Source organism: Rhinolophus sinicus, linkage group LG04 (assembly GCF_036562045.2).
Source record: "Rhinolophus sinicus isolate RSC01 linkage group LG04, ASM3656204v1, whole genome shotgun sequence".
NCBI lineage: Eukaryota > Metazoa > Chordata > Mammalia > Chiroptera > Rhinolophidae > Rhinolophus > Rhinolophus sinicus.
In genome coordinates this window covers 160,804,461-160,928,231 of record NC_133754.1, presented here as the reverse complement: position 1 = coordinate 160,928,231, position 123,771 = coordinate 160,804,461, and the positions used below count along the sequence as shown (strand labels likewise).

The 123,771-nt window shown below is 46.7% G+C and overlaps 1 protein-coding gene and 1 pseudogene across 4 annotated transcripts; one reads left to right on the top strand and one right to left on the bottom strand.

Moving 5' to 3' along the window:
• Positions 1–25,128: 25,128 nt before the first annotated feature.
• COL15A1 (collagen type XV alpha 1 chain) lies at positions 25,129–123,431 on the bottom strand. 4 transcript variants are annotated; one of them, XM_074330765.1, is made up of 41 exons: positions 123,372–123,431; positions 122,888–122,980; positions 122,721–122,806; positions 89,041–89,588; positions 87,791–87,865; positions 86,199–86,279; positions 80,274–80,421; positions 77,031–77,140; positions 75,187–75,342; positions 73,736–73,888; positions 71,624–71,773; positions 70,958–71,110; positions 67,920–68,012; positions 66,072–66,197; positions 65,452–65,514; positions 59,614–59,649; positions 59,056–59,196; positions 58,796–58,864; positions 58,015–58,050; positions 57,826–57,909; positions 56,805–56,870; positions 54,515–54,550; positions 53,180–53,242; positions 50,818–50,886; positions 50,689–50,724; positions 48,008–48,061; positions 47,848–47,907; positions 46,282–46,350; positions 46,117–46,158; positions 43,592–43,637; positions 42,436–42,516; positions 41,952–42,001; positions 41,739–41,840; positions 40,695–40,839; positions 37,148–37,212; positions 35,676–35,804; positions 35,472–35,531; positions 34,678–34,737; positions 28,638–28,823; positions 27,233–27,348; positions 25,129–26,251 (listed from the first exon to the last, which is right to left on the bottom strand). In XM_074330765.1, exons 2-41 carry the CDS (start codon positions 122,896–122,898, stop codon positions 26,038–26,040), a joined length of 4,068 nt encoding a protein of 1,355 aa, XP_074186866.1. In that variant the 5' UTR covers positions 122,899–122,980; positions 123,372–123,431; the 3' UTR covers positions 25,129–26,037. The 4 variants fall into 4 exon arrangements, with proteins under 4 accessions (XP_074186866.1, XP_019584774.2, XP_074186865.1 ...); XM_019729215.2 differs by lacking the exon at positions 123,372–123,431 and adding an exon at positions 123,219–123,321; XM_074330764.1 differs by lacking the exon at positions 123,372–123,431 and adding an exon at positions 123,169–123,294 and having other exon boundaries at positions 122,888–122,976.
• Positions 60,595–63,112, top strand: LOC141571236 (protein adenylyltransferase SelO-like; annotated as a pseudogene).
• Positions 123,432–123,771: the final 340 nt, after the last annotated feature.

The window sequence follows — 123,771 nt, the reverse complement described above, 5'->3', positions numbered from 1 at the left end:
GTGGCAAACAATTTTAGTTTTTATATTTAATCTTTATTTTTGGACAGTGTTTTCACTGCCTATAGAATTCTTGGTTCATTAAGTGTTTTTGGTCCAATATTGAAGCTGTCATTCCACTGTCTCTGGCTTCCATTGCTGTTTATGTGAAATCAGAAATTAGTCTATTTCTCCTTTGTACGTAATGTCATTTCTCTCTGTGCTTTCTTTTTCTAATTTATTTTTTAAATTTATTGGGGTGACAATTGTTAGTAAAATGACATAGATTTCAGGTGTACAATTCTGTATTACATCATCTATAAATCCCATTGTGTGTTCACCACCCAGAGTCAGTTCTCCTTCCGTCACCATATATTGGATCCCCCTTAACCTCATCTCCCACCCCTCACCCCCCTTACCCTCTGGTGCTTTTTTTTAATAGACTTTATTTTTTGGAATATTTATAAATAAATATTATAAATAATACATAAAAATATTTACTTTTTTAGGTTCACGGCAAAATGGAGCAGAAAGTGCAGATTCCCTATATGTTCCCTGCCCCCACCTACACACGGCCTCCCCCACTAGCAATACCCCTACCAGACTAGTATGTTTGTTATAATCGATGAACCTATATTGACACATCATTACCCAAAGTCCATAGTTTACGTTAGAATTCACTTTTGGTGTTGTACATTCTATGGGTTTTGACAAATGTGTAAATGACATGTATCTACCACTATGGTATCATACAGAGTAGTTTCACTGCCCTAAAAATCCCTGTGCTCAGCCTACTCATCCCTTCCTCCCCATAACCCTTGGCAAACACTTGTCGTGTCCAGCACGGCAGGAGTTGTGGGAAGCAAAGAGGGTGGCACAAGGTTAAGAAAGACAGTAGACGAGAATAGAGTGCAAGGGGGCCGAGGGACTGCAGCCTCAAGGTCTGAGCCTCTCGGGACATGCATGGCTTTTACTAGTTAGGCTGGAAGTAAAAGAAGTAAAGCTTGTCAATCTTGAGATCTGTGAATCCCATACATTACAAGAGGAAACTGATTTAAGCCACTCACCCTTGCCTGCAGGACTTCCCCAAGGGACAAAATCTTTATGCATATGAATAGATGGAGAGCATATCATTGAGTCATTTCCCCTGCAGGTTGTGGGAAGGAATGCAGCCACAGAGGCAGAGGCTCTCCTTAGCCGGGGGAATGTGGGGGGCTGTGCCCACCTCTATCGACCCCGGGATTTCCCCCATGGTCCCCACATGACTGTGTCTGGCTTGGGTTTGCCCTCCCCGTGGGGAGTCATACCCGTCTTTGACTAGCCAGCCATCTTTCTGAGGCCAAACAGGGAGACATAAGGTGTAAGCACAAAAGGGAAGCAAAATCCCTGAAAGGATCTGTCTCACAGACTCTCCTTCCTTTAGGGGCAGGTGAGAGGAGACAGATGGAGGCTGCTGCGTGGCAACAAACACTGACATTTTTTACTGTCTCCATAGTTTTGTCTTTTCCAGGTTGTTATATAGTCAGAATCATACAGTAGTAGGCTTCTAAGATTGGCTTCTTTCACTTAGTAATATGCATTTAAGTTTACTCTATGTCTTTTCATGACTTGATAGTTCATTTCTTTTTAGTGCTGAATAATATTCCATTGTACGAGTAGATTCAGTACAGTTTATTTGTCCATTCGCCTACTGAAGGACATCTTGGTTGCGTCCAAGTTTTAGCAGCTATAGCTAAAACTGCTATAAACATTTGTGTGTAGGTTTTTGTATGGACCTAAGTTTTCAACTCATTTGGTTAAATACCAAGGAGCACGATTACTGGATCATCTGCTGAATATGTTTAGTTTTGTAAGAAACTACCAAACTATCTTCCAGAGCAGCTGTATCATTTTGCATTCCTACCAGCAATGAATGAGGGTACCTGTTGTTCCTTATCTGACAGCTTTTCTTTATTGAGTTTTTCATCTCTAGAAGTTTCATTTGCTTCTTTAAAAAATTTTCTATCTCTCCTCTCATTATGTCTACATTTTCTCTTTACATCCCTAAGTACATGAACTATATTTATAATAGCTATTTTAATGTACTTATCAGATAATTCCTTCATCTTTGTCATTTCTGTATGTTTCCATTAACTGATATTTTGGGCTCGCATCTTCCTGCTGCTTCTTATGCCTAGTGATTTTTTTATTAGCTGCCAGACATTGTAAATTTTAGGGTGTGGAATGCTTGATTTTGTTGTATTCTTTTAAAGAGTCTTGAACTTTTTCTGGCAGTGAGTTAGGTATTTCAGGTTAATTTGATCCTTATTTTAAAACTCCTCTAGGACAAGTCCAAAGTAACCATTATTCTAAGACTAATCTTGCCTCACGTGTAAGGTATGGCTTTTCTGGCATCTTTGTTAAATACATATGCAACAAATTCTCTCTGGATAGAGAGAACTCAAATGATTCCTTACCTAGTATGAACTCTGAGAATTGTCTATTTTATAACTTCTCAGTCATTTTTCTTTCCTCCAAAGTTGTTATGGCTTTTTGGGTTTTCACTCTATTCATGCATAGATTAGTATTCAGCCAAAGACTAAAAGGGACCCTGTGCAGATTTTGAAAACTCTCTGCATAGCCCTTTTCTCTCTAGAACTCTGCCTTGTACATTCTCACAGCTGCAGGATCTCTGAGCATTGATCTGTCTCAACTCAGAAGAAATGTTGAGCATCTGTGTCTGTCATTCATTTGCATATCGTCCTCTGTGAGTGTCAAGTCTTTGTTCTAGTCCTTTATTAATCGTTTATAGGAGTTACCTATACAATTTGGATATGAGTCTTTGGCAGATGTGTGTATGGTAAATATTTTTGTTCCATCTATTGTTTTAGTAATGTTATTTTCAAAGAGTAGTAGTTTTAATTTCATTTTAGAGTTAGTTCTTTTTGTATTCTGCCTAGAAAATATTTCCCTACCCTCAATCACAAAGATATTCTCCTACATGTTCTTCTGGTTGCTCTATAGTTTTAGTTTTTACACCTAAGTCTTAAAGCCATCTTGAATTAACTCTTGTGTAAGGTGTGCGATATTCAGTTTTTCCATACTGACATTCAGTTGATCCAACATGATGTGTTGATTAAACTTTACTTTCTCCGTTAAACTACATTGGTAACTTTGTTGAAAACTATTGACTGTATATTTGTGGGTTTATTTCAAGACTCTCTTTTCCTTTATAGTGGTCTATTTGTCTATTTTAATGCTATTATCACTGCCCTGATTACCGTACTTTATGGCAAATCTTAAAATCAGATAGAATAAGCCTCCAACTTTGTTCTTCTTCTTTAACATTGTTTTGCCTGTTCTAAGACCTTTACATTTCCTAGTAAATTTTACCAATGGTTTGTTAATATCTACAAGAAAGCCTGCTAGAATTTTTATTGAAATTGCATTGACTCTATAAATCAATTTTGGGTAAAGCTTCATAATATTGATTATTCTAATCCATGAGCATGATATATTTCTCCATCTATTCAGGTCTTTAATTTCTCTCAACAATGCTTCATAGTTTGTATTGGTAGAAGTCTTTCATAACATTTGTTAAATTTATTTCTGGGTAAATGTTTATGTTATTATAAATGGAATTAATTTTTAAATTTTATTTTTTGAATTGTTTGTTGTTTCAATTACAATGTCCTTTTAATTATTTTATTTTTCATTTGTATGCTCTATTTGGATCTTTCCCAAATCTGTTTGGTCTTCCTTTAGAATTCCTTGCTTCCAACATGTGTTTTTCAATTGGTCTTTTAAAAAACAACAACATAGCAATCATAGTTATTTCATAGTCATGTTTGTATATAAAAATTCTAGCATTTGCATTCCTATGGGTCTATTTCTGCTGTCTGTTGTTCCTTATTTACTGTGCCTTTGTGTAAGTGTAGTTCCTTTTTATTGAAAGCTATGCATTTTCCTTGATATTTTATTTGTGGAAATTCTTTAAGGTCTGAGATAAAGGTAGAAGCCTCTATTGAGGATTTGCCTTGGTTCTTGCAACCTATACCATTACCAGTCTCAGATTACTCTAACTTCAATTATTGGCTTGACTTTTTTCTTTTTGCTTTTAATTTGTTTATTGTTTAGAACACACAGGTAACATGAATTTGGACTTCAAACTATATGAAAGATAGCTTGTGTTTCCAGATTCTCAGTGATGGTGTTATTTTTTCTTTTTCACTAAGCTCCTATGTTTTTGCAATCCCCTGGCGTGATGAGGATAGTAGTTATTTCTGGTTCACCCTTTCACTGAGAGTGTAGTCCCTTGGCGTCTCATCTGTGTTGAAGAGGTGTCCAGGGGACTTGCAGGGCCCCTGATCTTTGTATTCTGTGATTCCCTGTACATGATACCAGACAACAGAAGCTCAAGTTTATCTGGTTCAATAAATGACGCCAGAGCAAAAGCCATCTGCGCGCTCTGGGTACCCTGCTTAGTTCCTTCTTTTATTTAGTATTTTGGCCTGAGAGTCTCTTACTTTCTTGCCAGCTTATAAATGCACTTAGGAAGATTTATTTCCCAGCATTTTTAGTTGTTTTTTTCTTCTGTGGGAGGGTTAATCCACCAACTATCAGGAATAAAACTCCTACTATCTAACCTCTTCCATTACAAAGACATTTTAAAAATCACTATCAAATTTTCTGTTACAGCAGAATACAGTCATAACAGTTATAGGGATCAAAGGGGATTTAAACAAAAGCTATTTTGCCAATATAGTACAAGAGAAATTCAGCTTCTGGCATTGTCTCCACTGCTTCTCAAACATTAAAAATATGCTCACAGGCTGTCTATCCCCACTTGCCTCTGTCAAGCTGGTTTCCCCAAATGCTTGGGTTGCTTTAAGAAAATGTTTTGTTTTGTGTTTTGTATTATTTTGTTTTCACTTGGACTTTTTTATGAATGTCTAATTTAAAACACACTACAGATAAAGAATTTGTCCTATGGATAAATCCTTTCTCTGCTCCGAGGACTTTATTAATTAATTTTTTATTAATTTTATAAATGTTTCATGGATACTGGAAAACAGAAGCGGACTCTTTTATGCATACAGATTGTGTGTGTGTGTGTGTGTGTGTGTGTGTGTGTGTGTGTGTGTGTGTGTATTTAATCCTGGTAGTTAATCTTTGCTTAATTTTGAATGCTTGATCACGAAGACAGCTAGAGGTGTATTAAATTCTCCCTACTGCTTTCCCTGTTTCCTCAAGACACATCCTACGGCCTTTACCACCCTCCTCACATTACCATAGAACTGAAAAGTAATACCAGCTTTCTGCTCCTGTGAGTTGGGGCTCAGGGCTAGCAGGTTTGAGCTTTCTTCTCTCTTACCCTGAGAAGCCGTCCCACAGCTACAGACTGGGGTTCTGTTTGTACCACTTCTGCCCTTAGACAGTTGACCTGAAATCTTCCCAGCCTCGCTTTCTGGGATTCACCGTCTGGTGGGCTGACAACTAGGTCTCTGCTATGTTCCCATGTCTAGGCTGTGGCTTTGGTCCCCTGGGTTTGTCCACAGCCCCTTTATCTGGCCCCGCCTCCTTTTTATCATTCCCAAGACCAGAATCTCTGGCCCAAACTGAGCCTAGTGGATGAGTGTTAGATCCGTGCATACCAACCTCCTAATGTGGTTGTCTCTGCTTTTGAAGTAACTTTTGGAGCTCTCTCTTTGTCGAAACACCTTGTTCCTTGTTAGAATCTCCGGAGCTGACTGCCTGCGTGTCGTCTGTCACTCTTTCTTTGGTTGCGGCCTGACTGGTCAGTCTCATTGTGTCATTAGGATCCTATACCCTTCCTCCCAGTTGGTTTGCCCTATCCAGTTGCATTGTCTCAGAGGGAGCTTAGCTTTTCCCCCTGGTCAGCAGGAAGATTCCCTTATGGTCAAGACGATTTGAGGGTTTTCAATAGGTTGCCACTACCCCATCCCCTTGGCTCAAATTTCCCTTTAATCACTTATTCTGAAACCTGCACAGGTTTAATTTTGCAAACACACACACACACATACACACACACACAAATGCACATGCACATTTAGAACTGTACATCCAAAACAATAGCACCCACATTTGATGAGAGAATTCAACAAAAACACAGCAGCAGCCCTGGGGAGAGCTTAACACAACTCTGTTTGGCAGATCAAGCAGTCAAAAAAACAAGCAAGAATAACTACCAAGATGAAATATGCACATACATACACACACACTGCAAACACTACACACACACACACACACACACACACACACACACACAGGTTCACATGTACAAACAGCAGAGCCCACTTGTGTTTTCCAGTATCTGTGGGACATTTACAAAATCGATCATAAATTAAGAAACCTCAAGGGATTCCTCCAAAGCAGAAACAGAGGATAAATCCTGCGTCCCTAGTATGTTTAAAGTTGGACATTCATAACAAAAATTCAAGTGAAAACAAAATCTTCAAAACACTTTAAAATTTTTCATAAAGCAACCCAAGTATTTTGAGAAATCAGCTTGAAAGAAGGAGCAGAAGAGACAGGCTGTGAGCATATTCTCACAGTTGGAGAAGTGGAGATAACACCAGAAGCTGAATTTCTCTTGTACTGCATTGCCAATAGCTTTTGTTTGAATTCCCTTTGATACCTATGACAATTAAGACTGTCTTCTACTGCAAGAAAAAGCTGACGGTGACTTGTAAGTTTGTGTGTGTAACAGGCGTGGAGGTGGAGAGTAGGAAGGTCGGGTGGATAGTGGACATTCCAGCGGATCAGGTCTCCTAACAGCTCAGGACAAAGGCCAGCATTTAAAGCAAGCAGGCTCCCTACCTCCCCAGGGCAGCCTCCACCCACCAAAGTCCGGCTGAATATGCCCAGTTCCATCTGAATATCCTACTTTTTAAACCAAACCAACAATCCAGGCATAAATCCTTCCTACCTACAGGGAGAGGCAAAGGATCCCATTTTCATCTAATTATAGTGTGCTGGCCACAAGGTGCCTCTAAAAATTCTTTGGGCCAAAGAGAGATGCCAACTGTTTCCGTCGGTCTTTTGTGGAGGAAATGGGAGATCCTAGAGAGCCATTACATTACCTAAACTGTAACAACTCGGAAGAAGAGGGATGAGTCTGCCAAAGCTTGAAATTCTCTGCCCTTTAGCGTGGGTGCCTGTGTCCCCAGTTCCATCTGAATATCCTATTTTTTAAACCAAACCAATAAGATCTAGGCAGCCATGGTGGCCTCAACCAACTTGAAAGTTCCCAGAGGACCAGAACCTCCACTTTGTGTATCTCAGCATTCCCCCTGAGTGCCAGATGTCCCATTAAGGATATAATTGCACTCCCATCCCAATACTGACTTTTGATCATATGAAATGAGAATAGGCTGTTCATTCTGATCTCTGAGAAAGGAGACCTGAATTGCAGTTTGGTCTCTCTCACTAATTTGCTCTGTGGCCCTTCTCTGGACCTGTTTCCTTATTTGCAGAAAATATGCAAGAATGTTTGGGAAGAATAGAGAGAGAGTTAAAGCTACTTTCTAAAATCTGATCCCCTATGTCAGTGGCCAGGGAAGAGGAGCATTGCCTCCTGAAGCCTAAGGACAGTCAGGATTCTGTGGGTTACAAGAGAAAGGAACTCAACTCAAAAGAGCATAACCAAAACAAACAAACAAACACAGAAAGAGAGAGAGAGAGAGAGAGAGAGAGAGAGAGAGAGAGAAAGAAAGAAAGAAAGAAAGAAAGAAAGAAGACAAAAGGAAAGAAAATTGGCTGTCATCACAGAGATGGGTAAGGGCTAGCTTTCTTACATCTCTCTCCATCTCTCATCTTAGCCTTTTCTCTATGTAGTCATAGTTCTCTCCTTCAGACATCTTATTGTATGTATCAGAGGGTAGAGCGAATGGCCAAGACCTTCTCTTGCCAGACATTGTTAAACAAAATCCCAGGGACACACTCTGATTGGCCCAGCTGGGGTCAGGTGCCCAGCCTATGGGTCAGGGTTTCTCAACAGGGAAACTACTGAACTTTGAATAGGACACTTCTATGTTAATGGAGCACTGTCCAGAGTTTTGCTGATGTTTGGGACCCTTGACCACGAAATGCCAGAAGTGCTCCCCAATCATTGTGACAATATCAACAAACCTGCACCCCCTCTCCCCCCGCCCATTTCCAACACAGGGGTTGTGGAGTGCAGTACTGCCTTATGTGGAGAACCAGCACCTTGTATGCATTGCAGAAGCCAGGGTCCTGGGGCACTGTGATTGGCTAAACCTCGACCATTAGCCCTCTCCCGTGGTGGAGATTGGAATGGATAGGGCACTGTGTTTGGCAACCCCGTCAGTGATTAAGCAGGAGTCATTTCCCAGAGGAAACATCTCCAGGTTCCTATTACCAGACGGGATGCTGCGCAAAGATCAACAGCTGTTCACTGCAGGCCTCTGCCCTCCCCTGATGGGAACAGTGAGTGCTCCCAAGGGAAGGGTGACCACCCTCCTCCTACCAACCAGCCTCCGGCCTCAGCTACTGAGCATCCTAGCTCTCAGGGCTCCAGCTCAAAACCCTGCATTGAGGCCTTCCTGATACCTTGTGTTTTTGACCTCACTACAGGCTCCCTGAACTTGGACCAACAAGCGGGTGGGGGTTCCCTGTGCCCCCAGTCAGCACCAACAGTCAGCGGGACCAAACTTGCTGGACCGAACAAGAGCTGGGAGGGAAGTTCTGTGACCTAATCACGCCCAGGGCAAGTGCCATTTAACCATGCACAAGCCCATCAGAACTAGGCTGCGTGGTATTTCCAGGAAAGAGCAGAGAGGCCCTGAGCCCCAGGCAACTTTGTGGTTCTGAGAAAAAGGGCAGGCAGACTTGTTTCTTGAAGAACCCCCATGTCTTCATGGCTCCACCAGTGAGCTGAGCTGATGAGGCACGAGGCTGTAGGAACCAGGTTCTGGGAAGCATCTCACATGAATCAAAAGCGAAGGTCAGGACACAATTTTAGGGGAGAGTTTAGAGAACCTGAACACTGGATGAGCGCTGCTCTGGTAGGCACAGACTATGTCAGCATCAGCAACTCTGCTCCCTGACTCAGCATACCTAGCCCCCCAGAGAAAGTTCTAGACTCCTCCTTCAGGCCCCAGAATGTGACCCAAACTCCTTTTTCATTTCCAGGAAGACAGTTGGGACAATTAGGTACTTTCCAATGGAATTTAACAGTGAAGCAAAAGGAAAATTAAAGAGGAAAATGCTGAAAGTCCACCAAGCTTATAGCATCTGTGTCTCAGCTTCTAGAAGTTTCTGTTGTACAGTCCATATGACAGTTCCATTTATGCATGATTACATATTATTTTTGAGGTGAGTTCATTCCTCCCAATTCCAAAGAAAAGCCTATGCATGGTAAGGTTCCCAGATAAACTGCTTTCTGTCTCCTAGCCCTCAGGGGCAGAGTTTCGAGGGGAAGGGCAGATGCTGCTGGAGGGGCAAGGCTGTAGCATGAGGTCTTTTCACTCAACTGTTCTTCTTTCCTCCGTCAAACATGGGTAGGTCACCACCTCTCAGCCCAGCTGTTTTTTCTTCTAGGAGCTCACAGTTTAGTGAAGGAGAATGCTTCATACAATTAAATACCTCTCCTAGTATCATAAACCTAATACAGCTGGACTATCTCCTAGTGGCCTTATCATAATGTTTCATCAAAACAAACAATGGTCTGACTTCCTCAAAAAAACACAAAAAAGCCATATAAGTTCTTATTGAAAAGAAAAATTTCAATGGTGCCAGAAAAATTACATTTAAATCTCTCAAAATGTGGCCTGTGCCACGCCATCCTCTTCCTTCCATGCTAATGCACATCCAGCTAGATGTCTCCCTCCACTCCTCCACTACCCAGATCTCTATCTCAAAAGCCCTGGGAATCTGGTGGGCAAATGTGGACCAGGTCTTGGCAGGCTGCCAGAGAGGGCAGAAGGGCCAACTGCTTCTGTTTGTGTCCCACGATGCAACAGGACAAGTGCGGTGGTGGCCGTCTTCTCTCCCTTACTACGCTTTCCTCTGTCCATCCCCAAGTGTCATTGCTCCCCGGGGCCTGCACCAGATTTTCTCACTTTGACTCAATTCACATCTCTTCTGGACAACCTCAAAAGTCCCCCTGGCTTCCCCTGCCACAGACATGCCGATGGCTCCCAAACCTCAGTTTCCCCAGGAATTCAGCCTCCTAAGTGCCCAGGTTCTTTCAATATGTAAACTACTCCTTGGGGAACCAAGAGCTTGAGAGGGACCAGTGGTCACCTACAAAGCTCTCTTTGGGGCAGCAAAACCATGACTTTTATAAGTAGGTTATTGATGATGTAACTTGGAAATTACCCTGTGTCTTATTTGGTTTTTGGTCTTTGCTTCTCTTTCCCCAGCAAGTTCTGGTCTGGCGTGGGGGTGGAGTAAACAGTGAATAGTCCTTTTGTGTTCCAGACCAGAGTGGGGATCTCCAAAGCATTCAAGTGTAAGACTCATCCAAGGACCCATCCAATCTGCCTCTAAGAGACAGATTGCTGGATTAAATGGGTCATGTGTCCTCCTCACCCCCAACTGTGGCCAACGAGTGACATGTCCTGATTGGTCTAGGCCTAAAATTACTGCCCATCCCCGACCAATCATAGTGTCAATTGAGTTGGAATTATGATAATTAGTTTAGGTCAGTCATGGACACTCCTAGACCCATCCAAACCACGAGGTTAACCCACTGTAAAGGACGGGGAGAATAAATGTCCCCTGCAAAAGTCCTCTTGAACAGTGGCTTGCAAACATTCTTGGAACATGATCCATAGTAGGAAATGCACTTGACATTGTGACCCAGCGCATGCGCACACACACACACACACACACACACACACACCTAGAACAAAACTTCCACAAAATAATATTTACTGCTTGCTGCTGGGAGCACACTCTGATATTTTGTAATCCTGGCTTCTTGACTAGGTAATGCCCAATTGTATTTCAATTTTTGAAAATCCTAGTCTGAACCCACTAGATTAATACTTCACAACTCACGAATGGGTCACAGCCTACAGTTTGAAAAAATGCCACTCTTGAGGTCTGCATAAACTGCTTGCATTGTTCAAATGGTTGTTAAAATGTGTCATAAACTCTCTAGGAATTTAAGAGGGAAGTGTGAAAGGAAGTGTAAGTTGTGTTAATGGAGGGTCCAGGGTCATTAAGCGGCTAGGGGTGGTGCTTGCCACTGTGACTCAGAAAGAAGGCCTGAGAGAAGAGGTTTTGAACTCCAACGTGGGACTCCAGCTTCACGTGGTAAGGCAGGCCGCCAGGACGTGCACCCTGAACAGATCAGATTTGTGGCTGCAGAGGGCTCCCTGGGAGCGCGAGTACAGGCATGCAACGCAGTTGGGGCTTCTGAGACATATGGTTCTGTGACTTGCGTTACCCAGAACCCAACCGCAGCCTCTGACCAGACGGCAGGGCATGCTGAGCAGCCAGATGCTTTTCCGTGATGCTAGGGCCAGGCTAACCCAAGTACTGCCTGTGTCTAGGGCAGTGTCTGTGAGCGGGGAAGGTGTGTGTGGGGCGGCGGGGGAGTGAGTTAAATCATAAGTTAAATCACATGCACAAGTAAATAATGTATTTTTTAAGGATATATTCATGTGATAAAGACAAAATTCAGAGGAGTGGTTAGGGGATTGAGGGAGAAAGATACAGGAAAGCGACACAGGCGGCCTTCAACAGTTATGATAACATTTTATTTCCTAATTTAAGTGGTAGATACATGGCTGCTTTCTTATTCATTAAACATTAAAGATGCAGTGATGCACATATATACACATATACACACCTATTGGAATGTGTGACAAAAAATATAATAAGCCATGAACTCTATGCTTAATGAGCTCACAGGTTCAAGTGGAAGACAGAAATCATCGCAACTAATATAATGTATAATGAGATCATAAGAAATATAAAGAAGCAATTCATTTTGCCTAGTTATATGACCTTGGTTACGTTATTTTATTTCTTGAAGCCTGGAGCTCTTCAGATACATTTTAGATGATCGATATAGATAGATAGATTATATAGATGATAGATAGATAGATGATAGTTGGATAATAGAAATATAGAAACACACACACATATATAAGAGGTCTATTGTGTGAATCAATTGTATGTAATGCATTTGAAAATGTCTGACAAGCTGTGAAATACGGTAGAAAATGTGAGATAATATTATCACTTCGGGAATCTTTGCAACTGTCTGTCTCTTCTGTAAAACTGCTGTCCCACACAGTTTTGTGCTCAAGTGGCAGTCTGAAGGAAGCAGGTTGTCAGTGCCTGTAAATTACTCTCAGTCTAACATATTTTGTGTCTAGCACAATGAGAGATAGAAATAAAGATGACACTGGTTACTACTAAATAGCTTGTGATTGTCAGACAGGGACCAGGAGCTTCAGAGACCCATGGGATGGCTCCACCGAGGAACTAGGACTTTGAGCTAGTGGCTATTGCAGGGGTTGGGAGGTTAGTGCTGAGAGGAGAGTGACACACTTCCCCTTCCCTGGGGGCTCTTGCAGTCTAGTTAGCAGATGCCCACTGCCATTGGCACACTGGGCACTGGCAGGGGCTGCTCCTCCCTAGTGCCCTGGCCTAAGCATGAACATAAATTCCTTCCCCCAGCTGTTGTCAGCATAAGAAAGCACAGGAACACTCTGGCTTCTGATGCTGCCAGAGTGGGCTCCCTTTCAGAATTACCAGACCCTGTTCTTGCTCCTCTGCTGTATGAGACATCTGACTCCAGCCCAGACAGACCGCCCAGTTCTGCAGGCTCCTTGCTCAAGGTCCTCATTTCTGGCTCCTTGCCATCTCCATGTGAGGCGTTCCACCTTAAGGTCATGGAGACGTATTCTTAGGAATAATGTGAGAATTCGCTATTGAGGTTCAGGAGCCCAGGTTCAAGGACCATGCACATAAACTGACTCCTGAACTTAGACTCTGAACATTGTCTCTCTTGGGACAGAACATGTCTTAGAGATGACAGGAGACTGAGACCCCAGCTTGGAGTCAGGTAGTTCATCAGTCAGAGTCCCAGCTGAACAGGTGGCCCATGCAACTGGGGTAATTCGACGAGAATTTAATAAAAGGATTATTTTTAAAGGGATGGTGGGGTACGGAGAAATCACAAGGGAGAATGCAGAACCCCTAAGGGCTCATGCTGTTACCAGGCCAGGTCTGAATGGGTGCAGGGAGAAGAAATAACTGGTACCTGGAGAGGGACTTCTGTGAAGGGAGCTGCTTGACAGGAGTGGAGCTTTTACAATGGAGGAATGCATCCAGACCTTGGAGAGCCCATAGTCAGAGAACCTAGCAAATAAGCGCCCTGCCCTCACTCTTCTCCCACCTTCCCCTCCCAGGCCAGGTGGTCTAACCTAATTGGGAGTCAAAGGGAATACTGCTGTATTCCAGATGGATCAGGTTGCAGGGAACCAAGGCAGGTGCCTCTGAAGGAGCAACTGAGCCACACGCCTCACTGTGAAGTGGGGAACAGGTTGATGGCAGCCAGTCGTGAGCAGCACAGCTGAACAGTCAAATGGGAAAACCCAGAGGTACCAAAGATGATAAAACACAATCAAGCAGTTGATTCAGGAAGACAACTTTCAGACCACAGGAACTCAGAGATAGATAAAGGCCATGGGGAGGTGATGGTACATCCTTGATGGCTGAATTCAAGTGTCCTGTGTTTAAACCAGGACGAAGTCACATCTTTGCAGAATTATTTTGGGCATGCAAGAATCGAATTCATTTAGTAATTTCACTTGCAGTAGGTTGAAATTTCCCATCATCTACTTTCAAGGACATTTAGAAGCAAATTTGTAGCAGACACTCCATTATTTACTTTATTAAGCGTCCTTGAATTACTTAATGGAAAGATCTTTGCGCAATGATTCAGAAGTCCTCAGCGTTAGACTTCACTCTGCCTGTAACTCATTGGGTCCTTTGAATCACTCCCTTCCCCTTTCTGGGCCTCAATTTCCTTCTCTGTAATGTGAGAGGGTTGGCTGTGATCTCTAAGATCCCTTCTAATTCTGGCGTGCTAAGATTTTAATTGAAAGTGATCAGAATATGATCAGAACGTGTCTTGACACATTGGTTTTGGTAATGATTTTTTTGGATAAGAAACCAGAAGCTCAGGCAACAAGAGCAAAAATAAACAAGAGTGATAACGTCAAACTAAAAAGCATCTGAGCAGCATAGGAAACAACCAATAAAATGTAAAGGCAACCTATAGAATAGGAGAAAATATTTGTAAACCACATATCTAATATAGGGTTAATATCCACAATATATAAGGAACTCAACTCAATAGCAAAAGCAAACAAACAAACAAACCCTAAAAAACAAACAACAACAACAAAACCCAAAACCCCAATTTTAAAGGTGGGCAAAGGACTTGGATAGGTATTTTTCCAAAGAAGACATAAAATGGCCAACAGGTACATGCAAAGATGCTCAACATCACAAATCATCAGGGAAATGCAAATCAAAACCAAAATGAAATATCATTTAATAACTGTTAGAATGGCTATTATCAAAAAGACAAAAGATAACCAGTATCAGAGAGGATGCAAAGAAAAGGGAACCGTTGTAAATTGTTGGTGGGAATGTAAATCGGTACAGTCATTATGGAAAATAGTATGGAGGTTCCTAAAACAATTAAAAACAGAATTACCATATGACCTAGTAATCTCTCTTCTGGGTATATATCCAAAATAAATGAAATCAGTATCTTCAAGAGACAGCCGTGCTCCATGTTTATTACATTATTCACAACAGTTAAGACATGGGAACAACCTAAGTGTCTGCTGACAGATGAATGGATAAAAAAAATTATATATAATGGGATATTATTCAGTCTTAATAAACAGGCAATCCTGACATTTGTGACAACATGGATGAACCTGAGGAACATTATGCTAAGTGGAGAAAGCTGAACATAGAAAGAAAAACACTGCATGACCTCACTCATACTGGGAATCTAAAGAAGTTGAATTCGGGCCGGCCCGGTGGCTCAGGGGGTGAGAGCTCCATGCTTCTAACTCCGAAGGCTGCCGGTTCGATTCCCACATGGCCCAGTGGGCTCTCAACCACAAGGTTGCCAGTTCAACTCCTTGAGTCCCGCAAGGGATGGTGGGCAGCGCCCCCTGCAACTAAGATTGAACATGGCACCTTGAGCTGAGCTGCCGCTGAGCTCCTGGATGGCTGTTGGTTGGGTGCATCCTCTCAACCACAAGGTTGCCGGTTCAACTCCCGCAAGGGATGGTGGGCTGTGCCCCCTGCAACTAGAAAACGGCAACTGGACCTGGAGCTGAGCTGCGCCCTCCACAACTAAGATTGAAAGGACAACAACTTGACTTGGAAAAAAGTCCTGGAAGTACACACTGTTCCCCAATAAAGTCCTGTTCCCCTTCCCCAATAAAACCTTAAAAAAAAAAAAACCCAAAAAACAAAGAAGTTGAATTCATAAAGTCACAGAGTAGAATGATGGTTACCAGGGGCAGAGAGGTGGGGGAAATGGGGAGATGCTGGTCAAGGGTACAAAGTTGCAGTTATGTGGCATGAAAAAGTGCCAGAGATCTAATGTACAGCACGGTAACTATAGTTAATAATACTGTATCGTATACTGAAAATTTGCTAAAAGAGTAGATCTCAGGTGCTCTTAAAACACAGACACACACACAGAAATGGTAACTATGTGGAGAAACAGATATACTAATTAGCTTGACTGTAGCAATCATTTCAGTATGTATATCAAAACACATTGTATACTTTAAATATATACAGTTTTTATGTTAAGAAAGAACCAGTCATGACATAATAGTACAGCCAACTTGGCAGTCACTATGTGATTCCATTTTGTAAGATACAAAATTGTTTCTTTGGAATCTCTCTTTGAAATTGCTCCATTTCTCTGATGCAGCAAAGAGGCAAGAGAAAATAATTGTTTTCCAGTGGACTCATGCCCATGAAAACAAACCCAAGTGTACTGCTGCTAAAAAGAATCCAGTCTGCCACATTTCCTATTTATTTGGCTTTGGAGAATTGGATAGAGCAGAGCTGAGGGAGGCGTGATACACCGCACTGAGTCAGCCCCTGAAGTGGCTTCCTTCTCCACCAGGGCCCTGCAGGCCGGGGGCGAAGGCTGGGCCTACCCTCACAACTTCCCTTTACCACATTTCTCTACAGAGAAAGACGGTGTGCTCACTTCCTCAATTCTTGCCCACAAAGTTCATTTCTTATTTAGGCTAGAAAAGAAAACCAAACTAGCCTCTGAATGCACACTCTTTCTTCAGTTCCTGGCATTAAATATGACATCCTATAAAAGGAATCTGTTTTATTTACCTGTCCAGCCTCCTTTCTCAACAGGGACAGCCCCTTGCCTTCTTCCCCTAGAGATCTGCTCCTCCCCTCCTAGAGGGGTTGGTTCCAGTGGGGCTGGTAATCACAGATTCCTGACCTCTAATCATAAAGATGATGACATGGCCCAGGCCTAACCAATCATAGAAACCCATGCCCCAGCTTCTGAGACTGAATGAGGAGACTGATAAAAAGCTGGGCCAATCAGCTGAGACTTATATCCAGTAAAGCAGGTGGAGGAGAGAGAAGCCTTCTCATTGTCTTGGCATAGCTGAGCTAAATAATTTAAGGAACCTCTGATGGCCATGCCTCCTGTGCCCTATCCTTGCAGGATGAAACCATTCCAAGTACGAGAGACTGAGGGAAAGAGATGGGAGTAAGAGAAAGACTTGACACAATTATTTGTTTATCTGGACACAATGGTCGTAATGCCAGGTCTACCCTTTTTACAAGATGCAGTAACTCTCCTTTTTTAGTTAAGCCAATTTTACTTGGATTTTTGTCCTCTAACTAAAGAAGCCTGAATAAAACAGAAATTGGTACCTGCAGATGGGACTTGGAAGTAATATGGTAATAGACCCTACTGTGTGAAACTGGTTGAGGCAAGGTAGGGAAGACCCACAAGGATTCCTCTTTCCTGGGGGAGCTGGCATTCCAGGCCATGTGCTGGTAGGCAGCTGGGCAAATCTTTGCGAGCTGTTCTGAGAGGTCCACGCCAAAAGATGGAGGATGTTGGAATGGGTTGGCTATGCACTACCTAAAAGAATGCTTCCATCGAAGCATCCTTGTTTGAAAGCAGAAGGAAACAGCAGTCAGTAAAAGAGAGGCTCCCTCTCCTGCAGCAAGATTCCAAGTGTGCAGAAAATTTGATGATTTTTTTCCTTAAAAAAATTGCAAAAGCAGAATTCTAAGCTGGGACACCCTGGGGGCGCTGGAGTGAAGAGGGAGCGTCTCAACTTGAAGCAACATTAACTGGAACATATCCCAGGGCCTGTGTGGACCTTCGTCACTCGGAGCTTTAAGCCAGCTCCAGCCAGGAAGCCGAGTCCCCAGAAAATGAACCCTCCTCTTGGCTTGTGGTGAAGAGCAGAAATCCCTCCACTGTGGGGTCCAGTTTGCCGCTCCTCAGTGAAATTCTCCCAAGTCCCCCCACCCCCTCCCCTCCGCCCCACCAGAGGCAGGACCACCAGCAGGACAGAGGAATTTGCTCCCCTGCCAGAGAAGTAGGTTTTTGCTGTCTCTGTCCAGAAGGATGGGCTATAGGTACTTGGGTGATGACAACTGGAATTTCTTCCCTTTTCCCCTTTGAAAAACAGAATTTTGCAAACATGTTTAGAGTATCATTTAGTATCAAGGTATCATTTAGTCATAGGTGGCTAGAGCATGAGTATGGCCAATAGGCATCTCAGTTATAACCTGATCAAATGGTTGCTTTCTAAATGATTCAACACATATTTATTGAGCACCTGCTAAGTGGCGGAAACTCTTGTAGACCCTGGGTGTACAATAATGAAGAAAAGAAACAACCAAAAATGACTTAAGGAGCCATTCCCATACCAGGAAGTAGGACCACCATCCAAGAAACTGGCCAGGCCAAAATCCCAGGAATCATTCTCTCGCAACTGCGTCCTTTCAGCAGGGCTCCTCCTAAATTCATGCCAAATCTGCCCACTTCTCACCATCTCCTCTGCGTTAGCCATCGCTCAGATATCATCCCTTCTCTGCTAAATCATTACAACAGCTCATTCGCTGGCCCATTTGCTTCCAGCATTGCCCCCACAGTCTATTCAGCACACAATCACAGTGGTGTTTCCAAAACAAAAATCAGTTCATATACGTTTTAACCTAACAGATCTGGTGAGAGCAAAAATCTGGATAGTTGTATCTAAATCATAAAATGAATAGCAGCAGCAGGAAGTGAGTATATGTCTGTGAGGCTCACTTTGTGTATTCAACAGTTAATGCTTCTTTTCTGTTCTCTGACAGTGAAAAATGTCATAATGATACATCCCATTATAAAACTTGCTGCCTCAAAACCAAAACCAAAACAAAAAATTGTTCCTGCCCCTCTCCTGCTTCAAGTCCTGCAGTAGCTTCTCAGAGCAACCAGGCATCAAATCCACGCCCCTTGCCTTGGTCTACAGAGCCTGGGTGACCTCAGCTGCTCTCTAGCCCCCCAGGTTTCCTTGGTCCTCACCTCCTTTTCTCTTGCTCCAGCTCCTCCCGGCTCCTCTCTGCACCTTGACACGCTAACTGAGTTTGCAGCTCGAGGCCTTTACATTTGCTGTTCCTCCTTCTGAGGACACTCTTCCCCCGGATCTTGGCAAGCCTGCCTGATTCCCATTGTTCACAGTTAACAGGATGTTCAGTGGGATTCTACTTGATGTCTGGAAATTCCAGTGGGAGCCAGAAAAGAGGACAAAGAAGCTCTAGCACACCACCTTCGCAAGAGAGCTGCCCTACCATGGTACCAGGCTCCTCTCCCAGGGGCTTACGAAAAAGTGTCAGAATGTTCCTACCAGCTGTCCCCTACCTCCCTTCCTGATCTTCAGGGGATGACTGGGAAACAGAGAGAGTCAGAGTCAATTGCCTTGTGGGGGATGCAGAGTTTGTGGTGAGAGGTGACTCTCCCCCTGAGTCACCTATTGGATTCAGGTATAGAGAGGGGGTTCCTGAGGGAAGGGGAAATCATTTCTCGAATTTACACTGGACTTACCTAAATAAGGTAGAAGATTGGCCTTGTTTCAGGATGGGAATAAGGGCAGAAGGGGAGCCACCGTATATTCCTCCTGTTACCCTGGCAAGAATAGAAGAATTTCTAGTTGGGCTAAGCAGACATTACAGAAGGTGGTCGAGCTTGGGCCCCACAGACCCTCCAGATGACTCACCAGCATTTGAATGCCTGCCACAGATAAGGTGTCAGTGGCCACTGTTACCCAGAGCTGTAGTATAACAGCAGCCAATGTAAAAAGGATGACAACTGAGTAAAGAAACTCTTGTCCAGTTTCCTCACCCTCTGTCCACCCCAAAACACCGGACGAGTTAGGCCTTGAAGAAGGAAGAAGAAGGGATGGCTATCTCAGAACCCGATCAAACTCCTTTCCTATCTTCATTTTTAACAGTCAGGATCCCAGCTCAAGATTGCTCTATGTGAGGACAGGGGAAAGGGAGAAGAGATTTAAACAGAGTTTGAGACTGAAGTCTGAAAGTAGACTGGATTTTTGGTAAGCAGGAAGTCACAGAATCTTCTAGTGTCTGTCCTGGGTCTGTTTGCCCTCAAAGTGGCTTTCTCACAGTTTCCCCATCAAGCTGCTGGGTCAACTAACTTCCAGCTGCCTTTGGTAGGTGAGGAATTTGAAAGCAGGAGAAAGGAGCAGATCAAGGCATTTTTCTTCTACCAGCTCTGCCTCTAGTGCAGTTTCTATTTGTGAGCTATCCCTCCCTTATGACTCCAGGCCCAGCACAGTCTAACTTTTGCTGTTTGATCCTACCCTCTGGGCTCTGATAACACATCCTCTTTCATTTGCCCTTCTTTTGATGATATCTGGAGAGTCTTCCTGTGTCCTGTTGAATTTTTCAGCTTACCCATCACTTATGTAACTAATAGTCTGCATCAAATACCCTCTGTTTCAAATACTTAGTGTTTTTTGTCTTTTGGATGGACCTTAATTAATATACTTCCCCACAAGATTATAAGGGGCCATGCTCTAAGAGACAGTGCTATAAATACAGCATAGTCAGGGATAGCATTTGTAAGAAATCAAGTAGTTCTATATTTATAACTTAATCAAGACATCTTAATACACATGTTCTGATACATCTCAACTCAAACTTCATCTCTTCAGAAGCGTATCTCAGTATTCTCCTCCCCCAATCAAACCCTGTTACCTTATTTTGTCTTCTTTAAGCAATTTTTAATACCTGAATTCATCCGATCTATGCATTTGTTTGTATGCTTATTACCTGTCTCCCCTTCCCCTGGAATATAAGATCCTTGAGGGCGGTTTCTCTGTCTTTTTCTTTGGTGTCCCTATACATTCAATATATAACTGATTGACCAGCATCGCGACCTGGTAGAATGGAATGTCCATCATCCAGAGATCCTCAACTTCCAGCAGTCGGATGTGACAGCTGGATGTCACTTTGGTTGTCAAGCAAGGAGGGGGTGAGTGCAATTTTATTGTGAGTTAAATGAGTAGAACTGATTCCTGGGAAAAATATAAGCAGCTCTAGAATATGTGAAGGTAGAATTATTGAAGACTATGTGAGGAAGAAAAGGACTGGACTTTGTGCTAATTTCACACCTAGGAGATCAAACTTGCAATGTAGGTTTTAAAAGAAACGTGAACCTATTTTATCATCACAAGTTGGTGAAGTCTGCAACGTATTTTACAATCACATTATCAATAATTATTTAGTCGAATGTTTCCCCAAACTCATTCATTTGCTTACCATCTTAACAATATGCCATTTGTACAATTAGTTACCTAATATTTTTCTTTAAACCAACACACTTTTAAAAACTTGAATACTCAGTCAAGCTTCATGTTGAATAAAAATAAATGTAAAGTTATGGATTTGGTGCTACCTATGTATTTCTACCACATATGAAAATAAACACCGGGGATGCCAAAAAAAATGTTATACAACTGGACACTTTGGTCAACGTTGTTCAAACAGTAGTTTGCTGTAATCAGAAGTGTCTGGATACTGATGGTAGTAACCACTTTGAAACCTCTTGTAATTGCAGAAGTCAAATGTGGCTTGTATTCTTTTGTTATTGGTATATATTGAGTTTTACAATTTTAGTAGTTTTTTTCCTTTCTTAAAACATGTATACATTTTTTTGGGACCCTTTATGTATAACTATTAAAGAAAAATCACCTCAATCCATATGTGGTACACATATTACACATTGTGAAATATTGATTAAACATAACTATAAATTATCCTTTGTTTCTCATGAGATTTCTAGTATATTTCTAGTACAACACCCTCTACTTTGTAAGATCTTAATTACCTGTTCATCTTTATTTCGTTATAATTGTTCCACAAAGTTTGTTTCTCAGAAAGTGTATGTGATGTTATAATTTTGAGTCTTGACATTTCTGAAAGTACCTCTCTTTTGTTCTCAGTTTAGCTGGCTGCAAAATTTTAATAATTCTTAATCCACAGGATTATTTACACATTGTTCCATGTCTTCTAATTTTTAATATTGCAGATGAGCACTCCAATGCCAGACAGAATCTCTTTCTGTATGAAAGTTTATAGGATTCTTACATTATCCTTGAAATTCAGAAATTTTACCAGATATGTCCTTAGGTGGATTTTTTGCAACAATTCTGCCCAGGATTCAGTGAACCACTTCAATCCACAGATAAAATTCTTTCAGCTCAGGAAATTTTTTTTCATTATTTGTAAATCGATACTTCACTTCTATCCATTCTTCTTTCTTCTTCTGTGACTAGTTATATAAATATTGGGACATTATATCTATCCCCCTTCTTCATTTTTTTTTGATCTCATGAATCTTTTTGTCTGTGTTCTGAGAGGACCATATTAATTCTTATGAGTTTACCTGATAATTCACTAAATCAGTTTTCAACAATATCTCTATGCTGCTGTTCTATTTTATCTTGAGGTTCACACAATCAGGTATTTTATTTCCAACGATGGTTTCTTGTTCTCCTAGGATTCCACGTCATGCTTCTCTTAACCTCTGACATTTCACTGAAATACAAATTTGAATTTTTAAAAAGTAAGCTCCTGTTTTCTGTAATAATTCTTTTTAATAAAAGTTACTTACTCTGATTGATCTGCTGATTCCCCTTTTGAGACTGCTTCATCTCCTCAAGATGGCTAAGGAGATTTGTCAAATCAAATATCTGTTGATATTTATAAATATGAAAATCTGTACTGAAAGGGATTGATAGCTCTTTTGAGTGCTGTCAGCAATTGCATATATCACCAGGAGCGTTTCCCCGAGCAGTTCCGAGCGTACCTTCGCTTCCAGTTCCTGCTGACACAGTCGTGTGGGTCACAGGCTGTCTGATTCCATCTCTCATCTTTTAAAATCTTCCCAGGTGTCCCACCAGTTGCAGGATAAAGTCCAAACACCTTATCCCAGAATTCAAGGGCAGCATGACCTCACCTGTCATTCACCACATCCCCCACACTCAGCCCTTTCCTGCTGCTATGAGCTGGAATCCTTTTCTTTTTTCTTTTTTTGGTCTTCTCCACTTCCTGTTGGCTCCTGCCAACCTCCTACTATTTTGGGTGGAGGAATTATTCCTTCTGCACACATCTTGGGTGGGGCGGCCAATCACTGTCATAGGCGCACAGCACATGTGGGATGAATCAGAGTTCTTCCCAGGATTTAATATAATCTCAGAAGGGAGAGGAAGTCTTCTCTTTCCTCTTTGGCTATTCTCTGGGGTGGTGGAGTAATGCAAGCCTGGAACCCTCTGTGAACAGCCACTGCCACACGAAGGGATCTTGTCCTTGGTTGGAGGGAAGGAAGCCATATACAGAGGATAGCAGAAGACAAAGAGAGGGAGCGAGAAGGAGAGAGAGGGAGGGAGACAGAGTGAGGGAGAGAGAGAGAGAGAGAGAGAGAGAGAGAGAGAGAGAGAGAGAGAATGCAAAGTGAGTCTCTTGTATCCTCTGTCCTACTTGGTTTAATGAGCCTACACATTATTTTTTGCTGTTATTGTTTATGAATTTGACTTGTGTTTCCCTTACTGACTAATATACAGGTGTCCTGGATTGCTAACAGTTCCCTGAATTCTGTGCTGTCTCCTGCTTTTACTCCCTACAGGCTCAAGCAACATAGTGCAAGCCACATATAGCCCAGAGGGTGCAGGAAATGAGGGTGGCTCTTGTGACTTTTCTTCAGGCACAACCACGTGGCCACCTCCAGGTTGGCGAGAGGATTCTCCTGGACCTTCTCCTTCACGCTCTGTCTCCCCCACGCCCACCTCTCCTCACTCCCTTTGCTCCTTTGTGCCCTTCACAGTCTGCCTCCTCACGGGGCCTGACCTTGATCCAGGTTGATATGGGACAGCTGCTTCTGTCCTCCTGGTTCTGCTTCTGGACAGGGGACCTTGGATGCTGCAGGCTTCAGACCTTGGACTCAGCAAGTACCCAAGGTCCTCTCACGCTGTGAAGATGAACTTGTGGCATATCTTCCTCCCTTATTATGTCTGAGGGCGTTAGTTTGCTTCCCAGCCTTGAGGTACATTCAGGAGTAAGGTGAGGGCTTAGAGACCTTTCAGCTCTTGTGTTTCAATTGTGTCACAAGATCCAGGTGTTAAACATACCAGGTGTTCAGAGGAGAAAGCATGACGAAAGATAGGCAGGTTCAGGGAAATGGGGGATGTCACAGAAGAAGCAGAGTCTGCCCTGACCACTAGCAAAAGAGCCACTCTAGATAAACCTAGAGTGGTTGAGGCTGTCCTGAGACGGGCCAGCGTATGCACAATAGCCTGGCAGAGCGGCCTCTGCGGCTCAGCAAGTGACAGGAAAGCTGATGTTCAATGAAGGGTCCTGAATGCCAGGCCCAGAATTTTAACTATCATTCTCCGAGTCTGAGTGGGGCTGGGATTGATTGATTCAGGGACTCTTCTGGGAGGGCTAGTTGGGTCTACACTCCTCCAGTGCACGGAAGACTAGGAAGTCAGGACATGAACCTCAATATTCCTTCCTGGGGTTAGCAAAAGGGGTCTGTCCTCCTTTTGGCTCTCCTTGAACCCCCATTCCAGCCTGCCCCTCTGTGACCCAGGGCCATGCTGGGCTCTGACCAAAATGGATGTTGTCTTCACTTCAGGATCTCAGGAGTCTTACACTCCCCTCCCCCGTCAGTTTCTGTCCAGGCCAGGCACACCCCGACCAGCCAGTCACTCACTGTTCCTCAGCGATCCGCCTCTGGGGCTTTCCAGCCTATAACTGTCTTCATTTCATGACTCATTAGAAAGATTCTCACCACTCCTCCATCTAGGAAGTCCCTAAGTGGAGGTTCTGGGATGTCTGCATGTTTTTATTTTTTTGTCCTCAGTTTCCTTCCTACCTCAAGGACTATTCAAGTGGCTTCACTTTGCTGAGTTTCTGAGCTAGCCCAGCTAAATGGAAGGAAATATCCTGGCAGGCCACTTGCCTGGCGATCCTGTTTGTCCTGCAGGGTACAGCTGATAGGCAGGGCGTCTCAGACGCAAAGCTGGGAGGCAGTGGATAAGCTACCTTGCACGATGGTTCCTTGAAAAGATCCTGAGCACCGAGTGAGACAGGCCCTGAGTCTGAAACCAGCCCCATCACTCACCAGCTGTGTGACCTGGAACGAGTGACTTCCTGAGCCTCAACTTTTGTTTTTCATTTGTAAAGTGGAGATAGAAATACCTACCTTGCAAGGTTATGAGGAAAGGTAAATGGGGCTCATAATAAGTCTGATGTTTAATAACTGGGAGCTGATATTATGCTTATTTAATCCCAACCTTTTTGAGAGAAAAAGACAGACTTATCCGAAGTCACGCATTGAGACACAATTCATCCTATTTCCTGCACTGGGGGTTTTCTCCCATGCTGTCCCAACCAAGTAGGAGACAACACGCAGGAGCAGATGAGCATGATGGGAAAATCTTCCTGTTCTCTGATCATTCCCCGAGGACACAAGTAGCAGTGACAAGGTTAGCAAACCCACCCCAGGGCCACTTCTACATCAGTGGTGGAGAATAAACGAACTATGGAAAAAAGTCAAACAGAAGAAAGTGCCTGGAAAAGATGTTTTTATGTTCACTTACATGGGAAAAAAAATCAAAGTATACAGCATGAAGGTATAGGTGTCTCAGAAAATTCATCCCCATGAACCTGTTTGTTTAATCGCAGTTATACTTCAAGAGTTGCCAAATGGAAGTCATAAAATTAGGGTGAGGGGTGGGTGGAAGGGCTACCAAGGGAAAGGTAGTAATTATGTGCTATTTCTTTTCTAGTTTCAGATAATTTGGAGTTTACATTTTTCCAGCAAGTCAGAGTGACATAAACAGATGCCATCCTAAAATATGATTGTAGCAAAAATATAAAACTCCTAGCAAAAATATAAAAAGCACGATGGCAATAATATTTTAGGGGAAAAAAAATTAAAGTCTGATAATATCAGAAACTACAAGTAGGATCATTTGAGCAGTTCTGTTATCTCTGTATGAACAGCAGTTGCAAATGATGGATGTGTATTAAAGAATAAAGCATTTGGTCTGCATATAACTTAGAAAGGGGTAACATTTCTAAACACTGACTTTGTAAGAAAACATGAAGGACATCTTACACTCAACAACAATGGTTAAAAGGAGGAAATTACTTTCTGAAGGATGCAGTGGGCAGAACGCCAAAGCCTTTGTTTTCAACTTGCTCTTAACCACGATGGGATGTGTTCACACTGCGTGGGGTTTCCTGCAGAATCTAGCACCAATATATGGATCAGGTTTCTATCTTTGATCTGAGGTGAGTCCTTTGTGTCTTCGGTTTTGAGTGTATTGAGGTACGTTTTCTTTGGTTGCTGGTGTGACGAATGTGTAATAAAAAAAAAACACTAATATTTACAACATTTAAACATTTTAGATTTCAGTGTCAACTCTTCACGTAAGAAAAATTGGAAGACTCTTAAGGATCATGGGAAGGTCATTACTTCCTAGCGTCTGTCATGAAGCTGTTTTCGATACAGAGAACAATTAGCCTACTAGCGCAGCTATATGCTTTCTGGTCCAGAATCTTCCCCGTGTTCAGGGGGGAGGCGAATCCCATGACTGCCTGGTCAGCGGTTCGCCATGCTTCACAGTATTTATCCACAAGACGCACTCCATGGGGGCTGGAGCCATGCCAAACGACCTTCTGGGGCCTAAAAAGTAATTTTGTCGTGTTACTTTTTCTTCTTTGTGGCACATCTCGGTAAACAAATTAGCGTAAGTCTAGTGAATCAAGTCAAACTCCTGAACCCTCCACGGTCTGGCCCCACATCACCTCTCTATCTTCATTGCTCTTTCTAACGAGCTGAACACACTATGTTCCAACCATATCCAGCTTGTTCTTGTTCTCAAATCACACTCTCCGCTTTTGTGAATCTGAACCTTTGCTCATGAAGTTCCTTAGTCTGGAGCGGTCTCTCCTTTTCAGATTGAATCCCTCTCATCTTTCAAAGTCCATTAAATGCTTCCTCTTACAGGAAGCCTTCTTGATTCTCACCCCCAAGTAATGATGAATATTTCCTCTGGGCTTCATCTTATCTGCTTCTCTATTTTACAATTACGACGTTCTATCTAGAATCGTAGCTAGTCTGTGTCTGTCTTTCCCTGTAGGCTGTGAGCCCAATAAGGACAGGAGCAGTGTTGGTTTATTATTGTGGCTTCCAGGCCTGGCATAGAGTAGACACTGAGGAAAGGTTTGCTGAGTTGTTCTATTTGTAATAGTATACACAGTTTGCAAAGAATTTGAGTGTAGCTCACAGCATAGGATTAAAGGATCACTAAGAATAGCATTACTTAACGCTTATTAAGTGCCTGCTGCATGTTAGGGGTTCTCACACTTACCATTTTATTCTTACAACAATTCTACGGTATAGATATGATTATCTTGCTCATTTAACAGGTGAGGCAGCTGAGGCTCAGAGAGCAGAAGTGCTTTGCCAGAGGAACCATATTAAGGAACTGAATTCAGGTCTCCTGGTTCCGAGGCCAGGGCTCTCTCCACGGCTTTCAGCTGCCTCACTGAGGCGTTATGCTGGCAACATCCCAGGGGCAGCTCACAAATGCATCCCATGATTAGAATGTCTCTTACAGCTGTCTATCATACCCTATACTTTGAGGTTTCTACCCCTACTTACCAAGAAGGATCTGTCGTCACATCTCGGCCATCAAATGAGTATATTGGAACATGTGTACTGAACTGACCTCCGTGGCCGGAAAAAATGGAGTCCCAATTATTGAAAAGTACTTGGCCCTATGGAGACAAAAATGCCACATTACAATCGTTATACCATCAGCCTGCAAAAGGACAAGCTATGTTACTCATTCTTTAAGTCCCAGATATCACCTCACACTGAAGCCAACAACTCCATCTCCAGAGTCTGGCCGAGTGGGCCCACGGGAAATGTGTGTGGCTTGATTTTGTAATCCATTCTTGAACGCTTTTGGTTTTACTGTCTTATTTCTTGAGGTAATTTCTCTCATGGTACATGTACAAGGGCTCCTCCCCATCAAAAATGTGTTTTAGGTCTTTATTTTACTACTGTTGTTTTTAAATTTTCATATGTATGTGTTGAGCTTCAACTTTGTGCCAATCCTCATTACGGGTGACAGAGAGATGAATCTCTCACTCCTTTTTCTGAAGGAGCCATGTTTCCTTCAGTTATGTGCATTCCCAGAATACAAATTATTTGAGTGGGTGAATGTGGTGGAACAGAACCTTGGGAGAGGAGATGGAAAATGCTGGGTATAGGGTCAGGGTGGAACGTGCTAGCCACAAGGTTCCAAATTGGAGTACTGGTCCCAGGGACCAGAGGGTCTCCAAGTACCTTTGAGATCCAGGGTATGTGAGAGCAGTAAGACAGCTGTCCCTCTGTAGCCTTAAAGGAGTTGGCTACTTCCATGGTATAATTATTCCATTGAGGGATCCTATGGTCCTGCTTTACCAGCAAATGGGGGCAGATAAATTTCTACCAGGCTTTGGCAGCTGAGATGCACCAAACCAGGGTGATGGACAAAGTGGCTCTGCTCTGGGACCAGGGCTCACTAGGTGTTATCTGGTGCCACTCAGCCAATGCCCTACAGAAGGCATCTTCTGGTGGAACCAAGAACCCAGACCCATGTGGGGGTCAAGGAAAGTAATTCTAGTTTGTAGTGACTTTGAGCAAACTCCTTTCTCCTTCTGAGTCTCAGGTTCCTCATCTGACAAACTGAGAAAAGAATAACTCCCATTTTTTATTGGAAATATCTATTAAGATAATAGGTATAAAGCACTTTGTAAACATTGAAAAAACTGTGTAAGTGAAGAGGTTATTATTCCTTCAGTCTGCTTTGTCATACCACCCAAGCTGGCAAGGCCACTGTAAATATTAGGAAACTGAGGAACAGAGAAGGAAATGATCCATTCAAAGTCACACAGCCAATCAAGGACAGGCTGGGCGTTGAACCAGCACACTTCTGATGATGTCAGGAATTGGCCACTGTCTCCAGTCCCTGTGGAGACCAGCGCAGCCAGGAGGAAATGAGAGCAATATTTATTTTTACCTTGAGATTCACTATGGGAAGGCTGTATCTCTCTGCTTTCCTCACAACTGTGGAGAGATCTTGCAAATGGGAGGACAAGAATGCTCGGTAGGTGGACAACAGCCCTGCAGCCCTGGCCTGCTGGAAGCACTGAAAATCAGCTCGAATGTCTCCAGAAAATGGCATGTTCAGGGCAATCAAGTGCAGCTAAAAAAAAAGTGAGAGCAAAGACTGCAGTTAAAGGCAAGGCCCAAGCCCTGTAACCATCCCATGTTCCTAATGAGATCCCAGCCATCTTGGAATAGAAGGCGTACTAGAGGTTGTCATACTCGACTTCTCCCTGCCACCGGAATTCCAGTCCCAGGTTGGTCATCTCCCGTGAAGGAGAGTTCAGGTCTCCCAAAGCACCCTGTGTCAGCTCTCTGAGCAGCTCTAAATGGTGGAAAATTCTTCCACATGTGAGAAAAACAAAACAGAATACTGCACCTCAGAGATCTGAATCCAGCCTGCCCACCATTTGTGGGAGACTTCTGGGTCTAGTTCAGTTGCCAGGAGGGTTTTAAGCTGGTGTTGGTCCTAGATTCTGGAGTTACACTAAGCTATCTGCCTCCTGCCCTTTCTTCTACCTCCCGAGTAGCCCTAAGGCTGGTCCTAAGGGGCCAAGAGGGAAAAGGTATTGAAAGCAGAAGGTCATGACAGTTATTACTAGGGACTGCAGGGAGAGACCCTTTCGGAAACATGGGGCCATACAGTAACTCTAGCCTCACACCCCTGCCACCTTGGCAACCCAAATAAAAGCCATTCCATACTCTGTTTTCTCCCACACTTTTGCTCCCCAAATCCAGCCTTGTCTCCCAGCCCTTTCTGCTGTACCCTCTGGAACACATTCGCAATTAAGGAGTAGTCACCTCCCTCCTTGATCTCATCTCAGGAGCAACGTTTATCTCACCAGCATAGGGCCAGGGAGGGCTGGTGCAGAAGCGGGGCTCAAGTCTCCAGAAAAGAAACATATTTTAAAGTATCTTAAACCAGTGGACATGAAATGAGCTCCACGTGGTGAGGCAGGAGGTGGTCAGGGCTTATCCCCTAATTTCTGTGCTGCCACTCAGGTCTCAGTGTCCCCAGGACCAAGCCTTTATGTGTCCCCAGCACCAAGTGTCGGCATCTTGACGTTCTTTTGCTTATCAAGTGTGCAGCCAGTAGTCCACAGCTGGCCATAAACTGCAGTGCCCAGACTGACCCATGCAGTCCTGGCACTTCTTTGGATATCTCTCTCCATTTCACCACCCTTTTCCTACCCCATTTCGAACAGGACAGACTCCAAGCCTGCTGCTTCCCTAATTTCTTTCTTTGTATCCATCCCTGGTTCTGCCTTTATCACTAGCTAGACAGAGATCCAGCAGCCCAACCCAGCCCCACTCCTCAATGACATGAGGCTTCCCCTGCTGCCCTCCCAGTAGCAGCATTTTATGTTCCTACATCGCCAGCCCTTGGGATATTTAGGGGGCTTCAGCACGCTGCTTACTCACCATGACCACTTCCATGTCACCAGACATATAGCCCCACATCCAAATTCTGCTGCCTAACGCCCTTGCCACCTGGTTATACCAACCCCACCCTCATCTTCCTTCCTCTTGTGTATCTGGGCCCTACAACACCCATGGGAAGAGGCCCTATGGTCTCATCACCCTCTGACCAGTGGGTTTCTGGTGCCTACACCAAAGGGCAGTCACAGAGGATGGCTTCCCTCGGTTAGGGGACACGTAGGACAGGCGTAGGTGTAGAGGTGAGTGCAGGGCTTCCCATCATGTTCCTAATCCCACCCATCTCCGTCTCTCCTTCTTTAAGGAGATACACCGAGAAATGTCTAGAATGATGGCTGTTTCTGAATGGAGGATTGGGAGCTTTTGTGTTCTCATATTTGTTATGTCTCTAATTGCAAGAACATTTTTATAATGATATCTATCATTGTTTTGCGATTTGTTGTGATGAGGGTAACTGCATACTCTTTTTTAAAAAAGATATTATTAAAATATAGCTAACATACAATATTATATTAGTTTCAGGTGTACACCACAGTTATTCAACATTTATATACCTAAAGAAATGATCACCATGATAAGTCCAGCCACCATCTGACACCACACTATGCTACCACAATATTACTGACTGTATTCCCCATGCTGAATATTACATCCTCATGACGTACTTGTTTTATACCTGGAAATTTGAACCTCTTATTCCCCTTCACCTTTTTCCCCCTTTTTAAAATTTTCAATTACAGTTGACATTCAATATTATTTTATATTAATTTCAGGTGTACAGCATAGCAGTGAGACATTTATATAATTTAAGAAGTGATTCCCCTGACTAGTCTAGTACCCACCTGGTACTATACATAGTAATTGCCATATAATTGATTATATTCCCTATGCTTCCTTTACATCTCCATGACTATTTTGTAACTGCCAATTTGTACTCTTAATGCCTTCACCTTTTTCACCCTGTCCCTCAACCCCCTCCCATCCATCACCCCAATAAATCTAGGACCCATCTGACACTACACATAGTTATTACAATTTTATTCACTATATTCCTTATGCTGTACCCTACATCCCCAATGACTACCGTGTAACAACCAATTAGTACTTCTTAATCCCTTCCCCTTTTTCACCCCCCTCCCATCTGGCAACCATCAAAATGTTCTCTGTATCTATGAGTTTGTTTCTGTTTTCTTTGTTTGTTTATTTCATTCTTTAGATTCCACATATAAGTTAAATCACTTTGCATCTATCTTTCTTTGATTCTCCATCAGCACAATACCCTCCAGGTCCACCCATGTTGCCATAAATGGCAGGAACCCATTCCCTTCCATGGCCAAGCAATATTCCATTGTATATATGTACCATATATACTTTATCCATTCATCCATTGACAGACACTCAGGCTGCCTCCACATTTTGGCCACTGTAAACAATGTTGCAACGAACATATAGATGCATACATCCCCTCAAAGTAGCATTTTGGGTTTCTTTGGATAAATACCCAAAAGTGGGATTACTGGGTCCTTCTTTGTCTCTTGTTATATAGCCTTTGTTTTAAAGTCTATTTTGTCTGATAAAAGTATTGCTACCACAGCTTTTTTTCAGTTTGTTTCCATTTTCATGAAACATTTTTTCCCCATCCCTTTACTTTCAGTCTGTGTGTGTCTTTTGATCTGAAGTGAGTCTCTTGGAGGCAGCATATGTAAGGGTCTTGTTTTCTTATCCATTCATCCACCCTATCTTTTGACTGGAGCATTTAACCCATTTACATTTAAAGTAATTCTTGATAGATATGTAGTTATTGCCATTTTATTGTTCATATTTTTTATTTTTATTTTTTTTTTGTCTTAAAGAAATCCCTTTAGCATTCTTTGTAATAGTGGTTTGGGGGTGAGAAATTCCTTTAGCTTTTTCTTGTCTGGGAAGCTCTTTATCTGCCCTTTGATTCTAAATGATAGCTTTGCTGGAGAGAGTAATCTTGGTTGTAGGTCCCTACTGTTCATTACTTTGAATATTTCCTGTCAATTTCTTCTGGCCTGCACAGTTTCTATTGAGAAATCAGCTGATAGTCTTATGGGAGCTCCTTTGTAGGTAACTAATTGCTTTTCTTTTACTGCGTTTAAGATTCTCACTTTGTCTTTAACCTTTTGCATTTAAATTATTAGGTGTCTTGGTGTGGGTCTTGTTTGGTTAATCTTGTTTGGAACTCCCTGCACTTCCTGGGCTTCTATGTCTATCTCCTTTGCTAGGTTAGGGAAGTTTTCCATCATTACTTCTTCAAATAGGTTTTCAATTCCTTGTTCTCTCTCTCTCTTTTTCTGGTACCACTATGATGTGAATGTTGGTACGCTTGATGCTGTCCCAGAGGCCCCTTAAACTCTCATTTTTTGGATTCTTTTTTCTTTTTGTTGTTCTGATTGTGTTTTTTGCTACCACATCTTCTAAATCATTGATTAGATCCATCCTACACTTCATCTACTCTTCTGTTGATTCCCTCTATTCTTCATTTCAGTTATTGTAGTCTTTATTTCTGACCGGTTCTTTTTTATGTTTTCTATTTCCATTTTTATGTGTCCTATTTCTTTGTTGAAGTTCTCCCTGAAATCATTGAACATCCTTATAACCAGTGTTTGGAACTCTGCATCAGGTAGATTGCTTGTCTCCATTTTGTTTAGTTCTTTTTCTGGAGCTCTGTTCTGTTCTTTCATTTGGGAATGTTTCTTTTTCTCTGCATTTTGTCTGGCTCCCTCTGTTTGTTTCTATGTAAGGCTGCTATGCCTCCCAGTCTTGGTAGAGTCTCCTTATGTAGGTGTCCTGTGGACCCAGTGGTGCAGTCTCCCTGGTCACCGGAGCCAGGTGCTCCAGGTGTGTCCCTTGTGTGGGCTGTGTGTGCCCTCACATTGTAGTTGAGATGTGAGTGCTGTTTGCACATCAATAGAAGGGTTTCACCATCAGGCTGATTGGTTGTGAGGAGTGGCCATGACTACAGTGGAGGAGCTTCTGGGCAGGGGTTGACCCTACAGAACAGGGTTGGCTTTAGCAGGGCTCTTGTGCCTGCCTAATCTGCCCTTTGGGTGTGTTGTCCTTGGAGGTCATTGGGTAATGCTCCAGTCCAGTCCAAAGCTGGCCACTGGGCCTGCCAGCCCTAAGGCCTCCTGGGAGGGGACCTGCTACAGGTGAAGTTCAGCCTTAGTCTGTGCCCTGCTGGGGCCTCCTGTTATAAGCCACAAAGCAATACAGAGATGGCTGTTATCTGCACTGTGCTTGGAGGTGCCTTGAGAGGCCAAGCTGTGAACCAAGACAGGCTATCACTAGTGCTGGGCTTAAGGCTGCTCAGCCAGAGGTACAGAACATGCCAAAGCCAGATGCTGCTTATTTGGGTTTTGTGAACCTTTGAGAGATTTTGGGAAAGTCCGCAGCATGAGTCAAGACAGGCCATTTATAGGGAAAAGCCACTGGAAGCAGCTTGGGTATGCCCAAAAGTTGGGTGGGGCGTGGTCTCAGGGAATCACTAGGGTGGGGCAGATGAAAGGTGATAGCCAGTTTGATGGAGATTAACAAACATATGGCATCTGCCTTCTTCCTGTAATTGAGTTCCATGAAGTTCCTGAAAAAGATCTTCATTCAGCTAATGAAGAAATAGAGTGTAAGTTTCTAATCCCAGCAACAAAATGATCCCTGGAAAGGAAACTATCACTACTCAGTTACCCAGGCAGAAAACTGGGCACCATTCCTGATTTCCCTCATCCTCATTGCCCCATATCCAATAATGACCAAATATGTCATTGATTATCCTTTGTCACTTTTGCCTCCTTCATTTCTCTCCAATCTGCTCTTTTTTTACATGTTTGCTGTGATCTACTTCATATAGTATAGTAGTCACTTAACTTGTCTTTGAGCCCCTGATCCTGTCTCCTCCAATCCATTTGTGCACTGTACCCAAGGTAATTTCTGAAATGCCAATCTTATATACCCTTTTCTTGCATAAGATCCTTCATTGCTCCCCATTGTTCACTAGAAAAGGTCAAAGTCCTTAGCTTGACTTGAAGTCCCTTGATGAGTAACCCTTCCCATCTGTAGACTAACTTCCTCTGCAGACTAACTTCTCTCTTCTGCCTTGGACTCTACTCTTTCAGCCAGACTGAAATACTTGCAATTATAGAAATGTATAGCACTTCCCTTTGCCTCCCTCTGTTCCATATTCACACTGCCTGGAAATCCCACTCTCTTCTTTCCACCTGGCTCTTTCTTGCTCTTAACTGTCCTTTAGGTCTTAGTTTAGAGGTCACCTCATCTAAAGAAGGCAGATGTCTTTGACCTTCCTCACAGCCCCAGCACCCTGTGTATGCCTCACCCAAATGAATTACCACACTGTATTGTAATTACCTATTTTTTGTTTGCCCCTCTCAGTAGTTTATACACATCTTGAGGGTAGGAACTGTGTGCCTAACATGGGGCCTACCACATAGTCGACACACATTCAGCATTTGCATAGTAAATGCATGAATTTCACTTACTGTGGGCCTCTCATAATTGGCACTTGAAAGAGATGTCAGTGGAGACTGAAGCGAATATGGCTGTTATGTAAAAAAGAAAAACAAACAGTTCTGAATATTTTCATTTCATTCAATCTGTTCTTCAAAGTACATTGAGGAGCAAGTGCAATGTTTCTTGAGAAGATAATTTAAATAGTTTGTTATTGTTTTGGGGCCCCTCTTAACTACAGAGAGTTTCATGCGTGAATGAAAAAAATGATCCTCAGCAAAGGAGATGATATTCTCGTCTTTTAGAAAGAACAATGAACCAAGAAAGTAGATTTTTATAGCCAACTCATTCACGTAATAGAGAAAGTCACCTTTTTAGAATCTCAGTATCCTCATCTGCAAAATGTGGATGACAGTACCTGCCTCAGAGGGTCGTTATAGGCTTAAAACATGGACAATGTAAGTTGCTGATATTCTTATCAGGCAAAGAAGTCTCGGAGTGTCAAATATTAAAGGGTTCTTCTAGATTTCTTACACCAACCATGATTTCACAGATGAATAAACTGAGGCCAAGAGAGGGGAAGCCCCTTGCCCAAGAGGATTCAGTTATGACATGGGAATAGATCTCTAGCCTCTGGATGCAGTTCTCTCTCCACTCTATTGTGAGAACATTCTGTTAGCACTTGGTCATTTCTGGGTTTCCACCAGATACTGAACCATGCAGAGCTGGCGGTCCAGAGTTTGGAGAACTTGGTGTTGGATACCAAGGGGGATTCAGTAATTACTGATGAATGAAGGAGCACGATGTAGCCAGGAAAACTACTCACGTTACTGGAAAGCGCAGGGGGTGGAGGGCTGTCGGCAGGAATGGGGATCAGTGCTCCCAGCTTTAAGGAAAAACAGTACATTGAAAATGAAACATCAACTAGACACGGCTTGCCTATTTTTCAAAACAGAAAAATAGCATTTACAGGCATATTATTTTTAGAAGTTATTTGGAGACAGTTTATTCAACAAAGTTTAAGAATTACCTGTAATTTTTTCCAACCGTCTCTGACACGAATGAAAAACTCAGTGCTGTCCCTCAGGTAGATGAACGTCCCTTCAATAACCAGATGTGCTTTCTGCAGCATGTCATCCATGTTGCTAAAGGCTGTAACCTGTCAGATATTTTAAAATTCCAAACACTGCAGTTACCATGAGAACGGTGGCACATTTGAAAAACTGGCCTCTTTGTAAAGTCCACTATGAGCCATCCTCTGATAGCCAATGAAAAGGCTTACTGTGCCAGACAGAGATGTACGACTTCATCAATAACCAAGAGACATTCTTTTTGATCAAACAAAAGCATGAATTACTTTGGAACACAACTCTGAAGCATAGCAGATAAATTAAAACAGGAAGATAATATTCTGTGAGTAGAAAGACATTGAAAAACTGAATTCAGAGTTGTCTTCTTGGGTGCTGGCATTCGCAAAATCACCAGTAGATTTTGCTGCTTCCATGTTCGTGAGCTGCTCAGTAGCCCCGACGTTGCTAAATGTGTTATCTCATGCTGCTCCTTAAAGAGTTTCAAATTTGTTTTCATTTGGAATAAGAAATGCAAGCAAATGAACAATTCTACTTGGGTCTGGAATCCTTTTTTTTGGCTAGCTGGGTAGTTACAATATTAAATACATGATAGCAAATGAGGGTCAGTAATTTCTCTGTCTAGAAAACTGCCAAAGGTTAGACGGCCATCTTGGCCTATCCCAGGAGCAGACGTAAGAGCCGCAAAAATCTTTGTGTGAAAAACACAAAGTCTCAGAGAAACATCAGCCAAGAGAGCTTTTACTTTTCATTTTAACTGAGAAATATTATGAAAAATTAATTTTCACCTAGCCTTGCAGATAATGACTGCGTGCCTCAAAATGGCTTAGAAATCCCCCAAAGGCACTACATATCGAAATTCTATCATCTGCTGGTCTGTTCTTTCATTTGGCAGCCAAATTTTCCAACTAAAACCCAGCAAAGATCACAGAGCATTCCTAAGACTCCTGACATCCTTGTGAGGTATTTGTCCCTCTGTCAATGCATCATCATAACCTCCGGGTGCCCTACCCTGCTCCAGTGACCTGCAGGGTAACGAATATACAAGAGACATCCTTTGGCAGAATAGAAAAGGCTCAATTACCAGGACAGGGCCTGCTGTGTGATACTGTTTACACTCTTGTACTTACGTTTTTTGACATAATATGATTCGTTCTGGTTACACTTTAGTCAATTAAGGATTACAAGGGCAGAACTTACATCATAAATGATTTTATATTCTGTATCTTTTTACTTAATAAGTCATCTGAAGAGATAATAAATACCCTCTGTTTGTGGAATTGCACCAATGCTATTGTCATAGAGGTCCAACGCCAACATAAAAGGTGTGCCAGCCCCTAAAAACATGCAGCTGAAGGACTATATAAACCCATCTAAAGCAGAAGGATGAACACGCATTGATAACTATACTGACCAGATTTCGGGATCCCGGAAGCCCTGGCTGTCCTGGAGGGCCGGGTGGGCCTGGAAGGGCTACAGCTAAGACAAAGCAAAAAAGAGAAGTTACAGAAAAGTACACACTCGGAAAATGCCTCTGGTGTCACCTGGTCACCGAAGGGAGTGTGCACAACCTCACTCATAGTACCACAAAACACAACTACTTGCATCTGGATCTTGGATGCTGTGAGCCCACCATAGAACTCAGCCACATCGACTGGCTTGGGGAAGAGCTGGGCTTCTTGAGTGTAGCCCTGCCTAGGACTTTTCAGTTTTACAAGTGAGTAAGTTCCTCTTATTGCTGTAGTTTGTATAAGTCAGTCTGAGTTGAGTTTTCTGTCCCTTGCATCCAAACAAGTCCTGACGTATTCAATTTACTTCACTCAAGAGGCAAGCAGGTAACTACTAGACAGAGGAAGCAGGCTCAGAAAGAGGAAGAGAAGGTTACAGGCTGCAGAAGGAGGGCAAGGCAGTGAAGGGACAGGAACCCTGGCCAGGGAGTCAAGAGACATGATCTCAAGTTCCCGATTTGTCAATTCTCAGCCGTGTGATCTTGGGGAAACAGCAAGCTCTCTGAACCCGTTTCCTCATCTGTGAAATGTAAAACAGGCATTTTTTTTCATCACAGAGCTGTGGTGAGAATTCAGGAAAATACAAATTAGAACATGCTTTGCAAAGTGGATAGCAGTTAGCCAGCGGTTCTTAGCTATTGAAGAGTCACGGTGCTCTTAATAGTCAAATCAAGGCTATTGCTCTCTTTCCCAGAAAAATGCACTTGCTCGTGCACACAATTCTACATAAAATGTTAATGAGATGACAGCTCTGAGGCACATGCTTAAATTCTCAAGGAGTTTATGGTTCCCCAACAAACAGCCCTGACTTTAGGCACACATAAAGAAATACTATTACAGCTATTCTTTTTTTCTCCTTCTACCTCTCTAATCCTTGGTGCCTCCCCACCCCCACCCCACCAAATTTGCAAAGCTCTTGCAGAGTTAAAGATGTTTTTACAAGTCCCAGTAAAATTACTGTATCAGACTTTCTAGGTCATTGCAACTAAGTCTGCGGTTCCGATACAGGACTTGACAATCCATACAGATGGTGAATGTCCAGTGCAGAGAGGGTCAGAGGCCTTGGATTTGGACCCCAGCTATGCCTCATACTAGTATTTGTGACCTTGAGCAAGTCTCTTCACCTCCCTGAGCTTCAGTGTCTTCATGCATGAAATGAGTTTTATAGTAGTATGTATTTCATCTCCCTCCCAAGGTTGCTGTGAAGATCAAATGGAATAATGGATTTGAGAGTGTTTTGTGAACTCTGAATTGCCATACTTTATGTGAGGGGCAATCCTTGTTCTATTGAGCAAGAAGTCCTGGGGACCCTTGTGCAGGTCGACTATGCACCACAGATTCTCCCTGAATCCTGTTCTCACCCTGTAATGTCCTCCTACCTCCTGCAATTCCGGCTCATCCCTCAAGGTTGAGTAGGTACCTATGGTTTTATCAACCCAGCACCTTCTTTCTTTGCAGGACCAGTATCCTCACCTTCTCTTGGGATTTCCCCCTTCACCTCTATAACCATTTGGTTCTAGAAGGAGCTGCCATATCTTCATGTGCTCTTACCTCCTGGCCACAGGTGGCTGGTTCAAGGTTGGGCATCTGGACAAAGACAGTTCAACCAAAACCCTTTCCCAGGACGTGCTCCAACCCAGGACGTTTTCAAACTAAAACTAAGAAAGGCGACCAAGGTTTCTAGCTAATGACAGAAACTGCAAGTTATCAGTAACCCTACATCCTACCACGCAGAGGATGCGGTCTGTGGTGGAGAAGCATGAAGCTAGCATGCAGAGAGGAGCTGAGACAAGAGATGGCCACAGAATCCTTGCAGAGGTTGAATCCCTGATTCTATTTATACCGGAGGTCCTGCTGCAGGTCTGCCCCTCCCACAAATTGACTGCTCATGCCCTCCTTCCCATCCAATACATTTCCCTTGTGCTTGAGCTAGTGTGAGTTACATTTCTGTCACTTGCAGTCAAAAGATCCAAGACTAAGTCAAAGCCCTGGCACCAAAGTCACCTCCTGTGGAAAGTTCTTCCTGATGCTCCAGACACTGCAGGTCTCTTCCCAGATGTGCTTCCATCACACCTGGCTCATGCCAACCCAAACGAAAACTGATGCAATCAAGCTATTGCTGCTGCTGGTACTATTTTCTACCAGGGGCACGATGAAAAGACCACAGGTTTCAGAGCTACACTGATCTGGGTTCTAACACTGTTGGTGTCGCTTATTAACTGTATGACCTTGGAACGGTCCCGAAATGTCTCTGGGTCCCATTTTCCTCATCTGAAAATGGGGATGCTAATACTTTCCTTGAAGGGTTTGGTAAGAATTTAATAAAATAATGGAGTAAAGTGACCAGGAAAGTGCCTGACACTTGGTAAATGTTCAGTAAATGGAAATTTTCTTCTATTTCACCCATTTTTCATTTGAGGAAGTGAGGTACCAAGAGGTGAGGGCATTTTTGCATAGTTAGAATCAATGCTGGTCCTCATGTCCCTCAGGCCTCAGGCATTGACAAAACAGCCAAGAAGTTTCCACCCACACACGAAAAGATACTCAACATCATTAGTCTTTAGGGAAATGCAAATCAGACCCACAATTAGATATCACTTCATACGCACTAGGATGGCTAGAATAAAAAAGATATAATAAGAACAAGTGTTGGTGCAGAGGAAAAATTGGAACTCTTGTGCACTGCTGGTGGGAATGCAAAATGTTGCACCACTTTGGAAAACAGTCTGATGGCTCCTCAAAGCGTTAAACATAGAGTAACCATTGTATGATGCAGCAATTCCACTCTATTTAAAGACCTAAGAGACGTGAAAACATATATTCACACAAAAACTTATTCATGAACACTCATAGCAGCATTATTCATAAAAGCCAAAGAGTACAGAAACTCAAATGTCTATCAACTGATGAATGGATAAACAAAATGTGGTATAGATCCATACAATGAAATATTACTCAGCCATAAAAAGGAATGAAATACTGATACACTTTACAACATGATGAACATTGAAAAAATTATACCACGTGAAAGAAGCCAAATAAAAAAGGCCAAATAATACATGATCCCATTTATACGAAATGTCCAGACCAGGCAAATCCATAGATACAGAAAGTAGATCATTAGTTGCCAGAGTCTGGGGGGAGGAGGAAAAGAGGAATGACTACTAATTGGTACAGGGCTTCTTTTTGAGGTGATGAAAATGTTCTGGACTTAGAGAGTAATAATGGCTGAATAACCTTGTGAGTATATCAAGGACCATTGAATTGTACATTTTAAATGGGTGAATTTCATGGCATGTGAATTATCTCAATTTTACCACAAAAGGAAGGAAAGCTGCATCCAGGAAACAGCCCTCTGTCAGACAGTGTGGCTCTGACATGCCACCCGTACGTGGTGACCTTGAGCATAACAGCAGGGGCAGCATAAATGAGGGTGCCACACACAGTACTAACCTGCTCCCAGGATAGCTGGAGGTCCTGGTGGCCCTGGGGGTCCCGGTGGCCCAGGAGAACCAGGTCTTCCAAAGCCAGGTGGTCCAGGCAGGCCAGGAGCACCTGGGGGTCCCCGAGGCCCAACGATAGTCTCCCCTTTCTGGCCCTGTCAAGGCAAGGGCACAGGAACAGAAGAGAGAAAGCACGATTAACCACTAGAAGTTCTGTCTATTCTTTTTATGAGGACATTTGTAGGAAGTCAATAAATACCAACTATTGTCATCATCCTTAATCTTGGGCACAACTCAGATGTGACCTAAAGAGCAGCAGCCCAGTTATTATGTTGAATGACACTCCAGAGAATCCCAGAGAGCCCTGAACTCAGAAGGGGCCTTAGAGATCATTTAGTGTAGCTTGCAGTTCACAGATAAAGAAACTGAGGCCCCAACTGAGGATAGGGCTTGCCCAAGGCCTCAATGCAAACGAGCAGCAGAGCTGGAAGTAGAACCCTGGTCTCCCGACTTTGCTGGGTCTATCCTCACGGCAAGCTCTGGGACCAGAGTTTCTCATGGTCCCTGAGAGTCAATGATCTGGTCAGAGGCAGAACTCAATTTTCTCTTTTATGGCCTGGAGAAACTTGTCAGCCTAAGAAGACCAAGCCTATCTAGGAGCTTCCTCTCTGATGACATTTCAAAAGAATCAAATAGCCATTCTGAAAATATCCCTCCCACCTTCCATTCTGCCTCCATTATCTGATGTGTGCACTATTAATAACTCTTTGTGTTGAGTGAATTTCCCACCATCGACATGAATAAGGCAGTGCAGTTAGTGACCTGTAAGTTATCTGAAAGCACGTGGCCTTGGCCAGCTCCCTTTCCTCTATGGGCTTCAGCCAAGCTCCCCATCAGTAAACAAGTACGGGGGAGAGAGGCCAATACCCAAGCCCTGCCTCAGCTTGCGGTGCTGTGACTGACCCTGGACTCTCCAACTGCCTAGTCACATTGGGGGGCTTCAGGGAAAGTGGTGACTCAATGAGGAAGATGACAGGGATGGGTCAATACTCACGACCAGGCCTGGACTTCCTGGCAGGCCTGGAGGCCCAAACACAGAGAAGTCGTCGATGGAGTCTCCTTTTTCTCCTTTGAACCCCCTGTCTCCATTCTCCCCCTGGAAGCAGAGAACATTTAGAAAACATTTAGTAGGAGTAGGGTGAACCGTGTCTGACATAAGCCCAAGAACTTGGACACATAGGCCCAATTTTAGTAGAGAAATACTCACCTTCAAGCTGTTCAGAAAATGTCTCAGGTAAGTTGGATCCACTGGAGGGCCTGAAAAAGAAATGTTTTGTAAAATTCGCAATCGTAATCTCACAGATTTAAAAGTAAAAGCCTCCAAGTTAGCAGCCATGATTATTTCCTAGTGGAAGTGACCCCACATTGGTTTCGCTAACAAAGTGGGTACCGGGCTTGGAGGCTGAAATCTTATTCTTGGTCCGGGCCCCCCATCCTAGACACTGCGGAATCCTGGGCATATCCCTGGCCTCTTTAGGCCTCATTTTGCATATGAAGCAAAAATAATCAGAACTTCTGGTCTGTTTTGACAATGTTCCATCTTGGACATGTATCATCCATGACTGGGTCTCTCTAGAACTCTGTGGAGCTTGTGGCCAGGGTGGTTATGTAATTTATCTTAACTTTCTGGCTCAGTTGGCTTTCTCAGGAACAGAAATCAAAGGCAAGATCTAACATAAGAGTTGGAATACCTGGTGGTCCCTGGGCCCCTTGGTCGCCTTTTTCTCCTTTTGAGCCGGGAAGACCCCAGGATCCTTTTTCTCCTTTAACACCTGCCACCAAACACACACACCTTTGTTTAAAAAGTGGAAAATCACCTTTGTTCTATAGCAAACCTTTTTGAGACAAGTTTTTCAAATGGAGCCCCTTTAGCAAAGTGCACTCAACAAACAAAAGCTTATTGAAGGTACAAAATCCTTTGGTAAATGATGAGGAAGACAGAGGTAGATGCAGCATGCTCCTGACCTTGAAAACTCAGTGTCCTTGGGGAGATAGACACAGGGAGGGTAATGGGAGGCAGGATGGAATAAGTGCCATCATTAAGATACCAGCCATGCATCATCTATGCCTGTGTAGCATGGCAGCATGGTGGTGTAAGGGGAGGAGAGGTTCTCCCAGGGGTGCTCCGAGGACAACGAAGGTGCAATACGCCACTGACAGAGTTGGAAGAATGCCAATGGGCGGCATCCCACTCCCCACAGGAGTTGTGAAAAGCACCCTTTCTGCAGAACTGGCATCACAGCCATCCCTTTCTCCCCCAAATCTTTATAAGGGAGAGGGGAATGGAGGGAGCCTTCTGGGAGTTCAGCACTTAGAAAGGGAAGTGATCCCCTTTCCCCATCTTGATAAGCAGAGGACGCTAGATCTTTGAATTCCTGGTTCCCAAGAGACGTGAGATCAACCCATTGATGCTCTCAAGCCTAGAGGTGGGGTATATTGCAACCTAGTGATTTTTAAGATAGTTTCACCTATCAGAGTCTAAGGACTGACCTAGGTGGCAGGAACGGCAGAGGATTCGTCTGTCTCAGCCCAGTGCGTGGGACAGCATCACACAAGGAGCAGGTATCACTGGATATTTATAAACAAACTAACGAACAAATGGGCCAATGGAATGCTTCCTGCTAACTGGGAGGGTCAGCGAGATGTGCAGAATAGACAGATGGGAGATAAAACCTAACAGCGGTGCCCAGTCCTGCAGCCTTGGCTCAGCCACCGCTCCCATCACACACAGCCCGGTCTTCCTGGCCACCCAGGCTATGCACTGGGCAAATAGAAACCACCGTCCACAAAGATACGAGGGTTTGGAAATGTCCCAGAGAAACATAAGGTGAAGAAGGGAGGGTGTACCATGAAAGGTGATGAGTTCCGAATTCCCAGGATGAGTGGTACCAACCTGGCGAGAGAGAAAGGCACGGTCATACACTGCAAATCCTGTCCTGGTGTTTGCATGCGCAGTTAGCCACTGTCCCCTGTCCTGGGGGCATGTGGCGGGAGGATCAAGGTCACAGTCAGGCTTTCCTTTGGTTCTGGAGCCCCCCAAAGCCCTGAGCTCCCCAGCAGCCCTCAATACACAGGCATCCCAGGCTTTCAATTGAGGGCCCATCACGTAGCTGGGTTGGGGTGAACACATACAGAGGGGAAGCCCAAAGCTTTAAGACAACAAGACACAGCAGTGATGGTTTGGTCAGCCAAGAGCATTCGTAGCCTCCTTTCTTACTAAGATTGATTCATGTGAGACGTGAAGCATCTGAGTGAGTGATGTACCCAGCCAGGAAGCTGAGCTGCCATTAGCTTTGCATAATCTAGGGTGAGCATTATGAACAGGAGCTGATGGTCATGGTAGGTAATAAAGGGCAGATAGCATCAGGTTGGGAGGGCTATTCTGGATTCCCCATTAAGTGCCAGGGGTCTGGAGTCCGAGCTGTTCTAGATAACATTCCTTCCTAGTTCGCTCCCAGATTCCTGCATTTCTTTACCTATCAAAACAGAGCCAGCTGCAGCCCTTCTTTTAACAGTCCACCTTCACCTTCTTCCTAGTTGATATGTGGCGCCAGGATTCCCCTATGCTTTTGGATGGAGGGTCACAAGCTGCTCAGGGGTCACCGAGAAAAGATAGGGGAAGGGATGGGAATCATCCAGGAAAAACATTTCTAGGCAAGATGAAGGCAGCAGTGCCAAACTGGTATCTTGCAGCTTGGCTGATAAAGTTCCTCTACTCCAGCAGTGAGCTGTAACTTGTGATGCTTAGAAAGAGGCTGAGATTCAAAGGGGCTTGTGAAACGCTGGATGTGGAAGGAAGCATTTCTTTTTCAAGTGTCCATTTTGAGAGCTGGTCCATGACCCAGCCTCCAGGATGTCTAGCATCATGAAATACAAAACTCACCAGAAATGCTCTGAGCTCATCTTTGGCTTCTTTTAAGTAAGCTCGTGACCCCCAAGGCCATGGTTCCTGTGAAGGGTCCTAGGTCATGGTGACTGCAGTAGTATTTCTCACAGTACTCTCAAGTGTGTTGAGCATTGTCTCGTGGTTGATCTATGTGAAGCCTGGAATCATGTTTTCTGTGCCCCTTTGGGCACTAACCCATAGTGGGACCCGGAGGGGCCCTTTGCCTCTCTGGGGCACAGGTCTCCCCTTCTATATGACAGGAGGTGGGGTGCAGCCAATCATCTCTCCAGAGGGTCCCTCCAGCACTGATCTTTTGTTTCCCTTCAGGCCATCAGCCCAATCATGACCTGGTTGCTGTTGTCCTCACATAGATCTGGGAGCCAGCAGGCCCCTTGGTCACCTGACAGAGGTGGGTCCTGTGTTCTGCCTTCCAGGCCAGAGTTCGACAGCTCTGGCCAGCAGACTTAGATGCCTCAAAGTTTAGATGTGGACCGATGATGAGGCGAACACTCAGCCAAACAGAGTCATTTTAGAGCCTCTGACCGACCCAAGCCTCATCACTACCCCCAACAGGCATTGAATTATGAACCCACGTCTTTCTAAATGGTCATTTGCAAGCTCTTGAGAACAGAGGGCATGCTTATCTAGTTCACCCGTGTCCCCAAGGCCTAATGGAGTACTGGGCAGCTGGTAAGCACTCAGTCGGTATTTGCTGAATGAATGAAAGGGTGATGGTGCACAGTGCTGTGACGAATGTCTGTGCACAGGGAGAGGCCCACCCCCCTGGGGTTCCCACAGAAACAGGACACTCCTAACACTGTGAGATCTCAGGAGCAGTGCCACTGCCCAGTGGGGCGACCAGCCACATGCCTGACACCTGGGAGTCACAGTGCCAGTACCTGCTGACTGGCGGTCATGGGACCGGAGTGATGGTCCCAGCTCAGTCAGTCCCGTGACCTTGGACAAGTCAGGGAGCTTGTCTGAGTCACAGTTTGCTGCCTCATTATAAAGACGGAGAGAAAATACTGCCTCTTAGGGTTGTGTGCTGGGCAGTAATATGACAATTGGGAAAGGAGAGCCTACAGTCAGTTACAGATTTTTAGCCCAAAGTTCCCAATGCAAAGAGCCCTGGTTAGAATTGCTTTTTTTCCCCCCTCATCTATATTTTCAAGGAGTCTATTTTCCTTTATTATACTGCTCCAAGCATGAAGCTAATATGCTTACAAGAACAAAAGACACTGCTTTTTTGACTGAATTAAAAGAAACATTGTCAGTGTGTGCACTCTTAAAAGATCCAGTATATTTCATTGCCACAGTCTGTTATCTAGAAGCTTCTAGCAACTTAAGGGTCTATATGTAGGTGATAGAAGATATCTAAGAGGACATCAACAGACAGAAGGGGCTCAAGGCAAAGACCGCTTGTCTTCTCTGAGTTGCTTTCTACGCCAAAACCCACTCTTTATGGCAATGACTATATGCTACTTACTGGTGTTTTGCAGTGTGGTCGGGCTGGTATTGGAAAGACAGCCTGTAGGAAGTGAGAACAAGAGAAGTGAGGCCAGGAGGACACCTGACTCTAGTTTAGGCCAGTCAGGTGCCCACTTCCTGATCTATAATGAAAGTCTCTCCCCCCACCCCACCCCTAACTTACTCCTTTGATGTTAACCACAGCTCCAGGTGGTCCAGGGGGGCCTGGAGGACCAGGCAAGCCAGGTGGGCCCTGAAGGGAGAAAAGAACGGCCATTCCTGAATTCAGGTTGTTGTGGGTGCAGAGGTAGGTGCAGGATACTGTCCCCAGGTTTGGGGGACACAACAAGGAAAGGGGTTTCCCATAAAGCCGACTAACTTTTCCCACAGCAGGCCAGTCCCTTCTACAGAGCACATCTAAACCCATGAACTCATTGCATCTTCACAAGGACCCATGGGTGACACAGCAGAGCAACACGTATTATTTCTGGTTTACATATGGAAATAATGAGAACCAGAGAGGGGAAGTAATTTGCTCAAAGCCACACAGCAACTTATGGCAGAACAAGACTGGAACCCAGATTCTGACTCCCAGAGCAGTGCTCTGCTGGTACTGAGTCCACCCCTCTCTATCAATTCATCCCTAGTGCATGGAGGGGTAAGTGGGGTGGGGGTCCTTCACATGGTATGGTACCTGGGAGAGTGTCTCAGAAATGCAAAAATAAATGCAAAACTCTTGCTAGATAGCAGTCACTTTCCAAGCCAGGTCAGCCTGGCCTTAATACCACGCAACATTTGCTCCTCTAAACATGGATCCCAAGCAGGACCTTGCAGCAGGGTGGGTTGGGGCTGGGGGGTGGGCGGTGGGGTGAGGAGTCTTGTTAATTTGGAAGCTGCCCTGATCATCCTAAGTGAAGGCATCAGTGTCTGCTTTACCTAGGAGCTTCAGTGGGTGTGATGAGTGTGAGTCAGCCCTTCAATGCTTCAGTAAAATTGCTTTTCTGAATGTCTGGGCATACTAAGCAGAGAGAGTGTGGTGCAAACAGCAGCAGCAATGGACTCAGAACTGCACTTGCCTCTTAGCTGGGTGACCTTTGGTGAATCACTTAACTTTAATAGGCCCATTACTTCATGTGTGAAACAAAGACCCCACTATGTGTCTCTCAGGATAGTTATTACCAAGACTGAGGTACTGTCCTTCAAAGCACTCTCTACAGTGTCAGGGACACAGTCGGTGCTCAATAAGTGTTGGCTTCCTTATTACAGACCCTGGACCCTGCGGATGCCCTCCGTGTCTGCATCTTGTGAGGCCCCGCCTACAGAGCTGATCTACCTGCTATGCACTCACACGCACGTACTGAGCCCCTGCTGGTGTGCAAAATCCCTGGGACTGTGTGACAGAAGGAAGATGGGGTGTTACCCTAGAGTAGAAGAGCTGGGATTTGAAACCAGAACTACTGACTATATGCAGATCGCTGACTCCCACCCGCTCTTAGGTCTCGAGGAGGAAGCTTATGCTCCACTAAGGTGCTTTTGGTGTCAGGAACCCTCCTGAGAGTGAGCTGGAGGACAGGGCAGGGCTAGGGGATATTTGAAGTGGCAGTGGAGGAAAAAGAAAAAAATTCCTAAACATTTTGTCTGCAAGCCTTGCTCACTGGATTCAGCACTCTCTCATCCCTCGTTTGGACACTGGCCTTGCGGCTCCGTCCCCAGGGTGCTGTGGGCTTGGGGCAGGGGTTGGGGCACTTACCGGCATCATGACCCCTCGGTCTCCTTTGGCGCCCTTGAGACCATTCAGTCCTGGGCGACCCTGAAACCCACAGAAGATGTCTTAGTAAACCCACTGCCCACCGGCCAGCCTGGCCCACGTATTCTTTCTCACATCCAGTCTGAGGAACATCGACACCTACAGGTCGTCCGGGGAAGCCAAATTCTCCTTTGTGTCCTGGCGGTCCTTTGGGCCCCTAGAGGCAAAACAAATACCATATCAGAAAAGAAGAGAAACTCAAGGGCCAGGGAGATCGGGGGCACCCCACCTGCTTTCATGGGCAGGGGCAACAATGAACCATTGACAGGAGGAAGGAGGGCAGGGAACAAGTAGGAAGTGTCCACCTCCCTGGCTCCTTGTTCCTTGGCCTCTCTGTGCTCAGCTGGAACCACGTGCTCAACCCCTCACCACCCCACCCCTTCCTGTAGGCTCTCCTCCATCCCAAACCCTGCACCCACCCTCTGTCAGTCAGGGTAATGACGGAACCCAGGTAGCTGGATGCCGGACCAGCTTAGAATGTGGACCTTTCCCCTAGGTCTTATGTCCCAGGGGTCTCCGTGTCCCCCATTGGAATACTGCAGTTCTGCCTCACCTGTCATGCCAGCCCAGACTGATTACAAGATTTGGTTTCTGCCTTGCTCCTACCTGTCCCTAAGGACAAGAGTCTTGGTCTGGCATCCCAGTTCTCCAGATGGGTCCCTGACCCCTGGACCCTATTGCATGGCTGGTTTCTATGTCCTCATGCTTCCAGAGCCACTGCCCTGTTCCAATGTCCTGCAGGAACCCTACGCCTCTGGCATCCAGGATGCATACAGTGCACTACCTCTTCCCAGAGCAAGCTCTACCTCCAGACTACACCTTCCCACTCCGGCGGCCGGTCTGCCCTGTCTCCCAGGGGAACGACTGGCTTAAGCCTGGGGCCCTCCAAGTCCCTTCTTGCTGTCATTAATATAGACAGCCATGTCCTGAAAAAGGGCAAATATAGACTGACTTGAAACAGGTTCGGTGTGTAAAGTACCCAGCCCACATTACTTTTAGGGAAAGAATAGCAAGGACAGAAGGAGTTAACCCGACAGCGGGCTTTTGGTGCTATGTTCTAATGCAGAGCTTCCTAAACAACGTGCACAGGTGTCACCTGGGATCCTGTCAAAATGCAGATCTGGTAGGTCCGGGGTGGGGCCAAGGCTCTGCCTTCTAACAAGCTCCCATCTAACGCTGATGCTGCTGACCCACGGGCCAGGAGTAACAAGGCTCTAGTGAATTGGTAAAGGAATTAAAAGCTACACTCATCACAAGGGTCAGAGCTGGCCCATATGGCACCTTTATGCAACTAGAAGAAGGTGCCTCCCTACGGTCTGCTTGGCAAGCTGTGACCAGGCTGCAGTGGGAACAGCCACCATAGCCATCTGTGGCAGACTGTGGCCAACATGCTGATACTGGCGTTCCCCACGGTATTAGATGTCAGTAAGTAGTTAACCACGGTTAACACAAGACTTTCCCAGTCTGCCACAATCCTCAGCTACCCAGTTCCAGGACATGCATTCTGCCTGACTTAGGGACCAAAGGCCTCAGAAGGTCCTGTGAAGGATGGATCTTGGAGGTCATGGGCCATTCATCAAGGACGTGTCTACTAGAGCAACGTGAGGTCCTTTCACCCCAGGCCTGAGATCCTACTGTAAGTAAACAAAGCCCATGTGCAATTCTCCAGCCCAAAATGTTTCAGAAGAATGAAGGTGTTTATTGGAGGCAGTGGGAAATAGTGGGGAAAACCTGGATGCAGAGTCTCACAGGGTGGGTCAAATCCCTGTTGTGCCACTTACAAGCTGTGTGACAGTGGGCAAGTTACTTAACCTCTTTGACCTTGGTTTCCCAGTCTATAAAATGGGGCTTCTGATATTCGTCTCTTAGGGTGGTGAGGGTGAAAAGAGATGATCTGTGTGAAGGATCAGTACAGTGTCTGATCCACAGTAGATGTCCTACAACTGAATTTCCTTAGTTCTTTGGGGAGAAATATATGATGGGGAAGTTTAGGGTTCATTCTAGGGAGAACTGGTGGCTTCAAACCTATTCAGCAGCTCAAATGGGTTACAGATTCATAGAGAAGTAAGGCAAGAAGGGCACTACCGTGTCGTCTAGTACTAACTCAATACCCTCACTTACAGGTGGGAAAACGAAAGCCTAGACAGAGAAGAGGACTTGCTCAAGGCCTCACAGCAAATGAGCAGTGGCTCCACAACCAGAAACCAAAATGCCCAAAGAGACTTTCTGGGGTTCTTTTGAGGGGTTCCCTGGCAGTGGCAATCTTTGGCTGGCAAGACCCGTGGTATAACTGTGAATGCTCACCACCATCTGGTTCGCCTCTCCTTCCTAGACACACAGATAAACCAGATTTTTGAGTCTCCCACTCACCAAGGCATTTGAGTTCTGGCTTAGAATGTGCTAGAAATGATGTTCATCATTTTCTATAGCCTCTTCCCCCTCCCCAACTTTGGCCTGCCAGCTGAAGATGAAAGTGGGGCCCTGAATCCACAAGATGGCAGAGTCACAGGTTGCAAGCATCCTGGGTCCCCGAGTCACTGCTTGGAGGGGAGATGCTCACCTAGGAACAACCACAGTGGACTTTACAAGAGGGAGCCCTAAGCTGCTATTGTCTTAAGCTACTGGGATTTTTATTTAATTGCAGTTCACCTACCCTAGCACACACATACATTGTGACACATCCTTTTTATTTTCATAACTGGAACAACTCAATATAATTGAGCTAAAGTATGATAAATGCTTCAAACCCCATTCTAGACCCAGCTGAGAGATGCTCTGACTTACCATTGGTCCCGGGGCTCCGTTCACTCCAGGTTCACCCTAAAACAGGGAGATACAGACTTCTCAGTCAGAGGAACAGAGTTTGTTGCAGAAACAAAGGTGGGTGCCTTCAGGGTCTGGGGACATAATTACCTTTACTCCCCTCAGCCTTTCCAGAGGAACATCGCCTGTCAGGATGGCGCCTGGCTCTCCCTTTTCGCCCTGCAATTCAGAGAACCTTTTGATGAAGTTGGCCTCCTCCTTGCCACCTCCAGAGGCTCACCAAGACCTATCAGTCCCACCACCATGATTTTTCCTGTCTTCATCCTGCACCCTCAGACCCCACTGCTCTGTCATGACCTCTCCCTAGAGTCCTGCAACCACCTTCTAAGTGACTGAGTGGTTTCTTGGCTATTCTTTCCATGCGCCATCAGAGATACTGTTGGAAAGCACAGGTCAGCATCCTGCAAGCTCTCCAGGGCTCCTCACTCCCCAGAACCAGCCCACCTCTTGCTGCACAGCACCCCTCTGGGAAGCGCTGGCTCCTATGGTAATATATTTGGTGGTTTGCTTTCCTAACAACTTGACTTGAGATCTGTTCCCAACGAGAATCCTTTTTCTTGTTAAAACATCTGAAATTGGGAAAGAGATGAAGGTATGAACACTAGAGGCCTCTCTCAACACAGGGTCCTGTGTCTCCATGTGGAACTTTGCCTGCAAACTTCAGGCTCCTGTGCAAACTTGCCCAGCAATTTCCCAGTTGTTGGGAAATAGGGTAGATGGGTAGACTGGTGTCAGGGACACAGGATCTGCGCCCAATCCTGTCCTCAGCGAGCCATCCACTATCCCAGGAAGCTTCCAAGAAGATATGCGTGCAGAGAAAAGGCCAGGTAGAAGAACTTTCTAGATCACCCAGGCTTTGGCCCCCAACTCCCTGAGGAGCTGGGCTGGATCACACTGAAGTTTCCCTTCTACAGGCTGGATGCAGCCAGGGCAATGATGTCAACATGAGTGAGCAGCCTCTTCTCTCTGACCCCCTCAGCCCACACCTGATATTAGGATCTTACCACTCCGCTGATGAGGAAAAGCAGTCCTGAGCACGTCAGCAGCAAGAAGCAAGCACAAAAGCATTAGAGGCAGAGTGAGAGAAAGTGCGTTTGCTGCAAGGGCTGGAGCAGAGCTGCCTGGGCGCCCATCCTAGTTTTCAAGGTGGCCAAGGATTAAGGGTGGGGATGGCACATAGGTCCCTCTAGATCCATCTGACCTTGCCACATAGGACACAGCATTTGATGCAAGAGCCACTCTTGTGTGACCAGGCCCCCTCCCAAGCCAGAGCTGCCCTGGGCCCACCCCATCTCCATGGGCTCCTGGCATCCCAAGACATCATCCCTTGTGGTACCAAACTTAGAGCCCTTTGCCCAGCACACTGAACCCTCCACCGCTTGGAACTGTGGTTCAACAGACACTGGAGCCTCTCTTGTCCTTGGGGCTAGTGTGGAATGGTGGGGGGGATGGATGGAGGGAAGTGAGAAGCTTAACACTCCCTAAGGCTCCCTCCTCTTAGAGACACTCTACTCTCCTTGACTCCCCAAGGCAGGCTCAGGGGTTGCTCCCACTGGCTTTGCACCCTCCATAACAGCAATGACAATGCTCTCTGTTGGCTCTTTGTGTGTCTGTTCCTCTTATCTTGCATCTATGTACCTAGTGCCTAGTACAGGAATCCACCTGGCATACCTGAGGGAATGGATATGAGACGATGAGTCCATAAATGGATGGATGACCGAATGCACCCAATCCGGACTCTCTGTAATCTGTTTATGGATTCTCCCCCTTATGTATAAACACCACCTGGGAAGATAATTCTAAGGGGGCACATGTGGAGGGTACAAAGGTTAATTCAGTGCCCTGGGAGTTCCCAGTACATGCTCTGCATACTACATATTTATTCCAAAGATTCTGGACCCAAACTGCCATTAATTATACATTCTTTGACCCAACAAATCTTGTGAGTGCCATTTGGGTACCACACCCTGTGCTAAGAACTGGAGCTATGAAAAAGGAACTGGTTGAGGTCTGTTCTTAGGGAGGACGTGCTCCCGTGAGGGGGCCCAGTGGGAAGTTAGACAAAGCACAGCACGTGTGATTACAGCGTTCAGGGGAGTGCTGGTTGAGTTCTTTTTCAAAACTCTGATGAAACTCAATTTCTCCACCCACAACCCACCTTCACCCTGGAAGAACCTTGAGATTATAAAAGATAACCACTGAAGAGTAACTGCTAATAGATGCGGAATTTCTTTTGGGAAGATGAAAACGTTCTGGAATTAGGCAGTGGTGGTGGTTGTATGACCTTGTGAACATACTAAAAATCAATGACTTTTACAATTTAAAAGGGTGGATTTTATGGTATATGAATTATATCTCAAATTAGAAAAAAGTAAACAGCTACTTTCAGCCAATTTGGGACATTAGTATATTCTGGAGCATGACCCCATCCAGATACCTGGGCCGCTCTTACCTGTTCTCCTTTTAGTCCGGGAAATCCAGGCACGCCAGTGTCTCCTTTTGGTCCTTTCGGGCCCTAGAAGGAATCATTGGAGGGTATTTTATTACTTGTTAAGACAAAAGTGCTTTAACCAAACGGACATAGTTGTTTCAAAAAGTAGGAAAACAGAGAGTGCCATTCCCCTGGTAGGTGGAAGTCACAAGTAGTCATGATATGTTCCCGATTTTAAGGGGTCTAGAAATTGTGGTCTGGGGGAAAGAAGACAGCACTGAGTGTTAGAAGGTCCCGTGTGTCTTTGAACTTTGGTTTCCTCCAATGGGCATTACAGAAACAGCCTGGCCCTGCTGTCTCTGCCTCCCCATGGGTCTTCCAGGTCCTCCTGCAGCGCGTGTCCACCCACCATTCACTTTCCATGCTGCCCGCCTCTGCTCTGGCTCCCCAGTACCTAATGGATGGGATCCAAACATCCCAGCCTGATACCCAAAGCCATCCCAGCCAGCCGCAGCACCTCGTCTTTCACTCCCCGCCACACCACCAGGGGTGAGCCTTTTCCCTCACCCTCTGTGCACTCTCCATTGCCTCTGAACTTCTGTTCATGCCATTCCCCCTGCAGGAATACCCATCCACCCCTCTGCAGAGCCAAATTCTGCACACCCAGTCAGAGGTGAGCTCTTCTCAACTCCAACAGACACTTAATATCTGTGACAATGACTCATATAACCAGATGTCTGCTCCCAAAAGGCACTATTGCTATTTTCCTTTTCACAAGTCCCTGTCTGGTCTTGTGGGCTAAAGCGTGAGTTACCCATTAGAGCACTTTCTACACAGAAATGCATGTTCGCCTTCCACGGTGGAAACCCCATGGTGTGGTGCACACAGACTATTATTAATTATTGGTCTTCTAGTCTGTGATTCCCCTCCCCCAGCCACGGTCACCACCATCTTCTTTCTTTACGAATATTATCTACTTGGACTGTATCTACTTGAAATGCTTGACCGATCCACTGACATTCATAGGAAGCCAATCAGTGGCTGGCTCTGGGATAGAGAGAGAGATGAGTAAGAGCCAACCTTCCACAAGCTGGTCACAGTGCAGTCGAGGAAAAAAGACAAGGGCACGAATAGCTGTTATTCAAGGCAGAGAAAAACCATAGCAGAGGTGAAAATAAAGCCCCATGGACAGAGGGAAGGATCCCTAAAGGTGGGGGAGTAATGAGGAAAGGTTACACGAACAAGACGGTGCTAGAGTTTGGTCGTGCAGTCGAAGGAGACTGGCATCCCAGGTGGAAGGAACAGAATGAGCAACGCCATAGTGCGCAGAGGCAAGATGGCCACTGTGGTACTTACTGGAAACCCTGGCAGCCCAGGCGTGCCCTCTGGGCCCTGTGACATAACAGAGACAAAACAGGTGGTTAAGGAGTAGCATTTCCACAGGCAGCAGGAATGTTGTAACTTCAGGGCCCACTCCCTCCCAGCACCTTCCAAAGGCTTAAGCATGTTCCCACAGGTCCATTTTGCAGAAGAGGGTGCTGAGACCCAGGAGGGGAAAGAACCCTGCAGAGTCACACCACTGGTGAGTAACAGAGCCAGAAACTGTGCACAGGCAGCCAGAGTCCCCGCTCCGCAGAACCACAACTCTCTGCACTGTAAGTGGAAGCTTTCTCCTCTGTGAAATCATTCAGCCACTGAAACCGCTGGGGCCAACGAATACAGCACTTGACCTTGACAAATGCTCTCAGAAAACAAGTTCCTAAATTCTGAGGAATGAGGCCAAAGGGTGTGCTGAGGTATTTGGGGATGGGAGAGGGGGCACACTGGTGAGACTCTGTTCTTTTCCCTCAGAAGGAGCATGAGTTTTAAAGGACCAGCCATTTTAAAGGCCCCAGGACATAGAGAGTTTGTGGTTCCCCCGACATGGGCCAGGACTCTTCTTCCTGCCAGCCCAGACACCCACATACCTCTGAAAGGCACATGAGTTTTGGCAGAATATACACACAGAGAGAGATAACCGGATGGCAACACGTTTCTTAATATACTGTATACATAGAGGGGGGGAAAAGCATACGGGTGCTGGTTGGACTTGCGTTCTCCCACGGAGGGAACTACCTCTGACTAGGACAATCTTGGTCCTCCATTAGGGATGAAGGTGACTAGCGGGCCTGGATTTGCTGAAGAGGAGGGCAGGCATTGGGGAGGAAGGAGGATTCTAGGGGTGGAGTCACTTGCAGACAGACAAGGCCCAGGGACTGTTAGAACAATGATGCCCAATCTTGGATTTTAGGCTATGTGTTTTGCTTTAGTATCAACCCACCAAACAAACATCTTAAACCCCTAATAGTTGGGGGAAAACCAAGACCCTCTGTGAACTGACTTTTGCTTGTTTGCCAGTGTACGTTAGGGTTTAATTATTGGGGTGTTTTGGATGATTTTATTAGAAATCAAGGAAAGGGAGCCCCACTGGATGTGGTACAAAGAGACAGCAAAATGACCCCCTAACCGAGGTCACTTAGCAGAAGGAGAAACCGGTTCTAGAGGAATCTCCCAGATATTTGCGGAAGCCTTGGGAAGGGCACTGAATTTTCCCCAGAAGTGGCTGGTGAGGGTCCAGGCCAACCTCAGTGGGGACTGCAGGAGTGGGTAGCTCCAGCAGACATCAGGACTGAACAGCTGTGAAAGTATAAACCTCAATCTCCAGGTCAGCTTACAGAGAGAGTCAGTTTGCAAAGCAGTTTCACAATCATCGCCTCTTATAAGCTGCCCCAAAGGCTGGTGAGGAGTTATCAGAAAAGAGGACCAGAGGTTCAGAGTGGTGTGTAGCAGACACGGGGCTGGATCACCAAGGCTACTAAGGCCAGAGGTCTTCCTTTCTCCCCAACTGTCACCAGCAGATGCTGGAAGATGCAACGGGGATTTATTGCACAAGCTAAGAAAGCTTCCTTCCTCTTAGGTCCTGTTGTGCCAAGAACTGACTCTGTGGGCTTGCAGAAATGATATCGCTTCTTCACATGTTCCTGATGTCTAACATGGGGCTAGAAAGACTAAAGCAAGTCATTTCCCCTCCTCATGTGCCAGTTTCCCCATTAGTACAAGGACAGGTCTCTCTAGGCTCTTCCCGTTCTGTGAAATGAGATCATGTCAATAAAAGCAAGCCAAGGGGTTGCCGGCTAGCTCAGTTGGTTAGAATGCAGAGCTCTTAACAACAAGCTTGCCGGTCTGATCCCCACATGGGCTACTTAGTTGTGCCCTCCACAACTAGATTGAAACAACTACTTGAGTTGGAACTAATGGGTCCTGGAAAAACACACTTAAATAAAAGCTTTTTTTTTTTTTTTTTTAAAGTGAAAAATAAAAGCAAGCCAAAAGTGTTGCACAGATGTCAATCTGTGTGTTACTTATGCTTCTCTGATTTCCATTATACATATTTCTGATGCATGGGACTGGAAGCTTCCAATTATTGGACAAAACTCCCTGCATGGTCAAATTAATGTGATAGCAACATCTCAGAAATGCAAAGTTCTCTTTCCACTCTACTTTGATGTATTCTAGCTCCATGCTTCAGCAGCTAAAAGAATTCCAAACCAACCCAACAGGGGCGTCTGGGGAGGGATCTCACTCTAGGGGAGCTGTGGATACACACCGGAGGCCCGATGAGCTCAGGAATATCCGAGAGATTCATGATTCCATGAGTGATGTTGATCAAAGACTGAAAAGAGAAAAATCAGACAATGAGACAGAGGGTGGCACATGTTCCACCATGTTCCCAGCAGTGAACTGAAGTCACCCAGCATGACAGTACCTGGACAGATACTGATTACACCCTAACCCACTGCCAACACACCCACCCCTCCCACTGCTTAGAAAGCAGCTCAGAGCTGCCTTATTGCTTTGCTCTTTCAACCAGTCTTAAGATTACATAATACATGATTTAAAATTTTAAATGTATAGACACACACACACACCTTTTTTTTTTTTTTTTTACTCTAGTTACCTTTTTTCTAGTTATTTGGGACTTTTTACCTTTCTGTTGTCTATCATATGACATTATTCCTCTCAGAAGGACAACTATTTTTCACACATGTGATGTCTTAATATTAAGTGGACCATGATCAGGTCCCAGCCCACATCCCACTCTTCTCTACACACTTCCATCACTCTCTACCCGTACGCATGCCCATCAGCTCAGAACAGATTTTCTACTCTGTGCTTTGGCTCAAAGTGTCCCTGCCACCTGGATTCTGGAAGTCCTGTTCTCCACGGTTACCTGATAAAATCCATCTCAGCTTTCAAATCCCTGCTCAAAGACTCTTCCTCCAGAAAGTCTTCCTTGATTTCTCATATCCCACACTGCCTTTTCTCCCTTGCGTCCCCATTTATGTTCCTTTGCCTCTGTTATAGCTCTGTTACAGCCATTCTCCTGACTGCAAATGCTGCCAACCAGAAGAGAGTGTTCTGGAAGCACCATGTGAGAGAATAGTGGTACTGGGGTAGAAACAGACAGGTGCAGCATGCTGGCAGGTGGCAACTCCAACGCCAGATGCTGGTTGTGTGCCCCCTGCTTACCCAGCAGCCCCGAAAGCCCTGAAGTTGTGGAGCATCTTCTCTCCCCTTTAGCAAAGGCAGGAAATACATAGCGACGTTCTGACCTGGATGATACTCACACTAGACAAGACCTCGATGCGGCCTGGGGGCCCCCTGGGCCCAGGGGGTCCCACAACGCTGGTTCCATCTATCCCTCTTTCACCCTGGATACAGCAGTGAGAGCAGAAAAACAATTCATTGTACAGGGACAATGCTCCCAGAACCAGGCTGGACAGTCCAGCTAACCCACCTCAGTTCTGTGACCTCACCTTGGGTCCCAGGTCTCCTTTTTCTCCTTTGGGACCCTGGCAAAACAAAGAAACAAATAAATAGCCTTCGGTTTTCTTGTGTTCACTTTGCTCTCGCATGGATTTTGTCCCGACGATAGGAGCAAAATATGAGGAGCAAATTTCCCTTGCAAAGTCAGAAGGAACACCCCACAGAGAACAAGAAGACCAGAGACCCTCTGCCAGAACAGGGTGAATGTCCTCTGGACCCTGAATCTCAGAGCACTCTGCCTCAGTGGTGGGGGGTAGGATGGGGAAGGTGTTTAGTCAGTCATGGAGCGGGCTGTGCTGCTCCTGTCTGCCAGGCTCTGCTCCTCCCGGGCTGACTACTCAGCTCAGGTCCCACTTGACGAAGCTAATGAGATCCTGGAGGTTGGTCCTCTTGTGAGCAAGTATCATAGCAGAAGATGGATAACACCTCCCACCTTCCTGGCTAGGTGCAGCAGGGAGGGGCACCTGCCAGGAGCATGGGGTTCTGAAAAGAGTCCGAGTTTCAGTATTGAATGGGGCAGCAAGAAGGCAATGAAGCAGAGATGGCCGGTGCTAGGGACTGGCAGGAGACAGAGAGAGAAAAGTAATTTTCTAGTTTTTCCACATGTTTGGTGCAAAATTTCTGTGCTGCTCCTCAGAGAAACACACTATAAAGAGCACCTAGTCTCCCCATTGCACAGCTTGGAGCTGGGGGCACAGAGGAGGTGAATTATTAAAAGGAGCACAGTCAGCATGGCACCCCATAAGACAAAGGTTTCAAAAGTCAACCTACAATCGAAGTCATTGGTCCAGAGACTCTGGGTTCATGCAGTAGCCTGATGCTTCCAGAGCCTTCAGTATCCTGGGTAAGGAAGAAGAATGAACATTTCAGATCCAATTCCTGAGCACCTACCTGCACCAGGTGTGGTTTGGGGGGCTGGGGCTTGGTGGGAATTGGCACAGCCCCTGCCCTCGGACCAGGGGTCAGTTAGCTGGTCTTTCCAGAGTCCTTAAGGCACATTATTCTCGAACCATAGAAAGAGCGAAAAGTACCTCAAATCCAAGTTCCGTTGCGCATCCAGGGCCTGGGGGTCCAGGGGGCCCGGGAGGCCCTGGGGGTCCCATGATCCCAGGAATACCAATTTGTCCATTTTTCCCTGGGGGTCCTGGTGAGCCTCTGTTGCCGGGGTCACCCTGTAGGGAAGAGAACAGGCTGACTACTCAGACCTGGGTTCACTCACGGAAGGAATGACACACAGCCCTGAGTCAGAAAATCATTCTTTGAGCTTATTTAGATTAATGAATTTTCTGATCGGTACTGCTTAATGGTCCAGAAACAGCTGCCTGGCTAATTGACATTGCACTTGGAGATAAGCTAAAGCACTCACTTGAGTGCATTTGTGTGGCGGGGTGAGGAAGGAGAACAACATCACAGGTTATTCACTCCCCTCTACCTCCAGCTGTTCTGCCTTCCCTGAGCAGTTCCTTTGAGATGTGTTTCTCTCTGCTCCATGACATTCAATACCGCGGCTCAGCAGTCCAATTATAGTAAATGCAAAGGAAAGGGGAGGAAGGAAGAAAAAGGGTGTTTTTTTAAATTTATTTTTTTACCTTTTCACCAACTGAGCCATTAGGCCCTCTTGCTCCCTGAAAAACAAACAAACAAATAAAAAAGAGTCAATGAATATATAGCTCATTAAATATGTTCAGAAGAAATGTAGAATTATGGACTCTTAAGTAATAGGATATTCAAATGGGACCCTTCCAACCTTGGTTTTGGCTGATGTCTCAAAGCTGAGTGCATTACAATAGTTGTCAGTTTGCTACAGCAAGTCCTGCTGAAAGCTGTGAAACTCATTTTTCAACTGTTAGCTCATCACCTACCTCAAGGGTAAAAAGAAGAAGTTGAAGATTAACCGTGAAGAGATCATAGAGGAAGATTCCCTTGGAGAATTGTCAGTGGACTGGGCGCTCCCTTTTCCCACCCCTCCCATGAGGGAGGTAAAGGGGTACTTTTCCTACTTGAAGCCAAGGAAGGGGCTTTAAGAACGTGATATATATTTACTGTACTTTTAGAGATATGTGGAAAGCTGAGTGACTACCTTCCTGAAAAAAATCTAAAGACCCAAACTGGCTGGAGTGGCCCCAGCATGGGGGTGTGTGTGTGTTGCACTGAAGCAAGTTGCAAGTCCCTAGTCTCCTGGGGGAGCTCTGAGCAGAGGGGAGGATCAAGAGGGGCTGGTGGTCAAGAGTGGTAAGTGGGGGAACCCCGGCTGGAGAATTGCTGAGGCAACCTCAACAGCACTCACGAGAGAAGGAGCCCCCAATTGCACCATAGGCCCTGACACCTGACGACGCTGTACCCGCCATCTAAATCTGTGCCCTTCCCCCAGTCCCGTTTCCCTGGGCTAGAGTTCCTCTCCTGTACCAATTCCATAGAAATGACAGAGTGGATAGTTCCCAAAGAGTCACGCTCAAAAATAAGATGGAGCATCATGTGGAACCTGAAATAGTGAAGCATGCCAAAGGGAAAACAGCTGGGAAGCCGAAGCCAGAGGCTTCAGTCATGGAGAGAAAGCATGGGAGAGAAGCATGGGGCGAAGCGGTGGTGGAGGCCAGCAGCAGCATGTGGTTCTGACAGGAAGGCAGGTAGATATTCTGGAGCGGGCAGCCATAGAGCCCGCCCTCTCTCCTCACCTCCCACTCTCCCCGCTAGTACAAGAACAATAAGAGTTGTTTCCTGGAACAAAAGAGTAGGCCAGAGCCCCAGGGGCTAGGGAACACTGGGAAATCCAGGTATAACCCAAACTCCTAAGATCAGCTATTGAGGGGCTTGCCTGATGGCACATCGACTCGTCCCATCCCTTTCCTGAAAGCTGGATGTCCCAGAAGTAGCTATTGCCCACTTCCCAACAATCTGTACAAACACATACAGAAAACAGACCAAAGAGGGATTCCAATTTCGAAAGCAAACACACAAGCAAGAAACAATGCTCATCTGAGGGAAAGCAACATTATGAAAGAGAGAAAACAATGTCAAGAATGGAATGTATGTCTGAGGAAACAGAGTTAGGAACACAACCCAATCAGGACTTTAAGTACATAATATATATTCTCAGGGAGAAAAGGGAGGGTTTTACAGCCACGAATCCAAGACAAACTAGTATGAAATAAGAACAGTGGTTATGGAAAAGAATCAATTAGAGATCTTAGAAATAAAAATATACAACTGTTGAAAGAAAGAACTCTATAGAAGGGCTGAATAACAGAAGAGGCACATCTGAAGAGAGAATTACAGAAAAAAGAAAAAAAAAAATCAGGCCACAGACGCCCTGTGTGTGAAGAGACAGTATTTGGGCCCATTCCACTGGCTTGCAGATTTAGTGGCTACCATTTTGGAATATGAGCAGATGAGCTTGGGGACGAAAGAGCTCATCTTATTGGAATTTACATGAAAAGGGAGAGTGAAAAGTGGGAGCCCCAATTAAAAGGATCAGCAAAGACCCCATACTCCTGAAATGGTGACGATAGAGCTTTACTTCGCTCTTCAGTGCAAGAATAGAGTAGTGAGGCTATGCACTATCTTGGAATGACAACCAGCACAGCTGCAAGTCTGGTTGTGAGAGACCAGTTCTATCTCAGAAACACTGTGAAAGAACCAGGAGCAGGCAGGAGTGCTGCATGTTGCAAAATCATGGTTTAGAACCCATTAGAAATTTCCACTCATTATGGTAACTGGATTGGCTAAGGCCATTATCAGACGTCATCATATAGGAATATCAGAAAAAACTAACCAATACACAGATATTATTCCTGGTGTGGTTTCCAAAACTGCACAACGTATTGCCTGTGGGTGCCTGTTGGTTTTGCTCATGGTGTTTGTTGTACTGATAACTCAACGTATAACAATTACAACTGACTATATAGTTTATTTGGTTTTATTGGGGCCATATACGTCTGGTGATGAAAGAAGATATAAAATAGGATATCAGGCCGACATTAGAATGTTTAATTGAAACAAATTGTTACCCATTACTAGATCCTACTTAGGAACAGCTCCAGGCTCAGGTTCCGGAGGCGTACCCTGTTCTTTACTACAGGAGATTTGGAGATTGCTCACAGCCAAGTTTGGATTACGTGGAGAAAGGGAAGGTGATGATGACTTATTTGCATTGCTTTTACATATCATGGAAAAGACAGAAGCTGCTTTTACGAGGCCTGACAATTAAGTTCGTGAACTTGTTGCAACGATGTTACTAACCTTTTTTTATATCAGAGGGATTATTCATTATGAATTTGTACCAACTGGACAAACAGTTAACCAAGTTTGCTATTTGGAAGTGCTAAAAAGAATGCATGAAAAAATTAGACAATATGAACTTTTCGCCAACAATTCATGTCTCTTGCATCACGACAAAGCATCAGCTCACACGGCACTGTCTGTGAGGGAGTTTTCAGCCAGTAAACAAATAACTGTATTGGAACACCCTCCCTACTCATCCTCCCTACTGGCCCCCAATGGCTTCTTTCTTTACCTGAAGGTAAAGGAAATATTGAAAGGAAGAAACTTTGATGACATTCAGGACATCAAGAGTAATATGACGATAGCTCTGATGGCCATTCCATAAAAAGTTCCAAAATTGCTTTGAAGGGTGGACTAGGCACTAGCGTGGGTGTATAGCTTCCCAAGGGGAGTACTTTGAAGGTGAACGTAGTGATATTCAGCAATGAGGTACTTAGCACTTTTTCTAGGATGAGTTTGTACAATGCAAACAATGACATTTCGGTAGCTCAGTGGGATTACTCATAACCGGTTATCAGGAGCTGAACATTCCTCAGCAATTCTGGGCACTGAGGAAAATTTCCAAGCACAAACCCTTTTCTACTTGGAGGTCTCGGCACCTTTTGAGACTGAAGAAGACAATGAATGATTCCGATTGTGAAAGAAGGAAAAGAATGACAACTGTTAATCCTAGATTTGGGCTGAAGAACTGGATGGCAGAATCTGCAGTGAAAAAGCAGAAAGGAATTTTCCAGAAGTCCATCTTCAGCCAGTTTTTCACCTATTCCTTCAGGGGCTAAGAATCTCAGAGTTAGCTGCTCATCTTAACTTGGGGAAAATAAATTAAGGAACATTTCTACCACGGAACTCAACATAGAATAATCTATTTGATAAATTCTTAATGATCATCCACATTTTGGTGACAATCCCACATTTGAAAACTATGATTATATATAACAATTTTTTTTCCAGACAAATAAAGTGGAGCTTACTGTTTGGGGAACCCCCCACCTTTAGACAACTGCCTAGACTGGTCTATGTGCCCTGCAAGTGAGAAGAGAGGCTGGTTTCTTCATAGCATGAAGAAAGACCTCCCTACAAGTGTTCATGGAACCATGCAAAGCACTGCCTAGGCAGGAAATGAGTCCCTTGTCACTGGAGATGTGCAAGCTGAAGAAAGATCCTGTGGAAGGGACTCAAGGATCAAATGTATCATTGGGTCTTATGTGTGTTATGTCCCTGAGATGCTCCTTTTCTTGAGCACGTTTTTATTATTTTACATCCAGACCATGCTCCTTGATTTATTTTTATTTTATTTTATTTTATTTTATTATTTATTTTATTTATTTATTATTTTTTTGGTAAACTTCATGTGGAAGGTTCCCCTTGAGCTCTCCAGACACAAATTTCGAAGTCTTTCCAGACTCTGCTTCTGCTTTTACTTGACCAGAAAGCATCATTTACACACAGTGCAACTAATTAAGAATCATAGCAAACTTCAGGGGGAAAAATGTGATTTATCTTCCACAACTATTCTGGGCGAGCCTGCCGCTCTGTGACCGGCTGCTTCTCTGAGCAGTTGCAGACTGTGCCTGTGTGGGTGTTTGTGTGCGGATATGGGTGTGGGTATTTGTAAGTGCCAGACAAGTGTGGGAGGGGTGTGTGGGGTGGGTGGGGGGAAGCTAGTGAGAACAGAGAAGATGAGTGTAGGTCTGTGATGTTTCCTGCAAAATTTAATTTCTTCTGAAATAGCTGGTACATGTAAAATGAGTTCTATAAAGCTTGACAATTATTTCTTCTTTTTTTTCTGAGAAATGAACTTTCCAAGATAATCCAGTTACTGTTTCAATTAAAATAAAAACACTCGAAAGATGACAGAAACTGGAAATTCATTTCTGTGAGGCTGGTGGCACCTAGGAAGCTTGCGTGACCTCATCCAGGTGGTATCCAGTGAAGGCCCCACTCCCCGTCCCAGCTGGGGGGGACCCTGCCTCCTCTGAAGCCCAGTGAAACTCAAGACTGCATCACTAGCTGGCTGACTTTATCTTTATTGCCCCCACTCTGTGGGACATGGCTTATCTCACCAACCAGGCTGAGAACACAGGAGGGGCAGGGACTCCACTCCACAGTGCCACTAGGGGCTTACAGACAGGTGACAAGATGCTTACAGAGAATAAAGAGACTGAAGGCATGCAAGACTCCAGGAATGGACCATTAAGATGGTGCCGGAAAGAAGTTGCATTCATTCATCAGTTAACAGAGGCCTGTGCTAGGTTCTAAGGATACACAGACAGTACTGGTGCTCTGTGTTGTCGGGGTGGGGGTGGGGCCAGACAGGGAAGCTAACAGCTTTCATGTCACTGGCTAGGTGGGGTCCTAGCAGAATAAATACTGTGCTAATGGAGAGTGGAGGAACGAGGTGTGCTTTCTGCCCATAAGGAGTCTGGGAGAGCTTCCCAGGGGATATATCTGACTGGGGCCTTGGAGAATGAGAAAAGGTAAAGGACATCTGAGACAGAGAGCAAACCAGGTGCCGAGGCCAGGAGGCCGTGGAGAAAGAGCACGTCCAGTGCATTTCAGTAGGGCTGGCTGGCCCAGAGGCCATGTGAGGGCTCCGTGGGAGATGGAGCTAGAAAGGCAGGTAGGGATGGGGTATGGGAATAGGGTTTTGTCCTGCAGGCAGTGACTGATGAGGGCCTGATATAGGAAGATGGGTTGGGCAGGTGCGTGGAGGCTGGATTGTGGATGGGAGAATGGAGCACAGGTGAGGAGCCTGATGCCACAGTGAGAACAAGGAGAGATGAATGTCAGACCAGGGTAGACAGAGAGGTGAGAGATGTGGATGTCAGGTTGGCAAGACTTGGCAACAGATCATGGAAAGAAAGGGAGAGGAAGGAGGAGTTAGAGAAGACTATTTTTGGCTCCGGGTGACTGGGTAAATGGAGGCACCATTCATCAAAGCTGAGATGTTGCAGGAACGGACAAGAAAGAAGCTGAGTTCAGGTTTGGGCACAAAGACTCCTGGGATGGGGACATCCAGCAGAGAGGACCAGGAGGCGGCTAGAGAGGGTCATTCACAGAAGAGGCAAGGTCAAGTTTAGAGGTCAGAAAGAGGCAGTGTGGACCTGGGGCTCCCATGTGTTGGAACCCTCCCACCTTCCTCGTACCTTTTCCCCTTTCATCCCGGGAAGGCCGGAGGCTCCATCAAATCCAGGCTGTCCCTCTGGGCCCTGGGGAACATCAGTGACAATCAGCCCACAACATCCTTGATAAGAAACAAATACAAACCCTTCTCGGAAAAGGAGGCCAGGGCTGGGAAGACCCAGCAGGTGAGGCTGGTGGGTCCAGTGTCCTCTACCAGGTCCATGGTGGAATGCCAGTCCTGGGCCCCAGGAGAGGCCGAGCACTTATGGATGAGTGCCCTTTGCTCTCTGGATCAAGTTTTCTCTTCTGTGGGGGAGTCAAGGCCAGGGTTGTATATAGATGGTCTCAGAGGGGCCCCATCCCAGGCCTAGCACTGATGTCCTGCGATTCCAAGATTCCACATGAGTCTGACTTTCCTATACTGACTAAGACAGAGCAGCCAAACAATGTGTAGGATGATGTTTTTCTTGGCTGCTGCTTCTCATGAGTCTTAGCAATGACTTGGCCGAGGAGGACTTCTGTTTACAAACATTAGCTATCTGCTGCTCCCTGCTGTGAGCTTAGACAGTGCGGGGTCTGCAGTCTGTATGCTCCTCCCTGGCTAAAGGAAGCCCGTGGCCACAGATGGGGAGATGTGGCTCACCGGGAGTCCAGGTTCACCAGTAGCTCCATCCTCTCCAGGAGATCCAGGGGGTCCATTGAAAACATCAGTTCCTGGTTTTCCTGGAATCCCAGGTAATCCAGGTGGGCCTGGAGGCCCTGGGGGACCCTAAAAAATAGACAATCTATTAGAAACAGTAGGGGAGAATATAAATATATACCGAACATGTATGTTCCATCCATTTTCTCCATTGCCTACAACAACCCTATAAATAGAGGCTGGTATTCCCACTTAGCAGATGGGGAAACTTAGGCTCAGTGAGATGATGTGACTTGCTGAAGGGTCACACACACACACACACACACACACACACACACACACATACACACACACAGAGCTAATTAGTAGCAGAGATGGGATTTCTGAGACCATTAGATCGTGTTTTCTCCCTAGATGTAATGTATACCATAAAAATCCAATTTGTCAGAATTCTCAGAGGTTCTCTAGTTAATTCAGTTTTCTGATTGAGAGGTTGGTCAAAAACGGCCTGTTGTGTTAACCTGTGTTGTTAAAATGCTTCCTGCAATGTGCTAGTCTCTTTAGCCTCTGGAGGGTCTGACCGATCCCATCAGCCTGGAAGACCTTTGTAGTGACTCTTCAACGCTTCCATCCCTGTCATGAATGGGCGGGCACAGAGACAGCTGGGTGGAACCTTCTATGAGGGGATTCAGCACAGGGGCTCAGAGGAAGGGCTGGAGGTGAGGTTGGGGGCCTGGAACAGAGATGCCAGCTGCAGTTAAGAGAAGGGAGGCGCTCCCTGGGGGACAATGGAGAGACAGATAGGGATGGGGCATGGGGAGGGGTGGGCAGCCTTGGGCAGGAGGCTGGAGAAGCAAAAGGCACCAGAAGAAGAGATGTGGAGAGGTAGGGAGGGGTCGCCTTAGGGTAGAGAGCTTTTCAGGAAGGGTCTGGAAGCCAAATTGTGAAATGCTACCTAGAAAAGAGATCTGCAGGTTTCTATAATGGGTGAGGGGTGGGGGGCAGCAGCCAATGTGTACAAGTGAAGATCATGGACACACCTGATGGAGAAGGCTGCCAGGGAAAGGTGGCCAGTGGAGAAGTGGAGGTCCAGAATATAAACTTAGGCTAATACGCATTGAAAACAAAACAAAACTGATTGACGTGGAAAATACATACAAAGACATACAAATAGAGAGGGGAAATATAATGAACTCCCAGGAGCCCACTGTCAGTCTCAACAATTATCGATGGTGACCTATCTGGTTTCATCTGGTGTCGGCCCACACATCCCTCCCTCTCAGATTGTCGTGAAGGCCACCCCACACACCAGGCCATTTAATCCTTCACACTCCCTTTTCTTTTTAACTTATAATATTCTTTTTTTAAATTAGTTTCAGGTGTATAAAACAATGTAATAGACATTTTTCATTTATACCCCTCACACAGTGATAAACTACTTCCCCCACCTACTACCCCTCTGACATCGCCCACAGTTGTTACATTTCCACTGTCTCTATTCCTAATGCTGAACTCCACTTCTTGTAACCATATATATGTAGTTGACATTCATTATTGTTCAGCTTCAGCTTCAGGTGTACAGTGCAGTGATCAGGCATCTACATTATCCCTGAAGTGGTCTCCCTAATGGGACAAGTGTCCATCGGATACCCTACAGAATCTTTACAACATTATTGATTACATTCCCCAAATTGACTTTCATATCCCCATGGTAATCTTGTGGTTACCAATTATGCTTTCTAATCCCCTCAGCTTCCCCCTTTCTCCCCCCCCAAAGAAAAGAATAAATGAATGAGCTAATCAGAAACAGTCTCAGAGACGTAGAAGAAAAAGGGAGGGTTTCACACTCACTCTTAACAGCTCCTCACTGCGCGCCAGGTCACCAGAGCCAGAGCCGATGTCCGAGCCCCAGCCCAGGCCAGAGCCCTCAGCCTCCGCTCCCATCTGCAGAGAGAAGAAATCCCGGAAACTTAGATTCCACTGTTACTCTCCAAGGACAGCCATGTCACTGAAAGTTTCCCCATATTCCGTAGCTCTCTTAATTTCTGCTGCCACCTTTCCTTCTGCCGGCCTTTTCTCACACTCTCCTCTGCAGCTACCCTCTTGCTTTGCCACCTCCCAGCTGTGAAGCCAACGTGAGGTCCATCCTCAAACTTATACTCTCTCACATCTCCTCCTCAGCCTCTTTTCCTGCCTTTCAAATCCCTACGCATCCTTCAAAGCCCAGTTCCATGGTCACTGCCTCCAGGAATTGTTTCTTCCCCCACCCACACACACCATTGTCAGACAGTGCATCTCGTCTTCTTCTGTGTTCTCACCAGTCGCTGTTGAGGTCTCGATTTGGTGCCAGGACCACCTGACTTGAAGCTCAGTTGTGTGTGTCTGTCTGTCCCTCTAGACTGGGGCTCCTCCAGCACTGGCCCAACCCTGACACGCTTCTGGGTGCCCAGTGTCCAGCATGAGATGTGGCACCGAGAAGGCACTCAAAGCATACTTGTTGAATGTTATCAGTTCCTCCAAAGAACAAAAGGGAATTTCCAAAACTCCCTTCTAGTATCTGTCTAAAATCTAGCTCTTGCTGCGTCACCTGTACCCAGTTATTTGCCACATGACTAGTCGGAAGACCTTAGAAATGGAATGACCTCATTTGGACCACTGCAGGGATTTGCTGATCAACTTCTGGATCATGTCTGAAGACGAGTGGTTATAGACAGTGCAGAAAACAAAAGTGGAAAGTCCAGATGCTAAGACTGTCACCCTGACTTGACTCCTGGAGCAAAACCCTTAACCCGCTCTGGGTCTCATCTGCAAAATAATTCTTCAGACCTAATTTATTGAGCGTGTGCTGTGAGCCAGGTAAAGTTTTCCTTGTATTAACTCATTTAATCCTCATAATACCCCAAGAGGTAGGTACTATGATGCTCATTTTATTCATGAGCAAACAGAGAGAGAGAGAGAGAGAGAGAGAGAGAGAGAGAGAGAGAGAGAGAGAGAGAGAAATTTGTCACAGTTATGTGGCAGGGCCAGGCTTGGATGCCCCATTGTGTTGGGTGACTCCTATTTAAAATGATCCTAAAGACATTCAGGAATGATGCTCCCTTGACTGTCCTCATTGTGCTTTTAAACCATTTGCTCGGGGATCAGGGCATCCTTTTCAATTCATCGCAGATTCCTGACACTGGGGGGTGATCTATTGCAGTCAGTTATGTGCTAGGGAGAAGAACGGTGTTTGTTTCTCCCTTTCTCCTCTCTCTCACTCCACAACAACTCCCCCCTCCACACACACACACATACACACACACACACACACACACACACACACACACACACACACATCTCTCTTAGAGCTTTTTTAAAATCCCACTGTAAAAGTCACAAGGGGAGGGTGGAAACACCAAAATGTGCTGGGAACTTAACAACCCTCACAGTTCTACCATTTTTGAGGCAAAAACTGCTAACATTTAGGGAGGGTATTTCCTTCCAGAGTTTTTGCATGTGTGTATATTTAAACAGTCGGGACCACACAACATGCTCACATTTATAACCAGCTTTTTCCATTTAATGTTGGATGGTATTTCCTCCATCATTAAATATTCCCAATAATTTTAATAGCTGCATATGTTCCATTATTTGAATATACTTTTATTCAATTGACCCCCTATTGTTGGCTAGTTAAACCATGTCCAATTTTTTTCTATGATGGAAAACACAGATTAAAATCCTTGTACACAAGCCTTTTTACACATCAGACTTTCTTCTCTAGGATGGATTCCTAGAACAGATAGATGTTTCTGGGTCAACAATATGCAGTTTTAGGAATGTTAATCTGTGTCCATGAAGAACTTCCCAGAAGTAGTAAAGCCATCAACACTCCCACCAGCATATAGCTGGTCTCACCACCCCCAGACCAAGTACCAACTTCTCAAGGCAGGAAACACAAAGGATCTAAGGACAACTGACCCAGTTTCTTCAACAAATCAATGGCAAAAAGAGAAAAAAAGGTGGCACGCAACCATAGATCAAAACAGACTAAGAGACACATCCATCAAATACAATGTGCAGACCTTGTTTGGATTCAGATTTAAACAGATGTTAGCAAAAAGAGTAAAGTATATATTTTTAAACTACGGTATTAGATAATAGGAAAGAACCATTAGTAATTTTGTTAGATGGATAATAACGTTGTGGCTAAAAAATAAGGTCCCAGATCAACCTACTAGCAATAGACATTAAAGTATTTATGAGTTAAATGATATGTTTGGGATTTGTTTTAAAATACTCCAGCCCACCCTTCTGTCTGCACCAAAAAGATGGTGGTAGGCGGTGAAACAGATAAAGCACAATTGGTATAATGACTTGACCTCCCAGCCATCCTCTTTTACAGACAAGAAAGGAGGCCCAAAGAAAAGAAAGGATTTGCGTGAGGTTGCACAGCAGCTGCCCAGGATCACAAAAACTCATGTTGGAAGGGAATTGAAGGTCACCCCCTGCATACACCTTTGAGGCGTCCATTCCCTCTGCAGTCCCTGCCAAGTCTTACATGTTCCCCACCTCCAGGATGGGACTCTCCTGACATTTGAGATAAGGGCTTTGCACTTTGGTCAGCTCTGCCGGTCAGAAAGTTCTCATTTCAATTGGAGGGCCATTTGGGACACAAAACCAGGTGTCCCAGATTTTTCACCTCTTGCTTTTTCCTCTACCAAATGCAGCTTCCTTGTGTGTTCACAAGCTGGATGCCCCTCACATGCCCAAATTGGGCATTTTGCAAACCAAAATGAAAACTCACCTCTGAGAAAGCCAGGGACAGGCCCCTCCCAGGACCTGAGCCTTTCTTTCCGTCCTCTGTAAGAACTGGCCAAGTCAAATCTTCACTCCTCTACCCCACTTACCGGAGTGATGGGAGTAACGGTTCTGACAGAAGCCACTGTGGGTGTGGGGAGTGGGGGCCCCTCAGGGAGAGCGCTGCCAGACTCCTCTGCCCCAGACATGGTAAGGGGCTCCTCTGTTGTGGCTGCTGCTAAGTCTTCTTCATCTCCAGAACCCTGAGAGCAAAACCAACAGGAGGAATCACCTCACCCATGATACAATATGCACCGGCTGCCTGCCAGTCAGTTTTGGTAACTGTCATTTCTACGGAACTAGCCCAATTTCAAAAACCCTTTCTTACCTATAACTGTCATTCACCCCAACACATTCACAGAAGCACAGACTCGTAATCCCCTTCTGAAATATGCATCTCCTCTAATTCCCGCCCGTAATGGGGTGTCCACCACCCTCTCCCCTCTGCAACCCGTTTTGACTTTGGACCATTGTCTCTGACAAAGCTCTTGGACAAAGCTGGGAGGTACCAGGGTGAGACAAAGGCCTGCTCCCCTGACCTCTCTGTCATACTCCCTCCATTGCATCCTGCCACCTTGAAGTTGGTGCTCTCCCCACCCGCTACCCCATACACACAAGTGCACTCTAACCAGCTGAATGCGCCTTTGCCTCTGGGAAAGCCAGGACAATGACCTCTCTGCTTGCTGTGAGCCAGAGGGATGCTAGGAAACACTTACAAAAGTGACTGCTTGCTCAGGGGCTGCTGTGGGTGTGAGGGGAGCCAGGCCACCGGTGGGGACCCTGCTGGCTTCCTCTTCCTCGAAAGTGCTGAGGGACACTTCTGTAGCAGCTGCTGCTGTTGTCAAACTTCCTTCACTGACTGGACCCTGAAACAAAATTGGTGTGAAGGACCATGCCACTCCGTCCACACCCCTGGTTGGTGGGTGTGTGACTGGGGAGGAAACTGCTGGGGCCATCCAATAACTGCATGGCCACAGCTCCCCTTCCCTTGCTCCTCTAAGACCTTTTAGGTCATCCCCTTCATCCCCCAGGGTCCCCTTCAGTACACCTCAGCCTGCACATCTCCAGTCACTGGGCGCTCACCACCCCTGCAGGTGACGCTTCTGCTTCCAGACAGCCCTGCTAGTTACATTCTAGTTCCTACTGAGACGAGGCTTGGTAGAACTGGGACCTGCTGCCTAGTTTTCTCACCATGACAAGAGCTTTGCCTTTCAAGAAGGGCAGGGAGGAGGGAAATGAAGGGTGAGGCATGAGAGATGACAGGTGAAGGAGAAGACGAAGGAAAATAAGGTGGTGGCGACCACTTGGTTAATTAAAATAATCCATGTAACTGCCCAGTGGCATGGAGTGCTGTCAGCTGGTTAGGGCATACCCTCCCCACTGTGAAGTTTCACTGGATGCATGTCAGACCAGAGGTGAATTGCTGGGAGCAAATGTGTGAAATGATCTCAAAGGCCAATGCTGTTGATACGTGATGGCCTGATGACCCCCCTTCCAGTCATTCACTCAGCAAACACCCACTGAGCACCTGCCATTTGCAGGGATGAAGACATATCAGTGAACAAGATATATATAATGCCTGCCTCACAGAGCTTATAGTCTGGGAGGGAGCCAGGAATGAACTGTTTACCAAGTTTATTGCTAATTACAATCATGATGAGGCCTTCCAAGGAGAAATTCAGGGTACCATGAATGTGTCTGTGGGGAGACGTCAGGGTCTGGGCTGGCACCTAACAGACTAGAAAGTGGTGTTTGAGCTGAACTCTTAAGGATACGCAAGGAACTAAGGAGGGAGGAGGGAGGAAAAGGTTCTAGACAGAGAAGGGAGAGTATAAAAAGATTCTGAGCCAAGAGGTTAAGAGGCACATTCAAGAAACTGAAAGAAGGTCAGTGAGGCTGGAGTGTAAAAGTCACAGAGAGGCACCCAAGACGTGGTCAGTGAGACTGGCCAGGCCAGACCCTGGGAGCCTTGCAGGCCAGGTGGGGGAATGGGGAGGGTCTGCAGGAAGGCTGCTCCCAGCAGGAGTGGAGGGAGAGGATGGGGGCTGCCAGGCAGGGGCCTCAGCCAGTGGCTCAGGGGCCTCAGGGTGGCTCAGTCCAGGAGGCTGGCACTGGAGAAAGGTAGAAAGGGGCGGGTCCACCACGTATTTAGGGAGAAAAATCAAGTGCTTGATGGGATCTGGAAAGGAAGGAAGAGGGAAGAGAATCCTGGATCAGGACTGGGAATGATGGTCCCATTCATTCGAGGTGGGAACTCAGGAGGAGCAGAAATGAGGAGTCTAGGTTTGAATCTGCTGAGTTTGAAGAACACGCAGGACACCCATTACAGTGACATTACAGGGACAGACTTGCCATGTGTCCTGGAATGCTAGTGTCTTGCCTTCAGAAGCTGGGAACAGTGTCTCCGCGCTGCCTAGGGAGAGTGCTGAAACGTCTGGCCACGCCCAGGGACCTTGCCAGGGCCTGCCTGCACCCCGACCCTCCACTGCGCTCTGACAGCCTGTGCTCACTCCCGCAAACAGGCCATGGCTGAACCCTCTGTCACCTCCTCCACTCAGCCCAGCACTCCAACTCCGTGGCCCAGAGCCGTCCTGTGGAGGTGGTGGGCCCTTGCACCAGCCCTGGGACTCAACCCCACCTCCCTGACTCACCCAGCCCCCCAGGCTGACTTCTCACGGGCCTGCACAGTGGAGTAGTGGTCAAGGAGGTGCCCCTGCCCCATTCAGGCGTCTCTGGATTTGCTGAACAGAATGAAGACCTGTCCTATGAGCAGGCCATGCTCTGCTCCCAGCCATGACCTCAACCTTCCAGTACTTTACACTCCTTACCACGGTGACCCCTTCCCCAGGGTCCTGGGTGGACATGAAGAGAGCTTGTCCCCCGGTGGGCAAACTGGCAGCCTCTGCTTCCCAGTCACTGCTGGTGGGCATCTCGGTCTCCGCTGTTGCTAACGCTGCAGAACCTTCTTCAGTATCTGGACCCTGAATAGGAAGACATCACGAGGGGCCAGGTCAGTGGTCCACTGTACTGTGGCTGCGGGGAGCGGACAGCGGGTGCCTCTCCCTCACCTTCAAAGCACTTGCACATCCAAGACCTCACCTTATACCACTGCCCTGATGGTGGCACCCACACAGACACCTGGACGTCACGCACCACCCAAGGTGTGAGCACCCTGGCCAGTGTGAGGCCTGTGTGTTCATCCCACTCCTCCCTGCCAACCTCAGTGACATGGCACCCATCACAGTCCCTGCCATCTTCCTTCTGCTGCTCTTGAGAGTGGAGCTTCCAAGTCATGGTGCGGGGACAAAACCGGGTCCTGGGGTGCACAGCTCTCTTGTGGAGGGGGTTGGCCAGCCTCACAGACCACCTCCTCACCTTACTCTCCTAGTTCTGGGCCTCTGCCTCCCATCCCTCCCACATCCCTCGGCTGCCCTCCCTAAGGTCACCATAGTCACGGTGACAGATCCAACAGGCGCCCTGTTCTGCGGGCCTTTACTCACTGGGACCCTTGGCAGGATCTGACATCATTAACGAAACCCAGAGCGACACCACCACCCTGGCCTGGAAGGACACACAGCCTTCACCTCCCCCACCCCCAGACTTGCTCCCACTGTCCTTTCCCCACTCAGGGTCAGGTGATCTTTCTCAAACCTGCTCTGACTATGTCACCTCCTTCTTTAATACCCTTCAGTGATGCCCTATTTCAGCTGAACTCTCTCAGGCTCCTTCTCATGGCTTCCTCAGTCTCAGAAGCCTCTGCAGCCATATTTCCCTGCCTCCCCTCATACACACAGGCAGGCAGCTGCGCTTCTTTAGATCTTCGTATGCTCATGTTGATGCTTCCAGGCCTTTGCTCGTGCTGGTCCACCTCCTAGAAAACCTGTCTCACTCCCATCTGCTAAGCACACCCTGGGTCTCATCTTCAGCATCCCCATCCCCCAGGAAGGCTCCCTGGGCCCATGAGCCTGGGTTCTGGCCCTCTTTTTGGTGCTTTCAGAGCCCCCTGTGTTTCTCCTATTGTACCTCTTACCCTCTGTTCCCAGGAATGTATGTATTCTATTTAGCTGGCTCCTGGCACAGCACAGCATCCCACAAACATCTACTAAATGAGTCACCAGATGCCTCAGCCTCCAAATGAATGTCTACTTGGATTTGTCCCCATAAGCGAGTCACTCTGCGTTTTGCAGATAGATGAGGAAGGCCCGTGACTGCTCCCACCTGAGATGCCCACCACCCCCTTGAAAGAGAAGAAGGAGAGTATGCACTCTGAGCTGCTTACTGGAGTGACCCTTTCCCCGGGGTCCATGGTGGACATGGAGAAGGCCAGTCCCTCAGTGGGCACACCGCTGGCCTCTGCTTCCACGGCAGTGCTGACGGTCATCTCGGCCTCCCCGGCTGCTGCTGTTGCTGCCAAACTTTCTTCAGTACGTGGACCCTGAAACAGAGGCGTCCTGATTGGATCATGTCCTCATCTACGGGCCTGTGGCTGGAGAGAACAGACTGCCCACACCCCTCTCTCAGCTTGCGTTTCTGTAGCTTCTTTCGCCTCCTGCACCAGTGGCTGGGAGATCTCTACCTCCTGAGTCAACCTGCTCTGGCTCTAGACACTTCCATCCGGACACATCCCCTCCCTGTGACTTCTCCTATGTGTCCATTCAGAAGCCTCAAGAACAAGTTGAATGTCTTTGCCCATGACGGTGCTTCAAGACATGCAGGCGGCAACCCCATCCTCCTCAGCCTTCTCCAGGTGGGATTCTTGCTTCCTCTTGTACCCTGTGACTAAGCTTTCTGGGGAAATGCATAACCTCCGAAGGTCACGCAGCAGATGCACGGAATGGAAACAGAGCAGCTTTGGCTATTGGGGCCACCAAACTGACTATGTCTTAGCTCAGTTTCTCATGGTATTTTTTTTTTAGTTAATTTTGTAGTTGTTTTGTTTTGCATGAAGTAGTTCTTCTGGATACTAAAAACACTAAGCTGATCAAAGTTAGACAGATATCCTTGCTGCAGGACTTCTCATAGCCTATAAGGAAGATAAAATAATGGAGCATTTCCTACACTTCTTTGACAGAACCATGTTTTCATATAACATATTAAGTCCTTGCAGAATTACTGTCCCCCCCAAAAAAAAAACAGAGAAATGATGATGTCATGGATTTTAAAATGAGACTCTTTTGACTCAATTTCAGCTAAAATCCTAAAAGGCTTTACAATTAAGCACAATGAACGAATTAATTGTACAATTAAGTACAATTCCACAGGTACCTTCCACGTGCTAAAAGAAGGAACCAGACCACTTATGTGAGACATACTAAGAGACAATGAGATGAAATCACTTCTAACAGCATTAGCCCATCACCTGCCTCTGGTCTATATAAGAAAAAGAAAAGAATTCATTTTGGGGGAGTAAGAATTCCTTTGGAGAGAATTTTCAGTGTGCTGTGGCTTTCTCCTTCCTTTCTCCTCACTACAAACCATTTGGTGAGCTGGATATGTATTCCTTGGAATTTGGGAGACAAAGGGACTGAATGTTTGATATTGTGCTGGTTTGGACATTGAAAATACCTATAAAAATAGGCTGTTACCAGATAGTGACTAGGAAAGTCTGAGAAGTATGAGTTTTCATCCCAGGATCGTGAAAAGATTGAGCTGATCCTGTGAGATGTTAGCAGAGGCCATTGGGAGAAAAAGACATATTCTTTAATTTGGCCCTCTACTGTATCCACCATTTTAAAAATTGGCTTTGTGGGTATAAAAGCCAATTACCAAACCACAGAGTGGACGCACATGCAGTTAATCTGATTCTGTCTTGAAGGGGCTCAAAGAGCAGAAAGAGGCTGTGCGTCTTCACAATTGAGCAGAAGGGAGGCGGGTAGTCCAGTGAGGACCCAGTATTCATGCCCGACCTGTCAACTTGTGCTGCATCTCCTTGCTCAGCCCTGGTGCGTCCCTGGAGAGTCTCTGGGGCCCTAGCACAGCTGCCTCCTCTGTACCAGCAGGAGGGAGGCAGTCTCCACTACATTTAACCCCAAACCCTTGTGCCCAAAACACGTGGCCATCAAGACTGAAAGAAACAAACAGATGTACCACTGACTTAGCAAATGAAATTTACCATCCACTCACCTCTTCAGTGACATGAAGGAAGGCCTCATCCCCCGAGCCAATGTCTGTAATGGGGGCACCGTCCACAGTAGGAACTGCTTCTAGTGTGTCATTCTGGATCTCACCAGACCCTAAGGAAGCAGACATTCTGTAATTAATAACTGCATTTTGCAGTCTTGAAAAACAAGAGGTACCTCTTCACTGACTGTCTTGAAAAGATGTTCAGAATACAGGATTAAGGGGGGGGGGGAAAGTTGCAAAAAACCAGATGTTGAAAGGCAATTTTACAAGGTGGGCTTGGATCACAGGCTCTGGCACCAACTGCAGGGCTGGAACCCCACTTTGCTCCTTAGTGACCTGTGACAAGTCCTTTTACCCGGGCCTCACATTCCTCATCTATAAACTGGGGATAATCCCTATCTCATAGGGTTGTTTTGAGGATTGTGTGCTGTAAAGATGAAATAAATTAATGCAAGAAAAGCATCAAGGACAGCCCCTGGCATAGAGTTAGCAATCAATAAATATTCATGGTCAGTGTGGTTCTCTATTTGTAAAGGGAGAAAAACTATATATGAGTATACATGTTTTATTATCACATGGTTAATATAGTTATTATATAACATATAATATATAGACATATATGGACATACCCTATGTGTGGGTGCAGAGAAACAACGCACACTTGGCTAAACCACGATACTTAATATTGGTTTCTTCCAGAGGATAGGAGAGGAAACCACTTTCTTTGGTTCATACAACTCTGCATTGATTGAACTGCTACCACAAGCACATATTTCTTTTGCAATTTAAAAAGCACACGGAGTCCTAAAGCAAAGAAAAAGAAAGCCTGCTACCATGAATGCATGCCTGTAAGAGGCTGGGCCCCGGGCTAAGCATGTCTCGTGCCCTCCATCACTTAATCTTCCCGCTAGCCCGCCCATCTGTCCTCCCTGCAAGGACCTTCCCACCACTGGCAGCTGGTAGACAGAGCCAGGGCAGATTCCCACGTTTTCAGTCTCCCCACGTTCACCCCACGACACGTGTGTCCTGCTACGATCTGTACATTAGCACCTTATTATTCTGAACCCCATTCTGCAGAGGAGGAACAGGTCCCACAGAGAGCTGGTGGCTGGGAGAGGCCCTGAAGCCAGATTCCCTCTCCCCATGCCCGGTCACGCGTGTCCCATGGTATGAACAGGGTGTGGGGGTGCTGAATTATTCAAGAGACTCTGAGCACACAAAACCACCAAACGAGACCCCATTCCCTCGCTCGCATCCTCCCGGCTCCGACCACCAGGGGGCACTGTGCAAGCAGTGGCCAGACCCCAGGCCTCTGGGTCCCTACCCCTTGGAGGATAAAGTTGGGAGTGGCCTGTGCTCTGGGGCAAGATGGTGTCAGGGAAACGGAATAAAACCATTCGGTGGTTTTCCCTAGCCAGGGATAGGGCTCGGGGTTTAGGCCCCTTTTCTACATCTGGGCTATTTACCCAACAAGAAGAATGGGAAAATTTCAGCCAGCTCGGTTGTTTTCATTTGGCCCTTTGTCTGACAGAGAAGGAGTCTGGCTGATCCCAGGGAACAGGCGAGTTGTGCTTGGATCTGGGTCCCAGTCTGCTTTTGGTTCCCACCTCCTGTGAATTCACCCCTCAGTCTAGGAGAGGCGCTTGCCCCAGGCCCTGCAGCCTCTGCCCCCTCCTCAGAGATCCTCATTCCACCAGGAGAAGAGCATTTGAAATTCATAAACCACTTGCACCGCCTCTCATCCACCCTGGAGGCAGGGATTATGAACGCTCCCAGGGGACAGTTAAAGAATCTAAAGCTTGGAAACGTTAAGCAACTTGCCCCAGGAACCAACAGCAAAGAGGTGACAGAGCAGGGCTTCCATCCAAACTGTCTGCTCCGCACCCCAGTCTTTCCACAGCAACACCCTGACTCCTTGGCTACATTATAATTTTATTAAATGATCATACCTTTCTTATTTTTTTCTATGCAGTACTGCCTACCTTCTCTCACCCACAGATTTCCCAAGTTTAGTTGTTAAAAATACTGAGGGCAGAAGTAAAAAGAGGGCAGAAGTAAAAAGAACATTTACTGAGGGCAGAAGTAAAAAGAACAATGACATATATGATTATAAAAGACATGTAAACTACAGAACCAAGAAAAGAAATCCTACCACCCACAATCCTACCACCCAGAGATAACTACTCATAGCATTTTCTTGTACATTATTTAAACACACACACACACACACACACACACACACATTGCTCTACACGGCTATATATAAATAGATATAAATAACATATACTCAAAAGCACTCACCACTTTCAGAGCTGCACATATGAATGAAATACAATTTGCCCAACCAATCCCTACTGTGGGTTCCTGGGTTGTTTTTTGAGCTTATACTTAAATCTTGGTGTTCTGGCATTGGTGGTAACTGGATCTGAAATGGGTACCCCTCTGATACAGGGCAGAAAATGCGGGTTGATCCCAGGCCGTGGGCACATGTCAACCTGCTGCCTGGGGGATCACATCAGATCCTGGTTTTTTGTCAGTGCTCCTCTGTATGGCTGGGTTTGTGCTCCTCTGTATGACTGGGTGGGGCCCAGACCCCGGGATGGGAGACAAGGCCAGCACAACCCACAGGGCCTGCCGCTGACCTCCTGGGTGCCTGCCCCTCTCTGGCCATCAGTTAGATTTCCCACGTGTGCCACACAGGAGTTTCGATGGGTTGATCGTCTGAGAATTGAGGAGTTTGTCGCTGAGGCTAGGAAGAATGTGGATTCTGGAGTCAGGCCTGGGCACTGGCTCTCTTCCACCACCCACTAGCCTGTGTGATTATGGGCATGTGACTTACCTCTGAAAGCATCAGTTTTCTCATCTGTAAAATACTGACTAATAATAGTAGCTAGGAGACGTATGGTCGGGATTAGAGATGCAGTATGTAAATACTTGGCACACAGTAGGTATTTAATAAGCAGCAATGATTATTATAAGCTTTTCTGTTAAATCTCAGGCCCTTCTGGAGAGGTGGAGTCTGGGGATTGAAAGTTCAGGTGTCTAAGATTAAAAGACAGCTCTGCTATTTACAAGCCAGAGAGCCTCCACTGGGTGATTTGATTTCCCCACCTTGTTTGTCAAATTCCACAATTATAATTCTTTTCTCAAAGGGTTGAGGGGAAGGGTAAATGAGATGCTCTATATTCCATACGTCATCCAGGCGGGGCCCACTGTCATCGTGAAGGCACACCCAGGACTTGCCTGGCTCAGGGCTGCTGTGCAGGACGACACTCAGGTTGGTGGTTTCCAGGGTCCCCTCAGGTACAGGCTCGCCGGAAAGCTCCTCATTCTCAGAGGGAGGGGATGGAGTTGGAGGCATGTTTATGGGTTCAACTTTTGCTTCTTTAAACTGAAGGGAGAAAAAAAAAAAGAGACCCAGAAGGATTTACTTGGCAGGAAAGCATTAAAAATGGCAGTGAATATCACTGGAGAAAAAAATATATCTGTAAAGTGCTGAATAAACCCAGAAAGAAGAAAGCCTAGCCCTGCCTGCTATATACCTGGCCAAGCACTGAACCTTCCAGGGCCTGAAAAGGTACATGAGAGGAGAAACTTAATTCTGTTCAGTTTGCAGCAAGTCTCTGCTAATCTCTGAGCACAGAGACCACATTTCTGTATCCCTGTATCCCAGGCCAGCACAGAGAGGTGCTCAATGAAGATCTGTTAGATGAGGGAATGAATGAATGAACAAATGAATGAAGCAGGCTGCACTCAGTAAATGCTGTATAAATCCAATCCCAGAGGTGCACTGGTCATCAAGGCCTCTGAAAAATAAGAGATGGGTATGGTTTTATTCCTAGGAAACTTCAGCTTCTCTGGGTGGCTTTACCCAAGCCAGTCATTGTCTTAACCAACTTTACTAGGGAAAAACCAACAAACATAAAACGCCAAGAGTTGGAAACATGGAGCAGGTCAGAGGTCTAGGCAGAAATCCTGATGGGTGGGCAGCAAAGGTCATGACACCATCACCAGACTCAGGAGCTGGCAGCAGTTCCTGAGACCCAGGACTTAGCAGTGTTCAATTAGTCTCCTCACTTTCTGAGCTCAAGGTGCTGGGGGTGGGGGTTGAATGGAAGGATCCTGCTGACAACTCTTGGATGTGTGGTGTGAACAAGAAACAACTAAGACGCTAAGATTTCAGGGTTAATTTGTAACTGTAGCCATCACTTACCTACCCTGACTAATAAGAGCAGGTTATTTCCTTAATGTCAGAATCTAGTATATAAACAATGAATTTATGGTCCATCAGAACACAGAGGATTCTTACGGGCCTCATAACTTAGGATTTAATGGCTCAGTTCTGACAATCACAGTTGGGCCAAATCCCAGCTCTCCACTTATTAGCTATGTTATGTTGGTCACGTCACGTAACCTCACTGAGACTCAGCTTTCTCCTCTGTAAAATCAGGCCAATGATAACCACTGACAAGGTACCAAATACATGAAGGTGCTCAGCAGAGGATGAGCCCATCAAGGGTAGCTGTCATCAACATCATTAGAATTCCAAAGTTTAAGAAAGACCAACACCTCGATAGTGATTTTCTCTGGGTGTTGGTATTAAAGATGGTTATTTTATCTTTTATTTATCTGCACTTGCAGTTTTTTAAAATAACGAATATAGTATATTTTTGTACGGAAAAAAAAAAGATATAGTCTATTGTACTGTAAAATCTCCAGGGTAGAGGCAGGGATGGAAGGCTTCTAGGAGTTGGGCCTTGAAGAATGAGCAGTTTCAGAAAACAATGATAGGGGGAAGCTTTGAGGTGAGAAAGGATACAGCATTGTCAGGGCTTGACAACCATCACTTGGCGAGGATTTGAGGATGGAAGCAGGGGGACAGAGCCAGGATGCAGAGAGAGGGAGGGGAACTGATGCTTTGGTGAGAAGTCTGGCCATGGACCTGGGGCATCTGTGGGGTATTAGGCTGGGAAGTTGACTCTGGTGCCGATGAGAACAAAGATTTGGGGAGTTGAGGTTAGGACAGAAGACCAGGAGGTTGCACTAAAGAAGCCCGGTGAGGCAGGAACCAGGCAGTGTGATGGGAGCAGAGAGCAGGTAGCACCCCAGGAGAGGCCGTGAAGACCAAGTAGGACTTCCCCATCACTCCCCCAGCTGCCTAGTGACCTAGCAGGGCCGTAAGGATCCTGTCACAGGCAGTCTTCCTCTCCCTGCCAGCTCCAGTGGGGAAGCCACTCCATCAGGATTCTCTGATGGTCTCAAGAAAGCCCATCTCTAGCCTGGAGCAAGGCTGCTAGTGGCTGGAAGTAAAGTTGGTTAATAAGGGACTTGGGCTTTGAAACAAGGCAGGTAGAGCAGGTGAGCATGTGGGAAACACAGGACAGCAAGGTAAGGGTGCGCTGAGCTCTGTAACTCCAGGTGGCAAAGGTTGAGTTCCATGAAATCACTGACTGCAGTCTGTCGGCCAAAAGCCTCTTTTGGCAAACTCCAAACAAGGTCGACACAAGCCCCTGTTCAAGGGCAGAGCTGGAACCTGGTGAGCTGACCCTCAGTGATCAGGGTCTGGCGTCCTGCCTCCCACAGGTGGCTGCTGGCTTTTACGGGTTAGTGTGGATGCAGAACCAGTGTGGCCTGTGACAAAACAGGAATGTTGAGTCTTAAGACCTTTTTTATTAAAAGTGTGGTGATTTGCTGAGTCCACACTCCCATTCAACATGTATTTCCTGAGGCCCCACTGTGTTAGGCCTTTGGCTGCTACCCAGGGATACAGAAATGAATAAGGCAGGGTGTCTGTCCTTAAAATGTTGGACTGTGGGGGCGACACAGACGCAGATGCAGACACAACTAACTGTGATTGAATGTGACATGTGGGGCAGCAGAAGTGAGAACCAAGCAGGGGAGGGGAGTTGGCAATGGCCTCTATTGAGGGGTTGTGAAGTGGATCCTGGAGGATAAGTAGGAGTTGGCCAGGCACAGTGGGGGCAGGACGCAGAACCCAGGAACAAGGCATGGACGAAGGGTGAAAGTTCCCGGTGTGTTTGGGAAACTGCGAGCATTTAGGTGTATCTGGAAGAGAGATTCTGACTGCGGATCAGAATCACCTACAGAACTTTCTGTGAGGACAGATTCTTGGACTCTACTCCAGACCTACTGAGTCTGAATGTCCAGGTATATAGCCCAGGCAAGAGTCTTTTTCTAAAAGAATTCCCACCCTCCCCCCACCCACCGTCCGCCACACACACAACTTTGATGCACAGCCAGGGCTCAGAACCATAGGAGTATTAATTCTAACTCAGCATAAGACAGAACTTTCCAGAAATGGAAAGGCGTGTCAGCAGAAGCTGACTTAGCAGGGGGAAGAGTAGGGTAGCAGGGATTCCTACCCTAAATGGGGAAGGAGGTGAGGAGGGCCTGGCTTTTTAAGTCTCTGAAGGCTCAGGCAGTCCATGATTCAGTTCGCTGGTCATGGCTTTTGTCTTGAAGGGTGGCAGTTGGAAAGGGCAAGAACAGGTGAGTGAGATTCATCCCAAGAGAGAAGCCAGACAGAGAGGGGAGGGGAAAGTTTGAGAATGAAGAGTGAATTCCCCTGTCCTGGAGGGGTTTTCAGGGAGGGGAGCCCTCAAGGGGTGGCCAGGGAGGGGAGCCCTGGAGCCCTTCCAGGAGATGGTGAAACAGGAAGTCCCAGCTCTGGGATGATATGACTGACAGTGCCCTGGTTTTGCCAGAGACCTGGCTCTGCCACTTCCTAGTTGGGCAGCCTTGGACAAAACTCTTCACTCTTTGATGCTTCAGTGCCTCCTGTCCGGAATGAATGGAAAAACACTGCCCTGCCAAGAAGGCTAAAGGAAGTGAGTGCGCTGCTGAAGCACAGGGAAGGGATTCTATGGAAGTTAGCATCAGGGTCCGCAGCTCCAGGACCACCAGGCCCAGAGCCACCTCCCTAGGGTGGGAGCTGAGGGGGGTCCTCTTAAGGATGGAGGGCAGCCATAGGGGTCTGGCCTGCCCGCTGGCAGCCGCAGCCAGCAGCCAACCAGAAAGCAGGTTGTGGAGAGGGGTCCCCAAGAGGAATGGGCACTCTAACACATCATCTGAATGCTCACAATAACCTACGGTCAATAGTAACAACAACAAATGTTCACTGAGAGCTGCCCGTGCCTTGCACAGCCCATGGGTTTCATACGGGTCAATTCATCCAACTCCCACACTAACCCTGTGAAGCAGGTCTGCTTCATTCTAACCGAGGAGGAAACTGAGGCTCTGGGAGGTGAAGTTACCAGCTCCACGTCAACAACCAGTAAGTGGCAGAGTTGAACTCACACTTGGTGGGACGATGACCTATACCAGCTCACTTACAAACACCGAGAAGAGTAGGTTTGGAGAATATAGAAAGGAAACTGTCTGGGGTGCCCCAGAGGACACCGAGTCCATCAAATCACTTTGTTCACTTCTCCAGACACTTTGGGAATTTATTATGCATCCATTCCCAGCTGCAGCGCACACCCACATATGCCCTGCACTAAGGTACCCTGGCCCAGGGGAGGAGGCCCAGGCTAGGGTCCTGGCTCCATCCCCGTGCGACCCTGACAAAGTCACTCTGCCCTCCTGAGTGTCCATCCACTATCATCTCCCGTGCAGGGTTGTTGTAAGGATTAACTTAAGTCATATAGATATACAAAGCACCAGACACACAGTGGGTATCAAGAAATGCTGGTCCTCTTCCTTCCCCTATCATTTCTCTACTTCTGTCCAAAGCTGCTTGCCTTCAATGCCTCCTCCACCAGAAAGCCCTCTCTGACCAGGCTTCACCCCCATGATTATCACATGCTCTCAAACCCTGACCCCATTTCCTGTCTGTCTCCCAGGGCTATTTTGGGTTACTGGCATCTCTGCCTGAGTCAGTCTGACTCCTAGCTATGAGCTGGTGCACTGAGGGGCAGCATCAGCCTTGAAGGCCCAAGGGACCACCACTCTGTGGCCTGGATATGCTCATAGAGTGGCCAAGTGTTGATGGGCACATAGGACTGCAGAATTGCTTAGAGTAGTCACCACCTCGGTAGCCACCTTGGAGCCTTAATTCCTCTACCAAGCTGCCCAAGAACTGGCTATGATTCTGGGGATAAACTTCTGCAACACCACCGAGGCCAGCAGCTCAGAGTCATGGCCTGAACATTGGATGGGGCATCGGGAACCTGTGCTCTAGCCCTAACTCTGCTCCTGTACCCTAGAGCCAGTTTCTTCCCCACACTGGGCCTCAGCTTGCCCATCTGTACAAAGGGCAGTTTTCTGTACACCTCTATGCAGAAACATGTGACCTTTAAGTCCCTCCAGCACTACCAGGCTATGGTCCTATTCTTCCTTACCCACACTTGTGCCACCAGTGGTCTATAATTTACAGCCTCTGCCTCATTTCCATCTCTCTGCTCTTCTGTCAGAGCTGAGTTTATAGAGTGAGCCAGACCAGTGGAGGAGCCTGCGGGGGGCTTCCTCGTTCTATGCCTCAGACCCTGCTGGCTGTTTGCATTAGAACGGCCTCCTTGGTGTCTCCACAGGCTGACTCACTGCTTTCCATACCACTGCCTTGTCTCGGCCACAGGGTGCATTCCCAGGAGGGAGGATGGCTGACCTTTCCCTGGGGCCAGAAGTGAGGTCCTGGGAGGACTTCGCAACACAGGAGTGGGGGCCTGGCTCCCTTCTCATAGCCAGAGCCCCGAGCAAACATTACAGTAGTCACCATTGCGGTTCACACTTCCTCATGCCAGGCACAGGTCTGAGACCTGGCCCTGCACTGTCTCATCTAACCCTCTCAACAACCCCTCGAAATAGGACTCTGATTACTGTTTTGTAAAAGAGGAGCTGAGGCTCAGAGAGGCTGAACAAGTTACCCAAGGTCAGAGAGCTGGGAGGCAATACAGCACAACACTTGCCTCTGGACAGCCCTCTCCTGGCCACAGCACAGGGTGGCTCCCAGGTAACTGGTGTTACCTTACACTAGGGATGTTGCAAAATGCCTGTTGGCCAGTACTTTCCTGCCCTCCCCAGAGGAGCCAACGATGAAAGTCTGAGAACAGAGCTAAAGAGAGATGGCAGACCTGGGGCTCTGGGCACTCTCCAATGTCTCAGCTCCCGAAAAGCTGACTAGGATGAGAAGACATGGCACCCAGTACTCACCGGGGCTTGAGTGTAGACGTCGGCTTCTAAGATCTCAGCAACTTCGTCTGTCTCCTGAAGCCCACTGGTCTCTCCCGACGCCTGTGTGGAGACAAATGATGCCAGATGGGGGGAAAGTCAGAGAAATTGCCTCTTATAGAGGAATGGTGTGTGTGTGTGTGTGTGTGTGTGTGTGTGTGTGTGTGTGTCTGTATGTGTGTCTGTGTGTGCTAGAGAGAGAGAGATGGACAAAGACAGAGAGTTGGGATTGAAGAGAGAGCACGTGTGCATATGCTTGACAATCTTTTTGTTTCCGTCTACATTTTATTGCTCAAACATACACAAAAATACAATCAATTTAGTCTAACATACCTACTTTTATTTTGTCTAGGTTCCCTTCAATCTCTGTCAAAAGGCACTCCCAATCTTCGCATGCCTTTCACCGGAATTCGATGCTGGGAACAGTTACACTGGAAGCATGTCTTCCTGTCACTACCTAATCTTCATAATTAGGCTTCTACTGGCAGCCAAGAGCCTGTGATTTTTGCCATGACTTTGTAAACAATCCTTTATTCATGGACTCTTGGGTTTTCCCTACTTTTTCAACATTAACAGCAATGCAGAGATGAATGAATAAATACGCTTAAGGTTTCCCTCCTCTCAGCTTCACAAGAATGTCAGGCCCAGGTTGTGGCCTCAAGGAGTGCAAACATCCTGACCGAGCCAAATTCCCCCTTGGAGGGACTTTCTGACTAAATCTCCAGTAGCTTTGACTAAATGAATGAAATCAACTTTTGTTTTGGGGTTGACGCCACCCAGAGAGGAATAGAAGTTCTAGGTCTATGCCATGCTCTGTTTGCCTCTGACGTCTGGAATCATGCGATGGCTTCTGCCTGGAACGCCTTTGCCTCTTCATCTGACTAACACTCACTTGTCCTTGGTCAGGCATCCACTCCTCCCTGACCTGCTGCAGGCTCTTCTCTCACCTCTTGTTCCACCCAAACCGTAGAGTGAGCAGCCTGAGGATGGAGACCGTTCCTGGTTTATGCCTTAACCTCCAGCATTTCCCCAGGTCTGTCACCTAGCAGGTGGCTCAGTAAATCCTGGAAGCAGGGAGGGAGGAAGGAAGAGAGGGAAGCAGGGGAAAAGGACCCATCTTTTCTTCCCTGTCCACCACCCCACTTCCAACTTAGGAACTGATTCATTTGCCAAGCATAAAAGCTAAATTTAGGTTCATTTTTTATAAGAATTTACACCCAAGATGTCTTAAGAGTTTTAGCTTCTATTTTAGAATCCTGACACCCTTTCTTGACAGGAAGTGTGGAAACCAGGCCACTGACTGCCATAGTCGTGGAAGAACCTCACACCTTAGAAGAAACACAGCTCCCCCACACCCACCAAGGAGATGGCTGAAGTTCTTAAAAGTAATAAAATAAAGCTAGGAAGCTCAAAATAGGACTTGAGGCAGACTTGCCAAGAGGAGAGATTTTAGAGATTCCATGACGTTGGGGATGAAGAATTGCTTGGGCCCCTTGCCTTTCTCTGGCCGACTGGCTGCTGGGGCTATGGGGGCCCACTGTGGGGATGGTTTGGGGTGTGTGTGGAGGACTCACCGAGGATTCTTCAGCTTCACACATCTCCTCAGGAGTCCTGGGGTCAGGGTGGATGGTGAGCTGCTGTATGGAGCCCTGGGGAAAAGCAGAGGGGTCAGAAGCTTCTGCCGGCACATCTACAGCACAACCACCAGGGGAAGCTGGCCTGTCTTTGTAACAGAGAAGACCCAGGGAGAGGACGGGTGTGAGAATATGTTGCCTGTTAGCCGTGACAAGAAAGCAAAGCCACCTCTTGGCCTGCTTTCATTTAGGGGGGACTCTGCTTGAGCCAAGGTAACATGAGCTCCACAAGTCGGAGAGGCCCTTGGGGAGGATTGTGTTCAAAGCTCAGACTAACACAGCAGCCTCCTAACTGGTCCCTAGGTCCCCAGCCTGTCGGGTAGACACTAATATGCATGTCTCCCCTCTCCCAGAAAGTGTGCTTCCCCTGTAGCTGGAAGCTTCTTAGCTGGAAGGCCTCGTCCCAAGAAGAGCTGCCAGCCAGCCTCCATGCCTCCTCTCTCACGTCCTCTCCTCACACCGGACAGCTCGTTTACCAGGACACAGCCAGATTAAGTGTCTTAAAAACATTAATTGGATTTTAACTTCCTAAAACCCTCAGTCTGCCACTGTACTACAAATAAACCCAAACTCCACCCCACAGGAAGGTCTTGAATCAGTAAGCACAAAGTGAGTACAGCTGCTGACTAAATGAATACACTAACTTAGGGATTTTCTTTAGAATGGCTTATTCATGAAAAAGCCCATTTTGACAGTAAAGTCAGCTTTCTGATATTTTTTTCAGAGCACATTGTCCTAAAGGAGAAAGAAACTCTTTCCCTCAGGCATTCTAGAATATTCTACCTTTGCAGAAATTACTTACGTGCATCTGCCACCCGTAACCAAAGGTAAAAATCACTGATGGATATAACAAACCTTACTCTTTATATAATACTTTAAAATGTACAAAGGGCTTTCACACTGGCTGTCTCACTTGACTCTGCAACCCCATGGCATAGGTTTCCTTCTCCCTACTTACAGATAAGAAAACAGAGGATCAGAAAACCCAGGTACTGTCTGCCACCACCGGGCTACATTGAAAACTCGGGCCTGGCATCTAGGTTTTGGATTCGGGCCTAGCGTTCTTCCCAGCATGAATGCATGCCTCTTTGAGGACACGAGGATAAAATCCTAACAAGAATAGTTGCTCATGTTTGTTGCATGGTGAGTCTGTGTCCAGCGAACCCCTGATGTGCAGGGCTTGGACTCACAGTGAATTTCTCCAGCCCCGTGGCTCCTGCATTGCCCACGAAGATTCCAGCACTGGACTCAAAAGCCAAGGCCTGGGAGGACCGCTGAAAGGGGGTGTGGCTGTGCTCCTTGCAGTCCATCATGAGGGTCACTTCCTCGCCCTGGACGATCACAGCAAAGCGGTTCCACCTGTGGGTCATCACTGGCACGGAGAAGGCAGCAGCCTCATGGGACACTCGGGAGTGGGGCTCTGTGTAGTAGAGGATGACCCTCTGGCGGCCATCGTCCACGCCCGAGAGCCGCAGGCCCAGGTAGATGACCTTCTGGAAGGCGTCTGTGATGGCAAAGAGCACGCCGCCTTGGGCGCTGCTGGGCTTCACTGTGACACTGATGGCAAAGTCCCGGAAGAAGGTGGGCGGGATGAGAGTCCTGGCCGGGCGGCCCACGTTGGCGCCAGGCCCAAAGCTGTAGGCAGGGAAGCCACCATAGCCCGTGACAAAGGACACGGATGAGGGCAGAGGGACACCGATGAGCTCCGTGAGGTCCAGGTGGCTCTGGGAAGCCGATTCTGCAGGGAGGGAGAGAGAGGCCATGCTTCACACATATATTCGACTCTGCTTGGAAATGAAGAAGGAATGAAAAGTCACGAACGAAATGGGATCCATCAGAACCACACTGTACTTGTTTTTCCTTTTATTAAAATTTATGTTGCAATTATAGTTGACATATGATATCACATTAGTTTCAGGTATACAGCATAGTGATCAGACATTCACATACCTTACAAAGTGATCACCACGAGTCTGGCAACCATCTGACACCACACATAGTTACTGCATATTATTGACTACGTTTCCTGTGCTGCACTTCACATCCCCATGACTAATTTCATAACTGGCCTTTTGTATATCTTAGTCCCACTGTATTTTCTTTTCTTTTCTTTTCTTTTTTTTTTTTAAGGGTTTTGGATAGTTGTTTTTTTTTTTTAATTAAAGTTTATTGTAGTGACAATTGTTAGTAAAGGTACATAGGTTTCAGGTGTACAATTCTGTATTACATCATCTACATATCACATCACATTGTGTGTTCACCACCCAGAATCAGTTCTCTTTCCATCACCATATATTTTGTATTTTCTTAATTATTGTTTTCCAAACTTTTTTGACAACAATCCACAATTAGAAATGCATTTACACGGCAACCCAATATGCACATTTAGATAAATATATATCTGTAACACTGCAATAAATATTTCATAAGACATTATTTCTAATACTCACCAGGCCCTCTGATATTTTCCTTTCTATTTAATAATTCTTTTTCTCCTGTATTTTAAACATGCTGGAAATGACCTAGTAAATTGATTTCATTAACCACTAATGGGCCATGACCTGCAATTTGGAAAACATTTAACAATATTTCCTAGAATATTCCCAGAATACATAATGTTCCCCATTAACTTGGAGATTTTTTTCTCTTTCTTTCTATGGAACTGGGTAGGTTTGTTTTGTTTTGAATGAGATCTACTGTTTAAGTGCCTGGGGCAGGGGAGAGAAGCAAGTGGGACAAAGTAACGTGTTCCTAGACCTTGGGACAATTGAAATTTGCGTAATTGTTACCATTATCGTCATCACTAACATTCCCTGAGCTCTCTCTGAACCAGGCTCTGCTCTAAACACTTCACCCACGTTAGTAACTCATTTACTCTTATAACAACTCTAGGAACCTAGGTACTATTATCCCCACTTTACTTGGGGGAAAACTTAGAGAAGATAAGAGATTTGCCCCAGGTTAAGTTCCATCCAGGGTCCTAAGCCAGAGCATCTGACCCCGGGTGCTTTTAACCACCACACGCTGAGGAGAGAAATAACAGGGTTCCATTATGGTGGCCTGGAAAGGGAGCCGTGGTCCATGCAACCACTGTCCCCTGAAAGAAGGCTGTGGGCTGGCTTGCAGTGCCATGCACCCACTCCCGAGGTGATGCCCAAGGTACCAGCTGTGACAGGAAGGCAGGTCCCAGGGAGAGGTGGACAGGTCTCCTGCAGGAAGGGCAATGAACATGCAGGGCCCCTTGGCCTCGGAACTGAAGCACGATACAGAGGATTCCACCGGCTGAGGAGGCCTGGTGTGAATGAGGGTCAGAATCGAGCAGGGTCCCCCTCCAGAGACCAGGGGCAAAGCAGACTCATGTGGTGACTCCCTGGGCTACAGCCGAAAACCAGAGAATGCTGAGAACCTGACTGACCTCCGGGGGGGTTTGGTGGGTTGGTCTCCAGAGAAGACCCAAGGCACTTGGGAGAAACACAAGAAAAGCCCCATCTAACAAATCAACCCTGCTCTCCAGTTTAACAACTTTCCTAGCTGGAAAACTAACCAGCTAGGTGACCTTGGGTGAGTCACTTAACCACTCCAAGGCTGTGTCTGCCTCTATGATATGGACTGCACAAGAATGATGAAATGAGACTATCCACGTAACCCCAGAAAATATGGTGGTAACACAGTAAACATTCACTGCTCCTTTTATTACGTCCATTCAACAAGCCCAAAAGGTCGGTGGGCAGGGTTACTGCCCCCACTGACTAATGTGGAAAGGGAGGCCAAGATGGGGTCCTAGACACTTTGCCCTGTGTCCCTGGGCTCCCCACAAAGAATAATAATGACTGGATTTTTCACATGGGAATTAGTGCTGTTATCCCAATTTACAGATGAAGAACTAAGGCTTGGGAAGATCGAGTGACTGGCCTAAGGTTACATAACTACAGTGTTTCCCTGAAAATAAGACCTAGCCGGAGCATCAGCTCTAATGAGTCTTTTGGAGCAAAAATTAATATAAGACCCGGTATTATATTACAGTAAAATAAAACTGGGTCTTATGTTAATTTTTGCTCCAAGAGACGCATTAGAGCTGATGGTCCAGCTAAGTCTCATTTTCGGGGAAACACGGTAGTACCAGTAAGTGGCAGGATGTTTTCGAGCCACGGCTGGTCTGACCTCAGGTTGGTTCACTGCCTCAGTCTCATGAGATGGGGGCTCTCTCCCAGGGGTTCTCCCAGGGGCGGAGCTCAATCTAGTGTGCCCTCTGTGCCAATGACCGTTCAGCAGTAAGAAGATACAGTGGGAACTCTGGTGTGTCCAGGAACTCAAACATCCCCGGAGGGTGGGAGAGAGACACAGCCTGACTCCTGTGACCCCCCCAGAGCCCCCACAGAGAAGGACGTCGATAGTCAGCAGCTAGCCTCTGTGTGCACGTATGCACGCGTGTCACAAATTATTATGAAATATTTAGGAAATACCAAAAAGCATAAATAATAATGAGATACATAAAAATGGTTAAAATGGTAAATTCTATGTATTTCTATTTTACCATAAATTTTTAGAAGCGTAATTAAATGGAAGGATTAAATGTGATAATAGGAGGCGCTGGTACAGGGCAAATACTCAATAAATCGGTGGGTATTATTAACATCACCATTCTCCTCCTAGACTTTCAAGTTCAGAAAGGAATCTCAGAGGTCACCAGACACAACCTCTGTGTGAGACGTGTTAACCCTGCACTGCCCAGTACAATAGCCATTAGCCAAGTGTGGCTATTGAGCACTTGAAAACGTGGGTTGTCCCAACGGAGATGTGCCATAAGTGTAAAATACAAACTGGAGTTTGAAGACTTAGTTCAAAAAAAGGAATGTAAACTATTTCATTAATAATATTACACTGATTACACATGACAGTAATTTGGGGAAATACTGGGTTAAATAGAATACATTAATTTTTTTTAAAGAATAATGTGAGAAATAGGCATGTGCCCACCCACCATTCTGCTTAGGAAAGGAAATATCAATTCAGCTGACCTCTCATGACTCTACAACCCTATTCCCTGCCCACACCCCCGACGCGCCACTCAGGGGACCTGGTGTTTATCATTCCCATGCAGATCTCTGTACGTTTACTGCATGAGTCCGTTCCTCTAATAGAATGTGGAGCCCTTTTAGAGGTCTCTAAACCTCATACACATGTTGGCTGCGTGTCTTCTTCTGGCCCTTTCCCCGCCAATACACTGAACACTGTGCTTTTGAGATTTATCTTTGTTGATGCACGTGACTCTGGGTCTTGTATTTTCACCATAGTACTCTATGGTATAAATAAGCCATGATGGGTTGATTCACTCTTCTATTGATGGAAAGTGAGGTTTCCATTACTATTACAAACACTACTGCTATGGACTTCCGTATACATGTCTCCTCGTGCTTACCTCTGCAGATAACTCTACCGTCTGGAGGTGGAACTATGGGATGATGTGGACACTTGCAACTTTACTGACTGCTGCTAAAATGGTCTCCGAAGCAACTGTGCCTTTTTTTCTTTTAAATTGAGACACAACTGACATATAACATTGTGTACGTTTAAGGTGTACGATGTGTTGATCGGATACATTTACATAGTGTAATATGATTCCCACCTTAGCTTGAGCTAACACCTCCATCACGTCATGTAATTGTCACTTCTCTTTTTGCACTGAGAAGATTTAAGATGTAACTGTGCCATTTTACATACCCACCAGCAGCATGTTCTTGCCAACATTTAGGGGAGGCAGAGAGAGATGATTTGTGAGAGGTCCATGAGGCTTTTCCACTATAGTGATAATGTTTGTTTCTTACTCCCCCTCCCCAACATGCCCGACATAGTCCCTCCAGTGCCTCATGCCATCGCAGGCCCTCCCTCTTCCACCTTGCATGCTTTCCCCTCTACCACCTAGCCCACCCCATCCCACCCCACGCCACGCCACTGTTATTTTGCTAGAGTAATGCCCTTTCATCAATATAAGGGTGAAATTCAGGGAATCAATAACACAGATAGACTTATCTAGTTTGCAGTTTAACTCACCGCATAGCTCGCTATCTAGCCACCTGTAATTAGACTTAGTCTGCAGTTTGATCCATCCTGATATTCATCTGTTTTCTCTTTGTTTCTCCCCTCACTGATTAACTGAAGAACCCTGTTTGTTCCCTTTCTCAAGGCTACCCATAACCTCGTTAATTAACAACATCCTAACCTGAAAAGAACAATTTCTTAATCCTCAGGCGCCCCGACACTGGAATCCAATTCACAACTCCCTTGCAGTATTTACTGGTGACACATTAAAGTCCCTGGCCGCTATGGCCAAGCCCAAGTCTGGAGTCTGGAGATAACATCATCTTTAAACAGACCAGAACCCAGGAAGGATGTCAGTCCTCAAAACTACGTAACCAACTCCCCCTTTCCTATAGAAGAAAAAGCTAACCTGAAGTTAGAGCAGCTGTCCACTCTCAGACTCTGGACGCTGCCCTGGCAACGCAGCTTCGCCTCCATCCCCTCCCCCCACCACCCGTGTTTCCCTCCTTACTACCCATGGCAGCTGTCATCTTTGGATACTGCCATGGGCAGCTTCTTTCTTCCTAACTTTAATAAAACCTTTCTTCACTCTCCCACTTTATAGAGTCTGTGAATGCTTTCACCTTTGGCAAATGACCAGGGGTTAATTCCACACCATGACAATTAAGACTCAGCCCTGGCCTCACCTCCCCTGAAATCCCTAGTTTCACCTCCTGGACCCACACCCTCCTCCCTCAATTCCTGAGGCTGCATTAGATGTCCACTCAATACACACTGGGTCCTCCATCAAAGCATTTCACTCTCTGGTGATGTGTCTCTCTCCCGATTGGACCATTAGGACAAGGACACATCATTCCTTTCTATGTTCCCAGCACCCAGTCCAGTGCTGCTGAATGAATGAATGAATGAGTGAGTGAATGAATGAAGTCCAATTCCCTCATTTTACAGAAGGCGAAACTGAGGTTAAAAGATGGAAGGCAGTTGCTGGCTACGAACTTGGATCTGATCCTCAATCCAATGCTTTATCTCTCTAGTCTGCAACATGCATTAAAACAGAAATTAACTTTAAGTTTGACAAACCCCGGAAGGCATAAATAAAATGATTGCTGAATCTGGTTAAATTTAACTACATAGAAATTTTTAAAGTTCTGAATATGCATAGCAAAATAAAAATCCCCATGGTGTCAAATGAAATCCCAAAATTGAACAAAAAATATTTGCTACATATGTTATAGACCACAAACTAATTACCCAAATACATGAAGCAACTGAGTAAGCAGGAGGGCAACAACCCAAGAGGAAAATGGCCAAAGAATAAGAAAGTCTTTCCACAGTAAAAGAAATAAAAATAGCTCTTGAACACAGGAAAAGACAGGCAACCTCACTCAGAATGAGAGAAATACAAGTTAAGACTACAAAGAAACACCATTTTCTCTATCATCTTGGTAAAGATTAATATTGGATCATACATTGTGTTGGCAGAGTTTAAGAAATAGGCCATCTCATGCATTGCTGGGGGGAGCATAAATTGGTGTGACATCTTTGACAATATTTATCCAAATTACAAGTGTACATGTACTCAACGATCAAGTAATTATACACGTATGTCTATGAGTTGTTTTATCACATAAAGTTATATATGTGAAATGTGAAGCATATTCAAGAATATTCATTGCAGCATTATTTAAAATGTATCAAAATGTCCATCTTTGGGAATGGTTAAATAAATAATTTTTTTTATTTATCCATACAATGAAATGCAATGCAGCCTTTAAAAAGGTGTGATTCCTTAGGTATTAATATAAAGCAATCCACAAGATGTAGTAGGTAAAAATAAACACCCTCCCTCCAAAAAAACTCCAACAAGGTGTAGAATAGAATCACTGCCAGTTGGAAATACATATATTAATACAGGCTAAATACATAAATATATATAATATATTTTAAAATATAGGTTAGAAAATTTCTAGGATACACAAGAAACTGGGAGCAGAGACTGTCTCCAGGGAAGGGAGCTGGTGGCTCGGGGAGAACAGGAAACTTTCTTTTCACTGGATACTTTTTTCTACTTTTTGAATTTTATACCAGTATATGGTGTAAAAAATAAAGACACTGACATATTTTAAAGACATTCATTCCTTCCATTCCCCTGTAGACATTACAAAACCTTTTCTTCTTGCTTTTCCTCACTCAGATATAGCCCATCTTTGTACAGAAGAAAAAAAAAAAGAGTGAAAAGAAATACTAGAAATAAAAGCAAACACCCCACTGAGACTTCTTTTCTCCCCTCCACAGTTTAAAGATAAAAACAAAACAAAACCTTGAGCACCCTGCTGATAGCTCTGTTTCCTTCATCCTTTGTCTAAGCCAGTGAAAAGCTTTTCCTCCAGTTCCTCTCTCTCCCACTGAGAGGAGGAGGGAGAGCTCCTTTCCAGTGGGGATGCTCCTCAGAGAATGTGTGGTTTTGTGGTTTCACGGGGAGAAAATGGGCCAGAGCTTCTCATCCAGTGGTTTGTTTCTAAGCAGTGTCCCTGGAATTCCAGGGACAGGTGGGGGTTCAGAGTACGGGGGTGGGGTACAGGGGCTGAAAAATTCCCACCTGGACACCTGCTTAAGCAGTATAGCCCAGGCTTCTACATGGCAATTCTGGGAATTCTTAGTCCCAGACAGATACTGATTAAAAAATAATCACAAACCTACCTAACCTCCTGTTTGATAAACAGGGAGATGGATGATCAGTGAGAGTTCCATGACCAGAAGACACAGCCAGGAAGCAACAGATGGAGCAGCGAAGCCAGGATGGAGAGAGGGAGGTGTGATTTTGAGTTGGAATCTCGTCTCCAGAGCTGGTGCCCTTCCCGCGAAGGGAGGACAAGTGTGCAGGCAACAGTTAAAAGGTCTTGTTTCCACTGGATCCACCACAGAGGGAGCCAAGCCACAAATCTAGAGGAAGCCCAAGTCAGCCCTGCCCTGCTCTCAGCAGCCCCCACCGCCCTCCATTGTCCCATGGCGTGGTGTGATGTGGCAAGGGGCGACTGCTGGCCTGGAGTGACCCGTGCTCAGGGCTGCGCCTGGGCCTGCTGGCTCATTTCCCCTTGGCCTCTGACAGGAGGGCCACCTGCTCAGGCAGCCACCAGGGAGGGGAGAAAAGCCAATGAGCCAAGACAAACAGGCCCAGCAATTTGGTCCATAGGCTTGTCCTGGGATAGCTCCGTGCTGGTCAGGAAGTGGGGGAGTGGAGATCGCAGCTGGTGGGAATACATCCCACCGTCCTGGAGGGGCAGACTAGCGAGGCATGCTGATCGGGGGCTGATTCTGGAACTCTCCAGCCTCAGGAACCTTGGGGCCCTTCATGGGAGGGTGCCACACTTCTCCCCAGATAATAGCACCTCACTCACAGGACACTGGAACTTGAGTAAAATAATATTCCTAAAATGCTAAGCACACAGGAAGAGACAGGTGCAGAGACTGAGACACTGGTAACGGTTAGTGAGGTCAGGCTATAGGTCCCACATCCAACAAAGACCTCACTGCATTTTCATCCGTCACCTGGAGATCCAGGCTCCCTGCCATCTCCACGATGCTGGGCCCACGGACCCAGGAGCCCCCCACCCCCAACCCCCAGGTATGCACATAGCCATAGGGCAACGAGAGGGCCCAGGCAAGGGAAGCAGGGCTCTTGAGTGGAGTCCCAGGTCTGCCTTGGACTCTGTGCTCTTGGGCAAGCTGCTCCCCGTCCTTGATCCCAGTTTCCCCATCTGTGAATCAGGGAGTTAGACAAGATGGACTCCCCAAGCCATATCCACTCTGACGTAGTCTGTATTTTTACTGCCTTCAAAACACCTCCTGGGGCTGAATGTGATCTCCGTCTCAATCTCTCATTTCATTAATGCATAGGGATAGCTTCATTTACAATAGGGGTTCTTCACCTTACTTTTCCAATTTGTGAATTTGATAACATTTATAAAGCCTCCATATCCTTCCGTGTGTGGTGCTGGGATATGGAGCTGAATCTAGAATGTAGGTTCTGAGGAAACTCATTATCCAGGCGTCTCAGTTAGCAGTCACCCATTCATGCTACTCTCGAGTTCTAAAGCCTTCTGTGGCTCCCTAGTATTTTAGGATAAGGTCAAAATTCCACTCAAGACACCCTTTACTTCATCTTCTTATTTTCCTCTGTTTGTCTTTGCTAATGCTGTTCCTTCTATTGGTAACACCCTTCCCCATCTTCTCACAGCAGAATCTCTCCAGTCTCACTCAGCTGCATCCCAAGACACCAGAGCCCCAACCCTGGCCTCCACACAGAGCCACAGGCGTCACCGTCTCCTGTAAGCACCCACATCAGGGCTTGGCATAGAGCAGGCACTCAGCAATGTGGCCTGAGGAAAGGGGACAGACAGATGCCACTGGGCCACGCCCCGCTTAAGTCTTTGGTTCAGGCTCCAGAGCACATCTCTGGGCCAGCCCTTCCAAAGGGCACAGGCAGAAGAATCAGACTGCTTTAGAGATGGACCAGGCAAAGGAAAATCTGAGCAGTCACCGCGGGGTGCGACTTTCCTCCCAGGGGTCCAAAGCCAGTTTCCATGGAAACCAGGGCAGACTCTAGCAATAAAGAAATAAACAGGACAGGGTTCAGGTTTTCCTTCCACAAAGATGACAGCGACTTGGCCAGAGGAGGTGAACAACGGGATGGGGGTGGGGGTGGGACCCTTCCCTCTTTTCCTCCTCTCAGCCACAGACTCCAGGACATCTGGTGCCTCTCCTCCCCAATCCAGCCTCAGTTTCTCCTTCTATTTAATGGACTCATTCAATCCCTTCCATCTGTGGGGTCCTGCAGAGTGCTTGGGGCTAGCCTGGGCTTTGGAGTCTTGCCTGAATCCAGATGTGTATCTGGCTTTGCAAAGCTCCATCTCACAGATGACATCTGGGACCCGAGCCCAGCGCTCGAGCTTGTTAGCTTTTAAGGCCCCAAGAGGCTAAGGAGCGTTCCTCTGGCTCTGGGTCAACCAAGGCTGCGTAGAAGCCAGACAGGCAGAGAAGGAGAGGCTGAGGACACCCCAGGAGCGCGCGCAACAGCAGCCTCTGGCGGCCACATGGAGAATTGCATCTCCATGAAATTCAAGGAAGGCTTCCCAGGTTGGAGCTGTGCGGGACCCTTACTTGCCTGTGCCTGGGGAAAGTGGGAGAACGGGGATCCTGAAACCAGAATCAGAGTCAGCGGTCTGGAGGGACCCAGGAGAGCAGGTCTGAGGTCATACAGGTAGCTGTGTCCAAGTTAGGACTAGAACCTGGATGCCTACCTCCCATCCTCTGCCCTTTTCCTATACCAGCTGCCTGGGAAAACTGAAGGTGCCCCTCTCTGCACCTCTCATTCCCACCCATGGCTGCGAAGACCCACAGAACACTTCAGTCAGCTTTAATGGGGACATGTTGACTCCTTCAAGCTGGGGGCAGGGCTAAGGAGGCAGGCCTGAAGACCCTGTGTTGCTGTGGTCAGGGGTTGGAGCCAACAGGCCAACGGTATACAGGTAAAATGGGGTGACTGCCCTGGGGACCCTAGCAGGGCCCATCTGGCCTGAATTTCCCCACACTCAGCCCCTGAGAGAGAAGAGGTCCCTAATGCCTCCTTTGCTCCCTGCAGCATGAGCTGGGGAGCCTCAGAATCCAAGTGCCCACCTCCTCGCTCCTTCTCAGGCCATCCTGCCTGCGAGGAAGACATTCTTGCATGTTCTCAGACTGTTATTTCCCTTCCCTTTGGAAACCCCTATGGGGAGGTGACCCAAGACCCTGGAAGTACCAAACTCAGACCTCCTAACCCGTGTCTTCCTTTCCTCTCACCTCCCTAGAGAGACAGGAAGCTGGGAGATCAGCAAGCCACAGATCTGTGAGCAATGAGTGCAGCTCCCCATCTGGAGAAGGAGTTTCCCCCGCCGTCCACCCACCAAAAGGCCATCTGTTTTCTGCTCACACATCTCCATTGTTGGGGCGACCCGCCCCACCCCCAACAGCAACCCTGACTACTGTTGAGCAATTCTAAGTCTTCAGAGCTCTTTCTCCTGGTGAGCTCAGGCATGTCTCCTGTAGCTCCCACCTGCCTGGCTCTTTCCTCTGAGACTATACACAAGTCGGCCTCAACTTCCACATCCTCGCCTCTCATATTTTGCACAAGGGGGTAGAAAGGGCCAATTTGGGAGGCCCACTCAGCCACCAGCTCAGTGTGTGATCTTGAGTAGTCCCTTCTCTCTGAGCCTCAGGTTCCTCATCTGCAAAACGAGAGGCCTGGACGAGATGGTTTCCAGAGGCCCTTGCCAGGTCTGAGAGGCTCCAGTTCTGCATCTTCCTCCTCTCCCGTCTGTTTTCCAGTTTCTCTAACCACCCTTAACTGCCAGTTCCTTCAGCCCACAGCCTTCAGGGTCTGGAAGGAATGACTCCAACAGGGACCAGCCCTCCCCATAGATGTCCTCGTCTTTGGACAGCATGGGCTGGCCAGAGAAGTGGGGTACTGTGCCCAGGAAAATGTCACCGCTCTGCCTAGGGGAAACATCACCCCACCCAGGCGGGAATGTCCAGAAATGCCCATTTCTACCTGACTTCCTTCCCTAAGGAAAGTGAACACAACAGAATGTATGTCGCATGGGAGCTGTCTGCATCCAGTAAAGATGCAAGAGGTTCTTAGAAAAACCACCAATGCATTTCTTAGAAAAAGAACTGTTTCCCTGCCAGGGAAAAAGTCCTGGATCAACTTAGAAGGGAGACCTGGACTTGCCAACAATGAAAGACCTCATTTTTCTGAACTACAGAAGAGCATTTTTCTACATGTAAACTTAGACTGCCTCCTTCCCTTTTCCGGTTTTCATATATAGCATAGGAATTTTCCTGCTCAATGAACTTACTGTGTGAGCTCCCCAGCCCCCTCTCTTGCTCTCTCAGGCCTCTGGCCTAAACTGAGAAAGGGATGGTTTTGAAGGGAGCTGGACGTGGGCAGAGACTGGCAAGGTGTGGGCCCTGCAGCTTGGCTGCACTGCCCCACAGCTGGAAGGAGCTGGGTCCAGCTGAGAGCCCCAGCAGGAAGGCACCCATCCAGCACCCTCTCTGGTTTTCAAAGCATCCTCTCACCTGTTCCCTCTTCCAGGAGGAAGGCAAGGCAGAGCTCATGTTCTCATTTCTCAGAGGAGAGAATCAAGCCCCAGAGAGGGAAAGTAACGCACTTGAGGCCCCGTGCAGGAGCCAGCACTGAAGACCCGTTAGAGCACACTGCCTCCCGGGCTACCCTCCTGGCCTGGGCGGGAAGAGGTTGTACAGCTCTCTGTCCCCATAGTCCCTGTCCATCCATCGACCCAAATACCCTCATCTCTCTGCATTCTGGTGGTTAGTTCCCTTCCTTCTCTGATATTATTAGACATGGGCTCCTGGGCATGGATGGACTCATCTCTCAGTCCCCAGGACCAATACAGAGGCAAGGGTGACCCATGAATGAATGACAAGAAACAATAACATTAAGAGCTAAGATTTACTGTGGGCTTAATGTGTGACACGCACCATTCAAAGAGCACCAGTCATTTCATCTTCACTCTTGTCTATGAGGTAGATAATATTATCCCCATTTTACAGGTTAGAAAACTGAGGCTTAGAGAAGTTCATTGCTCCAAGGCCATGAGGATAAAAAGTGATTGGAGTCAGGATTCAAATCTGAATAGGTGGTATAGCATGGTGTGACGGCTCCAGCCCTGGCCACATATCAGTCACCCAGGGAGCTTTTAAAAAGACAGAGGTCTGACCCTCCTGCCTGACCCTATGGATGCAGAATCTTCCAGGGTCTGGCCTGGGTGAGTCTGATGCCCTCTCCCAGGTGGCAGCTACAGGTAAGAGCTAACTCCCTAGGCTCTGGTGTCAGACAGACCTGGGTTTGAGTCCCAGGTCTGCCACTAACTGGGGTGTGACCTTGGGCAAATCACTTCAGTTCTCTGAGCTGGAGACGCATCTGTATGGTGGGACAGCAATGGAGGCTGCCTCACAGCGTCATCGTGAGCATGGACATCCCGTACAGGGCTGTGCTTAGCAGGGGGCCCAGTACGTCGGGAGCACTCAGGACCCAGGGTGAGTCCCAGCTGACTCGACTGGGGCTGACTCAGGGTCAGGCACTCTCACATTCTTGTCACCTCACAGCCACCCTCCAATTTTTAGCCTTTAAAGAACTAATAATATCATTGGTAAGGAGGCCCAGTGACTAAGGAACAGAGGAATTTCACCTGGAGACAGTGTGCTATGACTTCTGATGCTGAGACCCAGGTCTGCTTACCACCTGCCCTGCACACACGCACACACACACACAGACATGCACACACATAAACACGCACGCACACACATGCACACACATGCACACACATGCATTAACACCTTGGGCTAGGCAGAAATTGGCTCCAGTGAAAGAGCCATACACAAGCCTCTGGAAGCACATGGCGGGTCTTGTTGACTTGCTGAGCGAGGGCCTTCAGACCCCCCTTTGTCCCATTCGCCAAACCTCTGTTCCAGGAACCTGGCGACCATGTGCACCAGGAGGCAGGGTGAAGGCCCGCAGGTGTGGGCAGGTGTGAGCAGCTGTGGGCATCTGGGAAGAGCTTTGTAGTCAACTGCTCTCAGTTTATGGACCTTCCTCTTGCATCTGGGGAACAAGGACTCTTTGAGAGTGATGAGGGCCTTGAATCGTGGGGATGACATCAGCTGGAATGAGTCACCACCTCGGCAGGCAGCTCTGGAGGGCTTGCCAGGGCTCTGTGAAGAAAACGTGCCTGGAGGAGAAGGGGCCTGTCGGGGGCATGTGAGGGGCACCGGATAGGAACATGCAGCAACCTGCTGGAAACGGAACCCAACAACCCGCCGCGCCTGAAAACTGCCAGGCTCAGCACTGGAAGGGGACACAGAACCAACGGCTGGCAGGGCATGCAGGGGCAGTGAAGACAGGGTTTCGAACTATAGGGCAGAGTGTGGGGGCGGGGAAAGGGAGGGAGGGGCAGAGACGGGGCTGCCAGCAGGCGGAGGGGAGGCTAAGGAGGAGAAGGCCAGCCCCCGGCCCCCTAACACACGCACATGTACAGTCACATACACACACACACACACACACACAGATACAGACTAGTAAGAAGACACTCATACACATACTCTCACCTCTTCACAGCATTCCCACAAACACTCACATACACTGACACATATAGTCATACCCACGCATACACACACTCACACACACACCTACTCACACACTTACACACATTCATTCATAGGTACTTTCTCATGCTCTCCCACATTCCTACACACTCAGCTACCATCATCTACATACAAACCATAGCACCTCAGACTTAATTTGTTGAATATATTGGGTTCCAATCACAGCCTCAGGTGAAGAAAGGGTTTTGCAGGTAAAAATAAACCAACCAACAGAAATGCACCCGTTGAAATCTTTCCACATATAGATGCTAAAGTTGGGGCACTATAGGTAAAGATATTTGCCTACGGGCCCACAGACAGTCTGCAGCCCACTCTGCCTTCTCTACATACCTCTGGAAAGGGCTGGAGAGCTTTGATTACACTTCCCACACACCAGGTTTAGGTCCTTCTGATGTGGGTACATTGTCTGTATTTTCCTTCTTGTCAGTAAAACCTTCTCAGAATATCGGACTTGGGTCATGTCTTCACAAAGTGGTGAAACCAACTAACTCATTTTCTTGGAAGCCATGCTAGACACGGCTGATCAATAAGTACAAACCGCTGACCTGTACAGGTGATAACTGGTGTTTGGTACAAGCCTGGCACGGGCAGGTGTCCAATACGTGTTAGTTTTATGAATGTATGAGTGAACGTGTAATGATAGCTCATCTGTGTTGAGCCTCACTGTCCTGGGAACCAAGTACTTTTCCTGCAGAGCAGTGGTTCTCAACCTGGCTGCACAGAATCCCTGGGGGGATTTTTAGAAATGCTAATGCCCAGGCCCACTCTGAGAGGTGCTGATTCAGACATGGCCCCGGGCATGGCACGTTGGCATAACTCCCCAGGTGATGCTAACACACAGCCCCAAGTGCTTCACAACAACCCCACTGTGACTGTTCCCAATCTACAGATGAGGGGAGTGAGGCACAAAGACATTCGACTTGCCCAAGAGCACACAGCTATTGGGTCCCAGAACTGGTGATATAAAGCCTCATTTGTCCGATGCCAGGAGTAGAGTCTCCCTCTCCTCCTCTCCAGGAATGTCACTTACACCCAAGGCTGACCCACTCCCGGGAGCACACCCTGACTGTCCCCGACTTCAGGGACCTTGAGCCTGTGGGCCTCTCTATTCCTATCCCCCCGACTGCCCCTCCCATCGCTCTTAGTATCGTCCCTAGCGCTATCAGGAACAGGGCCCTGCTGCTAGTGGGACACAGTCCCTCATGACCTTCATCTTCTGAGAAGATCTGGGAGGCTGCAGGTTCTGCTCCTACGGGTCCCCGGGCAGCCGCTGCTCTCATCTTGTCTGACCTGACATGTTTTCAGTGGTGGAAAAAGGATCTCCAAGCAGCACAGTGTCAGGGACAAAGACTCAGCTCCAAATCCCAGCTTCGTATTTCAAAGCTGTGCAACTGGGGACAAGAAACTTCACTTCTCTGAACCTCAGTTTCTACGTCTGTAACACAGGAATAATGCCACCTACTTCAGGAGAGAGTTTTGAGCATGACCTGAGATAAAAGACACAAAATACTGAGCAGAGGGCCTAACGAAAGCATACATTTAATACAGCAGGGTGGTTGTGGCGGTCATGATTATTATCAATGACATAAGCCTTCATTTCTCTGCCCTGAACTACTGTCTATAATGGCCACGGAAGGTTGCTTTGGGCAATTTTCCTTCTCCGCCTGAGATTTCTCACCTGCAAAATGGGGTGATACAACCTCCTTCACTTGGTTGCAGTGAGGGTCAAATGTGGTTCTGAACATGAGAATGCTTTGTCAGGTGTAGCCTGCTCAGGTGTAAGGAACAATTCACATAGGCAGAGGGTTCCAAACAGGTGTCTTCGGGGCTGAGAGTTTTTCCTCAGATTAGATTAGTGAAACTTGAACATGCTGAAATGTTATAATGTGGCCAGTGGAACTTCATGAGCAGAATTTCCTGCTCCAGCCTGGGAATGGCTTGAGTAAATGGGGCTGATTGGGAGGAGCTGGAATCTGGAAATTAGTTTAGCCCATTCCATCCTCCCAACCCCAGGGCAGGAAGCTGCGGTCAGGCCTCACTGCAGTTGCTGGAAGAAACAACACCTGAACAATAACAATGGCCCACGTGGACAATAGTGAGCTGAATGATGGCCCTCCAAAAGATAGTACATGTCCTCATCCCTGCCACCTCTTAATGTGACCTTATTTGGAAGAAGGGCCTTTTGCAGATGTAATTAAGGATTTTAAGGTGAAGAGAGCATCCTGGATTATCCAGGTGGGTCTTAGATCTAATGACACGTGTCCTTTGACAGGGGAGAGTTGACAGAAGAAGAGGCAACTCTGTGACCACGGAGGCAGACACTGGACTGAGGAAGCCACGAGTCAAGGAACGCTGACAGCCCCCAGGAGCTGGAAGAGGCAAAAGAGGATTTTCCCCTAGAGCCTGCCAACACCTTGCTTTTGGACTTCTGGCTCTCAGAACTTTATAAGAATAAATTCTATTGTTTTAAGCCACCGGTTTGTGACAGTTTGTTACAGTAGCCAAAAATCTAATCTAGTCACTGAATGCGTCTTGTATGCCAAGTGTGACCTGGACTGGGTCATTTACTACTCGCAATCACCCAGTGAGGAGGGTGTTACCATTAACTCTATTTTGTAGATGAGGTGAGCTACAGAGAGATTAGGTAAGCGGCAGAGACAAGATTGGGACCCAGGCGGCTCCACAGCCCGTCTGCTTAAGCAGGACACCAGCGATTCTCAAGGTTTGATTCCTGGCCCAGCTTCCTCAGCATCACCTGGGAAATTACCCGAGATACACGTTCATGGGCTCCCTCCAGCCCGATGGATCGGAAACTGTGCAGGGAAGCCCTGCACGCTGTGCTTTCACCAGCCCTCCAGGTGACGATGCACTGTGACGCAGAGGCTCAGGTGGTGGCCTCAGCCTGGAAGGGAGGCCCGCTGTGGGGAATCACGGAGCAGGAGACGTGAGCCGGCAGAGAGCAGCAGGGCCTAGACTCAGCCACAGGGCTGGGCAGGACTCCAGATGCTTCTGCCAGGGGACAGACCCAGGCAGGGCCCCAGCCGAGATGGGGCTTCCCTCTGATCGTAGCACAGCACATGAGCACCATCCCTGCCAGGCTGATGTCCCTTAGTGACTAGGTTCCACCGATTGACAACAGGAGGGTCCTCAGGCCTGGGGCGAGGCAGCCAATTAGCCCCAGGCTGGAGGCTGCAGAGAGGCTTAGGAGCTCCAGCCATAGTCTGGGCTAGGGTTTCCCGCCCATCCTCAGGAATTGTTTTTCTGCTTTCCCATTTCTGAATCCCGAGAAAAGCTGGTCGGGAAAATCAGCTCCTTGAACCCAGGTGGTTGGTAGTATCGGTTGTCACTTTGTGGAAATGATTCATTGTGGAGAACAGAAAACAGTTTATATCTCAGGATTCGGGAACGGGAAAGCGAAAAAAATTCTTGAGAACGGGTGGGAATTCCCATCTGGAAACCCCAGTCTGGGCATGTTGGGCGAGGGTTCTGTAGCCAGGAGTAAGCTTGTGGTCTCAAGGGAACTGGTCCCCAGGGAAAGCCTGTGTCAACCAGGAAGAGCCCATGCCTTCTAGAGGGCGGTGACAGCGACTGCCCTTGTCTCCTCGGCTCCCCAGCCCTGCACTGGGCTTACGGGGCTTGAAGACATTCAGCAAAGTCCACTCCAGCCACACTGGGAAGCTGACCCTCAGGGTGACACCTAGATGTCTACAAATGAGTCACCGTCTTGCGGAGAAACCTTCCCTGGGTGAGTTTCACAGGAAGCTCCAATCAATTCCTTCCTACTTTCTTATTATCTGTGTACTTGCCTGTGTCTCCCACCAGCCTGTGAACTCTTCAAGGAGGCAGCCATCACCTTCTGTTTCATCTCTGTATCTCCTAACTTCACTTCCTCCCCTCCAGCACAAGGCCTTGCCTGGGGTGAGCAAAAATGAGCACTGATGGATGGATGGATGAATGAATAAATAACGCACATGTGACTAAATGAATGAGCTTAATGGATTCTGGACAAGAGTGATTGTATGCTTGTCTTAGCATATAGTAGGAGTATGTATTGTCATCAATCACAAAGGATTCTAATGAATGTTAGCTGCTGTCATAGTAACTAGTAACCCCACCAGCATCATTTAGCTCAACAGGCATTTAATAGCCTTGCTCTCATCTGATCCGCATGGTTAAGACATAATAGACTACAGGTATCTGTTGCTTTTCGAAAGTTTACTTTATGCCACTTCATGTTTACAAAAGACCTGCATTAGTACCTGTTTTCGCTAACCCAAAGAAATCCAAAAAGGATTTCACTTTTACCAAAAAAGGCAACAAATGAAAATAGCATTTGGCGTTCATTTTGCAGCGAGTGTTATGGGAGCAGTGCACCCCCCAGCAGCGGGACTGGCTGCCAAGCTCCTTCCCTGAAACTACACTCAGCATCTCGGCATCAAGCTGCCCGAGCTCTGATCGTGTGCTTTATCTCGATTTATCGTGTGCATCCATTATCAAGATGTGTCCTCGGATGTGTTTTCACTTTACACCATTTCAGCTTATGAAAGGTTTCCTAAGAATGCTGTATTTTCGGATAGCAGGGGAAACTTGTACTTATAACCACACAGAGGCTGGATGTTAACTTTCCTGGATGTTAACTGAGATCTTCCTCCATCCTTTTGGCTGACCCTTCAGCAGAAGGGCTTTGAATGACCAACCATCTGCAAGATGCCTGCCCTTGATGCTCACACACCAACTGAGTTTGGAGTGCCGCTTGTAAACACACTGGCCTCTTAGACTTCAGAATGAATTCCAGCTTCCCCCTCCCTGAAACAAGGGTCTGGGTGGGGAATGTGAACATTTGCTTCCCCCGGTCCATTATTTACTGTTACGGTTCTTGAGGTTTGGCTGGAGGCCTCAGGGAGGCTGCGCATATACTATCTGGGTGTTGGAGCGCGAGCTAGAGCCACTGGATAAGATGGGGTGGGATGGGACAGGCCACTTCTCGAGTTTTCCAGAACAGAACGTTAAGATTCCTGCTCTTCCATGTATCCCTCCACCCCCAGCCCCATGGGGTGGGAGGGACATCACTGTGGGAGGAACTTGAAAGAGTAATTCTGGCAATTTTTAAGTCTCTCTCTAAGTGAGGCATGTTCTCGGGTGTTTCTTGAATTTTTTGGCATGGTCAACAACCACATGGTCAATAAAATGTCTTAAAGAGTTGCTACTGCATGACTCAATTCAGTCATAATTTACATTATCCCAGCCCCGAGAGAACGCAGCCACAAAGGGAGAACGGATGTCGGAAGGGAAGGCAGGAGTTGACCTCCCTGTCTGTAACTCTATCCTGATCCCAGTTGAGGGTCTGGCTTTGCCCATCACCCGTGGCCAGTGGCCAACCCTGTCTAGACCTGGACTGCACTGGACTCTGGGAGGTCAAGAGGACTCAGACTCTGGTCCCTGGGTAGCTCTCAGCATAGAGTAGACAGGACGCCAACACACAGAGCCCTGATACACGGGGCCTGAACTAAAAGTTGGGACACTTGAGATGGGCCTGGAAGCCTTTACACAGGTGAACGTGGTGGCGCCCGCAGAGCACAAGCAAACCCAGCGTTGGAGGAGAGGAGGTAGGAAAACCAGGAATGAATGAGTGGTTTTGGGGGATGGAGCAATGGGATCCTTAGGTAACCTCCAGAGTTCGTGTGGAAAGTATGAATCCAGACAAATACAGTCTTAGAGGTGTTAAACCCACATGCATGAGCTCATTTAATCTCAGGACAATTTGATAAGGTGAGGGCTATTGCTATCCCATTTTGCAGATGAGTGGACTGAGGCTGAAGGAGATCAAGGCCACAGAGCTGGTAACTGAGATGGTTGGGACTCACACGTGGGTCATTTGAGGTCCTTCCCAGCTCTTTCTACTCATAATCACTATTTCACTTAGGAGACTGAAGTCAGGTTGTGGAGCCTTGAATGTGAAGACAGGAGGGTAACATTTATCCAACAGTGGGGCGCCTTGGATGGTTTCTGAGGAAGGCTACAGCTGACCATTTTAGGAGGCATCGCCACTTCACCTCGAGCTGCTGCCCCTGGCAGTCGGGCCCCTTTCCTTCCTCTTGCCAAGGAGAGGGTGGAATTGGGAGATCTGGAATGTGGAGCGAAGGCGGTAGTTTGGCAACAGCAGGAGACATACTTTCCTGCAGCCTCTCAGCATTTGGCATGTTATGCCCTGGGTAGAATCAAGCTGCCCTAGGAATGGCCCGGGGTGTCCCAACAGATGAGCTAGTGTGACTTCAGTCAGGGCAGAGAAGCAGCCAGAAAGAATGAGCTCATGGCTTCAGCAGGCACTGTGAAATTTCTCCTACACTGACCATGGCTGATGGAAGCCTGGACGGTCAGGGTAACCTTCAGAGCTGGGAAGGACCTCAGGAAGTACCCAGTCTAACATCCCCAAGATGAGAAAACTGAGGCCCAGTCTGACAATGTAAGTCGGCCAAGCGTCTACGGCATGTCGTGTTCCTACAGCTATCCACCATCCAGGCCACTCTCACCCATTACCCCAAAGAAGGTGAAGCATGGGAAAGTGCCTCATGCAGTGCTTGGCATACAGTAGGTGCCCAACAGGGGAATGAATGCATTTGAGTCTGTAGTGGGGGCCTGTGGTCCACACATACAATAACTTGGATGCTGTTGAGTAGAGGGAACAAATGGCATAAAAAAAATTTGTCCTGCAGCTGTTACCAAAACACACTGCTTCTTTCTACCAATTTTCCTGCTCAGTTGTACAGAGACCTGCTCTCTGCAGGATGCTGGAGTCCTGTTTGGCTCTGAAATGGGATTTAAGAGAACAGCCAGAACAGATGGTGACCCTGAAGTCATATTTTGAAACAGGCTGACTGTTGTTTAATCTAGATGAAAGTATAGCCTGATGGTCTCCAAATGTTTGCTGGAGGAAGAGCCTGTGCACCTCCAGAGCGCAGAGGGGGAATCAGACCTTCCAGGATGAGTACCCAGGAGACGTCCCTAACTGGAGACCCAAAACTGGGGTGATCTGGGGTGGGGAGCGAAGAGGATGAGCCTCACCCTGCAGTTGCGTGGAATTCGGTGCCAGAGACCCAAATGCAAGTCCTGGCTCCAGCCGGTGACCAGCAGTTCTTTAACTGCTCTGAGCCTGTTTTCTTATCTGGACATAGGGATGGTAACACCGAGCTCTTGGGGTGGGGGTACAAGGTAATGTCAGGAGCACATCTTGTTCATCCGTTCAGATGTTCATTCACAAATACTATCGAGCACCGATCACCACACGCCTGGCACTGTTAACGTCAGAGATTCACAGGAGAAGAGGACAGATGTGTTCTCTGCCTTCATGACATGTATTGTCTAATACGGAGCTCCTCATCCCTGCCTGGGATAAACAACCACCTGGGGCTTTAGAATATTGATGCCTGGTTCCCAGCCCAATGAGAATCTCTGGGAATGAGGCCCAAGCCTCACCATGTTTCAAAAGCTCCCAGTGATGCTATTGAGCAACAGGGTGGGGTTCATGGTCTAGGGGAGCGAGCGCTCAGCCCCCGAAGGCCTGCTGGCTCTGTTCTGCTCTGAGCACTCCTCCGGCATTGCCTGCTGAATGCCTCACACAGCCCGGGAGGTAGGGACCTCTACTACCTCCAACCAGATGAGGAGACCAACACTCTTTTGGGGCAATTTTCTCAAGTCACATAGCCAGTAAATGGGAGAATTGGCATTTGAAGTTCATCTGGTGCTTCCAAAGCTCAGCTCTAACCATATACAGGAGAGACCCTCAGTCTATGTGAATTCCTGCCCCCCCTCTTTCCTCCCACACCCCTGAGGATGGGAGGATGGGACAGACTGACAACACATCTACGGTCACACAGCACTTGGGAACTTCAGGGTAGTGTGATGCTACACCCCCACACACACACCGGACATCAGAAGACCAAGTTCTAGACCCAAGCCTGTATTTTAGCTGTGTGACTCAGCTCTAAGCATGTCCCTGTTCCATCTTCCCATCTGTAATTCAGGAGAGCTAGAATAGATGGTCCTGAAAATCCCACATGTTCTGGGTCCTCAAGGTTCCCAGTGGGTATTAACAGAAGCAAGGTGTTTGGGGGACCATGGGGTTGTCAGAAGGGAGCCCTAGGAGGCCCAGCTGTCCAAGGTGTATGAATGGAGAACTGTGCCTTCTTCCACAGGGAGTCACTATGCAGCACGGACCACACTGGGTAGGAGGCTGCCTCCACATGGCAATTCTTAGAAACCTTGAACTTGAGTGGGACCAGCCAGTCTCCCACATGCACACGCATGAGCAGCATTTTTCACATTCCACGCAGCCTTCCCATGCTTACGCAGCCCCACACACTTATTCCTGAAAAGGTAAATGCAGTTGAGAGAGGAAAGCTTCTTGCAGCCCTGAACACTCAGACATCTATTCGTTCAGCTAGCATTTATTGAGCGTCAGCTGTATGACAGTCACTATGCAGGTGCTGGGGATCCAGCAGTGACAGAACGAGTTTTTTCCCTCGTGGGGTTAAGAGTTCTAGCACAAGAGCTTTGGACCCTGTGCCCCCACCTGAAGCAAATCACTCTCGGATAAGTAGATGCAGGAATAGGGCAGAAAGTAGGACCCAGAGGCCCTCAGCCCCTGGACCCTGGGCTACAAGCGCTGCACCGTACCCAAAAAACCATGGAAGGGAAGGGGCTAGCCCGCAGCAAGGCTCATGAAAGTAGCTACTGGATGGAGATTCTGCTTCCATCCTGGAGACCGCCCCACAGCCTCCCCTCCCTCACCACGCTCAGGATACACGCAGGCTGTTGCTCCCATCCTCTCACTCTGTTCCCTCTATCTGGAACATTCTACTCCTCTTCCCACCCACCAGCCCCACCCCCTTTCCTGGCTAAATCTATGCACCCCTCCTATGTCATCTGAAATGTCATTCCTTGGGAAAGCTTTCCTGACACCCCAGTACAGATTAGAGTAGCCGGTATGTGTTCTCATAACTCCCTGTGCTTCTTCATAACACTTTTTGCCATTTATGAATATTCAGAGTTTTTGTCCAATCCTTTCCTTAGTGTCCCCCATTAGACTGTAGGCCCCACAAGGGTAAGAATCATGCCTATCTTGTCCATCATTCCTGCCCAGCACGTACCACATTACCTTGTACACAGGATGCAGTCAATAAATGTGTAAGTGAAAGTGAGTTGAACAAATGAAAAATCTATCAGACTATGACAGGCAGGATGGCCATTGTCTTTGAGCCAGAAACCTTGGGATTAATCCTGTCCCACCCACCCACACTTGCAAAGTCTTTGCTTAGTATATTTCACTTTTCCCACGTCACACAATGGCTGCTTATCTCCTTCAAGCTCTGCCCGACCCCATGGCCGCAGCACTTAACCACCCACCACAGCGCCCTGTGTCTCCCATTTCTGTGTGCACAGGCAGCCCAGAGAAGATACAGATGCTGACGCAGCAGGTCTGGGGAAGGGCCCTGAATGGAAGGTCAATGATTCTAAACTCCAAAAATGAATGGTATTGTGCCGCCTGCCCCATCCTCGGTGAGACGGATTTGCAAATGAATTCTGACTCCAGATGGAATTAACCAGGTACAAGCAATGTTGAGAGAGACCACCGGAGGGTTTAGGGGCCACGTCCATGAGCACTGAGGTTGAAACTGGTTACCCTGGCCGTTACCCTTTACTGAGGGTTCATGGTGCACGGGGCATTATGCTAAGAACTTTGGGGACAGGATTTCATGAACTCATCACAAGAATTCTGAGATCAATAATATTATTATCTCCACTCTACAGATGAGGAAACTGAGGCTAGAAGAGTATTAGTAAATCGTTCAAGGTCATAAGTACAAAGCCTAGAACCAAACCAGCTCGGTCTGACCCCATGGCCGCTGCACTTCACCACAAGCCACAAAGCCCTGCTTCTCTCTCTTCCGTGTATACATGCATCCTCAGGGGCCTAGGTAAGACACAGATTCTGACGCAGCAGGCCTGGGGCAGGACCTGGGACCCTGCATTTCTAACAACTTCCTGGGTGAGGCCGATATTGCTCGCGAAGGGACCACACTTTAAGCAGCAAGTCTATAAAGGAGAAAAGGCAAAAGAAGATTTCAACAGAGCAGGGAGAATATTCCAGACTGTGAGATGGCACTAGCAAAAGCTGAGAGAAGGGAGCACACAAAGGACCTTTGTGATTACACTGCGCCCCCCCCACCCACCCAGGGTAATGCAGGAGCCTCACCCTCTTTTAAAGTCAGCTGATTATGAATATTAATTCCATCTGCAATCATCATTCCTGTTTGCCATGTAACCTAACATAGTCACAGGTTCTGGGGATTAGGATGTGGACCCCTTTGGCGGGCCAGTACTCTGTCTACCACAGGTGGTGAGCATAAAAAGATAATAAAGGGCTCTAAGAAGGTGTGACATCATCAGAGTTGGTTTTACAGTGCTGCCCAAAGTTTAATGTGTATGCGAATTCCCAAGGATCTTGTTAAAATGCAGCTTCTGATTTATTGAGTCTGTGGGTAAGACTGGAGATTCTGCATTTCTACTGAGTTCCCAGGGATGCTGCTGCTCCTGGTTGATGGACCACATTTGAGTCGCAACAAGCCAGGAGACTACCAGGCTGCAATATGGAGGTGGATTGTAGGGTTGAGAGAACAGAGGCCAAAAGACAAACCTGTGTGCTGAAAATAAAGACAGAACTCGCCACCACTAAGACTGTGTGTCTGGAGGGGAAACACAACTGGCTGACCCAACTTCAGGTGGTGTTCTGTGTGTGACATTGTTGAAACTGCAAGAATTTAGGTTCAATTTGTCCTCAGCTTTTAGATTCTCTGCACCTCTGTTCTATAGGATGGAATGGTTATAACTTTCCAGCACCCAAAATGCATATCTTTCTTTTTCTTTCATGACATGCATTTTACCCCCAATGTATAGGCTATATCCAGCCCCTGCTCCCACTCCGCTCTGGCCCCTCCATCATCCATTGCAGTGGATGGCGGTGGGTGGTCTTCCAGCAGGGCTGGAGGCACACACAGACTGCTATGGTCAGGGCTTCATGCTGAGTTTTCACTAAGATCTCCACATTCTCAGGCTTTGAATGATTCATTCATTAATGTATTCAAATGCTCATTGTGTCCGTGTGGTGCCATGTCAGACGCTGAGGAAGCATGGATAAATAAAATAGGGTTCCTGCCCTCAAGGAACCAAAGTGATGTGGGAGCAGGGAAAGAAGGAGGTATTGAACTGGTCACCAATTACAGGCCTGATGCTTATCTCATTTCTCCTCACAGTAGGAATTATTGTCCCAATTTACAGATAAGGACGATAAGGAAAAGAGAGGTAACTGGCCCCAGGTCACTCAATGAGAATTAGCAGAGCTGAGATGTGAACCCAGGATCTCAGAGCTCACGCACATGAGCTGTACCCCTGATTGCTCCCTCTGGGGTCCAGTGTCAGCTCTGCCCTGACCGATGTTGCAATCGTGGACAGCTGCTTTCCTCTTTGGGACTCAGGATCACCACCTTTGAAAGGAAGCTGTTGGACTACATTGGTTGCTCTCAAACCTGGCTGCACCTTAGAAGCACATGAGGAGCTTTCAAACCCTGCTGATGACGGGACATCCCCCAGATGAATTAACCAAGAATCCTGGAAATGGGGGAGGACTGGGCATCAGGTTCCTTTTGAATCCCCAGGGTGATTCTAAGGTGCAGCCAAGGTTAAGAACCACCAAGGTCCTTGTGGCCTGAGCTCTTGCGTTCTAATTTCCTGAAAAACCTTCTTCTCTTCTAGCCCTCACCACAAGACACATGCAAAATAAATGAATGAATTTGAGGGTGAGGGAAAGGAAGAAGAAATCCCAGACTCTATTCGACTAAGGACAGTTTGCAGCAGTAATGCTGGCACTGCCCCCTTAGTTGTTAGTTTCTCCTTTTAAATGAAAGAAACAGCAGCACTAGACAAAGGTGGGGTGAGCGAGGCATTCTCATACGCTGTTGTGGGGAGAGTAAATTATTACTGCCTTTCCAAAGGATGTAACAAAAGCCTTCCAAATGGGCATGCACTAGACCCAACAATATGTTTTAGGAATTCGTGCTAGGAAATAATCAAAGAAATGGTCAAATACAGAGCAACAAGAATAGGGTCTTCACAATAGTGTTTATAATAGTGAACAACTGGAAACAGCCTAAAGACCTAAAAGGGAACAAGTCTAATTATGGGACAGCCACATAATGAAATACTATTTCAATTACAAAGGATGTTAGGGAAAAATATTTAATGTTCCCGAGGAAGTGCCTAGATGATTGTTAAGGGGGGAAAAACCAAGCAACAAAATACAACGCACAGAAAGCTCTATTCATATTACGTATCAATATACGCACTTATTTAGGCATGGAAAATAGACTTGAAAGATAGCCCACCAAATGTTAGAAGGGTTTCATCTCTGAGATGATATATGATCTTTACAAACTCCTTTTCTCCCCCTAGGTTTTTACAATGACTACGATTTTTCTTATCAAAAATTTGAAACATTATTGAAAAACTAAATCCCCTCTCTAAAAGCCTGCTTACCTCCGCCACCTCCCCCATATTCTGGTAAAAATGGACACCCCTACTTCGGCAGTGCAGAGGCGAGCCTGCTACTTGCAGGACAAGCTCCCTAGCATTCAAGCCAGCTGCTTCACACCAGTCTCTACTACTGGAATGTGAGTCCCTCCAGGGTGGGCACTGGGTCCAGTGCAGCTCTTAAACCACCCCACTACCCACCCCAGAGGGCCTCAAAGAAAGCAGGCAGCCAGGAAACATGGGAGGAAGACAGAAACCTATCACAGTAGCCAGAACACAGAACAGGGCAGACAGTTTTAAAGACTTCAACAGATGTGCCCTTTGGGAGGAAGCTAGCTATAAAAGACTTCCTGGTGGTGGAGGGGGCTTTTAAGCTGGGCCTCATTTGAGTCCCTCTGTGATGGGATGGGTGACTTCTGGACAGACCTAAGGCGGGGCTGCTCCCTGCGAGCCAGACTCTAGCTAAGTTCTCTGAAACCAGGAAGGGGCTCCCCCAACACCTAACTAAAGTCAGGGGTCACGGTCACTTGAGAGAGATACCAGGGACCTCAGAACAGTTTTCTGCCCTTCCAGTTCTTTAAATCACCCATGGCATACAACAAGTGTGAAATGAATTGAACTGGATTAGGCTGGGTTGGGTTAAGTTGAGTTCTGATGGGGATAAGGTTTGGGTTGTACTCACTAGGTGACGTAGGTCTCATGTATCCCTCATCAGATCTAGTCCCAGAAGAGCTTTGGATCTTTTCTCAGGTTCTGCTCTAACTCGAGACGTTTTCTCTCTCAAGTTGGGGTGGAGCAGAGGTAGGTGATCAGTCAGCAAACCTGGCTCCTTCCAATACCCCTGACCCATCTCAGCTGCCCTGGGGTGTGTCACAAGCAATAGCTCACAACCCACAATCTGCTGCTCTGACTTTGAAGCCTTAGTTACTCACCTGTTCTCTTTACGACACATTAATGTCTCCAACTGAATCTTCTTGTAAGATTGTCTCCCTTTTTATAACCCTCACCTGCCTGCTACCACTGTGACACTCTCAGGATCCAAGCTATCAAGAGGAAACTATGTGACAAATCAATCTGTGCTGAAGAATTTATGGCTCAATGCAGGAGGCAGGGGTGAGTTCCCTTACCAGATTTTAAAACATATTGCAAAGCAACAATTATCAAGACCATGTGCATTTTTAAGAAAATAAACACACATGCACAAGAAAGTGACCAGTAGTATAGAAATTTCAGGGAAAAAATTATATGATGACCAGAAGAAACAAAATGATGGGGAGACAGCTCACATTTTAATTCATATTTGGGGGAATCCAATATACCACTATGGAAAAGAACTGACTTCAGATTACACCCTAATCTATGGTACATTTTGAATGGATCAAGCTGTAGACATTAAAGAAAACTGTATTAGCTCATCTAGTTAGCAAGCAGAGAAAATATAAAAGTACAATTTTTGGCAAAACAGAGGTCATCAAGGATAAGACGAGTGGGGATAAGCTAGAAAAATTGTTTATACAATGAGATGGAATGAAAAAAGATAAAGAGTAAAGTAACATTAGTGTAAATTCCAGCCTACCTAGTTTTTGAAAGTTATTAAAGGAAAGAAAACTAAAAGCTCAATAAGGTACCCCAATTACTCAGCCATGGTCACCCCATGGTGGGCAGAGCTGTGGAAGAATCAAGATGACTTACACACTGCAGAGGAAGTAGTAAATTGGCACACTCTCTCTAGACCACAGGCTAGACCTACCCATTCATTTCTTCTCTGATTCATTGAAAGTTTCCTGAGTGCCCACTGTGCCAGGCCCTGGGCTAGGTCCTGGGATTCAGAGTTGGACAACGCCCAGTCCCCGCCTCACTGAACTTCCCGTGTAGTAGGGAGGACAATGAGTGATCAACAGTCACTGTCCAGTCTGAAATGCCCTGCGAGTGAGGGACGGGTGAAGGCAGTGTTAGCCCAGAGGGGAGACACCCAACATGCCTGGCAGAGAAGGAGGGCTTCCCACAAAGGAACCTAAACGAATGAATGGAAGTACACACTGTTCCCCAATAAAGTTCTGTTCCCCTTCCCCAATAAAATCTTTAAAAAAAAAAAAAAAAAAAAAGAATGAATGGGATTTGCCAGGTGGACAAAGGGAAAGGCATTCTCAAAAAGGGACCAACCCGTGCAAAGATACAGAGGTGAGACATCGCATACCTCATTTAGAAATCTGCCAGTGGCTTGGTGCGAGCCCAAGTCAAGAGGGGCTGTGTGTAAGTGGAGAACAGAAGACGGGCAGAGGCTGGACCACACAGGGCCCTCTGGGGTAAGGGTCATGACTCCGCCCTCAGCACAATGAGAACCCAGCAAGAGCAGTTAAACTAGTGGGTGGCGTGATTGAATGTGTGTCTAGGAAAGCTCCGTCTAAATACACAGGAACTATCCAACTAGTTCTGTCTGTTTGGGGGAATCTACTCAAAGGAAATACCCAAAAGAAAACAAAGGTCATTTGTCTAAAGATGTCCCCAGCAGTACTGTTGATCATAGCAAAATGGCCCAAGTCCAAGGAGACAACTCCAGACAAATGAGGTAGGACCCACACTCTCCAGGGAGATGAATAAGCATACTGAGATTATAGAGGAGACAGTGGGGGGCCTGCAGAGAGAGAGAGAGATGAAGGGCTGGAAGGGTTTCGTGATGAGAAAGCTCAGCTGGAGAGATTGGGGAAGGCACTCTGAAAGAGGTGGCATTTAAGCTACTGGTAAGATTAGACCTTAAAGAGAAAGGGAAGGTGAGAAAGTGTGCTCTAGACAGGGAAATCAGTCCACACCTTGTGTAGAGTCAAGGAGACTGCAAAATCTCAACGACATATGGAGAGCTATGAGTAGTTCAGTGCGCCAGAGGTTTTCAGCCTTCATGCTTCTGTAAAACGCGCAAGTGGAAAGTGATGCAGCCACAGGCATTCCCAACATTAGATGAAACAAACAAACAAACAAACAAAAATCAGCCAGTAATTAAAATACTACAATCATTTATATTCATCATAAATTCTAATGGCATGTAAGCAATGGTAGCTCATTACAGGCCCGGGCATAGGTCAGGTGAGAGGCCATTTACCTGCAAAATCTCAGGTGTGACTATTATTTCTTTCTCACTCAGGAAACCACCTACGATGGTCAGTGAGCACGAGTGAGTGATTTAGAGGAAAAACCTGAACCTGCTCTGATTAGTTTTCAGAATTTCCCCCAAAGATCTACAGATGGCCACCAAGCACAAGAAGAGATGCTCAACATTATTAGTTGCCATGGAAATGAAAACCCAAACCACAATGAGATACTACTTCACACCCACTAAGATGGCTATAATTTAAAAAATGGAAAATTACAAGTGTTGGCAAAAATGTGGAAAAATCAGAACCCTTGTACACTGCTGGTGGGAATGTAAAATGGTGCAGTCACTATGGAAAATAGTTTGGGAGTTTCTCAAAAACTTAAGCCTGGAATTACCTTATGACCGAGCAATTCCACTTCTAGCTATATACCCAAAATGGTTGAAAACAAGTACTCAAACAAATCCTTGTACACAAGTGTTCATAATAACACTATTCACAATAGCCAAATGGTAGAAACTACTCAAATGTTCCCATCAGTGGAAGAATGGACAAACCAATTGTAGTACATCCACACAATGGAATATTATTCAGCCATAAAAAGGAATGAAGTACTGGTCTATACTACAACATGGATGAACCTCAAAAACATGATGCTAAGTGAAAGAAGCCAGGTATACAAGGTCACATATTGTATGACTCCATTTATATGAAATATCCAGAGTAGGCAAATCCAGAGAGACAAAAGGCAGTTTAGTAGTTGCTAGGGGTTGGTGAGGTATGTGAATGGGGGGAACAGGGGGTGACTGCTTAATGGAATTAAGGTATTCTTTTAGAATGATGAAAATGTTTTAGAACTGGACAGAGATGATGGCTACACAACACTGTCAATGTTCTAAACGCCACTGAATTGTACACATGAAAATGGCTAGTTTTACGTTATATGAATTTCACCTTAATAACAAAAGTGAATCAGGATGTCCAAATGTCCCATGAACACATGAAAAGGTGATCAAGTTCATAATCAGAAAAGTCTAAATTAAGACTACAATAAGCTTCTAATAGCTACCCATCAAAAAGGCTGAAATGAAATCTAGTGACAAGACAAAGTGCTGGTGAAGATGCTAAGAAATGGGGACTTTCGTATCAGGTTGGTGACCATGTACCTTAGAACAACCATAGTGGAAGATGTGTAGGCATTGTCTGTTCAGTTGGAGGATTTGCATACCCTATTACAAGCACTCCACTCCTAGACATAGCACCAACAGAAATGTCTGCACACGTGCACTGAGAGGCATGTACAAAAATGCTCACAGACACACTTATATTAACCCCGAATGGAAGGAATCATATGTTGTTGGAGAAAAATGGATAAACAATGGACGTTATGTGAATACAGCAGAATATTACACAGCAATGAAGATGGATTAACTCCAGCTCCATGCAACAGTATAAATGACTCTCAAAACTTAATATTCAGTGAAAGAAGACATCCTACATGTATAAAATTCAAAATCAAGTAAAGTGGAACTTTAGAATTTGGGCATACATGCTTAGCTACTAACGTTATTTTTAAAACAAAGGACACGAGCACTCTGAAGACCAAGGTGAGCGTTCCCTTTGAGGGGAGGGAGGGAATAACACAGCAAAGGGGTACATAGGAGCTTCTGGGGGCTCTGCTATTTCTTGACCTGAGTTACATGATGTTTGCAGTATAAGAAATCATTGGACTGTACATTTTGGACTGTGAGCATTTTTCTGAATGGATTGTTATAGTTCACAATCACACAGCTTAAAGAAAAGTAAATAATTTGCGTATGTCAGCATTATCAGGAACAAATTATTTATAACAGTACCGTCCCTGCCCCCACAACAATCTCCTTATCCTCTAAAGTATAGGGTATTCCAATGATACTGTAACTTTACTGCTCAGCCATGACCCACTAGGGAGACAAGGATTGATGTGGGGGACAGAGTCCCATTGACAAAGGTCTCTTTAAACAGCGTGGGCCAGGAAACTCTCAGGGGATGTTGGGACTTGGGGCCTCAGTTTCCTTATTTGAAGTACAGAGCTACGTCGTAACAGTCCCAGTCCCCACCTCAAGTAGTGATTGTGAGAACTGGATGAATGAAATATGAGCGTGCTCACACCCCTGCCCAAACATATGAAGTGCTTTATGAATGTTAGGTTTACTAAACTGCATGCAAAATTTGGTGTACAGGAGGGCATTTTGCATATCTAGGAAGATTCTCTTCTGAGTCCCAAAGGACACTGAATACCAATCAGTAGCAAAGGACCCTCCCTTGGCCTTTTTCAGCTCCTGAGGATTTCCTGGCACTCCCTTTTTACATTATGGATGTGAACAGGACTTCCTCTGTGTTAGAAACCATAGCCCTGACCTGATATTGAGGGATCCAGCCTCCAAACAGGAGGAGGAAAGAAACACCACAGTGTGTCTCCCCAAAACCTTCTTCCTTTTGAGGGTGAGAGGTGCAGCAAAGTTCACAAAAGACCACAGAACCTGAAGCTGCTCTCTGCCGCTGAGTTGGCAGTACCCTATATCACATACAAAATTGCAACGTTCCAACATGGGCCATGGTGCTGAGAAGCCAAAACTGTGCTCCAACTGCCCTTTGATCTGCAAGAAATGCCAGGCTGGACATTCTGGCAGGAAAAGCCGTCATCGCATTTGAGTCTCGTTCCCAAGGAGACAATGATCTGGGTTGTCCCAGGCTTCCTCCAGCACACAAAGAGTTAACCCAGGCCACCCACTTGATTCCCAGTGTCCTTCAGAGGGACAGAAATTTTTCCCCTGTCCGCACCCCTCTACTGAGGCTGTGTACTAACCTAAATCCAAAAGGGATCCGAGTCTACTGGTGGAGAGCACAGTTCTCTCCCTAAACTGGGTGGAGAAAGAGCTGAGTGAGGAAGGACTGGAGCCTGGTGACCTGGGCTCAAATCCTCCTCTGGGATTGGCCGCTGCCTAAGCCTCTCTCATCCTCAGTGTCCTCTGCTGTAAAAATGCCTGTATTGCTTTCTCACACAGCTACTGCAAGAATCAAGCCGTAATTCCTATCACTTATTTTGTGCCTAGTATGTGTCAGCATGTGGAAAGCACATTATTTCTAATATCTCTCTTAATCATCACAGTATTCCCGGGAGGTAAGGTGATCTAATTGTTCCCCCTTTTCAGATGAGGAAACTGAGGCACAAGACCACCTAACTCAGGCACAATTCAAACCCACACAGCCTGACACACCTTAACAGAAATCTGTTTTAACTAAGACCCTACTATTCATCCAACCACCGCTGGGTCCTGGTAGGTAAAGTGAGGCTCAGGGAACAGAAGGGGCCAGATCCCCTGGCTCCCAGCCCGTAACTCTTCGCATCACGCATGGAGCCACTGCCCCATGGATGTGACTCCCTGGGTCACTGATCGCTGAGTTAGGCGTCAGAGCAATCAGTCCCGTTATTTCTTTCGCTGCAAAGGCACTAGGTGTGTCTGCTGGCAGTCATGCTTCCCACCTGTGTACAGGGAGGGCACTAGACCTGGCCGTACAATGAGCCAGGCAGCACGCACGACCTGCGCGCGGGCGCTGGGTGAGCAGGAGCTAAATGTCACCGCGGAGCCTCTGGTACTGTCACAGTGCTTCCAAGGTCCCTCGCCGCCCATCATTGGAGGGACCGCGCCTGGCTTAGACACTTTAGGCATCCAGATAGCGTTCCACCCGCCCCAGCTGCCCAGGGACTTCCATCCACCCTTCTAACCCCGTGCATTGCTCGGGGAAGCCGCGGCAGGACCTCCAGTGCGCACCAAGCAGCGAGAACTCCCTTTTATGTTCAGGAATGAAGCGCGCACCGCAGCTGCTCCCGCCGCCAACACCAATCTCCCCGGGGCGCGGAGGCAGTCAGTGCCACCTCAGGCTGGGTCGCCTACCTGTTGCGGCGCGGGTCCGGATGACAGCGGAGAGAAGCGCGGAGACCCAAAGCAGCCACAGCAGGCGCCAGCACTGCCCGTTCCTCCTGCAAGAAGTGGCCGAGAGAGAGAAGGTGAGGTGGTAAAGAGCGGCCGAAGGGGCCGAGACACCGGGACTTGGGTCCTACCTTGGCGCCATCTCGCGGGTTCTGTGGAGCCCTGAAGGTGCTGAGTCGAGGGAGCCCCGCGGAGGCGAAGGGGCGCTGTGCTGCTCGCCCTTCCTGCAGGAAACAAAGGCGGCGCTGGGCAGCGGCCTCGGCGGGCAGGCTCCCGGCTCCCAGCCCGCGCCCTGAGTCACCAGCGCTCTGAAACCCGACTCCCCCGCGCCCTGCGCTCCCCGGAGCGCCGCGCCCCAACTCCCCACGCCCCTCTGCCCCCACTCCCCACGCCCCTTCCCCCCTCCACAGACTCGCGCTATCCAGCCCGCCGCCGCTTCCACGCGAAGCGGCCTTAAGTAACCTTCGAGAAAAGCTCCACGTCCGCGCTCGTCTGGGTAAGCGGACGCGGCTCCCTCCCGCCCTCACGTCTGTCTCTGTCCTGGCTGCCCCGCGGAAAAAGCAATCTCCACGGGCCAATGGAATACTCTCCACGGCCCAGGAAGGCTGAACTCACTGTGATTTCCCTAAATAACCGAGGAAACTGAGGCTCAGAGGTGCCACCAATGTCCCAAGATGACACAGCTGGACTGAGCTCCTGGCTGCTGTGCCCTGCCCTCCATGCTTGACCCAGGAACCTACTTGAATGCCCCAGAGTGGCCTGTTTGGGTAGTATTTAAGTGATATTACATATAGCTATATAGATATATATCTATCTCTAGATAGATGATGATAGATGATAGACAGAGATATATATCTCTATATGATCATCCTAATAAAAATTGTAAAGGTGTCTAATATTCCAGCGTTTTCCTCTCTATACCTTGCCTGCAGCATCCTCCCCCCCACCACCCCAATTGTAACCTCCAAGAGGGCAAGGATTTATATTGTTTTGTTCCCTGCCTAGAATAGTGCCT

Excerpts from the sequence above, each read along its gene's own strand:
- COL15A1 (XM_074330765.1), bottom strand. Across the intron at positions 37,213-40,694 it reads TCCAGCTATCCTGGGAGCAG|CTGTAGCCCTTCCAGGCCCA; the intron begins GTTAGTACTGTG and ends GCTTTGTCTTAG. Across the intron at positions 34,738-35,471 it reads CCCCTGCGCTTTCCAGTAAC|CCATATTCGCTTCAGTCTCC; the intron begins GTGAGTAGTTTT and ends TTTACATAACAG.